Raw genomic sequence first — 129,490 nt, forward strand, 5'->3', positions numbered from 1 at the left:
TAACTCGCCTTTAGGCAAGAAAAAAACACAGAAAAAATTGGAGCCCAACGCCGAGTTTGACGGTTTGTAGCAGACATTTTCGGAGCCCAAGGACTGGATTCCAACGCTAAATTTACCATCTAGTATAATAATACTCCAATCAAAACGTGAATTGGTGGGGAAGAAAGTCAGCTAGATAAGAATAAATAAATATGAAATTGGATAGTTACGAAATATTAAATGAAATTGGTTCCTTAACTTAAGCCTTTTTAAGTTTTTAGTAACTTAAATTTCTAGAGATAATTCGATTATGCCTTCTTTCTAGGAAGAGTATAAAGTTTTTATGAATGAATTGGTTCAGCAGGAAAGATTTGGTATATCACAAAATTTTCATAATAATTACATGTCACTTGTAGAGATATAACCATAGAAGATAATATGGAAAACTATTCTAAAGAAGTTGAAAACTCGTCCCACCGTACACCACCACAAGATAGTATTAAAAAGACAACCATATCACCAATAGATAATTATAATATAAGACACAATTATACCCAATAACGAAATCGCAAGCCCCACCACAAATAGTTCTATAAAAATTGTCAAGTCCGAGGCGTACCAGCCTGGGTTCAGGAGTACATTTTGAACCGTGCGCCAAAAACACTCCTATCTTTAGAATATCAAAGCTAATTATAATTTGTTTTGTCTAGAACCGGTCACCATTTACCCACAGTACGCCTCTGGGTCAAGTACCATAACCACAAGGTAACTGACGGATCTCATAGATGGGTAACATCTTGATTTGATGTAAAGAAACTCGAGGGGTCGGACACTTGCCATTATTTTGTACGGGATTTCGGGATTTCGCAGAGATTTTGGCGCTTTTATCATTACTTTTTGAAGTGATTTTGGGATTTCAATGTTAATTTACCATAGAGAGTTAAAAGATTTTGCGATTTTAGACTAAGTGTACGGGATTTTGGAAAATGTCCGACCCCTCGAAGAAACTGCCCATTAATTTATTTATTAAGATTGAAAAATTAGTCACGAATTAAAGCAGGAATAAATTAATCGATATCACTATCAACTCACCACACAAAAATTGTAGAGCTTCCTCAAATTTTAACAAAATACTAAATAGTTTAATGTGCTACTGCTTTCCAACTTCTGTAGAAATAGAAGGCCGAGCAACATCCACGTTTTCGTCAAGGCCTAGATTTTCATCAAGATCTAAGTCCGGCAAACCGTACCTGTTACCACTTACATGTAATATTTTCTCGTGTTCGCTCTTTTTTTCTTAAATTCAGTAATATAATCACTTTTTTTCATTTAAATTTAATTCCTAAATTTGTTATAACACTTTCAACGTTTTATTATAAGTTTCACTAAACATTCGTTATCCATGGTTAACATACGGAGAGATGGCGTCGTTTGCTTCTAAGAAACATTGGGCCGTAAGCGCATGCGCGTAATTAAAACCAAAAAGGTGTTTTGGCCGACTCCTCATTTGACCGACTTTTCATTTGGCCGACTGCTCATATGTCCGAATGCCCATTTGGTCGACTTTTCGGTCGGTCAAATGAGCAGACCATATGGCCGACTACTCTTTTAGCCGAAATTCTGGTCGGCCAAATGAGCAACCCATTTGTCCGACTACTCATTTGACCGATTGCTCATTTGACCGACTGCTCGTTTGGCCGACTGCTCGTTTGGCTGACTGCGCGTTTGGCCGACTGCGCGTTTGGCCGACTGCTCATTAGAACGACTGCTCATTTCACCGACTCTTATACTATAGCCTGTCCTTCTCTATGTCTTTAGTGTAAGGTTGACTTGTAGAACGGGCAATGTATTTTAAGTATTGGCGCCTGACGGCGCCGCGCACTCACTTCGCTCGAGCGCTGGGGGGCCGGACCGGCGCCCCCCCAGCCCCGTTCTTTATAACCAAGCTGGGCCTTCTAAAACGCGACCTAGAGGACAGTACCTAGCCAAACGCACCTAGTATCGTCCAAATACCAAATGAGCAGTCGGCGGAATGAGTAGTCGGCCATACGAGCAGTCGGCCAAATGAGCAGTCGGTCAAATGCACAGTTCATTTGTCCGACTGCCCATTTGGCCGACCTCTCAGTCGGACAAATGTGCAGTCGGCCAAATGGACAGTCGGCGTAACGTGTATTTTGTGGTCGGCCAAATGAAACTCTCCCCCTTGCTCAAAGATATTAATTAACTAAGGCGGGGAAAGATGGTGACACAATGCGAGTCGTGGCCTTTCGTAGCGTGAATTAAATCCGAGAGAGGGGGTTACATACAGGGGAAAATAAAAATAAAAAAGGGTGGAGATTCGAATTCAGAATGGAAACCCTTTGTCTTTAATCAATCACAAAATCTTTATTTAACACTTATTTATAAAACACTAGATACAAAATAAACAAAATGATAGGGAACTGAGGGAATAATTCTATTTTCCTCTAGTGATGGTTAGGTCATCTCAACTATGGTTATTTTAGCTTTTCAAAAATAAAAGGGGGAATTTCAACATAAAATATACACTCTTTGACCTTAAATTTGGTAATGAAATTATCTCTTACAACCTCCATGGGATCAGTTCCGGTGATTTTAAAATCGGGCATTCTAGCTCGAAAGATAGCGGTGCAAAAACAAATATACACTTAGCACTACAATTAAAGGTTCTACAAAAATGACAAAGGCGAGGGTAAAGCACAAACGAAAAAGGTAATCCTAACTGTATAAATACACGAAACGGAGTGAGCTCTCAACTCGAGTGGACCTGTCTTTATCCTTTCTCCGAACAATAGCGAGGGTTTATCCCTTCTTTCTAAGAACGATTCTCTACGTTTTCCCCGGCTATTTCATATTTAGACCCTGGGTATTCTACAAAGGGGGGGGGGGGAGAATTGACATAAATTTCTTCTTACCACTTGATTATCTTCGTGGCTGCTCTTCGATTTACGGGATTCCGGATTACGGGGTTCCGAATTACGAAAGACACACGCACACGCGTTTTCTTTGGAGGGGCTCGCCGGGGACTTCTTGTTTCGCGGTGACAGTTCCAAACTGTCAACTCATCTCGTTTACAGCACGGATGCCCGGATTACGGTAACTAACGAGCCGGATTACGGTACGGATGTGCAGATGACGACGACGAACTTCTTACAAGCGGGCGTAGGTACTTCGGGTATCGGTTTGAAACGTCTGGTTAGGCGAGAAAATCGGCTCGGTCATCTGGGTTTCTTCTCTCGGTACGGCTAGATATTGGGTGATCAATAGGTGAATTGAGGGCATTAGGATTAGGCTCTTCCGGTCGGAATGCCCTGGATGTAGTTCATCTAGGTAGTCAGTGTTGGTTGTTTCGATCATGAGAGTTGCATCTAAGCGCAACTTCATCGCACATTATTTTCTATTTATTTCGACATGGTCTTTTTCTTGCCCTAGAATCAGAGTTCTGTACCCCGCTAGCAAAAGCAGAGTTCTGTCGCACTCCAACTCTTAAGAAATCCGAATTATCTCCTGGTTTTGTTCTGGGGAATGTGGGGTGGAGTTGAAACCAAAAGCAATTGGTGACCTCCCATTTTACGTGGGTCATTGGTGCACCTAAGACTCGTGTTCTGTGATAGTACGGATGACGTCGCCTGACCTAGGAAAGTTCGCTCGGGGTTGAGGGGGGGGGGATGCTAGGGAGTCTCGAGGTTACCTTCATTTTGTCTCCAAGCGGAAACGTCCGGGCGCCATTTAGACCCTGTGGCGACGGACTTGGAAAAAGCGCGCCTTTGTTGGGATCTTGTTACCTGGTTCTGGGCATGAGGCCTGCGAACATGATAATTATTCCATGGAATCGCGGTGAGCTGAGGGGATATTACTGGTCTAGTTCGGAATGTTTTGGGAAAAACCCGAGGGGCAGATCACTAGCATGATTAATAGGTCACCCTCAAATCATTAAATCGAATTTAATCACGATTGAAATGATTAAATTGGATTAAACCATGATTGAAAGGATTAAATCTCGATTAAAATGGTTAGTCATTAAATCTCGATTAAAATGGTTAGAGTGATTAAATCTCGATTAAAATGATTAGAATGATTAGTGATTAAATCTCGATTAAAATGATTAGAATGATTAGTGATTAAATCTCGATTAAAATGATTAGAATGATTAGTGATTAAATCTCGATTAAAATGATTAGAATGATTAGTGATTAAATCTCGATTAAAATGATTAGAATGATTAGTGATTAAATCTCGATTAAAATTATTAGAATGATTAGTGATTAAATCTCGATTAAAATGATTAGAATGATTAAATCTAGATTAAAATGATTAGAATGATTAGTGATTAAATCTCGATTAAAATGATTAGAATGATTAGTGATTAAATCTCGATTAAAATGATTAGAATGATTAAATCTCGATTAAAATGATTAGAATGATTAAATCTCGATTAAAATGATTAGAATGATTAAATCTCTATTAAAATGATTAAATCCCTATTAAAATGATTAAAGCTATTAAAATGATTATAATGATTATAATGTTTAAATCTCTATTAAAATGATTAAAGTGATTAAATCGTGATTAATATGATTAAATCATGATAAAAATGATTAAATAGTGATTAAAATGATTGTATATTTACTCAATATAGTATTTTACGAGGTATTTTATTAAGTTCATTATTATTATTTTTTCGGTACAAAATTTTTAATAAAATTGTATATTTACTCGATATTTACCTGAATAATTATAATTAAACCCTTAGAAAAACACTTCTTGTCTTAGTATTTTACGCGGTATCTTATTAAATTCATTGATATTAAAAATTAGACTACTCATTAATTAAAATATGAAATCGAGATTGAAAAGATTAAATCGTGATTATATTGATTAAACCGTTATTATATTGATTCAATCTTGATGAGATTAAATCGTGATTGAAATGATTAAATTGTGATTAAAATGATTTAATCATGATTATTAGGACACTCTAAAGCTTAGTGATCTGCCCCTCGGAAAAACCTGGGACGGTACGACTGGGAATGTATTGCATCATGGTCTTGTAACCGAGAGAAAAAACACTTTCATTAGCGAGGGATTTAATTTTAGCCTTGCTGAAGGCAGGGATTTAATTTATAATTTCTATTAAGTACACTTTAATTAATAATCTTAATTTTATAATTTATAGCGGGGATTGATCGAGTTCTATCAGATGTATAAACTATATTTAAGTTATTCAAGTTTTTAGTTAACGTTAATTTTAATAAACACGTGGGATTGAATTTTATTAATTAGATCTTTGAATTCTAAGACATTTGATATATGGGGCGTTACGGATCCTTAATATTAACTGTCAATAAAAATGGTCAAGAGTGCGGGGGAAATTGAGCTCAATGCTCTCTCGTTACTGTGGGTCGATTCTCGGGCTATGCTCGAGCCCCCTGGTTTGTCACGAGACGATGGCAAACGAATGTTTGTTGATGCCATGGTCTGTTGGAAAGTCCCTGGTTTGGAATTTCACTCGCGCCTTCGTATTTGGTTTCTTCCTTTTCAGCTCCTCTCTGGGCCGACATTCCGTTAGCCTCTCACTCACACGAGCGGTCGCAGACTCCATTAAGCCACTGGTGAGCCGCGTTCGGTTGAAATTTTACTTCAGAGAATCGCGATAGAAAATCAGCGTGCCAATGCAGCTACCGTGTTATACACTTGAAATCAATTTGTATTTGCTGGTCTAATTCGATTTTTTTTTCATATTGTTTTGTATGCAGGGTGTTTCAAAATTGGTGCCTGGATCGAAAGTCTACAGGTTCTGAAAAATTTAATTTTATTGAAGCGTGCTTAATAACGCGGGTATTTTTTAAACGGTTTAGCAATCGCATCTTACTCCACCAATGAGTACACTTCGTTCGTTAATTTATTCCAAAATAGGCGCCACCCAGACTATCCGAGAAATTTCTAGAGTTCAGGCCAGCTTATGGGACACTGGAAATGTCATAGCAAAAGTAGAGGAACAAATTTTTAACATGGTGGCTTGTGATTCCACTCACAGCATACGACGTGTTAGTAGATTGTTGAACGTTCATCACATGGGCGTTTGGCATTTTCATCAACCATTCTACTACCCAAGAATTCCGAAATAGCGCCCCCAGGGACTTTCTTCTTTTGTCAGTGGCTTTAAGAGCCACACGAGGCGGACGCATTCTTTGGTGGGATAAGATTCATTTTACTGGGAAGGGAGTCCTCAACTTACTTAACATGCACCATTGGACTCACTAAAACCCGCACTTTATTCCAAAAACAACTTTAAAAAGAATGAAGAATAAATGTTTGGGCTGGCATGTTAGGCAACAGTTCTTGTACCTTACGTTCTTCCTCTAGCTCGTTGAAGTCTGAGCATTACTTGAACCTTTTGAGCCACGTAGTCCAAGATCTGTTGGTCGACTTTCTACTGTACGATCGAATGCGGCTCTGGTTTCAGCACGATGGTGCGCCGCCCCGCTTTTTTTCAAGTGCAGCCATAATTATCTAGACGAGACCTTTGGAGAGAGATGGATTGGTCGAGCGGGACAGACACCATGGCCAGCCAGATCCCCTGACCTTACACCACTTGACTATTTCCATTAAAGATTTAGTGGCGAATTCTATATAATCTGAATATTATTTAATTGTGGTACGGCGTTAGAATCATGGATTAGGTCTGTTTTATTTCTATAAGTAGGTCCGAGTCGGACCCTTTTAATTTTATTTAAAAAAGTAGTTAATTAAATATTGTTAATAAATTAAGTTTTCATATATAATTAAAATTTAACAGTTCTAATCATAGAAATATCATAGGTATCTATGAGATTTTTCTGGTTCTAATAGAACAACTCTCAATTTTTTAATTACTTTCTGGCCGAGATATTTCTTAAAAGGGGGCAGTTTTGAAGTGTAACGTACTTAGGTTGAAGAGTATTTAATAAATAAAATATCTTCAAGGAAAGAGCCGGGATCTGCAAGTTACTGTTTATATAGTGCTTGTTGAAATATTTGAAACTTTCACCTGCACGGTATGCAACAAGCGTTTCCTTTTAACCACAGGTAGCCTTTTTTTACATATAAAGGATAAGCAAAAACACGACGTTTTGTTCACAGGTGAAAAGTTTCCGTTATTTCAACGAGTACCATTATACACAGTAACTTGCCCTCGGAAATATTACTTCTCGGCGATTTACTTGAAGATGTTTTATTTAAGCGACTATTCACCCTAACTAGTTAATACAGCGGACCTGTGGGAGTTCTTACCCCATCTAGTAGCAAGCGCCAATACTAAACATTTTTATGGTTTCAGCTAAAAGCCAAAAACAATGCATATGATCATATCTAATGTTTTTCGCTGTACGAGAAGTGTCAATCAGTTTATACAGGGTGTTCACTAAAAAATGAACCAGGGGGAATATCTCAAAAGCTGTTTTAGGTACGATTTGGAAATTTTCAAGTCATATACAAGATGTAGGGGGAAACCTACTGCGAAAATGTCGATGACCTTGAACCATGTCTTCAAGGTCATCCAAAAACTAACTCGAGAACCGTAAGTGTTAGAAAGTTGGTTTCAATTAGAAACGTGTTTCACGTGACTTTTTAAGTACAAATAGCTTTGAACTGATCGGATTTGACCAATAGGAAGCCGAGAAATGCAAGATGAAAAACAAGAAGGATAACGTGTTGAAAGCGAGGTTCGGGAGCTGATAACTCTAAAGATACTCGTGTTAGAGTACTGAAATTTGCTATACATTATCATTCAGTTTCAAGTTATTTATCACGGTCATTTTTGAATGTCTTTGAAGACATGGTTCAAAACTACTTTGACGAGAAAGTGGTGATTAGCAAATTTTCTATTGAAACCTAGTTTCTAAACCCAATGGATCGCGATTCGCGAGATAATGTTTTCACACCTTAAACCACGTCTTCAAGGTCATACAATTTTACAAACTTGAAAAACTCCCACAATAACGAGTTTGTCTAGCAAATTTCGATGTAACACGATTTGGTTTCGAGTTATGTGCATTTCCTTTCAATTTTCATTTTAACGACCTTTGTGATTTTGAAAAACAGTTCCTCGACTTCCTATGGGTCAAATGCGATCGAATCAAAGCTAATTAGACCTACAATGTCACGTGGAACACCTTTCTAACACTTACGGTTCTCGAGTCACTTTTTGTATGACCTTGAAGACATGGTTCAAGGTTATTGAAATTTTTAAATTTAAGACCCTCAATCCTGGTGATGATGTGTAGCAAATTTTAGTACTCTAACACGAGTATCTTTAGAGTTATCAGCTCCCGAACCTCGCTTTCGACACGTTATCAACTTAACGACCTTCTTGTTTTTCATCTTACATTTCTCGGCTTCCTATTGGTCAAATCCGATCCGGTCAAAGTTAAATGTACTTAAAAAGTAACGTGGAACACGTTTCTAATTGGAACCAACTTTCTAACACTTACGGTTCTCGAGTTAGTTTTTGGATGACCTTGAAGACATGGTTCAAGGTCATCGACATTTTCGCAGTAGGTTTCCCCCTACATGTATACGACTTGAAAATTTCAAAATCGTACCTAAGACAGATTTTGAGATATTCGCCCTGGTTCATTTTTAGTGGACACCCTGTATATGTTAAAATGTTAATATAAAAGCATTTAACTCTAAAATAGTTCAAATTATCTCCAAAACATTAATTTCTGTTTCAAAGTCATCACTCACAACAGGGGGAGGCATAGGGGTAACATAAAATACAGACTTGCAGTGTGCTTCATAACTGGTTTTTTTACTCCTATGCCTTCCCCTGTTGTGAGTGAGGGATCCCTTCAAGTGAAATAATCCATCGCGCTTGCTTGACGGAGCGCGCCGGAGGCGGTGTGGGCAACGTAACCTCGCCCGCGCGTCTCGTCACAGCCTACTTCACTGTCGCTTCTCTGACGCGTAGTCTGACGTGATTTGCGATTTGTTTTGAGTAATGTTTTACCATGTCCCGTTTTGAGTGAAAATAAAAATGGTCACGTTTGTTAAGCAACATTTAGACCCAAAAGGTGGGTACTTATAGGTACCCCTCGCGTTGATTGAATCGTTTGAAAATTGGTCAATAACTTAAATTACAGTAATTTTAAACAATATTTTTTACATTGGATACATAGTTTAAGTTAAAGTCCACTAAATAGAGTATAAGAGGTCTAAATATAATACTCAACAATGGTTCTCTGACCACGTTATCATTTCGCTTTTTGAATTTCATCTTCCTTTGCCATTAATAAATGGCACCACGCTCTCCAGTAAAGTCGCTTGTTTTCAAAGAATCAGATAGATTCATGGCCATTTCTAATAATAACTGGGGCCTTTTCATAATACAGGTGGCAATGATAAAGCTGACAGTTACTTTAAGGATAATGACTATTGTTTAGAAGGCAGGGGCATGGAAATCGTCACATTAGAAGGCCTCAGTTTTAGGAAACCAATAAGATACCGCGGAAGAAGTTTACTGTTGCAGCAGGGCTGTAGAAGACATCATCTCAACATCTCCCTACCTATAAATTAATACACTCTTGCTAATACTGATGCACACTGCTGGCATGAGTCACCATAATTCAAAGAATGCTATTTTATGTCACAGTTTCAAAAGGGGGCATTGCTGTTACCCGGAGGTGAAGAAAGACCAACTTAAAAATGCACAAGGTTTGGCTCTAAAATTTAAGTTACTATCGTCAATATGCTCTGGTCATAGGTTGGCACTTCCCTATTAACAACAATAAAAAAAGACAACAAACTACCAATTCATTTTTTGTTATAGCTTTATATTTACACTAAATAGGTGCTTTAAGCTTTCCCTCTTTTTCTTTTCCCCATATTTCTCTTCGCAGCTTTACTATTTTTCCCAGCTGGATTAAATTTCCTTTTGCCACCTTTTCCTTTTTCACTTCCTTTTTTCCCACGTGTTTTTTGGCTACCTTTACCCTTCCTGCCTTCCGCGCTCTGATTTGCTTGTGCTTGTCTGTAATAGAAAAGTCATCATTTAAAATACTCAGGAAAAAAGTAAATAATAAATGCTATGGTTTGAATTATAGAGGAAAGACCAAGTCTTCCCAAATATCAGCTTATTTGCGTTGTAATTAATATAAAAACTTATATTTAACAACCCAATAAAAAGGTGAAAGACACTACTTGAAATTAATAACTATTTGAATTACGAAGTGTAATTCAAGTTTGTTGTTTTGTCAAAGTTTCAGAAAACAAGGCGAATAAAACATTAGAAAACAACAACTTAATATTTTTCAAGCAATTTTAATCAAAATTAAGTTTTTAAATAACTCATGCCTCTCTGGTTATGGCTTGACCCTTCCCCTTTGATTAGGTTGTGATAATGATAAATGGATCTTCTATTATAATATAATGAATTCTTACGTTTTTTCTTCTTGATGAGTTAACTGATTAACAGCCTGAAATTAATATTTGTTTAATTAGGAAAATTAGAAAACACCCATACGTATTATACAACCAAACGCCTACCGCTTTAACATCTAATTTGGGTTGCTTGTTATGAAGGTTTTCTAAAATTTTCAATGATTTAGCTTTTTCCTTAGAAATGTCTCCAAGATTGGACTCAAACTAGAGAAAAGTTTTTAGAAAATACGCTGGGAGAAAAAATTAATACAGATTAACTTACTTTTCTTTTTTTCCCTACATTTTTTGCAACCTTCTCTTCGGGTAGTTTGTCTGTAAACTTCCCAATGGAAGCGGTTGATGTTTTTGCTATTGTAATGGCTTTGTTAACCTTGAGAAAAAATGTATATGAAACTATTAAATGATATCATGTCCAATAATACAGTAGATAATAAACTTACGTGATCTTTAGATGGAGCCGCAAGTGGAACTAAACCTTGGTTCGGCACTTCAATAAATAAAGGAACATTAAATAATTTCATTAAGTCACACAAAGAATCCATACCTCTTGGAATGCTTATCTATGTCTAACAAGGGGTCAAATACCGGTCATCCTTATGATCTATTTCATTGGTTCTAAACTCTCCAATATTTAATAAGCATATTTCACACTATAATTCTGCGCAATTAACTGAATAGGAAATCCTCTCTGGTGAAGTTGAACTATTCCATAGGGAATTGCATTTGTATCAGCCATTCTTAGATGTGAATCATCATAAATACGCGTTGCTATAACTACGCACATTCTTCCTCAGAAAATAAAAACATGCATTGTCAAGACAACCATTATTATTATTTTATTATAATAAAATTCATTAAGTTTTGCTGATATGTCACCCATGCAGAAAGAAGGCCTTACACTTAATTCCATTGTAAGTATAGTGTGAAATAAGCTTATTACATTGTAACAGACTAAAACCATTATGGCCAAAATTATATGCAACCCAGGGTTAAAAATGTAGTTAGTTGTTTTATTAAAGATGCTAAGTTTAATTTTGAATAAGTCTGCTTCATTTCCACACGCTACTTTACTGGCCCTGCACCAGAGAACTCATTCGCTACAACATAACAAATTTTCATATATCGCGCTATCGTTTGCTTACCAGAAATATCACGCATTCACTTGCTCACAACTATTTAATTACTTTACACAAAACATCAACATTATCTTTGCCTGAGCCTCAAACATTATCCTTCCATTAATTAGAAGAAGAAATGCATCATGCACCATTAATTCTATGACCTTATGACGCTAATATTTTGGGTGAACCAAGAAATTATCTCAAAACGATAATTTCACTTTTGCTCTTGTTTCACTTAAGCAAAATCAGTATTCCGATTAGCAAAATGGAACTAGATTTGGTTTCTGAGTCTGATCACGTGTCGAACAAGCATAGGCACGATATAATTTATTCTTTTTTTTTGTCATTTTGGAATGGTTTTTCTATTTCCAGCTTTGCTCACGCCCAAATGGTGCTAGAGCATGAATTTTCCCTGACAATTTTTTTCGGGAAGGTATTCTTTCCAAAAAGCCCACAGTCGGTTCTCTACATAGAATAGAAACAAAATGGCTGTCCAGAGAAAATGGCCAGAAACGTTTGATGGGGAATGTACCTCGTTCAATGCTCAAACTAGTATCGCACCGCGAATGGGGTAGGCACCGCGGATAGGGCGTAAAGTAGTTTCTCAGATTACATGTTTGGCAAAAATCACCCAGCAAGGAGCGTCACGCGAATTTTTCAAAAATTATCGCCACCGTTAATTCTTTTGGCGGTAGCGTGAAGGGGTAAAAACTTCTCCCCCTTTTGAAAATGTGGAGAAAAAAAAACACAAAATGTTTTTGAAAGGAAAAATGGGTGAAGTGAACTACAGCGGCCTCATTGAATTTTATATTAATTTTGGTTGCGCCTGATAGACCTTGTCACGTAGATGCCGAGGGTATTTTTTATTTTGGCCGCAAATGATTATTTAATTTTATAATTTAATTTTTTTAATTTTAAAAATTTCTCATTTTCATTGAATTTTATATTAATTTTGGTTGCGCCTGATAGACCTTGCCATGTAGATGCCGATGGTATTTTTTATTTTTGGTCGCAATTGATTATTCAATTTTTTATGTAATTTTAAAAATTTCACATTTTTGGGCATTTTCACGTGTTTCGTTGTACTTTTTACCGTCGTGTGTTCGCCAACATCACAGTTTCGGTGTCCTAATAAGTTCCACGTGATATTCCGGTAGTTTATAAAATGAATTGAAGTTTTTGTTCATTTTTTAGGTGTTAGTATTTTTGGGCCACAAACGCTTATTTCAGGTTTTATTTTAATTGAAAAAGCTTGCACTTTTTTGACCCTTTTCACGTTTTTGATCATTTAAAATTAAATACTTGATGCGTAAGGCTTGGTACTGTCCTCTAGGTCACGTTATAGATGGCCCATCGCTTTTTTTAGTATGGGGTTGGGGAGCGAAGTGAGTGCGCGGCGCCAATACGGGGGAATCTCAAAGTGCGTCAGGCGCCAATACGGGGAGTTACTATTTAAGTTGATACGATTTCACTAATTACGATGCCACTAGGTACGATTACAGAAGGCCCACCGTCAATGCTCGGAATGGGGCTGGGGCGCGTCAGAAAAGTTGTGTCGACTGATACACGACGGAACTATTTTTTAGAAAAACGTTACTAATCCCCTAAAATGACTACTTTTTTAAAATTAAGTTAACTAAAAAAATAATCATTTGCGGCCCGAAAAAACAACTTCGTAATCTACGCGTCAAGCGCTACATTCTCCGCAAAAAAACGGTAATCCCTTAAAATTACTACTTTTTTAAAATTAAGTTAATTAAAAAAATAATCATTTGGGGGCCAAAAAAATAGTTTCGTAATCAACGCGTCAAGTGCTACATTCTCCACCAAAAAAATACAAAAAACGGTAATTCCCTAAAAATTACTACTTTTTAAAATTAAGTTAATTAAAAAAATTATCATTTGCAGCCAAAAAAAATAGTTTCGTAATCTACGCGTCACGTGCTACATTCTCCGCCAAAAAAAAGCAAAATTACATGAGGCCGCTGTAGTTCAATTTTGCCGGAAAAATAAAAAGTAGAAACATTCCAAATTTATGGTGGCAAGATCAAAATTCATCAGTAAATGAAAATATCTTCAACAGCTGCGCTATTCTCTATTTAAATGGCCCTGGTACCGATTCAAATAAAGGCTCATTCACACTATCCAACTTTAGTCAGCCCGACTAGTCCGGTCAGCTTTCGCGTTCATACTATCCAACTCGTCAGCTTGGTGTTGGACGCGTTTTGTCGGGAAGTTTAGTTCGAACGTTAGACGCGTGAGGTCGTTTATATATCATCAACCAATCAGATAAAGAAAATTTAGGTAGAAGCTGTCTGCTTGTTTTTCTGATTTGGGAATGTTGGCTTTGGCTCAATATTGTGGCTGGTTAAATTTATTGTTTTGAGTGAGAGTAAATATTGAGTCTGATGAATAAAATTAGGTATTGTTTTGATCGTAAATAAACAAAGGGTGAAAAAAGAACGAACAATTAGACTAATTCTGTTATAATTAAAAAGGGAAAGAAATAGTTATAAAACTTACGGTTTCTTTTACTATAAAAAAAAACCTAAATTTAACGTCGTCCTCTCACTGCGATTTCACAAGTGATCGCATTGAAAACTCTTTTTCTCGGTTTCCATTGGCTGCTGCCACCTGACTAGCTAGTCTGGCTGATTTTAATCGCCTCTCTTCCCGATTCAAAGTCGGAAGCTTCCCCGACAAAAATCTTATCAGGTGAAGCATTCACATTACCGAACTTGTCAGTCAGACAAAAATCGTGCAGCTTGTCAGCTGACTAAAGTTGGATAGTGTGAATGAGCCTTTAGACTTTCTGCTAAGGACTATTTAGTTTTGGTAATAGCATACCCTACTAATCAAAACTTTAAATTTTTCTTGAGACCAGCCCAGGAAACTGTTAAATTTTTAAGGACACTCGCACCAAGGCACGCTGAAAACGTGTCCAAAACAGGTTATTTACAGGTGTAAATGACCTAGAGCTTTTATGGTGGAATGGCAAAAGAATATATCTACAGGATTTTACATGGCAGGAGAAGCATTTCAAGTTGAAAGTATGAATTCATGGTCACAGATATACTATTAACAATATTTACCTTTCAAATTTTTGTTTTTAGACAGATTACGTAGCCTTTGAAATTCATTTTTTGCAATTCGTTCAGTCTTTTTCTCTTTCTTCTTAGCAAACATATCGGTATTCGGATCTAGAGGAATAGAAGTTACTTTAAATTTGACATTGGAACTTTAATAAGAAACACAGGTACGCGGAGATCAATTTTTTAACTTTGTTCTAGCCAGAAAGACATAAGTAATATCAGCAGATTAAAATAAAATCGTAGCTCATGTAACATCCTTTTTACGGTAATGACTAAAGAGTCCACTTCCTGAGAATGGACTGACCATTCATTACCTGCATTCTGCGGCACTTCCAAAACCCAGTCGTCTTTTTCATTTTTGACTCTCTTATATCCATAGCGAGGCCTCCAGTCCTGGAAGGGGCAAAAAATATAATAAATAAGTTGTTTTCGATATTGAAAGAAATTGTTTAAGCATACTTTTTGTGCCTCATCCCAGACAAGTTTATCTTTTTTCCTCTTTTGGATTCCTTTTTCTTTTGCATATTGTTCCCATTTTGTAGGTGGTTTTGCTTTAGGTGGCTACAATAAAAGATCAGATTAAAATACTTATTAATTAATAAAAAAATCAAACACTTACCGGTTTTTCTCTTGGTAACAATGTGGTTCCTGCTGGTAGCTATTGAAATAATTTGAAAATTTAGCACAAAAAGCGATAGAATTTGTTCCACATAAATGACAAGTGACTTGCCTAAAATTTTGTGCAAAACAATAAGTACCCCTAGTGTGCCAACTTTAATTTTTAAAGTAATCAGTAATCTCCTACATGTAAAAGCAATAACACACCTTTTGGTTTTATAACCTGATACAGTTTTCAGACAAAAACTGATAACTACTTCACATTGAAGGATCTGATGACACTTTGATGTAAATTGTAACGTGGAAAACGTACATGAAAAAAGCCTAAACAATAACGTTTTTCTCCCAATACTCAGTGATTTAAGTTGCTGAATGTAAGTCTTAGGTAAATTTCTTTTCAATAATTTAAAAAGTATACAATTAAATTAAACAAAATTACACAATTATCATCAAATTAATGACTAACAAGCTTTAAGATTTAATATTAATTATGGCATAAAATTATTGATACATATGATTATATTTAAATTTTTGAGAATACGAAAATTTGTGACTCAGTTTAGATTATAGGTAGCACTGCACTAGCAGTTTTCATAAATTTGTTGACACATAAAATAATGCAAAAAATTAAGAGTACACACCTTTACGACAACAACATCTTCAACTCTATTTGTTGGTAACTGAAAAGAAAAAATTGCTATGAGCTAGTGTAGTCTGATATTGTATTTAACCAATACTGTTTTTGAGAATTTACTGATACCCATATTTTCCAATAAATTAGCAAAGCCAAAGGTCAAGGTTAGAGGCGCCATCTGAGAATATTGGTTTAAAAATATCGGTATTGGGTAAAATCAGTAATTTGGAACCGAATCAATAAATATTTAGCTAAAATTACAATATCGGTTACGGCCCATCACTACTTTGGACCATTAATATTTCAATAGTAAAATAAATAAATACTTGTATCTATTGAAGATCCCTAACCACTTCTTTGTTTGTTTCCCACATTGTATTTATTTAAATTAAATTAAATTGCTTTTATTGTTTGAATGAATAAACTTAACCTTAATAAATAAAACACAAATTTACAATACTCTGTATTTATATAAGAGCAGCCCCCAAAAATAACCTTTAGTTACTCTTGACAATGAAACAACAGTCGTTTTGAGAATAGTTGTGCATTGTAAATTTAATTGGTTTTATTTGCTAAAGTTTAAGTTCATTCAAGCAAACAATGAGCGTTTTTATTTAATTTTTATTTGTTGCATATGCAATTTCACTACCAGACAATATGCATTGTATTTGTTAAATTCTTGATTATTTTTTATTTTTTTTTGGTTTGTGTAGTTTTACTGCTTGCCCATAAATTTTATCCTCGGCATTATAGGTAATAATGATTTAAATAAATAAAGCAACAATTTACGTTAATCTATTGTATGATGTGATGGGCAAAATTATATACGTAAACACTGGAAGGTCAAAGGGTGACTGTGATTCCCATAGAAATGGCCAGATGATACTACCCAAAATTTTTGTTCACACAGTGAATTCAACATTAAGGAACTAGAAGAATTGTTTCTTTTTCAATTTGTTCTTGCTGAGAGTCATACCCAGCGTGGCCAGATTTTTCTGACCAAATTATTGTACAAAGGATAAAAAAACTATAGTACAACAATGGAAATTATGGTACCAATATGAAATAGTATTAATTAGTTTTAATTTGAAGCGTTTGTTGCAAAACATGCGGGTAACTGTTCTCGTTGTTCGTTTCTTTGTGGGGAGTGGATGTAGTCAGCTCGACCATAGAAATCGGAATAACTAAATAGAACGATTTTTGAAATTTTGCCGCGCGCAACGATTAGAAAATCCGATTTCTATGGTATTGACTATCAAGTGATCTGGCAACACTTGAACGCGGGCTTAATATTTCGTCGCCTGAAAGAAAAAATTAAATAACTTTAACTATACCAAGTTTGGTTTTTGTTTTCAGGCGACGACTTAATGTATATAGTTATTAGTTAATAAGAAATTCTTATTATTTTAGTAGTATAAATAATGTAAATATAAAAATAGTACCATTATAGTACAAAAGGTTGGAAATATGGTACATTTTGGTACTATATTGTACGCTCTCAATATAATAGTACCATTTATAATATGATGCAAAATTATGGTATTTGTACCATAATTATAGTACATATGGCAACGCTGATACCTTACATGAAATCAATAGCTTCTTAAGTACTTCGGTTATATTTCCTATCAATTCATGGTTCATTGATATACTTTGCCCAAACGGTTTCAGAGAAATCAAACTGGGCATTTGATTTCTCTGAAACCGTTTGGGCAAAATATATAAATGAACCATGAATTGATAGGAAATATAACCGAAGTACTTAGGTAAACCTAAATTGGTTTATTGGGCAACCATAAAAATTAGTTAAGTCAAAAACTGTAAATGATATACGACTCAAAAGAAAATTTGAGCCCTAACGATCTCAGTTTCCTTATGTTGCTGACTTGACAGGGAAACCAGTGGTTATAGATATAAATCGTTAAGTGCATGTAAAGTGAGAGGGTTTGGAAACAGTGTTTCTTTCAGGCATCACCCCCCGGAAAAAGTCTATCGCCCCTGGAGCTTCACCTTTTTCCGACGCCACTGCCAGGCGTGGATGGAGTGCTATGCTCGCCACTGGATACCGGCACTCCCTGATGTCTGGGAAACCCCCCGAAGAAAATTTTCTGAAAGAAACACTGCTTGGAAATGATAATATTATTATGGCCTGTGCCATCTTGTACTTACTGTGAATTATAATTCTATTCCCCTTCCTGTTTCTCTGGGTGCAAAACGGCTTTAGAAATTAAGTGTATATGTATAAAATTTCCAGGCAAAATACATGATGACTAGTACAAGTGAGCCAAGCACTAAATATAGTGTAACCAAAAGTGACATTGGAAATTTGCATTTTTTTTTAAATTACTTTTAATGAAATATTCTTGACAATATCAGCTTTGATGTTGTGAAAGGAAATTGTCAGCCTTTCAAATAAAAAAATTAAAATAGTTGTCATGTTGTTTATAAACTTCTCATTCATAATAACCTTGTGCGAATCACGACGGTACCACTGTTAATGAAACTACCACAACAAAACCTGATTTCAAAAACCTATTAATTTTCCACATGGCTAAAGCATGAAACAATTAACTCGCGGGAAAGCTTCTCTGATGCTCAGATAGCACAAAAATGTTATGGCAATGTTTGTTCTACCCCATCCCACATTTCCCCTGTCTCATGATTAAATTCTGCCATCTAACATTAACCTTATGCGCTAGTGGGGTGGAGAAGTGGTTAGCACTTTTGCCTCGCAGCAAGAGGTGCATGGTTTGATCTCATCTTAAGGCATTGGGTGAAAACTCAGAAGAGCTTCTGAGTTGAGTTGGTTAGTTTTTTCAACTCTGGTTTAAGCACTCCCCCACGGCATATTTCATTTCCTCTTTCCATAAACAGTTGATGAGATTAACAGTAATGAGCTTAATTATGTAAACTGTAAGGAGACGCTAAACCCCTAAGGTGGGGTGACATTTGAGTCGGGGTCGGAGAGAAAAAACCCCGAAAAACCAGATAGGTCGGGTCGGGGTTTTTTTGGAATTTTTATTATTAAGTCGGGTCAGGGTTGAAAACCCGGGATCCCGATTTACCAGGTTGGGGTCCCCGTACAATCACTACCCAGAGGTTAATCTTCCACTCATTATTTCCAATTTGAATACCTTTTTAGTTCTCCTATTTATTAACCGTATGAGCTGAGAAGCATCCCTAGGAGTTATAGAGTCCATGGCCATAATGATAATTGAAAAACCAGAAGCGTAATTACTTACACCTGGCACAAGAGCTCATGACTTTATTTAAAAATTTTACAAACAAAATATTACCTGCCAGATCTTGTTAATTAGCAGCTGTGTGTCATCTCTAGCCAATTCTTTTAAATATGACTCCTTATTTGATCTATAAACACAGAATTTAAATCAATTATAATGTAAAAGATGTCAATTCACTTTTTCTTTTTAATAGAGGCTACTGGGCAAAAGCGTATTTAGTGGCTAATTTAGTCATTATGCTTTTTTTCTTTGAAAAATATTAATAGTAACATTGTTCAGGGTACCTTAAATAATATTAAAAAAATTATTAAGAACTTAAATATAATCAGTTCTTTTTAATTCAATTTTATCTTATTAGTCACTTTTTCCATATTTCCCATTTTTAACCACAGCTCTGGACTACTCTACAAAAGAGTCGCTTTTTATAACACTGGGAGGTATCTAAACATAACCTTATCGACCATTTCTATTAGAGGGTTCCAGTAAACTTGCATTGTATATCCTGTGGGTATATAGATATTCAACACCAAATTTTTGGTAGTGTAAAACACTCTTAAAAGTTTCAACCGGATTCAACTAAACGAGTTAAACTCCATTGGCAGCCCGTTCAAGAGTCAATTATTCTGTGCAAATTGGAGTATATGAACATGTTCCCCTGAGTATTACACGACTTTGAACTTTAAGAATTGCTACTAAAATTACGTCCTATTTCATACACAATAGGCGAAAACTATTCTCTGGTTTTGGAGTAATTTTTAGGAAATAGCGAGCAACTTCAAAATACAGTTTGGCTGTTATTGTATGGAAGAATGATATAATTACCGAATAAGTAGATTAGTCCATTATGAAATGGGATAATAAAGCTAAACCCTAAACAAATTTGAAGAAATTTAAAAACTTACTAATAGCTCATACTGATAGGTCTTTGAGCAAACAAAAAGACGCGAAACTCTGACCAAATAGATCTTAAGAGTGAAAAACTAAATTAAATTAAATAAAATAGCCAGGTTTTGTCCTATTTGGGACTCGTCAGTATCGTGCGGAAAATCTGGCTTGCAACTATAACACCAAAAATAGAAACTAAGCCTAAACATTAAAAATTTAAAAACGAGTTGCATAGCAACTGAAAGCCGAATAGGGGGAGAGTGGTGGAGATTAATATATATGCAATGTTAAGTTAAAAGGAACCACCTATGGACTGCATTGTAAAGGATGATCCTTTACAATGCACTCCATAGGTGGTTCCTTTTAAAGGGATCCCTCACTCACCACAGGGGAAGGCATAGGGGTCACAAAAAAGTGGTTTTCAAGCACACTGCAAGTCTGGATTTTAAGTTACCCCTATGCCTCCCCCTGTTGTGAGTGATGGATCCCTTTAACTTAACATTGTATGGAAGAATTTGGTAGTTTGGGGTAAAAGGTGTATTCTTTTCGTCGCAAAGCAAGCGAATAGTTTTCGCCTATTGTGTATGAAATAGGACGTAACTGATAATTTTAGTAGCAATTCTTCAGTAGAAAATGCTATTAGATTCGTGACTAAAGGGAATTGCATGATCACGTGGGGTGAAATAACTTAAGCCTTAGTCGAATGAAACCAAAACTCACTTTAATTTGTTACTATCCAAAATATTGGAATCACACGATGTCAGATTTCCAATATCATATTCCAGATCTAACGGTTTCTCTACTTCCGTCGACTTAAAATTATCTGGAGTGGCATTTTGCAATAAACTTTCGACAAATCCTAAACTTTTATTTGAATCTTCCATGTTGCGAATTTGGGACGGAAATCAATGGTTTTGCAAAGACTATCTTATCTATTAGTGTAGGGATTCGCCATGGAGGAACGTAGCAGTGCAGTGCTGCCATTTTGGGGTGTAAATTTTTCAAAAATTTGTCTGGAATGGCATTTTTAAATATACTTTCGACAAAATCCTAAACTTTTATTTCAATTTTCCTTTTTGAGATGATTTTACAAAGATTGTCTATGATCAGCATAGTTATTAATTCCCATATCTCCGGATTCTCATATTTCCGATTTCCCATTTCTACGAATTCCCTACTCTCGGACTAAATAAGACCAGTAGGTGGCGATACGTCTAACCAAAATTCTCATTAAGCCTATGGATCACGGGATATTTTTTTTACTTTACAACAAGTTTAAAGCAAATTAAAAAACTTAAAGAGATAGTAACAACTCAGCCAGGAGTAGTAGCTCGCTCCTGTAATCCCAGTCGTCCGGGAGCCAGAGTTTGTGGATGGCCGTGTGAGGACGACAACCAATCCCCCAACGGATGGTCGGAATACTTCCGCCACGGGTGTCCCCACCCCTGTCCCCACGTATCCCCCCGTTGGCGTGGGCGTCAAACATATCTCGCCCTGATTAATGAGATGGTGTATTCGCCGGGCTCGCGGTCTTCTCAGACTCAAATCAGCCCTTCTTCTTTGAATAAAAAAAAAACAGTGCCAACTCAGATTAATTTAAAATTTTGTTCTTTGGCTTACACGTTATGATAGATTTTTAAGTCCTGAATCCGAATATATATACATATTAGCACTTTCAATTAGTATTTAGTTTTATATTTTAATGAAAAATAATGGTATTTCAATAGCCGTGCAAAACTTTACAGATTGTTGACGTCATGAGTTTGGTCGATTTCGGCGCCCTCGAGCGGCGGGGAATTTCCAGTAGTCTTTTTCTACTATCGCGTAGAGAGGATTTGTAAGCGCGTTGTATGACTTTATTCTCGCGGACCCATAGAAATCTCATAGGTAACTAGAATTCTGCCGCCTACGGCCGAGCTTGACGCCAGTTCGCCTTGAACCTTCAGCCAATGAGAGGCCGTAGAGTGGTTCCGCCAAGGAGGATAATAATCCTCCTTGGTTCCGCTACTTTAGCGGGAGATAGGTGACGTCATCCTCTCCGGTAACATTAAATTCTTGGCAGAACCGCTCTTTGAGCTCTGATTGTCTGAGATCTGGCTTCGTCTGCCACGGCGTTTGGGCCATTTGCCAGTTACACGGCAGCATTCTAGTTACCTATGAGATTTCTATGCGCGGACCACGTGGTTCGAGATTCTCGAATCACGACTTCACGAGCCGGCTACGTGTAAAAATATTATTTTCAAAGTAGAAATTGAAGAAAAAAATCGAAAACAAGGTATTGTTTATAAGTTATGTCATTATTTCATATACGAAGTTATTATAACAATATTTATATTCTACGGAAAGATGCCACCGAAAGCACCGAAGACCGTGGGCGCCACAGTTTAATGCGCAGCTCCTTCCTACAGTAAATAATAACAACAAAAGTGGCTTATCTTTCCATTACTTTCCATCGAATGAGGGTCTTAAAGCGTGCGAAAGCGGGAAACTCGGATCAAAAGAAAGCGATGGGAGTAAAATTTCCTCCTGTAATCCCCTAAAAATTATATTTCCAGCTCGCTCTAGTAGCAACCAATAAACATCAACCTATCTATAACGTAGACAGTATGTGATAAAAAAAGTTACGCTATATTTCTATTTTAAAATTTAAAATTAATCGGGAATATTTATATTTATACCAAATGTTTTATAGCTATATTTTTCTTTATTATATTTTTAAATAATTGATGAAAAAACTTCATATACGTAGAAAATTCTGACACTATCTCTTTAAATGAATTTACCACTATGGTGCCCGCTTTGTAATGAAAACCTCAAAATATCACTGATCTAATGATGCACTTCAAACATTACACTGGCTATCTTTACAAAAATTGTATTTATTGTGATTATTCGGGTGTTATAATAATTAATATAATTACGAGTTTGTAGTAAATTATAGCACGTTTATTCAGACCTTGTTATCGTGGTTCTTCTACAGAGATTCTGGGGTGTGGGGGTAGTTCCCCTGTAAAGGGGGGGGGGGCGCCATTAGCTAATATTATAAAGTAGGGCCATCTAGTGAGGAGCAACGTCTGGGGTAAATTAAAATGATACACTTTCATATTTGTAAGTAAGTTTTTATATTGTAATATTATAACAACCTTTTTCTTTTTTTTTCTTTTTTTAAATAAGTAATGAAGTCATGAAAGTGTCTATGTAGTGATTAAGATTGTCCATAGCGAATCGGTGGTTTCACGGTGCGGCCTCTAGTTGAGCGGATGACAGGGAGGGATGGTGGCAATTGAGGGGAGAACGGTGGGCAGCGTGCTGGAAATGGAGAGGGTGGAACATGATTTCCAGTGATAGATGACGGACGATGTGAATTACCAGGAACCACGGGATCCGGGCGCAGGTGCCTCTGGAGGCGTTGAGGGTAAGGAGAGTTACCCATGCCTGGAGGAATGTAGTGGTGTGGCGTACACAGCGGTGGAATGGGATAGGCTGGAGAGCAGACAGGATGTGAAGGTGCCGGTGGTCCTGTGGGAGCAGTTTGGTACGGTGTCGTCGGGAGAGGGATAGCGTACTGAATGCTCATGTGGCGAGATGCAGGTGTTACATAAGGTTGATGCGGTGTGATAGGCTGGAGCAATGGTTCTTGAAGTGGAGAGGAGGACACGGGAATTCGTGGAGGGGATCGCTGTAAACGGAGATGGCATCTCGTCCTCCGTAGAATTTTTCCACAATGGGTTCGGATGATGTAAGAGTGCGGCTCTGGAGCCAGTGCGATAACTCGGCCCGGAACCCAAGTTCGTGGTGCTGCAAGGTGTAAGACCTCATCTGCAATGTTCAAGACCTCTGGTGTGAGATGCCGTTGAGTCTTGTCGTGGAGTAACATAGCCTCTTGACGAGCGATGAGAGTGTCTTGAATGTGTTGGGTGGGGTAGTGTGGTTTTAGGTTGTTGGCAGTGGTGGTTAAAGGGGTGCGAAGCCGACGTCCCATCAACATTTCTGCTGGTGATGGTAGGTTGCCTATTGGCGTTGACCTATACTCCATCAATAGATACTGGAGGTCTTGGCCTTCTTGGCCAGCCTTGAGGAGCATGTTTTTGATGGTTTGTATCGTACGCTCCGTCATGCCATAAGATTGCGGATAGTTTGGGCTGGAAGTAATGTGGTGTACGCCCCATTTTTCAAGGAAATGGCGAAAAGCGTGCGAAGTAAACGGGGGACCATTGTCGGAAACCAGTTTCTGCGGTGCGCCATGTCGGGCAAAGTGGGGATTCAAGAAGCGAATGACAGATTCAGCATACGTTGTTCGCAGTTCAGCAGCTTCAACAAATTTCGAATAATAGTCCACCAGCACGATTAGGTTCTTTGAATGAGCGTGGAATAGGTCAGTGCCCACGGTCTCCCAAGGTAGCGTGGGGATGGGGTGTGGTTGGATCGGAAGTGGTAAGTTCGCTGGGTCTCTAGCACGGCAAACAGAACAGGTACGAACGTATTCGGTGATATCCGCCGTCATCGAAGGCCAATAGAGATGAAGTTTGGCCCTGGCGATGCAAGCAGAGACACCTTGGTGAGCCGAGTGAGCCTGAGAAAGGATGTCGGCACGTAGAGGCTGTGGGACGAAAAGGCGGTCACCACGATACAGAAAACCGTCTGATTCGTGGAGTTCTTCTTTATGGACCCAAAACGGTCGCAGAAGGGCGGGAAGTTTGTCAAAGAAAATGGGCCATCCTTGACGAAGGTAGCGAGTGATGGATTGGCACGACGGATCCTCGATCGTAGCACGGCGGAAAGCGTCCTGTTTTGAGTCTGAGAGGATGGTCGTGGAATGTACAGCCGCACAGGGTCCTTCCAAGTCTGGAGTATTAATGTCCATTTGAAGGCGAGGGGCCCGGGACAAAGTGTCAGCCACAGGTAGATGTGTGCCAAGGACGTATACAATATGGAGGTTGAAACGCATCAACCGAAGGACTAGGCGCTGAAGCCGTGGTGACAAGAGTTGGAGAGGCTTATTGATAATGGATGTCAAAGGCTTGTGATCCGTCTGAACAGTAAAGGCAGTGCCAGCAACATAATTACTGAACCGTTCACACGCGTAAACAATACCCAACAACTCCTTCTCAATTTGGGCATAGTTTTGCTGAGTTGTGTTGAAGGAAGTCGAGGCAAATTCGACTGGTCGTTGGTTTTGGAGAAGAACGGAACTGACGCCGATTGGACTAGCATCGACGAGATGGTTATCGGAACCATAGAAATCCCATAGGTAACTAGAATGCTGCCGCCTACGGCCGAGCTTGACGCAAGTTCGCCTTGAACCTTCAGCCAATGAGAGGCCGTAGAGTGGTTCCGCCAAGGAGGATAATAATCCTCCTTGGATCCGCTACTATAGCGGGAGATAGGTGACGTCATTCTCTCTGGTGACATTAAATTCTTGGCAGAACCACTCTTTGAGCTCTGATTGGCTGAGATCTGGCTATCGTTTGCCACGGCGTTTGGACCATTTGCCAGTTACACGGCAGCATTCTAGTTACCTATGAGATTTCTATGATCGGAACCTTCGGATCAAAGAGAGTAAGCACAGGTGCCGTAATCAGCAGCTTCTTCAATCGTCGGAAAACAAGCTCGGAATTGGCATCCCAATGGAAGGCGATGTCCTTCCTGAGGAGGGAGCGCGAGGGAGCAGTTTCTTGGGAGTGGGAAGGCAGGAACTTCGCAAGAAAATTGACCATGCCAAGAAAGCGTTGTAGAGCCGTACGGTCGGCTGGCGAGGGTAAGTCCTCGATTGCCTTAGTCTTGTTGGGGTTGGCGGGTAGGCCGGTAGGAGAAATGATATGGCCGAGATAGCGTATGGTAGACACGGCCATTTGAACCTTCGACGTGCTAAATTTCAAGCCGTGATTACGGGCAACGTCGAGCACCTGGCGCAGCAGGGGATTGTGATCGGAAGGGTGGCATGCGATCAGCAAAAAATCATCAGTTGAGATCTTGACAGTGGGAAAATCAGCAGGCGGATAGATAGTATGCATGGCACGCTGGAAAATGTCGGACGCTGTGCAGATGCCATACGGTAGACGTAAGAAGCGGTAGCGTCCAAATGGAGTACTAAACGTGCATAAAAATGAACTGGCCTCGTCGAGTTCAATTTGCCAAAACGCGCTCTTGGCATCAAGGATGGTATACAGGGCAGAGCCGTGCAGGGTGGAGAAGATTTCTTGGGCTGTAGGAGTATGGTGGGGTTTGGGCTTCATCCATTTGTTCAACTCTCTGGGGTCCAAACATATGCGAAGGGAACCATCCGGTTTGACCACGACCACCATACCATTAACCCAGTCGGTGGGAGTTTGCCAACGGCGTCGAAACAGTCGGAGTACTCGCGAAGGATCTCGTTGGCCGATTGGACGACGGCGGAGGTATCCTGACACAGGTCGGTGGAATGCACGACAGGTGGCACGGAAGTAGGTTGTACACGGACTATGAAACCCAACTCCACAGTGGAACGAGCACCCAAGATCGGAGTGGTGGGGTTCGGGGTGACGAAGAAACGGTAGGAGGCGGATGTCACATGAGTTGCACAGTGGAGATGGATGACCCCCAAGATAGGGACAGAGTGGCCAGAGTACGAAGAAATTGTGCACCGTGTTGGGCGTAGCGGAGGTTTAACAGTCAGAGTCTCGTATACGCTCTGCGGAATGATGTTTACCTGGGACCCGGTATCCAGTTTAAAAACGACTGGTATGTTCGTGAGGTACACCGTGTCATACCATTCGTCAGGGACATCGGTAGTCGAGTTGGCAGTAGCGCACAGAAAGGTGGCGGTGATGGAATGGAGGTAAAGACCATCGAGGTTGAGATCCGGTGAGGGAACGTAGTCCGCGGAAAAAGAGTCAGAGTAGTGGTCGAGATGTGAAGAAGCACCCGGATAGTAAGACGAATCAGCGCACACCCAGGAATAGGGATCATAAATGGAGGCTACTTGAGCGTGATCCGCATCACGAGTGAAGTAGTAAGGCGGCGGAGTAGATGCGGCAGTAAGTTCGTGTGCAGAACGACGTGCGGAGCGGCAGAAACTAGCCCAATGACCCCTTCGTTGACAGTTATAGCAGATCGCCTGAGCAGCGGGGCATTGGAGAACGGAGTGATGAAAAGTACCACAGTTGCCACAAGTAGGTTGGAGAGGAGGGCGAGTGAGCCGAGGATGAGGAACCGGCTGACGAGGAGCCGCATGGGGCGGAGGACGGTGAAACCGGTGGCCGCCAAAACGAGGATAACCCGCAGCGGCAGAACGAGGGCCGAAAGGAGTAGCCGGAGGACCCCCAGTACGGCCCTGAAAAGGGGAACCACCAGCGGGATGTGGTGGAGGCCGTGAATAGGCGGAGTTGTGGATGGCATCGAGGGAGACACCAGCCCCGGGAAGACCAGCCGGAGCAGGAGCGGGCGGCGCCGGAGCAATCGTGGAAGCGTGACGAGTGGAGGCCTCCTCGGCTTGGCACATAGAAACGACCGGGTCAAGGGTGACCGAACGTTTACCGAGAATGCGTTTACGCAAGTCATCATTAGGCACACCCATGGCGATGAGAGTACACAACAAGGAGGGGGCGCTGGCGCCCAACACACAGTGGCGGGATTTAGTTTTGATGAGGGTGAGAAAGTCGGCGAAGGATTGGTGAGGTTGTTGCTTAGTGGTCAGCAAGTCATACTGCGCAGCAATGATATTCTTGTAAGGGGCGTAGTAGTCATCAAAGGCTTGGAAAATGAGATCCAAAGTCAGTTCTTGCCCGTCAGGCACGGGAATATCCAAAGTTTCATAGAGGCCAACAAAATACAAGAAATTTGCAACCTGAACAGCATGAGACGTGGCAGCATCAGAAAGCTTGGTGGCGGTGGCATAAATCTTAAAGCGAGATTTGTAGTCGGCCCAGGAGGCGGTAGGGTGAAAGAGGTAGCGGCGGCCATGTGGGCACGGAAAGGCGTAGCGGCGGCAGACAAAAAAAACTGAATTAAAAGGGGAAAAGCTAGTTAAAAAAACGAAGGAAGGGGAGAAGTATTCAGATCCCACTTCTGACACCATATTGTGATTATTCGGGTGTTATAATAATTAATATAATTACGAGTTTGTAGTAAATTATAGCACGTTTATTCAGACCTTGTTATCGTGGTTCTTCTATAGAGATTCTGGGGTGTGGGGGTAGTTCCCCTGTAAAGGGGGGGCGCCATTAGCTAATATTATAAAGTAGGGCCATCTAGTGAGGAGCAACATCTGGGGTAAATTCAAATGATACACTTTCATATTTGTAAGTAAGTTTTCATATTGTAATATTATAACAGTATTCATTAGTTCTATTACAATTTATGTATAAAGTTCATAATAACAATCAACCCGAAAGTGTTCTAAGCCACTTTCAAAAAGGGAACCTAGTGCATAATTATAACACACGTGGTAGTGATTTTAACTTTTTTAGAAAATGTAATAAGAGCATAAAAGACATGTTGGCAAGCCAAAATATACCTCTCCTCGGAAGAGTTTTTAATTTTCAGTGAAGCGTAACTGTATCCGTGGTTCGGCGGTAGAACGCTCACCTGTCGTGCAATAGGGCTCGGATTCGAATCCCGGCCGAAGAGGGCGCTTTTGGAAAAACCTTTTCCCTGATTCTAAGAAACTGGGTAAGCAGTGATTACCCTTTGCCCCGAAAATGCGAACGCGTTCGCAGGCCTGACAGACAGACAGACAGACAGACAGACACGGTGGTTATATAAACCCTCCTACGGTACAAAGTCCCCTCGGAGAGGTAAAAATGGTATAAAACCATGGCATACCTTACCTGATAAAATCAAAAATAGTCCATACCTATAGGTATTTTTAGTAAAACTTTTATTATTATTATTAACAGGTTTCGAGCTTAGGAAACCTAGCTATAATGTCAACCCGCAAAGTTCCCATAGGAAAAGTATCGCAGGACCGTCATTTATCAGCTAGGCTAATACCCACTAGCACCTTATAATGCCTTATAAACAGGTGGCCGGGTTACAATGCGTAGGAAGGTCGTGGCAAGCCTTTCAAGGCTTCATGCCACGCGACCCAACAGCTCCCTACACTAACTTGCAAACTCTACGCAGAAGGAGTGGTTCCGAATTTTCAGCCAGTGCCACAAGTTGGAATTGAACCAGGCTCTTCTTGCTGCTAGGCGAACGTGCTAACCACTCCGCCACCCCACAGTCAAATAAACAAGTCATAATAACTGGTTTTTTTTTAAATAAACTTAAAATATATTAGCAAATGATGTAAAAACTATATTAAAATGCAAGTACCATTATTTATTAAGTCCAATTTACCAATAACAAAAAGTGAAATAATTACCAAAAGTGTGCAAGTTCCTACACTTTCCAATGCAAAGATTTACAGAATGCTGCTATCGAGATAGAACACAAAGAAGGCTAGGCTAGGTTGGACGACCTACTTTTTTTCAGGTTTGTTTTTTCATGTTTTGTTTTTAAACGTAGATAGATGGCGGTAGCGTTTCCGTCGAGTGGAAATATGAAGTCAGCTAGCCTTTTCCAGTGCTTCCTTAGTTCTCGAAGCTCTCATACTGTTCCTACTTTTGAACTTCATTCCCTCCCTCCTCCCCTCGCAACATTTACTTTAATTGCGTGTAGCATTCATTTCGAAAACGATTATATTGACACACTTTTGGTAATTATGTCACTTTTGCAATAACGTTTGCTTTAGCCGTTACCATAAGTCTATAATATTGTTCTAAAAGTTTGTCATTTGGGGAATATAGGCTAGTAACGGAGTGACGTCATCACAAGAAGAAAATCTCCCCTAGCGAGGCGCTGTCAAAGGCTACGTGTGACGCGTTAGCAAGCGGACGCAAAACGGCGACGAAGCCCGTAATGCAGTCTGTCTTGTCTATAGCTCTCAGTAAAACTTTCATGAGAAGAATAGGAAGTGTAACTCCTATATAATAATATTATACGCTTAAGTCGCTACCTATCTAGGCGAAGTGATAGTTTTCGGTCGCGAATACCCATGAGCGTAAAATTAAAGTTTCACGAGAGCTGTGTCGAACTTTTGAAATAATGATATATGAGCTAGGTACATCGACAAAAAATAGAGCTTGTTCAAAGTCTTTAAAATTATTTTTTAGTCGGACTCGGAACGATGGCGAAAAAAATTATAATACAAATAGCATATGTAACATAATTTTTGTTACGTTTGCTAAAAATTAAATCAATATAAAAAAACGATATAAGTAGAAAATAGTTAAAAATAAAATTTTTTAAATTATATATTTTTTAAAAATTGTATATAAACGCAATGACATAGATGAATGTAAACACTACCGTGATTAACTCGTATCTAACTCGACGTCAAACGAATTGTTCGCCATGAAACTGTGTGCAACGGTCTTTATTGTTTTAATGGTTAGTGTAATAATGTTAGAAACAGTAGCGTTCGCGAAAGAAAAGAACATTCATGTAAACAACTTCGACGGAAAAGGTAAGCATCAAACCTAGAAATAGAAGTAATGTTATATGGGTCTACTTTTAACTTAACCGAATTACAGCAGGTCAACAGAAGCGCCAGCTTACTATATCCTCTATAGCCGCTATTGTTCAGACTTTCCTGACTCAAATACCGATCGCAACAATCGTATGGACAAAAGGTTTGGCCTTGGTGACAGCTTACCTTAAAAACGTCAAACCTGTTGCTCTCTTCTTTGGAACATTGTACATTGGCGCATTCGTATTGGGGTTCATATTCCCAACTTTACAACACTACTTCGAGACTCCTACCACCACGTTCCGTTCAATCGGCAACTACGTAAACAACTTGGGTTCTCTCTTCCGGTTTGAAGGAGTTAACACTGTTCTGCGAAACTTCGATTACACCGACGCGTCCTTCGATTACATCGGAGTGCGAGAACCAGAGTGTCGTGGAAAAGCAGCTTGCGAACTTGGACAGTACATGGCTAAACAATACCCTTCGACTACGGGACTCGTATCGTATCTCGGTTTTGAGTAAGACTAAACTGTTTGTCATATTTTTATTCCAATTCTAAACTATAACTATTCTTACAGTGACGCGGCCACGTCTAAATACGGACCAGCCTTCATGAAAGGTGCTAAATTACTTGACTGCGACGAAATCTTCAACAGTTGTACATATTCTCCGACGGAAAGATATTTTAAATGATACGTGAAAGCAGTTTATTTATTTAACGTCCTTAAAATTTTTACATGGGTTAAGACATCATTTATTTATATTGAAGAAATAAAGATTTTTATTCTAAAATTCGTTATTCTCTGCTTAAGACTAGCGTTTCGAAATTCCCGCCATACTAGTAACACTCGTTTTTACACACCATCCTTAGGATTTGTGCGAGGGGCTAACCACTCCCCGTAATCGGTGTACAAGCCTGTACCTTTGACTGCACTAAAATGATTACATAAATGAGTACAGATTTAGCACTACCAAAGGCTGTACTCATTGGTAATCGGTGTACAGATTTTCAGATAGTTGTTAGCCCCTCGGATTTGTGTGTATTAGTCTCACGTACAGTGTAGCCGTTGCCGCCGATGCCGATGGCGCCGTGTCGCGCATACCTCTTCAACGGTTATAATTAGAAGAGTCAATGATATCTCGATGTACATACATTGCCATTGATAGCCTTTCATAAAGTTTTCAAATCGGAACCCAAGAAGTTGGGCATTTGCCCAGTTTACTATTTTCGGTGATTTCGCTTTGTGTGGTAGATATTTTCTTTAAAATTAAGTCCGATAACGTTAAAAAAATTATTGGATAGGTTAGGAGTCTTCGGACCTACGACTTCGGTTATATCAGTAAACCTTAAATTTAAGTATAGTTTTCAGGGTAATTTACGGGACCCCAATTTTCGTGGTTTTATATTTCCGCCTAAAAATCTACATACAGTTCCTTAATTTAAGTCCGATTTTCATTAAAGTTATATTTTCGAATAGCTGTGGCTGCATATAACCTAGAATTGCAAAAACGTTCCTTAAATTTAATTCTAAGTAAGGTTTTTTGGGCAGCGTATACGAATCCCCCGCAATTTCCAACATTGTAAATCCGCGTGTTTATAGAGGCTTAAGCGCCCGTTTCCCTCTGGCGTTTTTCAAGGCCGTTCAGAGTGGGCCGCGCTTTCAACGTATGAGCAGAAGTAACAATTAAGTATGACACTGATCGGCCTAGTCTTCGGCGTATGACCAGAAGTAACAAATAAGTGTGATCAGAAGTAACTAATAAGATACTGGAAGAAATAAGTGTGACACTCAACGGCTGACTAGTAGTAACAAATAAGTGTGATCAGAAGTAAAAAATAAAAGTGACACTTATCGAAGAAATTTTAGATGCTTTCAAAGTATGACTAGAAGTAACAAATAAGTGTAAATATGTTTATATGTGTGACCGTGTATATATTTTGGTTGCGATACCGGCGTTGCAGGTTGCTGTGAATAGCTCAAACAAACTTAACACATTAGAAGGATTGTGTGTATTCCGACTGTCGTACGTCTTGTTATAATATATTGTATGTTTGACGTTTCCGACGAGCTATATATGCCGAATAGCTATCAAGAATCGCGGACACGGATTCTGGCGTTGAAGTTAACAAGATGCACTGGCCATAATAGCAGCCTCACCCCTGCTCTTCATTATCGTAATTGTGGCCTGCGTGGTCGCTGAGAAATCAAGGGCCCAAAGTTACGGGCCCTGAGGGCCCAAACGGGTATCACGTGTGAAAACGTTTTTGATACCCCATTCATGGACGTATTGAAACCCGGCCACCTGTTTAAGGCGTTATAAGTCGCTAGATGACTTGGGCCTAAGGTGGTGCCAAGGGTATTAGCCTAGCTGATTATTATTATTATTATTATTGTGTGTATTCTGACCGTCGTACGTCTTGTTTCATCACCCTCTCCGTAGACTGTAAGGTAATCGCGGTTGATTGGGGAGGCGCGTTTAAGAGTATTTCTTGCCTTGATTCCCTTGCCGCCAACCTTTATGGAACTTAGGCCGGCGTCTTTATCGGTAACGTAATAGACGGTAAAACAGAAAATTAAATATAAATAAGCACTATGAATTATAAAGAACGCTTAAAAATAAGCTCAATCGTTTGACTCAAACTAATTACGTATGAAAAACGGGAACGTACTCGAAATGCATAAGCAGGGCTAAAATTGATTTGTACACGGACTGCAATAAATTACCGTCCGTGATTTATATTTTCAAAATACCCATTTCAGGCTCTCAGCATATGAATTAACTACCAATTCAACTGTACCTGGTTTGGTAGTACAAAATAACCAGGCGCAGTTGAATGCGTGACTGAAAAGTCAATGGCTATTGTCAAATTTGAGGATAATTCTAAATTTATCGGTGTTACCCAATTAAGGTTTGTAAATTATGCACTGGTTATCTGTTATCCCTTCTATTTCATCCATCATAACCCGCTTATACCCGTAATTGAGTAGGATTAAAAAGGCTTTAGGCTTCTGGCTGTCAGTATTTGCTAATGTCGAGACCTCAACATATGTGAAAGAGAATAAACTAATTTAATACAAAAGAATGTTTAATAGCGTGACTTCACCAAACAGATTGAGCGAACACTCTCTTCAACAAACTAAAACAAACAAAACGCGTGTACAGGTAAATTTGGTTATGTCAGTGTCCGCTAGATGTCATAAGTGTCTCTATATTTAATTAGAATTCAAATCTACCACTGACACTAGCTGCCAAACGGTAATAGCGATACTGTCTACAAATACGCTACCTATTTAGTTTTAGACAGCAACCAAAATAGCGAGTAAGAGTAAAGTTTTAATAACATATTTCAAGAAAAAACGAATGGTGAGGGGTTCTTAAATACATTTCACGGTGAGCTGTTTATTATTATTAACACATTAAATTCTGCAAGAAATTACCTTTTGGAAATATATGGTAACTATTCGCGACCGAAAACTATCGCTACGCCCCATTGAAACCTAGAAAGGTAGCGGTTAAAGCAGACGCTATACGTATTTCCTCATCGTTATTCGTAAATTGAAACTTTTTAAATAATGATACTTGCATTTTAATATAATTTTTGCATTTTTATTGAAGAAGAAACGTTTTGATGACTTTTTAATTTGTCTGTAGCAGACGCTAGATCATAGGAGCTACCTCAGATAAGCTAGCGCCGTTACGCCACCTAATAATAATTTCAAACTTGGCGCGCTGAAATCTATATTTTTTTTTAACCACACTAGCTTGGGCGCCATCTCTTGGTTAACAGAGGAAGCTTTGAAGGGGCATTCCTAGCGAAATGGCGGACGGTTAGCGAATTGGGTGCCGTTCAATACTGTTCAAATCATGGTGGATTTGCTTGAATTAGATTATTTTAATGATTCCTCATTAATTATAATAAAAATCAATTCAGTAAGTGCAGTTTAAACTTTATGGCTTAGAAACAAAATCGAAAACGCGCTAATTGTTTATAATGTTTCAATTAGCTACAACTTCTGTGAAACCTGTGACGGACATGTGAAACAAATTGATCAATCATAAATATGGAAGTTCACACTCCCTGTACTGTAGAATGGTATTAATAAAGAGGTGTCATTATGGGGACTGCAAAAGTGATAGTAGATATTCTTCGAAAGCAATTTTGTTTTATCGCTTTCCAAACCCAAAGAAACAATTGCGAAAATGTCAACAATGGATACAGGCATCAGGATTTGATCCATCATTAACTGAAAATTTTGAGTATTCTCGAACACCCAAATTTGTTTGTGCAAAACATTTTATTGGTGAAAACGGTCCTAGTGACATAGCACCTAATCCTGTTGAACTGAAAGGAAAGGTATTTATTTAGAATTCAATGCTTTTTGAAGAGGTTTTACAAAAGGTTATTAATTTTAGGTTATTTACCAAAGGGGTCGACGGAAAGTTATAAGCTCAACAGGTAGCAATATAAATGTCTCAAGTTGTAGTTTGTTAGTATTACCAGCGCCAAATGACAACACCGTTCCACAACTGGAAACAAAAACTGGGTAATTCCATCAGAGATTGCCATGCTTGGTACACGCTACCACTGTGGATTTTGATCACATTTTGTTTTTAGAGTTTTTACAACTGTAGAAACTGAAGATCAGTTTTCAGAAAGATCCATAGAACCCTTTTCGACAAACAATATAGGTGATTTTGCCAAATTTGCCATTGACCCCTACTTTTATCCCCAGAGTAACGCTTGATGGAACCGATGTATAGACATGGAATTTACATCATGTAGATGAAAAGGAGGATAATCTGAAATTTAGCTGATCTATCTTCCTCAATAATTTTTGATTGAACTATGATCCCCAAAATACCTAAACTTAAAAATATTTCTTTCGTATCTTGGTTTGAATTCTCCACCCATAGTTTACTACAGCAAATTAAACCTTATTTGGGGAGTGAAATTCAAAAAGTTTTAATTTTTTTTTTAATTTGCCAGAATGGGCCTTAAAATTACATTCTCAATTAGCTAGAAAAGCAATGTATTTTAGAAATTGCGGATTTTTAGCACCGTTTTACAATTTATCTTCTAGTTGAGGAAATGAAGAAATGTGTTGTTTGTGGTAACACGGATGACAAATGCGAAGTTAGTATTCATCTCTTTCCCAGTGACGAAGCCAAGAAAAAGGCCTGGCTTTCAGCCATTGGCAAATCGGAAAATCAACAAATTGCTGGTTCAGAAGGAATCTGTGGTAAACATTTCAGTAGACATTGCTACGCAAGGAAACACTCCAATGTGGGTATTACAAAACCAAAGCAAAGACACAGACTTAAAAATGATGCTATACCTTCTTTGGAACAATTCGACCTAGTGGAGTTAGAGCTACCATCATTTATTGATGTATGCCTTGAATTTCTCATACACTGAGTATCTTTCAATAAAGTTTTTACTAATATTTCTAGACATCATTAGGCATGTTAAATTCTGAAGATTCTGATTTGCAAGTATTATCAGAAGTAAACCAACCAAAGTTATCGGATATATTAAAATTTTTAAGAGGCTTTTCCCTAACGCGCGGGGGTTCTCGGTTGCAGAGCGAAGCCGTTGTCATCCCCCACTCTTTCTAGTGCCAGGTGGTTCCTGTCTCGACGGGGAAGGCATCAAGGTAGCCGCAGCCGTTGTCTTCCCCCATTTCACTGGTGCCTAGATATTTTTTTCTTTAAGCTAGAGGGGGTGAAAATCAAGAAAAGGGGAGGGGACGGTTAGGGAAAATGCCTCTTATATTATTGCTATTGCTATCCAATATCTTTCGTTCATTAACTTTTGGTACTATGCTTATCGATGTATACTAAGTTAATTTGGGTTTTTATCGTTTCTAAATTCAATTTTTTTCAGCTACCATCAACTATGAGTTTTCAGCCAGTTGGATTTCATCGATATGCTAAACAACAACTTGTAATTCAACTGTTTAATGATTTACATAAAATAATTAAATCTCAATTTATATTTAAATTTTTTTGATATGTAGGAGGAATTGGATATAATTGAGTCAAAAACTGCGAATAAATACACTTACGTGGTCCCAAAACTTGTTGGTGGAAATCGTAGCATTGGAACTCAAGCAAATATGAGAAAAGGTGTGAAACATTTCTTAGGCATATCTTAAAAAAGTTAATGGGCCATTCACAAATTAAGTAAGCTCCGTCTTTTGTAACAATTACTTCCAACCCCATTAACCCTGAATATAGTTAAATTAAGCCTAATTAATCATTTTTATCTGCTAGAAAGCTTAATTGTTATTAAATTGTAATGTTTTACAAACCAAATGTAAAAGACACACGTAAATTGTGGATTCTCAATGCTGTAGCTATAAGCTGTAACCCCCAGACACAAATTTTTTACCTAATTAATTAAATAATTTTAAAAATAAGTCAAAATTAGGGTGCAAATATGTTAGTAGTTACAGCCTTCAAAGTTACAAAACCCAGATCACTAAAATATTTTGCTACTTTTGATTCGCAGTTTACAAACGTTATGTGGATAGCTCTGTTCAATGTGATCTTTGGTCATCCCATTTGTGACAATACTCATATAGCGATTGCAATAACCCATGGTTTTACACTGTTATTTCTTAAGTAATGTAAAGAGTCAAAAATGAAACCAGATTTATGTTAAAATGTTTAAATAAAACAATTGATACATTTACATTACAAATATATTTTAGAATAAAATGTTTTTTTTATATATGAAAGAAAAGATACCGGTTGTATTAAAAAAATGGAAATACCAGGCTTAAAATAAAAGTAACAGAATACTGTTTTACTCTTGAAATTCCGTTAGGTCCACAGTTACCACTCGACTAATTGTAACTTCTCCAGGCTGAAAGAGAAAAATAGAATGTTTGTTTCATATTTACTTCGACTAAAAATGCTTAAATATTGAACTACCCACGGATTAAATAAGTAGCTTCTATCCATAGATAATAATTGATTTAAAAGATTAAAAAAACTTTATTGTGCTACAGAAAGTCCAAGTATGCCTTTTTAAACTGGATTTTCCCACAATTTTCTAGGTTAACCAGTTGAGAAAATTACAGAAATACCTTTAATTCTACAAAATCAGTGTCTTCACATTAATCGAAGTGTGAAATAAGGATTAATATGTAAATCATAATTTAAATATTTCGGGCTATGCCTTGGTTATAGAACAAAATGGTAGAAATTAACATTTATAATAGAACTAAAATACAACTGCCTTATAAATACTAGACCTGGAAATGCAGACCATGGGTTTTTTAAATCACATTGAATCTTCACCTATTGTCTTTTAAGTGTCTCTCTCTAATGGAGTTTTTTTTGGCAATAATGTGGTTAAAATCGTATAGTGCAGTCTCGGGGTTACTTCCTATTAGCTCTTTCTATAATATAATATAGTAAAACCTGTATAAAAGTGGTATTTTTGTTGCAATGCACTGTTAAATTCTTTAATGTAAATCAACTATCGTATTTTTGCACGCAGCCTCTAAAATTGAAAAATATCTAAGTACTTGTATCAGCGGGATTACCATAGAGATAGAAAAGAAATAGAGGGAGGATTACCGCGTTAAGACACCCCTGTTTTTGACCAGGAAAATTCATCCCCCCCACGCATGTATAAAAGCTTAGATGGGCAGAATTTGCAACGCCATCTATCCTTCCTTTGTTTACATCAAATGACAGTTGATTTTCAAAAAAGCATAATGTATTTCCTACATTGGCGAAAAGGGGGTCGGCACTTGCGGTCAACTTCACCAGATACAATAGTGCCTCTATTTCTTTTCTATCTCTATGGGGATTACACATTATTAGCAATACACCGAAGTTTTCTTAAGAATCATAGTCTGGACAATTTTTTTAATTAAGCCTTGGCAATAGATGATATAGATCTAATTCTATTGTGCTGTACGCTACCATATCCCTTTATTCAGAATTTTGAAATTCCTGCGTTTGTTTGCCGCAGGAGAGCAACATCTAGGTAATTTTTGGAAATTATGTTTCAAACCCCTTTATTTTTGTTCTCCAGGTCTAGTATTGAGAACTATGAATAACGTGATACAATAATAAAAATTTACCAAAATAAAAACAAATATGTGGCAAAGGGGTAGAATTTGGAATTGGTAAGATCATGTTTAATTTTATACATGATAAAATTATGTTAGGATTCATATTTTAATCCTAATATTGCCAAAGTATTGCAATTTTAGTTCTATTAACAATACGGTCATAGAAACAGAAGTTGACCAATAGTAGCTGTATGCCCAACAATTTCTGGAAGTTTTCTATCATTACCACAAAAAATGTTAGGTCTATACACTCTTTTAAGAAACGTTTACTGGGCGTTGCCATTATCGTAGAGGCAACCGACAAGCAAGCGCTCTACAGCAGAAATTTCATTTCCCCCAAAACCGATTTTTTTTCATCATACCTACAAAACCTTAGCAAGGTAATAAGTAAGAAAAATAATTTGGTAAATTTACGATCTACTACTTACATCTGGAAAAATTCCCACTAAAGCATCAGCTTGTCCATAGAATTCCTCTTTCAAAGATATCACGATACATTGGAAGAATGACTCCGTTCTAGTTCTGATGAATTTAGCAACCTTTCCAATGTTGGTGTTGTCTAAAGCAGCGTCAATTTCATCCAACACAAAAAATGGGGCAGTTTGATAACTGTGAATGGCAAAGAGAAGGGCCAAGGCAGCTACTGTTTTTTCACCACCAGAAAGATTGCTCATGGGCTGAAAGCGCTTCCCAGGAGCCACGCAATTGTAGTTAATGCCCTCCAAAAATGGTTCTTCTGGATTTTCTGGCCCCAAAAATGCTTGAGCACTTTGATTATTAGTTAGAGCCTATTATCAAGTATAAGTATTTTTAATATTTGTTCCATTTAAGTAGAAGACAAGTTTTCAGGCACAGGGTGCAGTGAAATGCTGTTAATGGAAGAAATTTCTGGGACGGAGTGGTTTTCAAAAGTGTCACCCTTTTTTTATGGGGCAAGGGTTCAATATCATAAAGTGGAAGTATTAATTTTAGAGCCAGTTATTGATAACGTGTTACTATCTATTTGTTGGAGGTGGAAGAAACTGGAATTTGAGCAAATTGGAAATGAATAGACTGAACAATAATTTTTTCATCTCACATTTATCTAACATCCTGTGCCCAATTACCTGTATCGCCTTTCAAGAGCTGAAACAAAATAATTATTTACTTTATATATATCATCAATTTTGTTGGATACATGGTCGAAACACTTCATAAATTTATCATAGCGTTCTCTTTTAACTTTCTCAAAGACCTGTTTAGATTTCTTTGCCCTCTTACGAGCATTTTCAAACTCCGTATCAGTTTCTTTCAACCTTTCTTTAACTCCATCTAACCTATAATTAACGAAAATCAGCATGTTATTTCATATATATATATATATTTTTAAAAGAGTGCAAGGGACATTCACACTATAGTTAACAAACATAAGATTAACCAAAATATTTAGAAAGAACAGCAAAAGCTGGCACACTTTGTAGCTGTATTGGGTCTATTCGCAACCCAAGCTTCAGAAAGGTTGTGCCTATGATCTAGCGTCTGCTACACATAAATTAAAAAATCATGGTAGGAGGTACAGGTGAAATTCAGAGAACTTGTATATGACTCCAGACAAGAGTTAGAAGGCGTGGTCCAAGGACATTGTTAAATTTTTAAGTCATATTTGCCTGGACTAGACTAAAAGGCTAAAAGACTTGATATTTGTTCTAACCTATTATTTGTTATGGTGTTATTCTTTATTAGGTTTGGTAGATCATTCCGTAGCTGTATCATAAGTCTGGCTACCATGGATGAAGGGTATGCAATAACCTTTTGGGGACCACCCCAGAAAATGTATGAATCATGTTTGTGCTCAAAAAATAAATAAAGTTAAAACCTTACTTCTCCATTGCTTTCATATTTGGAGCTTGAATTCTATGAAGATGACTCTCCATATCTGTGATTTCTTTTAGCAGACGATCACCTTCCTTTTTCACTTCATTTTTGGTATCCAAATCCTTCAAGTCTTCATCTAATTTATCATAATCAATCTCAATACGAAACTCTCTATGGTGAGATCTTTGTGAACTGTTTATGCTTGTGTCCATGGATTCATCCCCTTGAGCAGGGCCCGGTGTTTCATGTTCTATATCATCCATTGTACCTCTTATCATTGGAATAACGATATCAGCGACTTTACAAGCTTGAAGCAATTCATGACGGTCAGAACGTTTCTGTTCCAGCCTTGATTCCAAGTTTGTGACAACTTTTTGAGCAGCTGCAATTTCTTTTTGAATGGAAACAAGCTTCTTGCGAACTTCCCCCACATCTTCCTCCATTTTATCCACGTCTATTTTCTTTGATCTTTTCTGAGCTTTAAGTTCATCTAAATGATCAACTTCTGCTTCAATTAACTAATAATTGACAAAAGAATAATTAAAATTTTAAAATAAAATAAAATAAAAACAGAAATACATGAACCGAAATTATCAGCGAACAAATTTTTCTCGGGCGGCAATTTCCCCGTGTGACAGGGGAGGGTTAAATAGGGAGGCCTTGTTAATTTTCCGCCTCCCGCGACTACAGAGAAAATTTCGAATGCACCACGGGTAACTAGACCGCCATCTAGTGAGGCTAAGAGAAATTATTTCATCGAAGAAAATCGTGAGCAACGTGGTCTGCAAACCTAGGCTTAGCCGTGTTTTGTTTTTGATAGAGGTCAGTGGAACTGTGGAACGCGGTAGCTGCAGCTAAAAGTAAATAAATTTAAACCTTTTTAACTATTCTTACCAGACCATTTATGTATGAAAGAACAGAGAAATACTTAAGTTTTATTAGAATTAGAAAATATACAAATTACTTAATGGAGCTACTTAAGATATATTAAACCCAGATAAAAATATTTAGGCCTGCAGTAGTAAAGAATATGGGAAGACCAAAGAAACAGAAGGCTACTGAAGAAGAAGAAGAAACTGAAATAAACCACGAGAAAAGAGCTAGTAGAAATATGAAATAAAAATGATGATTTCATTTACGAGTAAGGCTACATTTACGTTGCTATTCAGTTTTATATTTCAAATAAAACAAGGACAATTATTTTAACAAAATAATACAAATATTTATTGTTTATAATTCTTAACGTAGTCAAGTTAGTCTAGTTTTATTAGTCGTTAACTGGGCTTCATTAATTAATAACAACTGATTACGATGATATATGTTTGAGCTATTCTTTCCTTGGACGTTGCTTCTAATGGTGACAGCCTTTCTTCCTCTGACACATGACGCACTTGTCATTTTTCCCCAGCAGCATATTTCATTTATTTGTTTTTCGAGAAAGTTTCGCTCGGCCGTCGCCAGGTAGCGTATTCGAACCTTCGCCGCGGACGTGGGGAGGTTCTATTTTCGAGGAGGGGAAGGTGGCACGCGGCCACTAAGGTGGGGGAAAACGGGGAACTTGCCTCCCGTGTTAGAGGAATAGGACGCTGATAATTTCGGTTCATGTATTTCTGATAAAAACTTAAGATTTTCATATGTAATACCTCTTTCTGAGTTCTTTCTGCATTCCTAAGCTCGTCAAGCTGTGTTTCATCTTCCTGAACCGTTTTAGTCCACTTATCGACATTTTCTATTTCAAAACAAATTTAATTTAAATGTTCAAAATTAAAAATTCAAGTTAAAGCAAGTGTCGGCTCCATCAGGCCCTAATTAGTCACTACCTTTTCATTTTGTTTATAAGGGGAAATATAAGTCCAGTTAAAGTGGTTAGTACAGTGAAGTTTATCTTATTATAAACTAAAAGTTCTGTTGCCTTTATTATTTTGTATATTCTGAATTTTAGATGGCAGACTAGATCCAGACAAGTTGCTTTTTCGATCTATTAAAACTTTATAGATAGAGCCGTGACTGGCTTTGAATTAAAATAAGTACCTTTGGTATTCTTCATTCGTTCAAATTCCAATCTGGTAACAATTGAATTAACTTGATTTTCAAATTCGGACCTTTTACGCTTCTGTTCCTGGGTAGCACGAAGCTCCCGGTCCTCATAATGTCTGCAAGCAATGTGTAAATACAAAGACATCACTATACTTATTAAAAAAAATCACCTCACCTTATATTCTCAACTCCAATCACTTTACAGAACTTTGCAAAAACTCGGTCCTCTACAGTATTCAATTGCTCTTTAAGATTGTGAATTTCAAATTCACGGTTTTTGATTCGTTCATCAAGTCTACGAATTTCAGGCTAAAAAAAACATTTACTTTGAAATTAGCATCCCAAACTTTAATGCAAAATCTCATTATATACTTCAAATTTTTCTAAATCATTTTCTAAATCTGCAATCTCTTTCTGAAATTTTGTAATCAACTTTTTCTCAGTATTCTCTCGGTCATTAATAGAATACTTCAGGCGTGTTTTAAGGCCCATAATCTGTGATTGAATTGTGGTTAAGTCTGACTCTTTACGTGTCTTTTTCATTGCTTCTTTTAATTCTTCAGTTAGTTTTTCCTTTTTGTATTTTAACTGATGCATTGCCTTTTCATCCCAACGTCTGGCTCTTTTGGCTAGATCCCTGCATTTAATCATAACATTAGTAAATTTAAAAAGACAGTTAAACAATGACAATTTCTTTTCTAGACAAAATCTGGTATGTTAATGAAAAGAAACGTTTTTTTAGTTTTAGTCGCACTTAATTAAAGGAATCTTCTTTTAAAAACTAATTAGCCAGGTTTAGAAACATCACAAATATTTTCTAATGGGATTTAAGGTTCAATAATACAGGCAAATTTTTCCACATAATTAAAATGTGGTTCCCCCAAGATTTCTTCACCCCAGTAACGAAAAATTGAAACAAAAATGTTTTTTCTTGATATCACAAAAATGCTTTGATTATAAGTCCGAGCTTAGCATATTATTGGTAAGGTCAATTTAAATTCAAAGTTATGATTAGTGACAAAGACAAACAAACAAAACATACTTTGATATTTACTGAAAAATATAGGTCTATTTAAAAAAAAGCTTGTACTAAACAAATGACTGATTGCGCCCAACTTGTAATATTGTCAGAACATTAACTACATTTAAGCGTTTTATAATCATGAAAACAGTCTCTGTAAAATTAACTAAACTTACGTGCTTCCTCCAGATATGAATCCACATTTTTGATAATACGTTCCATCCAGTGACACAGCCTATTAGAAAACCATTTATTTTAAAATTAATTTATAAAATTAAAAATTAATTTTTTAGTAAAATTACATCATAACGTTTTCCATCTCCCAATTCATAAGCAACTTTGCACGCATCTTCAGAAGTATCGCAAACCAAAGCATTGTTTGTAGCATATAATACTGCTCTTTTGATTGCATTTGGTTCATATTGCAAGACATCGAATAACAATTTAACGTTTTTGGGTTGAGATATATTTCTCAACCTCTCTTTTAAAGGTTTCGCATCAATATAGTCTAGAGGAAGAAACGTTTCGGCTTCAAGCATTTGTTCTTTTAAGTATTGGATGCAAGATCTAGCAGTTCTTTCAGTGTCAACAACAATAGCTTCCATATTTTTGCCCAAAACTTTGGTAATAGACACATTGTATTTCTTATGAGTAGGCTGGCACATGTTTACCAGACGGTCATACTAAAAATATTAAAGAAATGTGTCTACATTTTGTTCCCCCATATTTTTTAAAGCCTAATCACTCGAGCCAACAGTTTTAAATTAAGAGTTTAAATAGAATTTGCATTCGCATGATCCATAAAAATTACACTGAATTACAAAAATACTACTATTATTACAAAATATATAAATTTACATTAATAGGTTTCTAATTTTAGTTGAGTTTATTAAATCGAAGTAAATTGATTTAAATATTTATCTCTAAGCCTTGTTTATTAAAATGATGTTCAAAAGTTGGCAAGCAAATGACTTGGATATACCCAACTAGTTTATCATTAATTTGGTTTTTCCACTCTATGTTAGCTAAGGGTTTGGAAAAATGTTGGTTCATCAGAATAGGCCTTTAGTGAAATACTTACAACTCCTGGATAGAGTTTTTTAAAATGGTCGACAATTTCAGATTTCTTTCGTCGACGTGAATCTTCATGCTTGTCTACTTTGGCATCTCCTAATTCTGCCATGATGCTTTCAAGTTCCGATTGAATCTGATGAACCGAAGTTTTTGAATCAGACACTTCATCTCCTATTTCTCGCTCCTGTGCTTGAAGTTTTTTTAAACCTGATTCACTTGTGCTATAAAGGGAAAAAAATATTGAATATTTTACAGAAAGTACAATGAAAATGTTATACAAGTAATATAATAAATAAGCTATTTTATAACCTCCATTACAATAATTCTGTTCCCCATTTCACATAAATACAGGGGAAATTTATGGTTAGCCTCCCTAAACTAATGCTTTTAAACCTAAGCAAATTTTTATGGAAAGGGTAAACCAAGTACTTCGAATAAAATCCTTTAAAAGTGGTTTCCTGACTTTCACCTAGCTGGGATCGAAGTAAAATCTATCACTTTGTCTAGAGGTCAACAGATACTAAGGCATAATGACCTACCTAATATACTCATTCAATTTTTCCAGTCGACGAGTATTTTCTTCAAGTTCCGAAGTCTTCTGTTTAATTTTTGCTTCAATCTCTGTTTTCTTCCTTACTTCATTATCATACTGATCTTGATCAGATTTTTGTTCTCGTTTGATAGAATCAAGGCTTTGGAGAATCTGAGAAGACTGTTTTCCTACTTCCTCTTTAAGTCGATTGTATTCGTTCACTGTTATAATAAGAATTGAAATTTTAAATGAGCAGTAATTTCAGATTATAAACGTTGAAGTTTGTTCAAATAATTTGTGATTGAACGTAAGGATTGTAGTATTTATTGACGGGATGGGGGCACAAAAATTATGAAACATAATTTAAATATAATTTTGAACTAAAGATAAAAGAACTGAAAATCTCTTTTTAACTAAACCAAGCTTTAATTTATTAAATTTAAATAAATACTGTTTAAGATAATGCAATTTATCTTTCTTTAATTTATGAAATATATTTTCTTAATTCTCCGCTATTATGTATATTTTAAAGATAAGTTGTACTTTAGTACGCTTATAGATATTGAATATTACCGGCGGTCTTTTGTCCATTCTCTAATTAGCTCTTCTCTCGTTATATTTGTAATCAGTTATGTTTTAATGTTGTAGAATTAAATATCAGTTTTTGTTGTTACTATTACTCTATCATTTCTTATACACTTGCTGGGGTAGTTTAAACTTCAGCAAATACCACAAATCTTATCGCTGATTTAGAGGATCCCAAAATATCAACCTTGAGACTCTTCCAAAACCAAATCTCTTCCCTGCGATTCAGATTCCTCTTTCAATTGCTCTTCATACTCTGCTTGTTGCTTTTCAACTTCTTCTTTCTCTTCTTCCAGTTCTCTAATCACATTGCTTTGACTTTCGTGAACTTTTGTAGCTGCTTTCAGTGATTTCCTATTTTTACAACAACAAAACCAAAATTTAATGGTAAAACTTAATTTACCACATTTCATTGGAGGGTTGGAAATGGACGTTCTATGCCACAAAAACCTCTTCACTATAGTAACAAAATGACCTACTGACATCGTAACTAGCTCATAGATGTGGACTCATACAACCGTAATACCCATTGTGACGAAACTTATTTTGTAGTGTACTATTATATTTTAAAGTTAAAAGTTGGAAAGTTCAATTGTATTTTATGTCTTACAACAGTAAATGCTATTCCTCAATTTGCCATACTTTCTCCAGTATTGAAAGACATTTACATTTACTAGCACTAGTCACAATCAATAAAATTAGGGTTATTTGATTATATTTAAAAAGCTTTTCATTTGATCTATGAAAAAACATTTAAGATTTAAAAATTTTGTGAAAGGTTAAACTGTGACTCAGGACGGTTTCAACCCCTTAAGAGGTTAATGAAAAACTAAATTAACCAACTTTCAATTGATTTGTATGCCAAGAAGTAAAATAATGAAGTTCATAATTTTTAAACGAATTAACTAAAATTTAAAGTGAATCTAAAACATTGTTCAATAGTAGGTTACACCGATTGTGGAATGATAAATTTCAAGATATTAGTGATTAGCAACCAATTTGTGGTAAGAATCACCCAGCCATGGTTTTTATACCATAACATTTGGAAATAAGGTTTCAGGATAGTACCTAGCTCCGAAATGAACTAATTTTACCATAAAAAACCTGCTACTACTAATTGCCAAAAACACTATGAAAACAATGACTAGGTGGAAGGTGGTTGTGATACTCCTTGATCTCTTGGTAATCACTCTAGTTTTACGAATGGTCATGTCTACGAGAGTGAGGGAGTGTATTAATTCTAACATTGGGAACATTTTTGTATTTGATGGAAAGTAGGTTATTTTAGTTTTTCATTCCTTTAAGTAACATTATTTCAAGAACATACCTGGCTGTTTCAAGTTTCTTTTGCATGTGAGTTGTTTTCTCTTTAGCATTAATATAAGCAGGTCTTTTTTTATTTAATTCAACTTCCTAAAAACAATATTAAGGGAATGTTATTAGAGCGGAGCTTGATGTCACCAATGGCACGCTAATAAGCGAGCAAGAAACTCAAGCTGGTGTCAAAAATTATTTAAGTTAGGGTTGGCTTTTCTGTGCGGCAAGTTGGTTTGATAACCGCACTAGTGTTTTTCTATCATCAGTGGTGCAAATAGTCCAAATAGTGCAACAGGGGAATGACTGTGACAAGCAGCCTATAACTGAATTCATTTTTCACACCACCCCGCGCCTGGCCACTTGCATCGCTGTTTAAGCTTCTGAGGATTTTTCATTCTCACTTATAAACATGTTATAAATCAATTGTAAGAGACCAATTTCAAAAGATATTGACTTCTCTTTAAAAGAGTAACTACGAAAGATGAACCCATGGTGAATGAACATATAGATAACATTTTTTAAACCATTTGCAAAAAATAAAAGGATATCTCCATGAAGTACTTTCAATTTTCTTTGTCATGTTATATCAACTATTACTCGATTATTTCAGAAATACAGCGATTATCATCTCGCACTAATAGGTCTTTCCATAAAATTTTTCTCCGTTCGTCTACTGTTTTTTCTACGTCACGCAACGCCAACTTCACCAATAAAAATTGGCGGTTCTTTTTCAATTTCTCCTGGCAGTCACATCTTTCGAATAGCAAACTTTCCGAGCTGTAGTTAAGCCTTGTTCCTATTGAGTACTTAATTACTTAATAATTATTACTTAAACAGCTTTTTGTGATATATTTTATTTTGAAAAGGACGTATTTTAAACTTTTCTAAAGCTTTTCATGAAAACTCTAAGGTAAATATTTATTTTTGTTTGTTTCTAAGCCTGTTCAAAAAGTAATCTTACCTAATACGTAACATTGATGTTTAGTATAGACTTATCAGGCTTACTTTATGTGTAATATGAATAAATGTAAAACACAAAAATGTGACTGACCAATTCATAAGGGAACCAAAAGAGGCAATGTCAAGAAAGACTGGCGGACGTAGGTGTTGTGTTCCGGGGTGTAAATCCTCTACCTACAGAAACAGGACTGTTTCATTCAGTCCATTTCCCCAAGATAAAACATTACGTGATGAATGGGTTAAAATCATAAACGCTAATACCAAGGAAGATGATCAGTGTAGAAAACCTTGGAACACACCATTACGCAAAGTTATGGGGTCGAAACACAAATCAGTTTGCGGCTACCACTTTAACATAACCGGACGTAAATCTAAACAAGACAAAGTGCCTCAGTTTTTTGGCTCAGTGTTTAATGAAAGCTTTTGTGATGTTGCAAGCAATATTGTGATTCAAGAAGTAGTTTCCCAAAATCAAGTTGATTTGGCCACTTCACAATCTGTTAGCAGTCATAAGTCCACAACGAGTGAATTTGAAGATAATCAAATTGGTAAGAAATGTTTTTGTTGCAGGTTGTGTTTTGTTTTAATTGCAATTTCAATCCTAATTAGATCACTGCTATAGTTTGGATCAAAACTATCAACATTTGTCCAGTAAAATAACATCACAACAAAAAACTATTCATGTCCTAATGTGTATGGTGGAGAGTTTAACAACCTTAACACTAGAGAATGAAAAATTAAAATTAAAGAATGTGGCCTTAGAAAGTGAAGTTCGGGATTTGAAAGAAAAATATGAAGATATGACAGTAATTAAGAAAGATAATTTAACTTTAAAGAAAAGAACTGATTTCCTTGAAAATAAAAATGATTCCTTAAATAAACAGATTACATCATTGGAAAAACAATTGAAAGATTACAGATTTACCGTAAGTGATATTTCTACTGATGAAATGCTACAGTTTTATACGGGTTTTCAAAACAATTGAAGAATTTAACATTCTTTACGAGTATCTCGAACCGGATTTCAAAGATCTCGTATATTACAACAGCGCCAAAGGTTATGAGAGAAAAAACAGCCGATCAAACACTGCGAGCAAGGGTAGACCTATGGCTTTAATTTTAAAGATCAGCTATTTTTAGTACTGTGCAGACTGAAAGTAGGGTTATTGGAAGAAGACCTCGCCTACCGCTTTAAGGTATCTGTGTCAACAGTGTCGGGTCTTTGCATTACGTGGTTTGACTTTATGGAGAAAAGACTTACACAGTTACCAATCTGGCCATCAAGAGCTCTTGTGGATGAAACTATGCCTGAAATTTTTAAGCGAATGTACCCTTCCACTCGGTGCGTGATTGATTGCACAGAATTTTTCATACAAAATCCAAACGCTTACAAAACGCAGAGTGATACATGGTCGTCCTATAAAAATCATAATACCGCAAAAGGGTTGATTGGTATTACCCCAAATGGTTTTGTGAGCTTTGTGTCGGACCTTTTCCCAGGGAGGATATCTGATAAAGAGATTACCGAACGAAGTGGAATAGTGGAATTACTCGAACCATCAGATACTGTAATGGCAGACAGGGGTTTTTTGATTGAACAGTTGTTAGCGGATAAACATGTTGGTCTAAACATTCCACCATTTTTAGAAAAGAGACCGCAGCTTTCTTTGGCAGATGAAAAAAAGACCAGAGACATTGCAAGCGTGCGTATGCACGTTGAACGTGTTATAAGGAGTGTTAAAAAATATCACCTTTTAAACTCTGTTTTCGCTAACAACATGAGTTCGCAACTCGAGAAAGTATGGAAAAATATCAGCTTATTTGCATAACTTTTGTAATGAGCCTCTTCTAGATACATAAATACTATAAATATAATTTTTTTAACGCGTTTATTTTAAAGTGTAGTTTAAATGACTTCTCTTTAGAGCCAAGTATTAATCATTTGTTCTTTAGGAAGTTTTATTTTTAACCTAAATCTAGAATTACAATTAAAATTTGTATTATTTTGGATTTAATTCCAAAAGCAGGTGTTACCCTGACCTTAGGTCTCGAGTAGCGATTTGTAGAAAGCCTTCCAAATAAAACTTTTCTTTACACATTTAAAGTTTATTTTTATCACATTATAACCACCACCTTTAACAAATCTCCCTATTTCAGGTACTTTTCGTAAGCGAACCTCCGAAATTAATTTTTAAAATCTTATATTTTTTGAAAAATTTTAATGGAAATTACTTTTATAAAAAATATTTGCCTCCACCTTTAAAATAGGAACGATTCTCCTTAAATTCAGGTACTTTTTATAAGAGAACGTCTGAAATTCACTTTTAAAAATTTTATATTTACACTGAGTTAGTTATTTTATCACAAATTATCACCTCCACCTTTAAAATAGGAACATTTCTCGTTAAATACAGGTACTTTTTTAAAGCAAACCTTCGAAATTCATTTTTAAAAATTTTACATTTACATTTTTTTAAAAACATTTTAAATGGCAATTATTTTTTATCACAAATTATCACCACCTTAAAAATAGGAACAAATACATTAGGAAAGGCATTATTATTATTTTCTTAAAAAAGGAACCATTTTATCACTAAAAAGATTTAATACCTTTGGTAAAATACTGTTTTTGAAGAAGTCATCGTCAAACTTGACTCGTTGTATAAAAAGTTCCTCATCCCCGCAATCTACAATGAAATCACACCACTGCAGTCCTGTAATTCCTAATTGACCAATGATTTGATAATAGTGGTTGTGTTTCTTGTCTAGAAAAATCTCACCATTTTCATTTAGTTTCAAATATTTAGCTGATGGTACTTTTTTTTCTATGGCTTCTTTGATGCTAATTGTAAATTCTTTACACTTGGCCAGAGTTTTTATTTCAGCTAATCCATATTGCTCAATGGTCTGGTCAAAAACCAATCTATCTGGTGAGGCACCCAACATCGGAAATGCCGGATTTATGCATAGTCCACATTTGAAGGTTTTCACATCTCCTTTAATATCTTCATACTTTCTTACAGCTGTATCTTCATTTGCCAATCCTTCAATGCAATATTTATTTTTAGATAGGTCTGGACTCTGAATCAGCCTTTTCAAAAAAATCTCATTGACCTCTTTATTCCTCTTGCAAATATTTCCAAACATGGATGCTGTGAATCGACCTTTACGTTCATTTTTCCACAACTCGCAGTTGGATTGGGCTTTGGTTTCCAACTCCAAAGTTTGAGCTACGTCTAACATAATTTTTAGATGTGGAGGGCTTACCGACATGGCTTTTTCAATTATTTCTACCACAGTTGAACTACATTGTAGTGTTTCAACAATTGAAATTGGCAAAGAGATCCTATTTTCTTCCTGCGCTGGTTCTAAAGTTGCATCGTCAAGTAGTTTCCAGGTTTCGGAAACAAAATTCCTTTCAAGGAGAATTTTTGAAAATATTTGCCGTTTAGAAATAGCTTTATACCGGTTATGAAGTTTTTCAAGCCTATTTTTCATACCGTCAATATCATCTTGTGAACCAAGATTCTTTATAGCAGCATATTTTTTCACTTTGTCTGCCTTTTGCATTAGGGCTTCACTTGACTTTGATGGCTTATGTTTGATGAAATAGAGTTGGGAAAATTTATGGGTTGAAATATTTCTCTTGGTTTTCGGTATACCCCAGCCTCTACTCTTTGAGGTCACAGCTGTGTCTTCAGGCATGAACTTCTTACCTTCTCGAACGCAATCCAAGATATACCGTAATAGTGCAGCCACATGGATACACACACCGCCCTTTCCTGCTTTGCACTCACACATTCCAGATAATATTTCTCCGGATGTTTTGTACATTTTTGCTGAGGTCAGATACATCCGAGCCAAAGTAAAAGAAGCTTAATTGCACTTTGCTTTTTAAATAGATGAAGTCAGCTGTATCTTCATTTTCAACACTAAGTAAAACGTTGTAAACCTTTCCAGACTTAAACATTTTATATCCATTTTGAAAATGTTTTGTTGCCCTATCTTTTATAAAATACTCTTTTATGTGATTTTCATTGAAATCCTTAGAAACATCCTTAAGTTTCTTGGTCCAGTTTCCAACTGGTAATGTAAAGTTAACTGATTCGACTCTGTAAAAATACAATTAAAAATCAGATATGTCAATGATATTTTTATAGAATAAACATTAATTACCTACCTAATTGATGCATTAGTTATCATTTTAAAAATAAGGCTTAGGGTACTCCAACATATTTAACCCTTGACTTAAAAGCAGACGAAACACGAAGAGCTAGAGTAAAATCCAAGGAGAATAATCACCAAGAAGAATGTAAATCGTCCTTGCAAAAAAGTTTTCTTTCCCCCCCATCCGGACCGAAACATTTTATGGAAAGACCTATTTTAATGATGAAAACCACTTTACAATGTAAAATGATGTCGATAACCAGGTTTTGGTTAAATGTTCGCATATTTTTGTGGTGTTACAATTATATTACATACAATAAAATCTTTGAACATAGAAAGGAAAGTAATATAACAGCTTATTATATGCTTTTAAAAACATACCGCCAGGCGAATATCTTGTTCCATCTTTGCAAGCTCTCTTTGTAGTTTACCATGTTCCTTTTTCTTCTCTTTCAGTTCCTCATCAACTGCTTCTCGTTTGCGTGAAACCCTTTCCAAATCCTTATTTTTATCTTCAAGGTCTTCGTTGAGATCTTTTAAATCTTTTTCGCTGTGATACAGCTTAAATAAGTGATAAACCACTTGCTTCTGAGCCTATTTCATTCAAATACAGAATTTAGATTAACCTTAAACGTGTACTTGACGTACTACAAACTTTATTACATTCGCACATATTTAAAACTAACTACAATATTTTGGTCACTGAAGATGGTCAAAGCTATATAGACTTAAAATGTGATGGGGAACACTTTTCAAATTGAAATCAACTTCGTATCATTAATGGTTCTCAAGATAAATTTTTAACGACCTTGAAGACATGGTTCGAGGTCATGAAAATTTGTTGTCAAGTTACCCCTGCACGTTCTATATGTCCTGAAAATTCCAAATTCGTGGTTAAAACACCTTTTGAGTTATTAGCACTGGATCTTTTTTGTGTACACCCTGTATAGGAAAATGTCTGAGAATTATTTTCAACAAGCAACCATCTTTATTAAATTGTAGGTGTTATCCAGAGAGGTGTTATAAATCTGAACCTCCTGTTTGCTTCTTCCTCAACAATGAATTTATCACAACATATACACTCTTAAACGCGCCTCCCCAATCGACCACCATGAAAGTGATGAAAAAGCCCGGGTTTTGGCGATAAAATTTCTGCGGTAGAGCACTTGCTCGTCAGTTGCCTGTACAATAATGGCAGCGCCCAGTTAACGTTTCTAAAAAGAGTGTACATCACGCAAGTAAAATAATTGTTCACAAGGCATGCGTTTTAAAACTTCCAAAGTACGATAAAAACTAACTTATTCCTGTATCAAACTTCCAATATGTTGTCTAAAAAATGATCAGAAAATCTCTTCCTCTGGATTGTTAAAATTTTAGTCAAAGGCTAACAGGAGGATGAAAACTCTTTCAAAAGTAGAATAACGCTTACTTTGGTAAGATGGTGATAAATTATTAAATATTATAAACACTTATTGCTTTAAATTTGCACAATTTCTTGTCACTGACCTAAGCTGATAGTATATCAGGAACCTAAAAAGACAATTTTCAAACAAAGATTGCGCTACTGTCTTATTGTGATCCAATTTATTTATTCTTGCATAGACAATGTTGTCTACACAGGGCCTTATGATATGCTTATGTTTAAAGCTTTAAGTACCCACAAATGTAACAATTTTTTTTCTTAATCGAGAAAGTAATTGATAATTGACGATCTTACTAAATCATCCATTAATCTTTGATATTTATCAGCTTCCTCCTTTTCTATTCGAGCTTCTTTCTTTTCAGCTGCGATACCCTTCTTTTTCTGGTAAGTGAATTGTGTATCTTCTTCAGCCTTCATCATTTCGGTTTTCAACCTATCGTATTGCTCTTTGTGCTCGTTCGAACTTTAGTTTTTAAAATAAATTTTTCACTGCTTCAAAAGTCAGAACTAATGGAAAATTTCCAAAAAAGACATACTGAGAAATTTCCTCAAAAAGAGCCGTTCTTTCTTTAGGATTTTTCATGGCAATAGATTCAACGGCTCCTTGGAACACCAAGAAATTCTTAGCCTTGACATTGATTCCCAGGCCTTCAAGTTTCGAAGCATATTCTTGTTGAGAAACTATCTATACACAAGATACAAATTGGCAGTTAATATAAAACCAAATTCAAAAATTATCATACAGCATTATTAGCTTATAACGGAACTTTCCCACTACTTGGAAATTGTCTAAGGTCCAGCACCCCACCTGTCTTAGAGTAACCTGATAAATATTAAGAAACTTACAAGCTTTGACATATTCAAGTCTAACAACTATCACGACCCGAACACTTTTTCCCGCCTAAATTCCATTTTTTCCCCATGCCCGAGAAAAATAATGCAAACTGTCTAAACGAAAAAAAAAAGTACTATATCAGAACACTAGCGCCATCTACAGAATATCGCAGTTGATCCCGTCCCACCTCCCCCTTCAATTGATTTTTTCGACAAGAGTAGCTTCTATGTACATAATCCTTTTTTAAGTAAATCTTGTCCTATATAAAGCCAAGTCAGGCGCATGTAGAGATTATTCATTCAGTGTTTTTGAGTTGTGTTAATTATTATTTTTCTGTGGCCGGGGTCCGGCATGATTTTGCGTGTAGTGAACTTTTTATTGTGTGTTTGTGTAATGGACTGTTCACAGTCGTGTTAAGGAGGAAAGATCACGAGGATCGAGAAGTGAAACCAAATTGTACTTATTTTTTTCAAGTGTATTTTTTTATATAAGACAGGAACTCTTATATTCAACAGTGTTGTTTAGTTGTTAATTGTAATTAAGGTATAAGGCTGAAACCCTTATATCCTGACCTGTTTAAAAAATATAATTTAGCCCTTTCAACCCTCTTTACTCTGGTAAACTTAAATGTATCGTTATAAACCATAATTGCAAAAGTTGTGGCATCCATACCCATCAATACCACCAAAGACGCGACAACCAAATCCGTCTCTTTCCCAGAAGTTAAACTCGGACAACCAGATCCAGACTAATTTCATTGTAATTTAGGCAATTAAGGTGAATCTGTTAGCATGTAAGATTATTTATTTTGATATATTGATTATTGATAATACCAAAGCCCTATTAAATATTGCTATTAAAATAAAAGTCGACTCTAATATCCCGAACAAATAAATTCGATACCTACGACACAGGGAATAAAGTTAAGATCTTTCCCTCGAATTTAATGCGTGGGCCCTTTAACGATAACCTCGGCTATTCTTTTTTCGACGGCTACGAACCCCCCTGAATATGTTAGTGTCATAATACAACGAGGAACCTATCTCAAATTACGACTACATAAGTTTTAGAAACAGCTAATGGAATTTAAACAAAAACAACACCAAACATTGCAATGACTGCGTGGTTGATCTATAGAAATCTCATTTATGATACTTTTATTAAACAATTTGTTCCATGGTGTACTTCATTTACGCACGGGCACTAAAATCTAATCAGATATAATTGTTATACATTTACCCAAGTCAACAAATTTTGAGTCACTCTGATTGATGGTTACTTCAAACATTGGTTAGGGGATTTTGAAACAGAGTGTGATTTTAGAAATCCGAAAAAATTCTACAATTTTGAACCATACTTTTAACCCACCAATTTCTTAATAAAATAGCATTTAAAGGTTTTAGTCAATACCTTTCCATTTATTTTGAAATTTAATTTTCTGTGACATTTCTAGGGCTGTCACATAACTATTCAAAAATATTTAAACATTCTTATGTTTCTACTGTAATTAATAACCTACTTCAAACATTTCCAAATGAAAATATTAAGAAGGTCTCAGGTCTTTCGTATTATGTTTGGTAATGTGATTGGTGGCGAATATTTGGAAAACTCCACCTACTTTTTGTACATGTCTGCCAGGTAAAACATTTTTAGCATAAAATTGTAAATATTTGATTTTTTTAAATAAAATGGACATTGGTGTTGGTCCCACCTGTGTTAAAGTAAATTTTATGGTAAATTGAAAGTTATCAAGAAAAGGTTCCCAAGATATGGATTGAAAAGCAGATTCTTAGAAACTAGCTCGCAATGGTATTGCTCCTTTTCAAAGCAAATATCACTCAAGTACATAATCCATAAACAGATACCGAAAATAGAGAAGAATAATAAGAATTATAATTCAAATCTTTGCTATTTTAGCCTAATCCGAAATTGTGAATTTTTATGGCATAAATTAGCGGCTATAAAACTTCTCAAAAATAAAATGCCTACATTAGAAGTCATTTGTTGGGCTTTATTATATGTCGCTCACACAATAGAGGTTTCATACAGGACCTTAAGCATCCTACACTGGAGGCCATTTTCAAAGATATATCATCGGAATAAACTCCAATACCAGACTCTAATTGTGTCAGGGAAACCTACTTTCAACAACACTTTTGCAACACCACAAACTTCGTACTGATTGTATAAAAGACATTTTTTAAGCAAAACCCCTTGACTGCCTCTTAATTCAAGATTTGTGTAGGTGCAGTGACTAATGACGTTTCTTATTTTTCCTGTTTCTACAAAAACTTAATATCTGCTTTTAAAAAATTGCCATTGATGTCACTTCAATCAGTTCTGAAGTGGTGTATTGGGAATGAAACTTTAGCGCCAATTAGAGTTAGTTCACAAAAATTCCATATTTTATTATTTATTTGGCCCTGCTAGCACATGGTTTCCTAAAAAAAATTAAAAGATGAGAGATAATTACTCTGTTATTTAGTCGATATTCAGATGATGAGCCTATAACCAGGCGAGAAAATTCAATTAATTCATCATCATTTTCAAACTTCGCAGTTACAGTTGCGCGATTAGAAATTGGTTTGCCAATTGGAGCACCATGAATAAGATCCTGAAAACATTCAAGGAGGATTAACAAATTAGCCACCAAAATTCATATATTCTACTAACTGGAGAATGACATTTAAAATTTTAAAGGCAATATAAAGTTTTTTGAAATTAGAGGCAGAAATAAAATTTCAATTTCCTATTTCGCAGTAAGCCAAATCTACGATAAGAGCTTTCGGCAAGTTAATGCAATGAGTTCTCTTTGAACAAAACAATCTTACACTAAGTTAAGAGAAATGAATTAGGAATACGAGTACATGTCAAAATTTTTACTTATAGGCACACACTGTCCATCACCACGAACTATCATCGGCACTCCTAGTAGAAAAACATGAATTTCTTTGATCCACAGTCAACAGTTCTACTTTATACTATAGTTATATACCATAGCTAAAAAATATTTTACTATCGAAAAAAAAACCAAATACCATGTCCGTTCAACATCTACGGGCCTCCTGCTGCAATTGAAAATGTAATTTCCATTGCGGGGTAAACAAATGGTTTTCTCGACTACAAAATCAAGATTAAAGGGAATATAACCTGCAAAGCCATCTTTATGGAAGACCCCTTCAATATTTCAAATTTCCCTGCACAGTGGCGCCAAACATTTCTAATGCCAAAGGCAAGAGCGGCCAAAGCTGCAAGCGTTGGTGTTCCACACCAAATACCTGAGGTTATATTCCCTTTAAACCAAAATTGTAATGGCTCTACAAACTCGTATCTGACGCCTCTGAATAAAGAGTGGAGAATGAACTGAGAAAAGTTCAATTCATGTTTTAACTTTATACTGCCTTTAAGACATGTTAAATAAATACATCACGAAACTTACACTGAGTTTTTTGACACGTAAACTTGTGGTTTTCTCGCCCAATACAAAACTAATAGCATCCATAAAATTAGATTTTCCTAAATGAAAACAATACATAATTAAAATTACAGATTAATAGTTAACACATACAAATGATCCAATAGATAGATTAAACACATACCAGATCCATTAGGTCCAATGATGGCAGTAAAAGGCTTAAGAGGTCCAATTATCTGTTTTCCTTTGTAAGATTTGAAATTTTCCACTTCAATGTACTTTAAAAAGCCCATTTTTAATTAGAAAACAATAAAATTATGTTCCTAAAATTCACGCATTACTGACAAACCACAATATAAATAAAATTTTACTAAGTCTTAATATAAACATATTACATAGGCGTCTGCTTGGATATAACAGAAAACACTAAAATATTTGGCGGGAACAGCATTGCCAGCAACATAATTAAAATTTCCATAAGATTTTCAAAATATTAAAGGGCCAAAGAATTATTTGAAACATTAGGTCCGAATTTGAGCTAGCAGCTGCAGAGCTTCCATTCCGTACGGCGTGGGGAAAGCAGATACGATCAATAAAAATTTGGCACTTCAGCCCCAATTCCCGAAATTCAAACTAATGTGTGGCCATTTACTAAAGATTAATATATATTTTTAATTTCAAACAGATTGTATAAATTAATCTGCTAATAACAGAGACAGAGGGGGGGGGGAGGACAAGTAAGGCACTTGCCTCCCCTCGAAACGTTCGTGGGGTTTTCGGCTCATTTTTAGTTTCACATCGAATATATATTCGAAGTGACACTATTGCTATGGACGGAATGTCGTTAGGTGTTGTTTGTTTGTCGTCGTCGGAGTCGTGGAAAGCGACGACACGGTAGATGGAGCTACACATCGAGCAGTTAGTTTGGCGGAAAGTTTGAATTATTGTAGTTAGTTTGAATTAAACAATGTCGTCGGCGTTGTCGTTAAGTGTTGTATGTTTGTTTGTCGTCGTGTCGCGAAGTTTGAATTAGACAACATTGAGCAGTTAGTTTGGCGGGAAGTTTGAATTAGACAACATTGAGCAGTTAGTTTAGCGGGAAGTTTGAATTAGACAACATTGAGCAGTTAGTTTGGCGGGAAGTTTGAATTAGACAACATTGAGCAGTTAGTTTGGCGGGAAATTTGAATTAAACAATGTCGTCGGCGCTGTGGAAAGCGACGACATGGTAGATAGAGCTACACATCGAGCAGTTAGTTCAGTGTCGGGAAGTTTGCAAGTTTGAATTAGACAATTTCTTTCGATTTGTTATAATAGGAATATTTCTTGACGTTGTAAATTAATTATAATTACTTATTTTCTAAGCTATATCACTGCCGTGCAAAGCACAAAGCATTAACGACCAAATTTTCGATTTACAGATTTTGGATTTATTTCTCCTTATTTTGTACGTTAAATTAAATTTTGAACTAATTTTCGAATTTAAAATTTTTGTTCTTAGAGAAATGACTTGTTGCAAAACGCATTATTTTAGGTTTTTGCATTATTTTCAAACCAAAAACGCATTAATGGGTTTATTTTCTTTAAAAGTCAAATCAAAACGCATTTTTTTAGCGTTTTAAGACATGGTTTTAATGATATTTCTGAAATATCGTTTGGCCTGTAAATTGTTTAGTACCAGAATATAATTTGAGTTGAAAAATCCAAGTCTACTATATAAACTTGAAAAAAGTAAGTTGGGGTATCTTAAGGCTTTTGTGCTTTGCACGGCAGATCAATAATCAAAAGAAAAATAATTAAAAATGTAATAGGATTAAATTGGCGGGAAGTTTGAATTAGACAATTTCTTTCGATATTAATTATAATTACTTATTTTCTAGGCTATATCAATAATTAAAAGTAAAAGAATTAAAAATGTAATAGGATTAGTTTGACGGGAAGTTTGAATTAGAATAGGATATTATAATAGGAATATTTCTCAACGTTGTAAATTAATTATAATTATTTATTTTCTAAGCTTTTTCAATAATTAAAATAACAATAATTAAAAATGTAATAGGATTAGTTTGGCGGAAAGTTTGAATTAGACAATTTCTTTCGATATGCTAGAATAGGATTATATAATAGAATAGAATTTATTGAACTAGAATATATACAAGCAAGCGTCGGCCAGCATCAGCGACAAAGAAATACATATAAAGCAATGGTTACAACGAGGTACAATGAAAGAAGTACACCGTTTAAGTTCAAACCCAACCCGAGGATAGCCAGAGTTCCTACACTACTGATGAGCCACAAATGGGCGAAACCGGTCTACTGTTATTGGAATCTCTGGCCTAAATTTTGACTTTTGATATACCATACCCATATGTTTGTCTAATTGGTTTTTGAAAGCACCGACGGAGGAACGCGTTTTAACCAAAGTAGGGAGGGAGTTCCAGTGGTTAACTATCCGCTGAGTGAAGAAATTTCACCGAATTGTGGAAGCACATCCAGTCTTGAAAATTTTCGGAGCATTTCGGCCACTCCAAATTATACGAAAAAAAGGTCCGGGTTGATAGAGTAAAGTCCATGTACAAGTTTGAATGTCTCCACTAGATCCGCCCGTAGACAGCGCGATTGCAGTTACTGCATGCCTATAGGCGCTTCAAGTGGTCTTCATATGAAAACCCGCGAAGACGTGAAACCATTTTTGTGGCTTTCCGTTGAACTCGTTCTATAGTATCAGTCTTTTATTGAGGTAGGATTCCAAATACTTGAACAATATTCGAGGTGCGGTCTGACGTAAGTCTTGAAGAGTATTTTAACCGATTTTTCGTCCAGGCGAGAGAAAGAGCGTCGAAGCAAAAATAGTACACGCGTTGTACTGGCGACCGCAGCTCGTACGTGGACGGTTGGACCTAAGAGACGTGATACTTTTATCCCCAAATCTCGAACTTGAGCACTGGAGCTTAAAGGTTGCCCCATTGAGAAATAGACGAACTGTGGGTTCGTTTTGCCGAGGTGCAAGATAGTGGATTTGCCTGCGTTAAAACTCATGCAGTTTTCCTTGGCCCAGGCTTCCACACCGCAGAGATCGTTTTGCAGATCCTGACAGTCGGCCAGAGAACGGATACGATTACCAAGTTTGCTATCGTCTGCAAAAAGTTGTATTAGCGAGTTCTTCACAGTAAGAGGTAGATCGTTGATGAAGATCAGAAATAGCACCGGACCCAAGACGGATCCCTGAGGAACCCCGCTCGAGACCCGCTGCCAGGGTGACCTTGAACCTCGGTAGCAGACACGCTGAGAACAGTCGGATAAAACTGGTACTTCCAAGGCACGCAGTTTAGACATCAGTAGAGTGGGAAACCGTGTCGAACGCTTTCTGAAGATCCAAAAAGATGAGGTCGTAATCGTGACCGTCATTTAGTGCGCTGTACAACGCATCAAAGGTTACCAGGAGGTTGGTAAAGCAGGATGTCTTAAGTAGAAAACCGTGCTGTACATCTGAGAAGAAGCCGCGAGCATCGAGGTGAGAGCATCCCGCACTGGAACTTCCAAGTTTTTGCACGGAAAACAGGTCAAGCCATAAGCCTATAACCTCCAAGTTTGAAACGCGCATAGCACCCTTTGTACCACCACTGGACGGGCGAAAAAGAAGAAATCAGGCGATAGTATCGGCACCTAGTAGAGATAAATTGAAGCTTCTTCCTTCCCCCTTTCTCTCTCTACGCACCTCTCTGTTATCAAAGCAGCTGGCATCATGCATTGCGGGACGTGTTAGGTTTTTCTTTTCCGCCAACGGGTGGATTTACCGCTGTACCTTCTCGCCAGTCGTTTGCTTGAACCAACACTGCCTTTCGATTCAAACTTAGGGTTGATAGGCTTATGGTCAAGCTGATCGGCCGGAATTCTTCCACTCGTGTTGTCGTCTGATACGATTTGGAAACCCTGCGACGTCACCATTGTAATTTGCCTATTGATAAAAACGGTAACTGTCATGGCGGCCACTATTAACACTACAGCTGTGACGTTACAAGTTTTCAAAATCGTATCAGACGATAACACTCTATTTGGCTTTTTCTTTAGGGGAATGACATCGGCTTGTTTCCAGATGGAAGGCAAGACACCCGTGGATAGCGACTGTTCATTATTACAGAGTAGTGGACCGGCCAATATAGAAGCACCCACCTTTAAAAGGCGAGGATGAATGTCATCCGGCCCGGGGGACTTGTCAACCTTGATGCGTGATAGGGCTCGTTTGACTACTCCATAAGTCAAGAGCAGTAGGCTGGCATCCGTGGAATCGTTAGCAAAGCCCGCAAAACCCCCCAAGAAAGCAGCCTCTGGATGGGCCTCCCGTTGGAAAACCGATTGGAAAAAATCGCTCATAGCACCGCTGATAATATCCGGGTCAGCACTAACTTGACCATAAGAAAGTTCTAGAACTGCAGGAGGTGCTCGAAGTTTGGTACTGCGCCCAACATAGGAGAAAAGTGCCATTGGGTTTGAACCAACTTGGTCAACCAAAAGAGATTCATAGCGAAATATTGCTCGACGAATATGAGAGACTAAAGCGTTGCGATGAACAGAGTACAGGTGCCGTGTGTATGATGTACGGTGGGAGATATATCTATGAAAAGCTCGACGTTTAGCCAAAATAAGACCTTGGGTTTTGCTAGACTACCATGGCTCGCAGCGAAGTTTATCCTGCTGGTTGGGCGCAGAGATAGTGGTGGGTATGGATTCGGCTCGTGCGGTGTGGATGAAATGGGTAAAGAGCATATAGTTTACTTCAATGGAGGTTTGAGCTTGTAGAGCCGCACGATAGAGCTCAAAATCCCCATGCCCATAGATGTATCGAATTGAGGGCTGAGACAAGTCAATCCTTTTTCCAAGTCGAAAGGTGCTCAAATTCAAATTGCAGTGGGGCTCCAATATTTAGAGAAGTTAGCATATCCCAGTCGAAGGTGAATACCAAGTCCAGGACGTTGGCATTGTCGGATCCTCTATATCGAGTAGGTTGGGTTACATGCTGCTGCAGAAGAGATACCTGACATGTTCGTAACAGTTTGCTGTTGAAATAGCGTTTACCTCTAGGAGTGGTACACGCCGTCCAGTCAATTGAGGGTGCATTGAAATAACCAAGAATCAGTACTCGGTTGCATAAACGGCAGACACGATTAAGAGTGTCCAGCAGCGTTTTGTCAAATTCCGCAGAAGCCGATAGAGAACAGTAACAGCAAATCAAAAAGATGATAACAATTTGTTGAGATTTCCGCCTAAGCAGGCTCTGACGTAGATAACACATCCCCCTTTTCGAGTGGAGGCATCACTTCTATAGGAGTCATAGCCAGAGAGAGTGTAGGCTTCTTCGGTGATACCCTCATGCAACCATGACTCGGTTACAGCAATTACATACGATTGGTTTCAGTTCCTGTAATTTGCTTAATATTGATTCAGCGTTGGTATAGATACATTTCAATGTTCAAGCGAGGGAGCCCTTAAACCAGTGGGGAGAGAACTTGCAAACTCCATGCCGAAGGAGTTGTTTTGAGTTTTTGATTGAACCCGGCTCCTCTTGCTGCGAGGCGAAAGTGCTAACAACTTACTTTAAAGTAAATTAAGTCTACTATTTTATGGTTTTTGAGAAGTTGGAGGGGTGGCTATTCCTGAAATTTAACCCAATTTTTTTTATGATTATCTTATACTTTAATATGATGCATAACCAAAGATTGCTGAGGATTGACTGATAATTAAGGGTGTAATAGTCTTGGTTAAGTGGGGTGGCGGAGTGGTTAGCACTTTCGCCTCGCAGCAAGAGGAGCCGGGTTTGATCCCAGCTTGTGGCACTCGGAACTACTCCTTCTGCGTTGAGTTTGCAAGTTCTCTCCCCACTGGTTTAAGGGGTTTTCCCCCGAGATCTTCGGTTTCCCCTTCCATAAAAACTTGTTGAGGTTAACGGTAATAGTTAAGTGTAGGGAGCTGTTGGCTCGAACGCGTGGCATGCAGGGCTTTCCACCACCCTCCTACGCATTGTAACCCGGCCACCTGAATTAATGGCTTCAAAAGTTGCTCGACGACTTAGGCCTAAGGTGGTGCCTTGGGTATTAGCCTAGCTGATTATTATGATTTTATTTATGGTCTTGAAAACATGGACCATTATGTTATCTGTAATATTTTTCAAATTCGTGATTTTACCATTTAATTTTCTGATATATCTTATTTTAAAGCGCGCAGGCTAAGTCGATGCCCAATCGTGAGCGGTCATGAAAATAATGTTAGAAGGTAATTGTGACGATTGGTACTGCCCCTAAAAAGATACTTATTGTAAATGGCGAAATAAATTGTGACAAACTTCTTATAAATTCCAATTCATTTTATTACTAAACATTTTGGTTTTAAATTAAAATTGAATTTGAAACATTTAAAATTTGGTTGTTTTTTAGTATTTCAAAAAGACGAAAGAATGGACGATATAATTTTAATGTTACTATATCCCCGATTAAAATCAGTTTAGTTTTGGCCCTTGTTAATGCCACATTTAGTCTCTTGAAATCTTGAAGTATTTCTCCAGGCTAAAAGAATGAAAAGTTTATTACTACTATATTAAAACTATATAATTTCTATTCACCTTAATATCGCCCCTGCATTTGCTTCTTACACATGAAAATATAATAACGGATTTGTCACGTCCTTGATATTGATCAACAGTATTAATTTCAACTTTATTTGCAAAGAGATTCAATTTGTTCGAAATTAGTCTTATTTGGTCTCTGTATGGACTAATAACACCCAAATCTGCTTCATCAATTTTACCAATCTATGAATATAAATCGAAAACAGTGGTATAATAATCATAGGTGCTCATCCCTAGTCACTAAAGACCTATTAACACGTGCAAGATTTTAAAAGTTATCCGACAAAGAAAATTACTTGTAACGACCAGTAAGTTCCTTTCAAAATTAACTTATTCAGTTATATTTGTACTGATTGTTGTTTAATATTTTTTAAAGGTGTTGTACCATTAATAGGTTAACTTATAAAAATTACTCAATTTTAATAATAGGGAAAGTATTGGTCATAAAACCAGCTTTTTTAATAAGTTGAACAAAAAATAAGAACCACGATAAATTGTTGAAATTTTCCCTTCACTAACATGGAACAACACTGTTGTGTAAATTTTCTCAGAGGGAGTAATATTTACATGATTAAATTTGTTGTGAAAAATTTCAGAAATCTGATAAACTAGAACTATGATGGTATATCATGCAATCATGTAGGAATAGTATGGTAATAATAATAATCAGCTAAGCTAATACCAAAGGAACCGAATTAGGCCTGTCATTTATCGACTTTCAATGCCATTAATTCAGCTGGCCGGGTAATTTTTATTAAGTCTCAAATGCCTATGAACCAGCGGGCCGCTAAAATAACGGGAGACCTAGTGGTCGACTTTTAACATGATATTGAAAACCGAACTTGAAGCTATTTAACGAATGCTGATGGAGAAAACAGAGCCCAGCCTTAGGCATTTCAAATAAAATTTTTGTGTTTTGTAAATACGCTTAAGAACGAGTTTGAAATATTCAAACTTTCCATGTTTTTATCCTTATAAATAGACAAAGCGATCTACCGATCCAATGTAAAAGTCTACCTCAAGCATCCCCTTTCTAAAATTGATCCCCTCCAGCGAGCAGCACATTGTCAACAGGGTGTTGGATTAAACACCACCTTGTCTATACTATTCCTTCAGGAGGCCGCTTATGGCCATATGGCAAATAGCTACTGAAATTATAGTGGGGTGGCGGAGTGGTTAGCACTTTCGCCTCGCAGCAAGAGGAGCCGGGTTCGATCCCAGCTTGTGGCACCGGGTGGAAACTCGGAACTTCTCTTGCGTTGAGTTTGCAAGTTCTCTCCCCACTGGTTTAAGGGGTTTTCCCCAGAGTTCTTCGGTTTCCCCTTCCATAAAAACTTGTGGAGGTTAACAGTAATAGTTAGTGTAGGGAGCTGTTGGAGTGAAGGGCGTGCCACCACCCTCCTACACATTGTAACCTGGCCACCTGAATTAATGGCTTTAAAAGTCGCTTGATGACTTAGGCCTAAGGTGGTGCCTTGGGTATTAGCCTAGCTGATTATTATATTAAACCGTTATTATTGGTAGATGGTACCACCCAAGACAACTAATTAGTGTGAAAATGAAACTAAAGTAACTTTACCTTAATTAGTTTCTCCACAATTTTAGAGGCAATCTCAGCTTCTACTTCGTTACTTATTTGGCCTTGATCATTGTTTGTTTCTTCAGCAGGCAACTCATGGGTATTGATAAATAAAACTGCATCATCAATATTTGTAGAAAAGATTTTAGCCCATTCGTTAAATATCTGCTCTTTAACAATGTTCGAGATAGGCATCGTGGCATTTGCCACTTCGTCATTTCCCACTTCTAATTTTCCATTGTATGTAAATTCATTAGCAATACGCATAATTTCTCTATTCATTCGATATTGGGTATTTAATTCAACAATACTTTCGGGTGACTCTAAACATTCGAACAAACTTTGACAAATTCCTTTTGTCCTGAAATAAATAAGTTAACCATTACATTCAGAAACAGGATAAAACTTAAAGCGGTTTTGGGGATCAAAATTATCCCTTATTGTATTAAGTGTTGATCAAGCATTTTTAAATAATTGGATAGTATTTTACTATGGGTTTGCTACACTTGAAAAATTTAAAGAGCGCTAATGTATGACATCTCCAGCACAATACTTGATACTTACTTAGCCATATCACTTTGAGCCAAAGGGGGAAGTTGTTTAGAATCACCCACCAACACAAATGTTTTGGCAAGAAAAAGTGGACCTAAGCAAACAGTCTGTAGAACTTGAGACGCTTCATCAACGATACAAATATCAAAAGTTCTCCTTTGAAATATTGGTTCATTTACGCTCAAACACGTGGTCGCAACTACAGGCTATGAAAAAAACGCATGGTAACATTAAAAAATATAAAAATGCTTCAAAATGACACATAAATTGTATATGTATAGACAAGCAACATGCAAAAATTCTGCCAAGTCATTTATGAATAGCTCAAAATAAATTTAATTTTAAGAAATGTCATGATACTAATTTGTATATTGGTAGCACCACGTCTTTGCTCATGTTGTCATGTTTCTTATTTGTAAATCTTGGTAGCAAGTTCTTGATAATATTTTGTAAAATACTTAGTAGATGGACACCTGCTAGGTTCAGAATTTGAAAGCAATGCAGCTAGGAGCTCGGATTTGTATTAAATCTAATTATTTAATATAACGCAATTGGTATTGTTATTTGCATAGTAATAGAAAGCCAATCCAGGATGGATGAAAAGTAAAGCTAGATATTATAGCAATAGATTAAGATGAAAAGTGAAATAGTAGCTAGAAAAGGCTTAAGATTAACCAGTTGTTCATTTACCTGCATAGTAATAGAAAGCAAAAGTAGTGTGGAAGAACAGAAAAGAGAAATGGTATCCGGAGCAGGCTTAAGATCAAAAAGTTGTTCACTGTTGTTTCGTGCCATCTCGCGTTCTAATTTGGAAAGTATATACCGTTCTTATATCATACCTTCAAAATAAGTGGTTAACTTACAACAGATTTGAATAAAGCTGCTAATTCATCTACTGATTTCAATTCCTTCGTTTGGAAATCGGATGAGAAGTGGACCAGTTCAGGATGTACCTTAGACCCTTTACCCATCCTCAAAAAACCAAAATTGCAATTCTTTGCTTTTAGTTTTAGCAATATATTGTCTACTGCTGAATGAGTGTAGCTCGTTAATAATACTGATTTCCCTAAAAACACTAGAGCTTCAACCATTGTCACAATTGTTGTGGTTTTTCCTATAAAAGAATGAAAAAACCTATGCAGGTAAATTATGTACAGTCTTTTATTTAAAATCAAGAACTTAATTGGGTTACTGAGAAAAAAGAAAACCACCTTCCATGGCAGTTAGAATGATCTATAACCTAAGCTACTACTTCAAACGAAAATGATCCATCTTCCCAATTGTATTGTACCATCTTTATGAGATAACAAGATGAGGTTGCTGTACGCTACTTCACCCAAATCCATTTTCTTTTCCTTAATTTTCTTTCCATGATACGGTTTCTTAGTGATGGTGGTGAGACAATGAATTTGAAAACACATGTTACGTACATCTAACATTACATTTAATTTAAATGGTGTCAATGTATACTTTGACATTCTATTATACATATATAATTTAATGGGAATACTTCTGGTTTTCTGTAAACAGGTTACCTTGTACTTTCTCAGTAACCTAAATGAGTTTTCGTTAGAATATAATTGATTCATCTAACCAGTCCCAGGCATCCCCTGAATTAATACGTAATCCTCAGCTGTTAAAACTTTCATGACAGCTCGTTGCTGTACTCCGTTCAAATTTTTTAACTGAGTTTTTAGTGAATTTAAAACACACTTTTCTAAGCGGTCTTTAAATTTGGGTTGGCATTTATCAATGACTATATCTCTAAGTTTATTTATCATAGCATTGTTTGTCATTAACTTCACCAAATTACAGTAATTAGCAGATATTACTATAGTAGAGTTGTAAACGTCAACTGAAAATGTTTCGCTGGTCCAATTGGGTCGTTTAGAAAGATTTCTAGAAACAAAAATTTTGTTAAATTAAACAGCTATATTAAGAGCTTTGAGAGATCTTGGACAAATGTAACAGCATCAACAAGAATTAACAAAACCAAGCACAACTGAGAGAAAAGAATTCATACATTTCCTTGGTGTACTCGTTTTAATTTTGTTAATTTCAGAGATGTGATAGTGGATCACTAATACTATATTTAAAATCAATAAAATAGTATTTCAATAATATTGAATTTATTTAAATAACACCATTTTCTTAATTTATTTCATTTTGCTTTATAACTAATATCATATGTAACATAATTACTCATAAGTGTGCCTCTGTTTAACATCTCTGTATTAAAAATTTAAATCAGACCTTGTTTCATAGCCACCAAAGAAAATACGGACTAACATCGCATAAAACTGGTTTTAACTTCCTTCCCTCCCTGCCAGAACTAGTTTTGATGACGATAAAACTGTTATCGACTGGAAAGTGACGTCAATTACGTCATATCCTTGCAACAAGGTCTCATTTGAAAAAGTTCTTTCTGACACACTTATGAGTAATTATGTTACATATGCTAATATGTAAATATAATTTTTTTTAATTTTTACTACCTGCAAATTGACAATCAGTTAAAAAAATACCCTGCATAGTAGAAAATGCCACTAGAGCCCACAGCTATGTTTGTTTGTTCTCATTTGCCACAATCTGAACTAGACAAATTCTATAATTAAATCAGTGCCCCAAAGAATATATTTATTTATATGCCTACTTGGGGATGTCTACCAGCATGCACCAACCCTTAAATAAAATTGGTCAGGCTCCCTAAATCATGCGTAGGAGAAATTGAAATAAGTCTTCATCCAATTTCCTTATTCAAACCATAAGTCTATTATAGTATCCCATAATTATAAAGGTTTTACTGAGTGCTATTCATGGAATGACATTATTCCAGGACAAACATTGTCCTCCAGCCAGAGTTGTCATACATTTTTCTCAAGGTGGGGGGGGGGGCTGTCACAAACTTTGAATTACTTAATAATCACAGCTACAAACAACACAGGAAGATACATATGGAAAAATATTATAGAATTATGTTCAAACTAATCATTAAAAAATTATGAAAGTCCATTACTTGTCAAGTAACAAATGAATTTTCTCAGCTGTAATTTCTTTGATACTTCCAATTGCTATTGCTAATTCTGGAGTAGCTTTTTCACAGCTCACTACTACTGTATCATTTACTTTTAGCGCTGTAGACTTAAGTTTGATACTATTGAATGTCTCAACCTTTGCCAGCACATGATGGAACGGTCCATTTGCACTATCAACTGCAACTACGTTAATAACTTTCATTTGACAAAGACTTGTTCCTCTCATTTCCCTGTTATAAAACAAGATTTATATGTACATTTTAATTTATAGCTGGAATTTAATTAATTAATCAGAAATGTATTAGTTATCTTTCACAAGAGAAGAATATATCTACACAGAAAGTCCTCGAGTAATTTAATTAACTATTGTTTCCAATATCTTGGCAAAACTAGCTAGATTAAAAGAGGCTAAAACGTTCAAAAATAATATTTAAGAGCAGTATTAAGTACAGTACTGCTTAGAACAAAGTTCGCTAAGCGAGCGCTCGCTTAAAACGGCGCTAATGGGGGAGACACGTGAGCTAGGGCTACTGCTAGGGCTGCTGCGACACCCCCGCTTTGCTTTAAGCGAGCACTCGTTTAGTGAACTTTGTTCTAAGCAGTACTGTAGGATGTTTGATGGTGGATCATTGAAATTCATTGAGTGCTATCATCTTACGCAAAACTCAGATGTGAGCTGGCATTCCTTTTAGCTAAGTGGAATATGCTTTGTTGAAGATTCTGCTTAACAACTCAATACAAAAAGTAGGGAAAGATCCCATCATAACAGACCTCGGTATCACAACCTTTTTTCGCAGACATTCCTCCATAAGGTAATCAATCAAATAGAAGATTCTGCTAAACTCTTATTATACTGTATCAGGTGCATATTTGGGATTTCAATTTAAATTACGGCTCTGACTACCCCACCAAATCAATAAAACACATTGATAACACACTTAAATAATGGATGTGTGCTTGTAACAGATAAGGGCCTTTAGTGGGCCATTATGAAAAACCCAACTATTTAAACGTTTTTTACAGAATTGAATCTGACTCTGAATCATGAACTATACTGGTACTAAGAAAATAATTAACTCACCTTTTCTTTGGTTCATCATTCCAAAATGACTTATTAACGTTTCGTTTCATATTGGCTACCGCTTCCATTTGAATTAAACCAAACCAGTGAATAAAATAATTTAAGTGGGCATCACTCAAATGAATAGTGGTAGCTGAAACTAAATCGTTACGTTCCTTTGGCACTGCGTCAGTAGCTGTTTCTATTGTCCTAAAAAAACACAATAAAGGTTACTAAGCTAATATTTGTAGAAGTTTATGATAAACCCTTCAGGGGAAGTATCTAACTCCCTATTCCTGTGTAACACTGACTAAAGTATGAAGTTACCACTATGTCATCTGAATTTGGGATTTTTCTATATTACTTGAATTGTTACTCATGCACATGCAGAAACATCGGAATGTCACAGACGATCAAAATGACATTACAAAGAAAACGTCCAGGTAAACACTTCACAATCAAGGAGTTTCTTCACAAAATTTTAATAATAATACATTTTGGCATAAAAGAACTGATACCTTTCAGTGATTGCGCAGGGTAGCAACAAAGGGCACTTTTCGCAGTTCTTGTACCTGGCAATGGGAGTGGGCAACACACAATTTGCAGTATTTATTGTAGATAAATATTTTGCCAAATCATTTCTCATTTGTAAAAGCCCATTTTGCTTGTTTGACTGGGCTTCAACATATTTCATTGCTGGTGATCCTTGTAGGTAAAGTAACAATCCACCTTGAGGATCTAGGTATCGTTCATTCATCATCATAGAATAAAGGATTATTTGGCCTTGATGTTCGACAGAAAAACTTGGTTTTCCAGTTTTCAACTCTATAGGAAAATACTAATAAGAGAAGAAAAAGTGTAAATATCTGTAATCCCTCAATAATTCTTTATAATAATAGTACTTTAACAACTCTTGAATTCCCTTTGTGTAGAGTAACTTTGGCAGTAATATCTACTTTTCCTTTGAGGCCTAATTTGGGTGACCAAAAATTTTCTTCAATATCGGTTACTTCTATCAACTGAGCCTTTTCAGAAGTGTCCGATAATAAATTTTCCTTTTTGATCAAAAACCTTTCTATCCACGTTTTAATTGGGTTTAGGTACTCAGTCACACCATTTTCCACTTCTTTGAAACTAATATTTTGGGCGTATCTATTTTATTGAAACATATTTTAGCTAAAAAAATATAATTACCAGTTTTTTTAATTTGAAATAAGTAAAATCCACTTTGGTACAATAAATTTATACTTTAAACATCATTTTCATGTTGGTTATGCTGTCAAATTTATAGTAGTCAAAAAGAAGTAAATTTCAAATGAAAGGCAAGATACTTCATAGCTAAAATCGTTTATTTACATAATAAAAATGGCTAGTATCTTGTCTTTCAATTGAAATTTCTATTTATTAAATTCCATGGCCTATTACAATTTTAAAACATATGATTATACTAGTCATTTTAATGTACTTCTAATTTTACAAATAGTACAAGAGTGTACTATGGGGCGCCAAACCGGAAAAAACTAAATAACATTTCTAGAAATATTTTAACATTGATATGATGGCACTGGTACCGTTGCTGATATGATGGCACTGGTACCGTTGCTGATATGATGGCACTTGTACCATCATCAACGGTACAAGTGCCATCATCAACGGTACAAGTGTCATCAGAGTTCGCCATTACAGTGTTCACACTCAACTCTACGACGCGTTCAATTGGAAACTACGAGAGCTGCTTTCTCTCTAATATTCCTAGAAACGTTAAATTATTTCTAGAAATGTAAAAATATTTCTAGAAATGTAAAAATATTTCTAGAAATGTAAAAATATTTCTAGAAATGTTATTTAGTTTTTTTCCGGTTTGGCGCCCCATACAGTGTTTTTCATTCCAGGGAGTATGATAAGAAATTAAGGGCTGAATTATTTCATAACAATGAGAAATTTGGGATCATAGAGAAAAAAGGAGAAGATCCTAGACTTCCATGAATATATAATATAAAGCAAATCATACATATCTAGGAGAACCTTTGGGCTTCTTAGATGGCTATTCATTATCTTCGTAAGACTCTCCAAAGAACAAATAGATTTCTCCATAGCCTGTGTAATAGAAACAATTACACATTAAAAACAATTATTTTATTGAATTAAACTTAATGCGGACATGAGCTTTCAACTTTTATAGGTACATATCTAAGACGCACATGCCATATGAATAAAACAAACACAATGGAAACCACGATTTGTTTTACACCAAAAATATTGTTAAATTAAAAATGCTTTTTTACAAAATTTATATGGTTAAAAGAGAAAAATGAAGTACACCATTGATTTGAGCCAAGACTAAAAACTATCGTTCTAAATTTAAAATCCAACTCAAAAGTAAACTTGGACATATAAGATAGGCCCATTAAGTTTTGCAATGATGAATTGAACGTGTAAGTATTATGGGTTAATGCTCTAATATGTTACTTCATACATGGATTAATTAACTAAGGGATGTTCCACCCCCGTAGAACTCTCTCGACTGTTCCAAAATCATTTCAGCAGCGCATACGCAAATCACCTTTTTACCGATACAACCGGATACAAGTTTTGATTTTTTTCCCGCGTGTAATATATTAATAAAACCCACTGCAACTGCCTGTCCACGTTTGTTTGTATAGATAAAAATTAAATTTCCACTATTGGCGCTTTTCGCTGATAGGTGGCATTCGGAACAGGCAACTTCGATATTTTTGAACCCATGGAACATCCCATAGTTAATTAATCCATGCTTCATATAACCCCAGGCTGTAATAAGAAATTCATTAACCGAAGCAGTGATCACTTATGAGATTCATTTTTACTTTGCCATTTACAGCGACCAGCTGAAAGGAAAACGTTCTAGTACGCTATGGTAATACTATTTTAACATCTAGCAAGGGGAGTGGATGTTAAAATTTCACAGCATTTTCAAAAACCATTTTGCTAAATAGTATATCTCTAAATCAAATAGGTAATGATACATACAGTTTGGAAAATTTGATGAACTACAGATCCAACAAGCATGGCGCGATTACCACATTCCCATCTTTTGAAAATTTCTCCAAGAACAACCTTTCTTTTACAAAATAAAGTGGATGAAATCGCGGTGCTCGATATGAGGACATCTGGGTTGACAACCACCAATCCTTTATTTGCAGTTATCATGAAGTTATTGCCTTCACACTCAACACCCAAAATATGAATGACATCATCGTTTTTAACATCAGTATGAACCCAAAAATCTTGCAAGGAACAAGACACCCTCAAAGCTGTATCCATGTTTTCAATACAAGGCTTTAATGTCAATACTTTTTCTCTGCATGATACATCATAGACTGATTTAACAATGAATCGAACTTGACCATTTGGCATATTTTCCCTTAAAAAAAATACTAATAGTTACGATACATTTTGTGAGTACATCAAACACACCTAAACTCACTTTTCATCAAAATCCTTGAATGGTGACATATCGTCAAATGCTTCACTAAGGTCAGAACTTTCATAAGAATGAGGTAGATTTTGGGATTTGATATTAAAAACCTCCTTTAAAGGCTGCATGTTCAGAGCAAATTCTGATTTTAACAAGGTCATCTTGGAACTACAAGGACCTTCTTCAATTATATTCAAGCATTCAATATTTTTATTAAAACAGTCTGGGCTCTGGTCAGAATTGGTTGAATTATATACTAAAGATGTGGAATGTTTCATACTATGGTGATTCGATGTAAATAAATTCTTCTTAGCAGGAGAGTTCATAGTACGGAACCTTTTAACTATTTGTTTTGAATTAGGAGATACATTAGTAATTTCACTTGCTCTTTTGTTTACAAATACATTCTGATTAATTGATATGGTTTTGACTTTTAACCGACTTGTTGGCCTGCTGGATGGAGGAGTTGGTGAAATTAAAGTAAGATCATTGAACGAATCCTGTTTTTTAGAACATGTAGCTGCAACACTATTAAATTTGCTGAATGACATCGTATAACTCTTGAAATCACTATCAGGTGTTGGTGGAATTGTATCTTCATCACTCCATATGGGCGATTTGGTTTCCATTATAAAAATGTCATGTGACAATAGTTTGTGGTTTTGTGGTGTTTTCTTTGTAATTGGTGTTGGCGGTAAAAACTCACAATCATCACTAATAGTATTAGGATCCATAGCTTCTGATGGAATTTTGCTATCACAACTGGAAGGTTTTATTGTCGTAAATAGTGATTTCTTTGTCTGAAAAAAATACGCACACAATTACTCTATAACAATAATTAAAAGAATGGATCTTTTCAGTTAGAGTTATTTATAAATATCCAAACTATAAGAACTAGTCCCAGTTCTCTAATTTTAAAGGACCACACATTCGTTTAATATTATTAGCTTAGGTAATATGAAAGATGAAATTCAGGAATATGATTGTTCAGATCTGCTATCAAGCTGTTTGGAAGAAGATAGGTTTTCATCCACTTTTTCAAATGGAAATGTGGCCCTTTAAACTGCCGAACGGGTAATTCCACAACAATTGGTCAAAGGTTCTCAACCCTACCCCCAGGGTTGGCTGATTTAAATCAATTTGACTTCAATGGAAGAATAAAAAAAAAGGCAAAAAATAGGTTATTAAAAAATTGAAATACACAGAAAATCTGAACAAACTAAAATATTAAATAATAATTAAATTTTATTAAGATTTAATTTAATTCAAGATTAGCTAACTGATAAAATTAAAATATCCATTAATTATACAGGAAAAGTGCCATTAATTGTATAAAAATACATTTATTCAATAAAATCAAAAAAATCAATTGATCTGATTTTTATTAAATCAAAAAAGTGCCAACCCTGCTACCCCACAGATTTCTTTTAAAATAAGTTTTTGGGGTCCTTTTACATTTCTCGAGAACTAAAAATATTAGTCATTTACTGGGATTTTAGCATTTTATAATTCGAAATAAATAATTAAAATAATAGTTAAGGTTAAGAGCAAAGGTAAAAGATTTTAACCTACATGAAAGAGGTCAAGGGTCAAATGTACGAAGTTTCTAAAATTATTTATGAAATTTGCAGGATAATGTCTTTCAATCAATGTTTGTTTCATTAAAATCGGATAATTTTTCATTAAGATATTTACTTGCCTATTTCAGGGGTCAATACCATTTTTGCCATTATTTATTGCAAAAAATAACCCCAAGAACGAATTTTAAAAGAAATCTGAGGGGGTAGAGTTGACAACCTGTGACCATTTGTCGTGGACCTGACAGTGGCGTAGCTAGGGGGGGCACAGGGGGCACCTGCCCCCCCGAAACGTATGGTCGTACATACAAATATTTTTATTTTTTTACTTTTTTTTCAATGGTGTGCCCCCCCCCCCTGAAACAAAATCCTGGCTACGCTACTGGGACCTGAACTGTTTTTCATTTTTTTTTGGTACATAATATATCTCTTACGACAATTTTATTCTGACAAGTTCAACACAAATTCCAACGGGTTACCTTAAATGTGGAAGTATCCATCGATTCACATCTAAAAGTTACTGCATTTCACAATGTAAAAATTAATTTAAATCATATTTTTCCTATGTAATTTTTTTATAAAGTCACAAAAATGTTTAAAAATAGCATGAGCCTGGGAAGGTACATATGGCAATTAGCTAATATTATTATTAAGGGTGACATGGGAAAGTGAAATTAACTGAGCACTCCCAACCGAGGTGCATTTTGCCGCCATTGTTTTTAAGTCAGGATTCTTACTAGTACCAATCAGATGAAAATGCATATTCAGTTGAAAATGCTCTAAAAGTAGGCCAGTTACCAATATATAGATACCCAGTATAAATTCTACAGTGGTGTAGAGGTAGAAACGTAAGTGCTGTCTCGCAATGTGTACATGAGCTCCACTCAGTGTTAAATAAAGGTATTTACATGGTACTTAAAGCTGGGAGAAACAGGTATTGATTAAATGTGCTATCTATAAAATACCACAGGTTTAGCACAATTACTATTATATACCCAATAAAGTTGTACTTATGACTGCGAATTACACATGTTCTTCTGCTAGAACACATGTATTAACTATTCAGTATCTCATGTTACTTACTCCAGAAGAATAAAATAGAAAAATGGCAGTAATCAGAAATTTATAAACCCAAATTATCAGTGATTGTTTGTTGGATGCATTTTCACTTTGCCATAAATGGACATGTAAAATGATTAATTCAAATATTAAAATATTTACCAGAAAAGATGTAATGCTGGGTTGCCCTGAAGGTTTTTCATTTATGGTTTTTCTTATTAAACTCTGCAAGAAATGAGAGTTATAGTTTAAAATGTATGGACCAAGTACAGAAGAGCACCAATGTTTATTTTAAATTATATTTTAATTCTTAAAATATAAATTTACTCACAGAAGTAGATAGCTTTGATTTCTTCATGGTGTTATCAAATTTAGGGCAAGACCTTAACGGGAAAACGTACTTAGATTTAGGGCTAAACTAAAAACCTTGTATTCATTCTGCAGCAAAGTTTAAAAATACAACTGATAACATATGAACATACCGCCAAAATTTAATTCGGAAAAACTTAGCGGCCAACTTAATACAGGAAATTTGATAGTAATTATCTTTAGTAAATTGGCTGTACCAAATCTAAAAAACAATTTACCATTTTGGAGAAATAAAATTGAATAACCGGCAACGTCGTTATCTTTCGTCTGCTAAGTATCTGGCTAATATAAACAAAAACTCGTTCGAAGGTATTTTTTAATTAATTTCAAAGTGGTAAGTTTGCTTTATTTTTATAATATATGTTATAAATTATAAAAGTTTTTTATATAAACGTATTTACTTGTGTTGTAAGTAACAAAACTCATTTTTGTTAGGCCTTGGTTAACACTTTTCTTGGTCTACTCAGTCATATCCCATGATTCCACTGACCCTTTTACCATTTTGGTCACGGTGTTTGGTTCTAAAATGTGTCGGTTTAGGGACTAGGGTTAGGCATGCTACAAGCATTGATAATTTAAAACAAGTTAAGTGGTTTAGAGAAAGGAGAAACAGCGTAGTTTTCAATTTGACGAATTATGTCAGATAATGGAAAATATATAGCCGGGATACAAATGGGCGTGAAAATATCCTATAAAAGATAAAAAGAATAATTTAAAAATTTGTTTATGTGTGTAAGTACCAATACATTTTAGATTATAAGATACAGGAAAATCAGTCTGTTAATACAATGGTAGTGTCAAGTTATGAGAAATAGCTGTAACAATTAACAGCACTCTCTCTGAGCGCAATTTAGGCATTATTGTGGATCCTTCTCTAAAATTCTCAGTTCACCCTAACAAAATTTCTAAGAAAAATCGCTCTATTACTGGTGTTGTCCGTCGCAATATTTTCTTCCGCTCTCCTAGGCTAATTCGTACCCTATATAATTCCCTTATTCTCCCCCACTTGGATATCTGTTCCCCAATCTGGCACCCTCTTCTCCAATCAGATATCCTTGCTCTCCAAAAAGCTCAAAATACCTTTGCTTAGCTTCCTCACAAAATTTCGTCTCTCCCTGCCCCCTCTCACTTGCAGTACCTTCGCATCGATCCTGTACATCTTCGACACCGTGTTTATGATCTCCGTTTGCTTCATGATTTTTCTATAATAACTTAACTCTAAATTTTGACGATTTCTTCTCTTTTAGTTCCTCCCAAACTCGGGGCCATTCACTCAAACTCTACAAGCCCCAAGTTCGTTTCGCTCAGTGTCTATATCATTTTTCCTGTAGTGTTATTAATGACTGGAATTCCCTTCCAAAGAGATTGTTTCTATCCCCAATCGCCACACGTTACGCCGCCATGTCTCTGCCTTTTTTCATTTTAAAGATCCCTCTCGCGTTACTTGATTTTCAACTTCTATTTCCAAATTTACTCATTTATTATAGTCGTTTGTTTCGTCTTTTTTTTTGCGTCTTTCTGTAGCGATGCTCAAACAAAAGCCCACCTAAGGCTTATTGAGCAATTCTTTTTGTCATAAACAAATAAATCACCAAATACTGCCTCATAGTTAGCTGACAATGACAAGACTTTTATTTCAAAACTTTTTTTCTACTTTGGAATTATAAACATAAATAAAAAGCAAGTGAATGTGCACATTTTTCACGAAAGTTTAGACCCTTTGAAAAGCATTAAGAAATCGCTTATAATTGGTAGAGTTCAGTTGAATTTTCTCTTCTTCTTCGTATAGGCACCAAAGCTGCCACTGGCTGCTTAAAGGTGCGTAGTGGTATTCCATAGTTTGTGCAGGAAAATTGGAGTAGATTTGACAAAGATAAGATCTTGGGGGAGAGATCCAGTGAGGGATGGCATGGTTGGCGAAGTAATGTTTACGGAAGGTGGTCAACCAATCCCAATTTAATTTAAAACTCTTAAACAAAGAGGCCTAATGAAGTGATACCGTGACCTAGATTTAAGCCATATTATTTAATAAGAAATAAAAATGTCCAAAGTAATTAAGTTATTTCATAACAATTACCAATACTTGTTTTAAATGGGTTTAAGCTAAGACCATTTACACCTGGACTGGAGTCAAGATAGCATAACGACGCTTCCGTTTTCGTGGCCGAAACTGGGTACAATTACGAACGAGGGGGCTTTAAGTTTAAGGCTTTAATAGAGGATCCCACGCCAATAAATGCGAAGAGAGTTTTTAGGCTTTCTTTGGCGTCGTGTACATCACATTTATTTGAGGTTCGGATTGCCCGAGTTGCCGTTGGGGTACCAAGTGTAAATGGATAGAGAAAATACAACCAATGCAATGACAATGGAGTTTTATTATAACTCAAAGTTCAAATTAACCTAATACAATACACTTATCAAACAATTAAAATACAAAATTTAACAAGGCTGCCATATGTTAAGCATAATCGTTTTCCCATAAACCACATAGTCCCCCTGCTTCACATAGTCAGTCAGTCACATAATCACTCAACACTTGTAACCTTTCTTTCGGTAAGGCTTTGGTGAATATATCTGCCAGGTTCGCTTTTGATACATACGACTTTCTGTCCAGTCTGTCGTTCCATTCTGGTGATATATTGGCGGACCTTGTCAAACACCTCCCATTTGTGTTTCATTACATCCACCTCGGTCCATCGCGTATGGTCATCCGTGAAGGAGATGTAATAAATGTTCCCAGAACCTGATGGATACGCAGATGGACCCCATACATCGGTATGTATCAATTGCATCATTTTTGTTGTTCGTATTATTGGGTTTGGTTTCCGGGTTAACTTGGTCATTTTTGTTTCATTACATATATCACATTGGACATTGTGATACTTCAATTCTGGTAACCCTCAAACAGATTGGTTCCGAGACATTATTACGATGGTATGGTCACTATGGTGACCAAGTCTCTGATGACATAGTTGCAAATCTGAGGCTGACGACTCTGCAGCATTTGCCTCCATGAATGGTAATTGTCCTTGATATGGCTTGCCTTGCAAACAATATAAGCCGCAGTTTCCCTTAAAGGCAAGTATGGTTTCACCTTTGCAATTCTTGACTATGATCTTCATATTACCGCCATCCCAATGATGGCCAGCCTTGTCCGTTTGGAAACCACTTATCAGATTTCGGCGCCCATTTGGGGGCAAATCCAACCTTTCGTAAAACCAGAATTCTTGTCTGTCCTTGTACCTGATGTTCGATTAGGGCTTCTCCCATTCCTGTAACTGTAAAGGAACCTTCATAGGATTTCATCTCAATGGGCGCTATGGGCTTTACATTTCGGAGCCACTTTTTGTCATTGCATAGGTGCATGCCTGCACCGTAGTCCCAAATCCACTCATCTGCTATCTTCTGCTGCCGACACCGTTGCGACATCATAGCACTGTCTTTCATATGTTGCTGTTACTCTTTCTCTGCTCACATCGTCTTGGTTTACGGCAATGTTTCGCTAAATGGCCTGATAATCCGCAATTGTAACAGGTTCTTGTTTCTCTAACCTCCCTTCTTCTCTGGGGCCGGTTTTTCGTTTCAGTATTGTTTCTTTTCTTTTGAGCTTGCGTGGTCATGATATCGGACGTTGGTTCATGACTGAAGTTTTTCAATCGGAGTCGATCCGCTTCCGCGGTTATTGCATTCTTAACCTTCGACACAGTCTCAAAGTCGGTATCGGACCATTGATAAATGTTTAACGCGACTCCGTTATATTCTGATGGAAGATCTTCAATCATTTGATATTGTAATGAACCTTGCTTCATTACTGAATTCGTCTCTGATGATACCAATGTTAGGAGTCCATGATGAGACCAGCGGTTGAATATGGCAGACAGACTTAGAAGTTAACTTAGAATTATTATGAAGACATACTGTTACTAGCTACATTTTATTATAAAACCACAATACTGCCTAGCTCCTATGGAGGCTAGGTGTGGAGTGATGAACATGAGTAAGGGTCTACTATATATACCCATTCTATTATCTGATCTACTAAGGGTGGCGCCATCTAGTGGCTGTAATTTATTAGAAGGAACCCTTGGTCCTTACAATATGATATCTCTCCGTCGGGGACTATAGCTCCCGCTTCCACTAATGCAGCTGCCGCTTCCTCAACTCTGTTCAGGAAGCATTCAATTCTTTCACCTGGTTGAGGAACACAGGTAATGAACGCTTTTCGCAACATCGCACGGCGTGCCCTTGATGACGGTTCATACGTGGTTTTCAAAATCTCCCACGCTATCACTGGATCGGTCGAGGAACTAATCAACCTTCTGATTGGTCGGGATAATGTCAGGTAGAGAAAACCCAAAGTCCTAGTTTTCCTCTCCATGTACTCTTCTAATAGGGCTGGAACTGTTGGTGGAGTTGTCGCCGCATTGATATATTTTTTGAGCCCTTTTGCCGCCAATGCCATTTTCACATCCACCTTCCAATCTGCATAATTGGTGCCATCCAGTTTAGGGAAGCTAAAAAGGTCCTCACTCTTACTCGCCGCCATACCAAAAATCGAAGCCTAAACTAAGCCTAACCGAAGCCTAAACTAACCCTACACTACGCCTATTTGTCAGAGCAGGAGACTCTTAATCTTTGTTATTTATATTAAACTATGCATGCTCACTTTATTTCTGACTATTTATTTTAGTTCTAAGTACATACTGCTATACTAAGTAGGGGATAAACAAGACAACTGATTCCAAGCGTGTGAGAGGTTTATTCAGGCACACAAAAAGAATAATGAAAAACACATAAATAGCAGACGACCCTTTCACTTCAAAGGGCCGAATATAAATCAAATACAAAATTTAACAAAGCTGCCATATGTGAAGCATAATCGTTTTCCCATAAACCACATCTCTCTCCATAAAATTTTCCATTCGCGCATCCCGCTGCCTTCGAACCGGACTACGGAGCACGAAGCGTTCACCGCCTTGGAAAGGGGGATGATAAATAAAGGGCAACTACGAGTTTGTGGCTGAAATTCGCGGATTTTCTCCGCTTGGTGGTGTTTTGGCGTGGACAATTCAGAAAAAGCGGAATGCGTTACCTCTCCAGTCCAGGTGTAAATGGTCTTAGGTTTAAGTTACGAAATTGTTCTACATTTGAGCCCCATTGGGTTTTACACTTTTTGACATATTATATTATTATAAACTTCATCTATAGAGAAATTATCCTTTGCTGCTCTAGTGAAGAAGCTATGGGGAGCGCTTGAGAAGCAGTCTTTCACGTAAATGGGATATATTATTTTTAATTTTTTGTATGAAAACGAACAAATTTTGATTGTAGCTAAAATTAAAAGAGTTGACTTTAGTAATTATTTTAGCCTCCGTTAGAGAGGAGTATTTGTTTTTTCAATAATTTTAGAAACAATAGAAAGTTTTTTGTACTTAATCTAGGTCACTTTTTAAGTTGTTCCTTAAAATATAAGTAAATATTCTAAGAATGGTAGAAAGCATTAAAAATTACTCTTAGAGCGGCAATAGTTAGATGACACTGTAACAACCTATGTAGACAATCTACTTATAGATACTGAAAATTAAAGAGTTCTTTTACTTCTTAAATGCCTTAAGGAATGGGTTATTAAAGCGACGACAGCATTGGTACTTACAAGGAGACGACCCGAGGTGATAATCACCGATTTTGTTCAAACTCTGGTATAATGTACACCTCCATGTACCTTAAAAAACCTGCGAGGGAAAAGTTGCGACGGGCTTTCGTTTTGCCATGGCAACCGAAAACGTTTTTGACAACATGATTTGGAATTATTTCCATTGAAAATAACATGGGAATCTGGTTTCTTCCCTGTGAAACCTTTCAAAAAATGAAAAAAATTTAAAATTTCAAAACCGTTAAAAATACATTTAAATTGATTTTACAAATTAAATTTAATCAAGTTTAAATGCAATTTGGTCAATTTGAGGACCCTTAAAATCCTTCAGATTCCCATGTTATTATCAATGGAAAAATTCCAAATGTTGTCAAAAACGTTTTCGGTTGCCATGGCAAAACGAAAGCCCGTCGCAACTTTTCCTTTGCAGGTTTTTCAAGTTACATGGAGGTGTACATTATACTTGACTTTGAGCAAAATCGGTGATTATCACCTCGGGTCGTCTCCTTGTTAGTTTAAATGATAAACAACTTGAAGGCTCCTATTAAGCCAAAGGTATAATAATCTAAAGGTTTTTAATCTCTTTCATATGAATATGATTTCCAAGAGGTCCAAATTATTAAATTAAAATTACTTAAAAATAATGATAATTTAGCAGAGGGCTCTTATTGGTTAAAGATTACATATATGTAACAATATAATTATATAATCAATTTGGCATAGTCATAATATATTTAATAATCTTTTCTTAGCAGGCTTATATAAATCGCTTTTTTTAGTTCGGTCTTGAACTTGTGCTACAGTTTTATGTTTCGATATTGTCAACATAACAGTTATAGGTGAATCCATCAATTGGTATATTATTTCCCTTACCAAAAAATAAGTTGGTTTTTAGTTGGTATTTAGTTGGTATTCACATTTAAGTTGATATTAAGTTGGTTTTAAGTGGTCAGCATATTTCAGTAAACTAGTTAAGTTGGTGGGAAAATGCCTTTTTCTTTAAGTTGGTTTTTAGTGGTGAGAAAATGACATATTATTTGTAAGTTGGTTTTAAGTAGGTTTTAAGTTGGTATTTAGTTGGTTTTAAGTTGGTATTTGTCTCAAATACCAACTTAAAGTATTTCCTAGACCACTTATTTTTTGGTTAGGGAATTACCTCATTTGGTTTTTTATAGTAGTGAGAGATATTCCTGGCATTCTGTCTGTGACAACGTATACATAAAAATGATGATATTACGCTATAAATTTGTTTGAGTGTTAGTGTTTATTTCTTGCTTCCAAAAGTTTTTTTTATGACAATACCTTTCTATGTAGTTTTTTACTTGGCACTGGGTCAAGATTCCTTGAATGTTATTTTTTTTTGTAATTAAGGATGTTGGATATAATCAAAATATTAAACCAAAAACAATTTTTTCAGATTTTACCGGAAAAAGTCAATGATAATATAAACAGTTAATCAGAATGCCTATTAGTGTTATAAAATCATGGAGAAGTGTGTCGAATTATCGACAACCGTATCGATGTATGGCTCAATGCATTGTGTACGGCTTCGGAATTGGAGTAGCCCTTCTTCTCATTGGCATTCCATTATTAATATTTTTTGGCAGCAATCTGAAAGAGGCTGACACGGTGAAGAAGTATGTGACCATCACAATTAAATTTACTCTTACTGTCACTTTCTAACTCCCTGAATTTAAAGAATTCCAGCCTGGATTGGTCTTATAACAGCCGGTACTGGTTTCATGGCGATAATCATGGGAATAACATTACTGGCACTTTTATGTCGTTTAATTAACCAAAGAGACGCTGCTGCCGGCCAACGCGTAACTGAGAATGGAGGAGTCGCTTTATTGCAACCTGCGATTGGAGGACCAAGCCCTTACCCAGCAGATACAGTATACGCTCCCACAGTGTATAACATTGATACTAGTGGTCCTGTGCCATTGTAAGTTTATAACTGTAAAATTGGTCCATGTTTTGTGTGGCAACTCTGCATTAGGCAACATATCCATTTCCCGAATTTTTATATCCATTAGATCTGGTAGTTTTCGATTTATAAGCCCTTAAATGTTGTGTCTTGATTAGAATACCACACATGACCTTATGGTTTTTGGTCTAACATTTCTCGGCTTCCCATTGGTCAAATTAGATCGGGTCTAAGCTGATTAGACTTAAAATTAAACGTAGAACACATTTTTACTTGGAACTATTCTTCTAATCCTAACGGTTCTTGAGATAAAATTTGAATGACCTTGAAGACCTGGTTCTCGAGGTCATTGAAATTTTCATTGTCATTTGTTCCCCTGCACCCTCGATGCAACCTGCAAATTTCAAATTCTTACATAAAACACATTTTGAGTAATTGGCTCTGTATCGTTTTTTAATCAGCTAGGGTAATACCCAAGGCACCACCCTAGCAGTGGCGTAGCTGAGAACTCAGAGGCCCCCCTTTTTAATTTTTTATGGTTAGCCGGGGCCCCATCTGAAGCTCGAGGCCCCCCCGCACCGCGGACCCTGCGGACCATCAGCTACGCCACTGCACCCTAGGCCTAAGTCATCGAGCGACTTTTAAAGCCTTTAAACAGGTGGCCGGGTTACAATGCGTAGGAGGGTGGTAGCAAGCCACGCGAGCCAACAGCACCCTACATTAACTATTACCGTTAACCTTGACAAGTTAAATATTAAATTAAAACCATATTTCTATAATATTATTCTTCAGTGGCTTTTCATTAAATATTTTACTGAGCGCTAGTCACAGATTGCGAGGTATTCTCAAAGACTATTTGAGGTGCCAACTTACTCAGAAAAAAGTTTGCAAGTCAAAAATATGAAGTGTCACACTTTTGGAAAAATATTATAGGTTTATGATACAATTACAATTATAAATTTAACAAAATATTCTGTTAATTAGGTACAAAACTGATGAAAAATTGGACGAAAAAGACAAGAGAACTGTTATATAGTTATATGGAGGTTGTAGTACTTAAAAAGTGTATTCCTAAAGTTTTGACTAGTGCGTGTATTGATGCAAATCAGTGCCAAAGCATGTTTTTCAAGTTGACGAGGGTGAAATTTAAGCCACCAAAGATTTGTTCATTTTAACAGATTCTGGTAAGAAACTAAGGAATTCTTAATTCAACTCCATCCATATTAAAAAAGGGCCTTAAATTTATAAATTCTTGCCACAAGAGAAAAGTATGTTCCTGAAATGTTATTCAAACTTTTGGTACCTTCACCAGCACATATTTCCTATTTGTTGTGTGTTTTTTAAATCAAATTAACCTGTATAGTGTGATGACTGTTTCATTTGAAAAATATTTATATTACCATTAGTTTAATCACACTATAGTAATCCATATGGGAGTGTAATTGAAACCAAAACTATAATATTCATGACAATTTTCCGACTGTAGTGGAGTACAGATACAAAAAATTATGAAGCTAAACAAGGATTTACAACTTGTTAAATGCAAGATATTTTGTAAAACTCAATAGAAAATTTGTAAATTTTTAGTTTTTTATAACTTAAACTAAAAATGATTCATAAACACTTACACATTATACTCCACTGCATGTGGTGGGAACTAATCACTAATCTCACTTTTTTATTAAGGATTCTATAACTCTTATTCTTATCTTAGTTAAATTTAGTTAGTTATACTTTTTAAAAGCATGTTTTATTGTAATTTAAAGACAACTTATATAAGTTAAAAGAATGTCTATTCACATGAGAAAATATTTTGAGTGTACAAATTAAAACACAATGTATTTTACGAACAGATAAAATTGTGCAAATATGTTGACTCACGAGACTTCACTCATATGAATAAACCTTTAATCTGACAATGTTTCTAGTTGGATATCTCTGATTGTTTCGTAACCAAATCTATGTCAGAAAACCTTTGTGTTATTTTTATCCAGCTACCTTTTTAAAAGAATGTTTTTAGTGTATGGAAAAGCATTCTCTAAAAACATGGTGCAAGAACCTTTTATGTCTATATTCCTCTTCGAATCTCTTCAACCATGTTCTAAAGGTTTTTAGTATTTTGATATATTATTTTAAACACTTTTTATATTGAGTTAATCTGGATGTATGTAATGTTTTGCAGTATTTTTGTTTGAATCTGAAAAGTGGTAGCCAAGATGACTAATTATAATAAAAATTTGTCCAATAACAATTATATTAATGGGACTGGGACCATCATAGAAAGAAATCAAAAATTTCTTTAAAATTAAACTTTTATACTTGAAAAAAAAATAATGATTTCTTATTTAAATCTTATTCACACGAGCCAATGTGTTTGCAGAAGCAGTGCGCACTGAAGAAAATTACTCGTTTGACAAAAAAATTATCTACTACTAATCAAATATAACATGAATAAAACTATTTAGTGAAAAAATATTAAGTTAAGTACAAATAGGGAAAATTAATAGAAATATTTGGAGCTAACTCCTGGTCCTAAAAACGGATTTTATTAAACAATGTTTTGCAAAAATGTTGACTCGCGTGAAGAGGCCTTTTTTCCCCTGATGGTGATTTGTCTTCTACTTTAACCATGGTGACATGAATGTATAAATAAGTAACTAAGCTTACCATTTATTTCTGAGAATAGATCTCACAGATAAAAGCGCTGTATTGTGTAGGATTCTAAACCATTACTTTGATTCAGCCTTAAAAGAATTCTTTTGAGTTCTGTGAGAATTTAACTTAATATTTTAAATGATTATTTATTTTAATGAGTTTAATAACTTTTCTCCTTGTCTGCACTGTAATACTGAAAACTTTGTGTGGCTAGTGATAGATCCCATATAAAACATCAAGTCAGGTGTTTCATTGGCCTATAACTTTTATATAATCCTAATCGGTTAGTGCAAGATTGTATTTATTTATACTTAGACAGAATCAATATGTTGAGACAATCCAGTCTAGGTTCCCCTCATCATGACAGGGGAGATGGGGGATAGGAAAATCCAAGATGGTCTTATTTTACATACCAACCACTGTTGCATGTTGGATCTATTGAGATTTTGCAACTTTTAAGGGCAGGAGCATACTGGCTCTTAATGTCGATTTATGACTTAGGCTTAAGGTGGTGCATTGTTTATTAGCCCAGCTGATTATTATTATAGATCGTGAGGTGGATTTTGCAGAAACTCTCATTTATTGTCCCCAAGTATAAATAGATACAATCTCACTTTTTTGACATCATATTATTGCTCCACACCAAGAATCATGTAGTATTTGATATGTGCTGTTCGATTTTTGAAAAATGTGTTAAAATGACTTTTTTACACAAAAGTGCAATGTTTGCATTGATATATGTTATAAAAATAGTACAATAACAATGCTAATTCCAATGAAAAGTGTTCTTTGGAGTAATTTTATCACGAAATATCTATATATGATACTGACTTAATGAGATTAAGATGAAAGGTGATCGCTACACATCACTGATGGATCCAATCAATCACGAGGTATTGCGTACATGATAGAAAAAGGTGCGCTCTGTATAATGTAGCTTATAAATGCAAAGGCATTTTTAATCCTATATTGTTTTGTAATTAAAACATTTAAAGAATTTCATTAGGCTACAGTTCAAGACATTTTGTAAAAATTTTATTGGGAATATTTTTTCTGAATTTTAACATACCAGCTGAGCTAATAAGCTGATGTTATTTTGTAAGTGTATTTATCTCATTTACTGCAAAATAAAGAAATTTTATCTTAACCAATTTTATAATGCGGCTCCAGAAACTATTCTCAAACTATTGTTTGGAACTAGTTTTCATGATGAGTTTCTCGCCATTTAAAATCAGACCTAAAAAGGGTGACCATTATTAAAAAGTTCAGGCAATTAGATATGGTCATTTATAGCCATAGGCTAATGGGCTTTGTTCTTGAGCCATAAGTTGGTGGGAGATAATTGCTTTGGGACGCGTGGGGTAAGGGAAAGACAAATATATATTGAGTGATCTATCTATTGATGAATCCAGGGAATAATGAGCTAAGCAAAATTTTTTGGCACTCTTAATTTAAAAATAAAACAATATTTTTGGGAAATACTTAAGTTTTTTAAATATTTAGAGCTTTTATTATTTACAACTTTATAGAACTCAATTCCTTATAGATATTTTCATTTCAGCATTTAAAATAAAATTCATTATTTTGTAGACTGAAGAACATAGTTTGTATTCATGCAGCGATACCAAGACATTTTAATAGATAGATAACTAATTTGAATTCTTCGTTAATAGACCATCCAAAACACATGAGTCCAGAGATGTTGGCAGAGTAGCAGGTACCCATTGGAAATATCCACCCCACTCCCCTGAACAAAATCCTCGCATATAATAGACAAATATTTTTTAATTTTATTTGGGACGCAAAGATCCCCTGAAATATCTTCTTTAATATTGTTGATGAAAGTAAGTTTAGATTAAAACTATGATTCTGCCGTGATCCGGTGGACGAATAGTTAAGAAGTCTGACTGAAGTGGATGAGTCCCAGGTTTGATTTCAAAGAACAAAACATAAGTTAAAATATATTGGTTTAAATAAATTATATAATTATTATTAACATTATTCAGTTAATTTCTTTTCAAAATTTCAGATGAATTACAGCAAATTTTATGTTTGTTATGGGATGACCAGCAACTCTATTTACTAGGTTAGGTTTCTCTAGAGGCCACTGCAAACGTAAGCTAGTTCATTTATGGTTTTGATTTTCTTTGGGCAGTTACATTATTTTAGGTTAGGTTTCTCGCACACCCCCAAACTATTTAATTTGAAAATAAAAGGCTTAAAAGTTTAGGTTGTTTCGGGGGTGGATTTCATCATCTACTATGTTGGATTTTTTCCAAAATACTACTTAATGGCAATTATGTCCTAGGTCCCCTTATTACTTAGATATAAAATATGCCTTGCTGAAAATTAATTTTGAAGTCGTTTTAATGTTCTAAAAGCCACATAAATATGAAGAAAATGGGATTAAAATTAATTTTTGAAACCTTGTTTTAATGAAGTTAAGATGTAGAAGCTTTCAAAAGCCTGATAAAGAGGTTAAAACCAATATGAATAGAGGGATATGGTTTTCACAATTTCACGGTAACTAAATTTATAAAAAGGAATAATTGTTTATTTTTCAAGCTAGTTTCATATCTAATTGGAATCTTCAATTGGTCTTATATGAAGTCTACAGGTTTTTGATTGGTGAAAAGTACCTATTCAAATTGAATTGGTCATTTATGGTGTCAACCTGTTTTCTATTGATCACCAATACTCAAATATAAAATTGGCATTGTCTATTGGTTTCCAATAGATTAATAGTTCCAACAATTTGCGAAAACAAAATCAATTGTCTTAATATTCAAAACAATTAGGAATCAAAGTTTTTGTTAAAAATAGGACAACTTTTTCTAAAATATTCAAAATAACCAAGATTGTCAATATAATTATTTTTTATTAAAATAAATCCTACCATACATTTTAGTCGGGATAGTGATAAAGATATTTAATTAAAAAAGTCCAAAACATTTCTGGTTCTACCACTGCAGTGGGTTAACAGTTCCTGACATAAAATATAACATTTCACACGAGACATTGTCCAGTCCAGCTGTCTCAAAGTAGATTTTCTCAACATACCAAAAATCCACCTCATTAAAATAGCTTTCTTTGCATAGATTAAATGCGAAACATTTCAGCTATGGTACAATGTGTATAAAATTTCTTGAATAATTTACAAATGTCAAGGATAAATAAATCTATCTATATGTGCAAAACTAATAACTAGAAATTATACATGTACACACTTGAAACAACTATTAGTGATTATGATTTGCCTCAAATAATGTATGAACTATATTTCTCTTCTATAATCATATAATTGGCTACCTTTAGATAAACTACATTCTTTAGCTTTTTAAAATTTTGATGTTTAAAATTCATAATACCTGTCAACCAGGTTATATTATCAATTAGTTTTAAAAAGGTAATTTAATTCATAAGCCATAACACCAAGTGCAGTGCAAGTAACTTTTATAGAAAGCAGAAGAAAACCTTGTAGCAAAAGTAATAAAGAAAATGGTGTAAAATTGTGGCATAATATACCAACAAATATTGAATACTGTTCAACTTTGAATACCTTTAATAAGAGTGTGCTAGAATTTTAGACTGAATTATTGACAATGTTTTATATTGGTATGTAATTTAAAGGGCAACACAAGTCGCGATGCAGGTATCGTATCTTATAGATAAACATAGTATCTGCGCCTCTGGTGGGGGAACGGAAATGTTAAGGGGGACTGAGAGCAAGAGAACACCTGGATTTGAGGTAGCGGGGAAATTAAATAGGATTGGCGTATGCACAGATACAGTTTTTATCTATAAGATACGATTCCCTCCTGCATCATAAATTGAGTGTAACTTTAATTTTTGTAAATTTATAAATAGATCAATTTGTTTTTCATCGCTTTCATTTCTTAAACAACCATGGTAGGCTAATGAATTTTAATTTAAGTGTTTTATGTATTTAAATCCCTTCTGTTTCTTTAGTTGCATTATCAGCACAGTAGCAATGGAGATATTCAAATTGTATACATATATAATTTCCAGCTAATATATTTTCAAAATTCTCAGCCATCAACAAAGTCTTGAACGAACTCTTTAGGTAAAGCTATATTGTTCTGCAGTGCATGTTGTTTCAAACTTTGAAATTTATCTTCAATCGCAGCAATTTCTTCTTTTATTCGTCGATTATCATCCCTCAGTCTATGTATATCCGTTATAACCAACTGTTTCTCTTGTTCCAAATCATCTTTTTGTTCCAGACGCTTGAATCTGCAACTTGCAGCATACCCACGATTTTTAAGCGTTCTTCTCCTTTGCTTCATTTTGACAATGTCGGAACGTGACAAGCCTGACATCTTCAGATGGCGATTTAAATCCCGCACAGATAAAGAGACAAGCTCATCGTCAGAAAGGATGTTATTTCCAACTAACTTTGGCAGTTCATCACTGTCTGATACATCCTGAATATAATGATAAAATAATTATGGATTATTGAAAACAAAAGACAACAGAAATTAATTTTTAAGGACTATATAACCACTAGATCACCCAAAATCTAAGTACTGTCAGTATTCAATTATTTCCACTAATTACGAATTCCCTGACTTTCATGACCAATTTACCGGTTTACCATAAAACTGGAAATTGTGTATTATAAGGGCTAAAAGTAACACCAAATTAAATGAAATTTAAATACCACCGACAAAATACCAAAAGAAAACTAAATTTGACTTCTTTACTTGTTTCTAAAACTTCCGACTTTTCCAAATATAGATAACCCCAAATTAACCAAATCATTGAAAAATGAAATTATTAAATAACAAGTAATAACCACTATGCTAAAAAATCCCACAACACTATAGTTACCTAAGCCTGGAAAAAAAGGTTTGACATAAGGGAATTTAATATCTGACTGTAGAATTATGAACCTCTTTTTCTCCTGATTACCAATTAATTTTAGTCAAAGTTAAAATCTAGCTAAAATTAATCCGTCCGTATTTAACAAGAACTTCATAGAGCTCTTTTTCTTCCCATCTCTGTAATAGACAGGGAAGTCAGTGTCTTTTTTAGAAGTTAATGTATTTAAACAGAACTGCCTAGGAAAAACAATTTTAAATAACATTCCTAAATTTAAATATTCTTACATCGGCAATCTTTTTCATTCTTTTTCGTTTAGAACTGTCTTGCTTCATATTAATTTTAAGGGCGAATGTGAAAATCAAAAAGGGAAACTACACAAAAATAGGCTAATTCCTATCGTCTGCTGCAGCAGTACATAGGAGTCTGACGTCAGAAGAATCAAGAATTTCCCCACTTTGTTAGTGCTGCAGGCCAAAAAATTTCCTTATGGAAACGATATGAAAAATGTCGGTAATATTTTTTAAGCTACAGGTTTATAATAATCCTGTCACTTACTACGTTAAAAAATCACTCAAAAATAATTAATTTTATAAAATTACCTTGAAATCAATTCCCTAAATTGGTGGATAATACATGCAGGGAAGCACCGCTGATTTCAGGGAAGAAGCGATCGTGTGACTAAACATAGCAGCAGTAATCAAGTTTCATTGGTAAAAAATTTTCTATCAGAGCCTAATTTGTTAACCGAAAGACGTGTCTGTTCATATAGTAACCTAATTTCGGGGTTATAAATTGTTCTGCTAATTTTAACCTAATTTAATCAACATGGAAAACTGGGCCTGTAATTGCAGTAACGTGGAAACTAAATATAGTAGAAAATTCCAGGGATAAATAAATCAATCTGCAATATCTAAATTTTCCTTGGTAAAACCACCGATGTTAAAGGCCGTTTACTTTTAAGCATTGGTAACGACGTCAGGCTGACGTCCAACAGCCATCAAACTAGTGGCGATGACTGGTCAAAATGTAACAGTCGGTCAATACACATTTTTTAGTCGCGATTATTATACCTTTTGATTAAATAATGACTCTTTTTACTATTTACTTTAACCGAAACCAATGGTTAGATGGCGATATGCTCATGGCCCACGATATCTTTAATATTTAAAACAGTAGGCTGATAAATCAAGTAGGAAGTCACAATTTCTAATTAATTCGGAGCAACGTGTCTGCCATACGTTTTCAATACGTTTAAACTTCTATTAAAGGTTTTTGAGGAACGTGAGCCGTTTAGTTTTCAAATTATTATTCCTTTATTAATTAATGGATTATATAATTATACGGAGACATTTGCAGTCAAATCCTAATTATGCCTTATTGAATTTAAGTCTTGTACTTGCCACAATTCTATAATGTGGAAGAAATGCATTTTACGATGACGTAGGCTAGGTGACCGAAGATAATATACAGGGTGTCTCTATTTGATCGGCCCAAGCATTTTTCTCAAAAACTATATCTTCTAGAAATGTGAAATTTTCAGTATGTACTCTCTCGGTGGAGATCCTTGTTATTTGTGAATTTCAGAAAAATCGTGAAATTTTTCACGGTTTTAGAATTTGTAGTTTTTGAACGCTAGGTGGTAGACGAAAAGTCTCAATGAGTAAATTGTAGAGCATACTCGAAAATCTCTAATGCAGTTGGTATGGTCAAAATCGTACATTTTGTCACTGAAATAATAGGTCATGAAAAATAACAAGTTGGTACTACTTAAATGTTTTTACGCCTCATGTTATTGTAATCAAAGTGAAATTTTATAAGGAATTACAGTAGGACCCCACACACGTTTGTTTTCTATAGACAAAACAATTTGTGTTTTTTATTAAATAAGAAAAAGTAGGTAACTCGGTGTTGAGGTATTGCACGACATGTCGTTCCTGGTGAGGAGGTGCACCGTCATGCAAGAACCAAAGGTGTGGCCGGTTGACTAAAGGGACATCTTCCAATGCTTCTGCTACTTCATTTCGTAGAAACGCCAAGTAGCTCACCCCATTAAGCCGATTCGGAAGAAAAAGTGGCCCAATGACGTGATCTCCTAGTAGACCTGCCCAGACAATCAAGTGGAATTGTGCTTGATTGTGATGTGGAAATCCCCAGTGCGGATTTACATCGCTCCACATATGGTTATTCTGGCGGTTAAATGGGCAGTCCCTTCCAAAGGAATACTCGTCGAGCGCCAGGATCAAACGGAGGAAATCTTCGTTGGCATCCGCCATGGTACTGAACCAATTACCGAAATCCAACCTAAGGCGCTGATCACCATCGTGAAGTGCTTGGTGGAGCGTGGCACGAAATGGGTGAAATTAATGGTGGTTAAGGACACACCAGACATTATATTTTGACAAGTCCAAATCGGAGCATGCCATTCTTATACTTGCTCGGGGGTAAGCGACAAAGTAGGCGATGACTGTGTCTTCCATATTAGTGTTATGACGTCCAGGTCCACGGAATCTGGGATTCACATTGCCGTCTCCTTCGAAGGCAGCAACAGCTCGGAGAATAGTGTGGTGATTTGGTCGACTGTCAGGATATAACATTTGAAACAACCGACTTGTTAAACGTGCGTTTCGATGACCATCACCGTAGTATAACCAGAAATACATGAACCGAAATTATCAACGACCTCCTTTTCATTGGGAGGCAATTTCCCCGTGCGATAGGGGAGGGTTAAATAGCGAGGCCTTGTTAATTTTCCGCCTCCCGCGACTACAGGGAAAATTTCGAATGCACCACGGGTAACTAGACCGCCATCTAGTGAGGCTAAGATAAATTATTTCATCGAAGAAAATCGTGAGAAACGTGGTCTGCAAACCTAGGCTTAGCCGTGTTTTGTTTTTGATATAGGTCAGTGGAACTGTGGAAGGCGGTAGCTGGAGCAGATGTCCAAAATGGAAAAAGTAGATGAATTAAAAACCTTTTTAGCTAATCTTACCATATCATTCATGTATGAAAGAACAGAGAAATACTTAGTTTTATTAGAATAAGAAAATATACAAATTACTTAATGGAGCTACTTAAGATATATGAAACCCAGAAAAAAATATTTAGGCTTGCAGTAGCAAACAATGTGGGAAGACCAAAGAAACAGAAGTCTACGGAAGAAGAAGAAACTGAAATAAACTACGAGAAAATAACTAGTAGAAATAAGAAATAAAAATGATGATTTCGTTTACGAGTAAGGCTACCTTTACGTTGCTATTTAGTTTTATATTTCAAATAAAACAAGTACAATTATTTTAACAAAATAATACAAATATTTATTGTGTGTAATTCTTAACGTAGTCAAGTTAGTCTAGTTTTTATAAGTCGTTAACTGGGCTTCATTAATTAATAGAAACTGATCACGATGATATTTGTTTGAGCTATTCTCTCCTTGAACGTTTCTTCTAATAGTCACAGCTTTTCTTTCACTGACACTAATTTTCCCCCAGCATCATATTTTATTTATTTGTTTTTCGAGAAAGTTTCGCTCGGCCGTCGCCAGGTAGCGTATTCAAACCTTCGCCGCGGGAGTGAGGAGGTTCTGTTTTCGAGAAGGGGAAGATGACATCCAGCCACTAAGGTGGGGGAAAACGGGGAACTTGCCTCCCGTGTTAGAGGAATAGGACGCTGATAATTTCGGTTCATGTATTTCTGGTATAACTAAACCACCCAGGACCGCTGTTCGTGAGTATAACGATTCATACTTTTTTACCGGACCACGTAGAGATAATGTTTTCAAACAAAGCGGTGGCACTTTAAATACTAAAACGGATCCACATTTTAAACGAATCAGAAGTCCAAAAAAAAGCTTTCGGAAATTCAGTTGGCATAAATTAGACATTTTGTAGACCCTAAACCCTACTTTTTCTTGTTTAATAAAAAACACCAACTTTTGGTCCATAGAAAACAAACGTCTGCGGGGTCCTACTGTAATTCCTTATAAAATTGCACTTTGATTTGGCTCAAAACATGTTCATTTTTCACAGACAATCATTACAATAACATGAGGCGTAAAAACATTTAAGTAGTACCAACTTGTTATTTTTCATGACCTATTATTTCAACAACAAAATGTACGATTTTGACCATTCCAACTGCATTAGAGGTTTTCGAGTATGCTCTACAACTTACTCATTGACACTTTTCGTCTACCACCTAGCGTTAAAAAACTACAAATTCTAAAACCGTTAAATATTTCACGAAATAACAACGATCTCCACCGGGTGAGTACATACTGAAAATTTCACATTTCTAGAAGGTATAGTTTTTGAGAAAAATGCCTAATCCGATCCAATGAAGACACCCTGTATATTCGAATAATTCGATCGTGGTAATTAATGCGTATATGTTTTGTAAACGTGTAAAGAATATAATTTAAATAATTATAATAATGTGTTTATATGATTTGGTATTTCATTAAAACTAATAAAATTATTTAGTGTAAAATTATATTAAAATTAGTTTGTCATAGAAATCAGAAGGTTACTAGAACTGTACTTTCTGATTGTTGATACGAGGGCTGGTAGCCCTGTTTGAAGAATTTTATGTATATCATTTTTTGGCTAGTAAGCTGTAGACAGTTGTATAGGTTTATAAAACTTGATACGGGGTTGTCTGGTAGCTATCGTTCCGACGTTCCCGTATATTTTAGGCGAATAACATTCCGCGTAAGGTATCTATTTTTTTAATATATCTATGGTAGCGCCATCCGTAGCAAGAAAGTGTTGCCAGCAGCCTCATTCCAAGTTTATTGGTGAGCTTCGGCACCCATTGGAAAAAAAAGCGATCGGCGCCATTGCTCCTAACCATCGATTCGCAAAGTTAATAGCCCCCCCCCCCCCCCCGAAACGAAATCCGCAGGCCATTAAATATGTCTTTCTATAAAGTAACTTGACATTCTTGTTTTAATGTTTCTTTTATGTCACTGTCTCTTACTTACTAGAATTTAGAGACGAGTCGGCGTTTTTATGTCCGACCCGGCCCGAGCCCGCTTCGGGTCGGGTCGGGCAAATTTAATTTTTGAAAATTTCGGGTCGGGCCGGGTTTTTTTCTTTTAAAATTTAATGGACCTGGCGTGTGAAATGTTTCGGGCCTTCGGGTGTTGTACGAAGAGAGATAGAGGAAGAGAGGGTGTTGGTGAGAGATATAGACGTAGTGCCGTAATGAGTACTGCGAGCAGCGTCACTTTGTTCTTACCAAAATTAGTTAACCGATAATTAATTAACGGATTAAGTGGCCGAAGCAGTGCCCGTAGAAGTCTTCTAGGAGAAGTACCAAGGCTGGACCACGACTGAGGCTTCCACCCTGTATAATAAAATAAAAAAAGCTTAATGCTATGGGTTGCGGCGGTTCTTCGGGCCTTTTCGGGTTCCCGGGCTGGGCCGGGCAAAATCGATTTTTTAATTTATCGGGTCGGGAAAAAATCATTTAAATTTTTTACGGGTCGGGTCGGGCTAAATTTAATTTTAAAAATTTCTGGTCGGGTCGGGTCGGGTAAAATATTATTTTAATTATTTCGGGTCGGTCGGATCGGGTAAAATTAATTTTTACGTTTTTCGGGTCGGGTCGGAAAAAAGTGGGCCCGACTCGTCTCTACTAGAATTGCGAGGAATTTCGGATTTTCCCCTGCGTGTAAATAGCGCTTGCTACGATTATACTAAAAAGGCTCTGTCTTGTGAGAAACATTTTATATTTATATTTTTTGTTCAGTTTATTTTAAATAAACACATGACGGCAGATTTTTGTCTCGATGCGGCTGACGGTTATTTTGACGTCACTATGTTAACTTAACAAACAACTACGTGAGAAGAGAGCGCGCGCAGAGGGGTTATGTCTTTCGCAGGCGGGGCCAAAGCTGTCAGTGTGATCTTATAATACGCGATACGGCAGGATAAGCCTTCCAAGTAGAAGTATGGATTCCTATTTCCTGTAAACTAGAGACGAGTCGGGCCCACTTTTTTTCCGGCCCGACCCGAAAAACGTAAAAATAAATTTTGCTCGATCCGACCCGACCCGACCCGAAATTTTTAAAATGAAATTTATCCCGACCCGTAAAAAATTAAAATAATTTTTGCCCGACCCGAACCGACCCGGTAAATTAAAAAATCGATTTTGCCCGGCCCGGCCCTTAAACCCGAAAAGACCCGAAGAACCGCCGCAACCCATAGCATGAAGCTTTTTTTATTTAGATGTAGATATGCATTATAAAATATAACAAGAGGCATCTATTTATTTAAACAATTTTTGCGAAGAACAGTTAGTTGCGAAAGAGTTGAACCTTTTAAATTTGTTCTTCGAGGACCAAGTGTCAGTCCCGATTGTGACGCGGGAATACCTAGAATTCTTTTAGCTATATTTTTTAGTTTAGGCTAATCGGACCTTGAAATGATAGTCAATAGACGCTAGTCGCGCTGCTCGCAGTACTAATTACGTCACTACGTCTATCTCTCACCCACACCCTCTCTCTTCCTCTATCTCTCTTCGTACAACACCCGAAGGCCCGAAACATTTCACACGCAGTACGTAGTCGCTGGTAAGGGTTTGGTCGGGCCTTTATTTAAAAGCCCGGCTCTTTTGAAAATTGGCCCGGCCCAACCCGGTCTATTTAATTTTAAAATAAAAAACCCGGCCCCACCCGGACCCGATTGGAAATTAGCCCGACCCGAAATTTTCAAAAATTAAATATGCCCGACCCGACCCGACCCGTAAAAATTAAAATTTATTTCTGCCCGACCCGAACCGAAGCCCGACTCGTCTCTACTGTAAACATCTATTAGGAACCGTTGCTACGTTCAGTCGGTTCGTCGGGGACTGCCAGAAAACTTTTAAAATAACCGCGTTACTCGTAACAGAACTAGATGGCGATGTTTTTCCAAATACGCCAATTGTTCTGCTGTAGTCGCCATCTTGTTTGAGGGGCTTACTAGACAATGACGAAATGCGACTTTTACAACTAAAATTTAATACTATAACCAAAAATAGAAGTACATAGTACTTACCTAACTGTGCCCATTGTGTTTGAGTAAAATCTTATTATCTGACTTAGTTTCTCTGTGCAAAGGTAAAGTAATGATGGTCTCTGACCTCCAGGCCTTGGGCGATTTATCGGCATAGGGCAATAAGGGCGGGCTGCCTGGCGTCTTCCTAACACTATTTTGGCGGAAAAAGGATCATGTTTTGCCGCGTGAGACCCAGAGCGTTTTACGTCAAGGTGCGTAAAACTAAACTTTCAGCCTTCGGAAATTTATCGTTTGCGTAGAAAGGTGTATGTTTTGTTATTTATAATTTAGAATATTGCATTAGTCACTAATATACCGCTTTATGTTTCTGTATTATAGAGTTAATTGTTATCGTCAACTGTCAAATGGTTTCTTAACACTGCGCTTTAATGTGAGCAAAGGCTTAACTGCTTGAGGTATTTAATTTTTTACAATATTATTATATAGCATAGGCAAACTTCTTTTCAAGGCAGGTTTCAATTACTTAACAAATTTTGAAGCACTAAAAAATGAGGTGTTTAAGTTAAATAGATTTGATAGGTCAAAAACATTAAGGAAAAAGTTTAGTTTATCTCAACATTTAACATATTTTCTATATACTTAATATTTTTTTTTATAGAATGCCATTCAGTGGAGATATTATGATCTAATAGTGGCCATGAAAGAATGGAAAATTACACTTGTGAAGTATGTGCCAAAGTTTTCAATGAGAGGCTTCACTTGAGGAATCATTTCCTAACCCATAGAAATATAACAATGAATAAAGAGAAGACACCAATTGGTGTCTCTCGACAATCAATGCCGACTAGAATTAAGTCAAATAGTAATCATAAAATGAACCTTAATCAGTCAAGAGCTAATACTAGCAACTATATGTACAGTTATAAGAAAACTCTTCAATTAGCTCATAAAATATCAAATGCTGATTTGAAGTCACTTGGAAAGAAAGTTACTTCGTTTAGTAATCAGTCATTACCAAATGCAGTTGCCATTCCATTACACTTTCCTCCTACTAAAATGAAGTACACTATTCCAAAAAAGCGTCCTGTAGAAGAAAAGGAACAAATATCAGCAAATCTGAACACAGATCAGGGTGACTCTACCTCTCATTCAAAGCTAGAAAGCAGTGCTCAGATTGAGACAATTCTATTAAAGCAAAGAAAAATCAAAGATACTACAAGCAGTGAATCATTACCCACCAGTGAAAGAGCCGCTATCAGGTCTAAAAGCAATTGTTCTGTAGTTAAACACACAAAATCTACCAAAAAAAAATATTATGAAAAGTTTGGTCACCTTAAAAATAAAACAAGAACTCATGATATGTTTTCAAAATATCCAAGTAGCGAAGAATGTAATGAATTTTTAAGTGCTCTTGGAAATGAAATTGATGTAAATTTTGTCAAGGAAAAGAAACCTATTCGTCAAGCTAATAATAATTTGAAGAAATACGTTTCAAATGTTAATATTGAAGATAATTTCCAAGAATCGGAAAATAGGCAAAATGTTACTAATGATACAACTTTCGAGAAACAGTTTCTTAATCGAAAACTAGTAATGGTTAAGACAAATATTTTAGAAAACAATGTGTCTACTGATGTTCCAGAAAATCACCAACCAAAAGACCTTTATTGTGACTGGACAAAGGAAATTTCAGTTTCTTCAAATGATATGCTGAAACGAAATTCGCCAAATGAAAGATCAAAACAAGTTACAGTGATTGATAGGTGTAAAGACATTTCAGAAAACGACAAGTCCTCAGAATTTGCGGTGAACAAATCAAGAGCAGTAAACAAGGCTGAAAACATCTCAGAAAATAAGTCAATAGAGGTGTCAGTTAATGAAGAGTTTAATAATTATGTTTCAATAATGGATAAATCAATCAATATTTCACAGAATGCCTCTAAAATTGGTATGGAAATTAGCAATAATAGGTCACAAAGTTACTGTACTCATAACACAGATATTTCAACTACAAAAAGCACTAAACTGCCATCAAGTATTAAACTCCAACAATGTTATTCAAAATCAGTTAGTTATAACGTATCACCTAAAATATTAATTAGTGATAATAAAAACCTTGAAAATACCAACAGGTCAGTAGCCAATTTAGAAAAGGTTTTGGATAAGGTATCCGAAAAATTTTGTAATGAAAAGGTTCTTTCTATAAATATGGATATATCTAATGAAAACAGTGAATCACCTGATGGCATTGAAGCTCTTGTACATGAGATTTGTAAAAAAAGTTTTAAAGATAATTCAGCTTTAAATGACCATAAACGTTTACATCATCACAGCAATCTTACAAGTAGCCATGCCAATGTTACTACACTAGAACCAAGTACAAAAACATTAGCATCAAAAGACAATGATTTAGAAAAACATTCACGAAAAATCAATAACATATCACAAGATAAAATACTACACTTTCAAAGCAAACTTACGAAAATCCTTGAAAATGTAACTGAATTGGAACCAAATCCAAACATATCAATATCCAAAGACGATGGTGTACAGACACCTTTACTTACAAAGGGGAAAATCTCACACAATTCTTTAGTATACAATTATTGGAAAAAGCAAGATGAATCTGCTGAAAAAAGAATAATCCAATTAGAAAGGTCAACAAAAAATGATAATGAACAGTTAACCACCAACACCGCAGCATCATTAGTACAGGTACCAGCTGAAATTGACCCATCTTTAAATTTAAGTCTCATTACGTCAGGAAAATCTACATTACACAATTACTTGCAAACTCCTTTAGAATCTGTTGAAAAGAACCAAACAGAAAGTTCAAACAATGGGCAAACAACCAACAAAACAACCATAATTGAAATGGACAAAATTTTTAATTTAAGTGAAATTTTGGGTGAAGAAAATAGCAAAGATTACAGTAGTTTTAAGTGTTGTTTGTGTTTTAAAACCTTTAAGAGAAAAGGTTATCTAGGAAATCACATGACAATTGTACATAATCCTAATAGCAGACTCACAAAGAAAAAGTTCACCTGTAATATATGCTTCAAACCATTTTCAAGTATTATGTCTCTAAATGATCACCAAAATTTAGTACATGAGAGAGAAAATGAGACTGGAAAATTTAAATGTGCTTTGTGTGCTCGAACTTTCAGTCGGAATTGCAGTCTAGTTTCCCACTTGGGCATGCATGAACTGGTAAATAACAATTGTGGAAAATTGGATAATAAAGAGAGCCAGATTGAAAAGAGCAAATTTGAACAATTTGATTGTAAAGATTGTCAAATGAAATTTGATAGTTCTGCTGAGCTTTCTAAACACAGAAAAATTCACCAATTGAGAAATCCCCAAAGTCCAAAAATAAACATTTTTAAGTGTAGGAGATGTGATAGATATTTTTCGATGAAAGAACAGTACCTGATTCATAAAAAAAATCCATGTCATCTCGAGGGCCCTTCAAATATTACGGATCCAGCGTACCTTGCCAGCGTCCTTTTGAGAAGGCGAAAACTGAAAATGAAAAAAGAAAGGCCTCATAAATGCATCGAGTGTGGGAAAAGGTTTCGAACGCCTGAACAACTTTCAAGACATTTTCGCATGCACACTGGGGAGTTAAACAAATATTATAAATGTCGGCATTGTGGAAAGTTTTTCGATATGCTTTTCAAACTGAAGAAACACAAACAAATTCACAGAAATAGTACTATTTATAATCCAAGGAGCAAAGCAATTTTAAATAACAGATTCAATATTAAACAAGAAGTGCCGTCTAATAGCTTTGAGAGAAGTAATTTTTCTATGGACACAATTGCCAATTATGCGTTTCATAATGAAGACTGTTTTAAGTTGAATTTTAAAAAGGAACAACTACGGGATGATGAAACTGAATATTTATCTTTGTACCCTGACTTCAAAAGTTACAATTCTTATTTAGAATCAGTTATGCCAAAGTTTGACAATTTTAAAACTGAAAATGATGACAGTGACGAGGAAGTTTTCAAGTATTGGATCATACCCTTCACAAACTTTGACTTGATTAAGTTCACGAGGAAAATAAAACCCATAAGCTACTACAGAGGGAAACATCAGCTACCACGCTTAAGTGATGTTTATTTAAATGTCTTAAAAATGAGCTCAAAAAGCAATGGTTCGATTGAATGCAAGGTCCCTGCGTCAACTCTTAAAGACATATTTTCCAAAGATGTTGTTATAAAGGTGGAAGATATAAAATATATCATTTGAGAATACATTTCACTAGTAACTATATCTTATTTGTACAATTACAATCTCTTATTAAGAATTACAATATATTTTATTAAATATGGAACCTTTTCTATTATTTTACATAATCATCTTTTTACTAATTCATTTAAAAAATAACTTTAAAAAATTAATTTAATTGAGTTGTGTAAAATTGGAAAACGTGTAGACTTAATGTATGTATACTGTACATAGAATATCATTAAATATTTCTAGACATTTCCATATTTTAGGAAGATATTTACTTCTGAACTAGACTCAGTTCAGAAAATAATGTATCAAATAGTTTGGCTGAAATTGCTCCCATAAAATAAGGAATAACATATTATGAAGGTATTTTTCTGTGTAGAAAATCTCACTTTGGAGATAAATCAAAATCATCCTAAGATGGCCAAATATCAACACATCAACGCATGTCCATTTTTTTGTTTCATTTTGAATACTTAGACGATACTGAACATTTCTGTGTAAAAATTATTTTGCGGGAATGAAAAGTCGCAGATATTAATTTTGTTAAATTAACGTTTTTTAGCGTTACCTTTCGCCAAATTTCAGCATGCTTCATTGTTGTAAGTGAAGTAGGATACGTGATGCGCTTAAAATAAATTTAAATAAAAGTAGTGTTGTAGGCCTAGTCGGAGGACTTTTTTCCGGAAAATGTTCAGTATTTTTCCGAAAAAAAATGATTCATTCCATATTGTTTGCAAATTTAAATTAGCGGTATTTATGCCTCATTTTTTTCGAATCTGAAAGTAAAACTAAACCTCTAGACTAGTTTAAACTGATTAACAATGTAACACTATTAATGTTTTGTAGTATGTTTACTGATATTAGACATTGTATATCGATAAAGGTAAAAAAATTAAAAAAAACCCTTAAAAAGTAATTTGATTCAATTAAAATTTTCGGAAAATTTTCTGGAAATTTTTCCGCATATTATTTTACAGGAAAATTAACAACACTAAATAAAAGTAAAGCATTGTACATTTTTTATTTGAGGAAATGGTTAAACTTGCGTAAATAAAATGTTAGTAAAACTTTTTACATGGTCAAGGAGCAGGCGAGTGAAAGGTAGCTGCTGCCTTTAAAAATGCCAAAAACCAATTTTCCCCTGACATTTCTCGCAACTGCAGCCAAATATCAAGGGATAAAACGTTTCCTTTGACCGGAAAGGAGGAAGGGCCCTTTTAGCGTGAGCCCAAAAGTCCTATGCGATTCGAGTGAACCCCGGTTTCAGGGAATGGTTCACGAAAAAGTGCCTGAAATCGGAATCGTATTCAAGAGCAGCGTAACTTTTCCAACGGTCAGTGTAAGTTATTAATATAATCATAAACCAAGTGTTGGCACCTGACGGCGCCGCACGAGAGCGCAGCAAACCTCAACCCTGTTCTCGCTAATCACGAAGGGCCGTCTAGCATCCCAACCTTTATTTATCATCACAAGTTGTGCCCCCAAAGCCGTAAAAGGCTTATATGCAGGCTTCCAATCTTTTATAGGTGAAATGGTACAAAACACAATGTAATACAATAAAAAATGGGGCAAGGACAGTAACAATTACAAAATCAGAACAAGACTTAAAATAAGATAAGGGACATAAAGATTAAATATCCGAATTAAAAAAGTTTTCTACTAAAGTCTTAAATTTAGACTATAGGGCATATTACCAAGAAAAAATTGAAAATACTTTGTCCCGGCCCAATATTGCACAAAAAAGGAAATTAATGGAAAAGTAGATATAGAAAACGATAATTTTGGTTAATTTTCAAAAATTAATATCTCAGCGAATTTTCATTTTAGCAAAATAATTTTTACACCGAAATGTTCAGTATCGTCTAAAGTATAAAAAAAAATCGGACATGCGTTGGTGTATTGATATTCACCCGATCTTTCATCTAGAGTATATAAACAGATCTATCTGAATATATACAAGATAATTTATCACCCCACAAAGACCACTTAGCTCTAGCAGTTTTTAGCTTTCTATATTAAGAAGTACCTAAAAAATAAAACAAACAAAACGTCATAAAAGAAGCTAGTGACTGTTTTTTCACTTTTCTGTATCAGAAATTTTGAATTCCATAATTTTTAATTCTAATCATTTGTTCTGGTTCTCATTTATAGAAAATATGAATGCAAGTTTTTGGTTATAGTGAAAATTAGTGGATACTTTATTATTATTAGTCATGGGTTCATTTTTAATTTCATTAATTTGTTCTTGTATAGAAAATATGAATCTGTCAGATATGGTTATAACAAAGATATAAACTTCGTACCCTAGATTCGAAATAACTGCCTCTCGCGTAGTCAATAGTGTTTACCCACTATCTGCGGGAATTATGAAAAAATTAGATCCATTAGATGACACACTGTTCGTGCACCAGCACTTCATCTAAGTTGGCCGTTATAGGACTATGGCAGCGACCGATGGAGGCCGATTTTCCAGAGGTCACGTGCTGGGAGTAGGTAAACGCTTCATTACAAAACCGCCAATCAGAAAGCACTCAGAATTCAAATCTAGGGTACAAATTTCTATATTATCTTTGGTTATAACCTTGGGTATTACCCTAGCTGATTATAATAACCCCTCTTCCACAATTGGTGATCCGGTAGGCTTGATTATGCACTTCAATTAGAAACTATACATGCCAAGATACTCAAACCTTTGAACAATGCAGTAATCATAGATACAAAGAATGCTCAGTAAGACTCAGTAGATAAATATGTCCAAAAAGTAAGGACCAAGAATAAATTCCATGGGCAACCTTTAACCATCAATCTCAAGACCAAGTTTGTATAATGGTGGATGACGCGGTACTTCACTAATAAGCAGCTCATATTTAGGTTATATAAATGAGTTTTGTAATGATTCCATGACAACAAGCAATCTTTTAGTTGAATTTTTATATCACTTAGACGTTTAGTACTAGTATAGATAAGCCGCACAAATATAAATTTAAACATCCAAATTATTTTATTATTGACGTATAAAAATTTGAATATTTTTCAGGGTAAAAAATTATTAGTTTATTTTAAATTTGGTTTTGATATGACATTTCAACCATTGAAGGTATTCTAACTCTCATAGCGCAATTATAAATGAAATATTTTAACTAAACGTTCTATGCTAACCTCTTTAAAATAAAATATACATTTTTTTAAGTTACCATATGGGTAATTTCAGATGTATAAATAATACTGTTGTTTTTACATTACTTACATTAATACATCACAACCTTCCATTCTAGCACTATAGTTCATCATTTTAATATTTATAGTATATAATTTATCATTGTCTAATTTTGCCTGGCATCTCGTTTCCAGACAATAACTAAGCCCTGCGCATCACTGGATGCCAACAGACTTTCGTCGTAATTGAAGCTGACATCCAACACAGGGGCACTGTGTCCTTGAAGTTTGTTAATGGAGCTTTTTTGTTCCCGTTCCAAATTGAAGAAATAAACACACATATCCTCACTTCCTGAAACTTCAAAATATGCAAATATTAGGTTTTCACTTTGGTTATTATTATTAATTACTAACCAACATATGTTCCATGGCGGAATGACATAATTGGACAAAATGAGCTTCTGATTAGAAAATTGTGGGTTCGATGTTTTAACGGAAATCTTCTTCTTAGAACTATTTTTCCGTCATTATCTACGACACTAAAGAAAAACATATAATAAAGTATTAGTAATTATTGTTAATGTTTTGATTCATATTATGTTGATAAATTTGTTTTAAACCAAAAAGTAGACTCGCAGACAAATATCTGATTTCACACATTTAACCCAGCTTTATTTCACAGAACCTTAAGTAGTTTTTGAGATGTAAAGAACCACACTTTACACAACTTTAAGTCCATAGGCAGATATTAGCTATAACTTCTGTTCAATCCTAATATTCTATAACAGTCTGTCAAACACTGTGTTCATCATGTCACACACTATCATGTTGTCCATTAATTTGGTTTGAACCATAAATCGCACAAAATTTGGTCAAGTAGTTTCTGTAGTCCTTCGTAAGACTAGTTTTAGCAGAAGCTTATAAAGTTATAATATTTATCTTACAAGATAATTCGAAACATGTACGCAGGATCACGCTTATTTTACATAACTGGTTTTGGAAGAAAAATTTTAATAGGGTGAAATACATAGTGACTTTCTACAGGAAATATGATTTATAAAGTAAGTAAATATCCCTGCGTTCTATATGGAATTTTATGTTTTACTTCATTAAGTAGAGTACTATTTTTAGCCATGATGCAGTGTACATGTATGCTTCCGCAGTTTGGTAGGATGTTTATTTTTAAAGCCTATGAAGAGCCTTATGTAAGATCTATATCATGTTAGTCATTAACTTACATCAATCAAATGTAAATCTCATATTATAAAAAATATAATTACTTAAAAAGGAGTAACACATTGGCTGAACAATTGACTAAAAGACTTGGTTCTTTTGAATCTATTCCTCCCCAATTTCTCGCTGATATGCAGGTGATGCAGTTATACTCTGATACTAAAATCCTATATGAAAGGAAAAAAAAATAATTTGGATACCATGTGTGTATCTTTCTAACAAAATTTTTAGGTTTTCATCAAACTTTGCACAATGTGTTCCCTAAGAACTTCTAGAGGTTAACGATAATAGTAAAAAAAACCAGCCACCTGAATTGCAGGCAATAAAAGTCGCTAGATGACTTGGTGCCTTGGATATTTAAAAAAAATAAAATTAAAAATAACTCTACACCAAATCTCTTGAAGAATCAATAATTTGTGGTTTCAACTTTTAATGGTTATAATCAGGAAACTATAGAGGTATACACTTGGAATGTCTAAGGTTCCATTGGAACAGTGATACGAAAGCGCGTTGAGAAAAAAGCGTGGCTTAACTACGTCAAGTGTAAGACGTAACACGACATTTCTAATTCATTGGCTCGAGGTTTGACGCGAAAAGAATGCGTAGTCATGGCAACAAATAGGTGATCTTCCTGCGCAAAAAATAGGTTTATAAAACAATGGATTTAAAAACCTCAATTTGTATTCGTACTTAATATTTTAAAGTAATTATAATGTTCTTCGCGAAAGAAGTGTAGTGATACCTAATTTCAGGTATTTGTATGGTTATAAAGAGATAATCAGGTAAGCTAATAACATAATAACCATGACTAGGCTTAATGACGAGTTTTCGTCCAATTAGGGTAGAGAGACGCAAGAGTTTTTCTCGTGAGTTTTCCCGCTTTAAGACACGCCCTTTTCTCAGAGCTTCATCACGGCCATAAAAATCTTCCTTGGACATTCCAAGTGTATACCTATATAGTTTCCTGTCATAAAATATAATGAATTAATTATATAATTAATGATTATTCTCAATAATTCGTCTGCATTATTTCCATATTTGTATGCCAAGTGCGCTGACCTAGACATATGTAGTGACTTGGACACTACAAGATGGCACCCCACTTTTAATTTTAATTCTTTCAACATGTACTGACCTCTAGTAGCACTATTTCCAACTCATGATTATTACTTCTATATTCATTTAATTGGACAATTTAAATACCTTTTTCCCTTTGTCAGTTTTCCACTAGCAAGTTCAAAAATGAATGATGTAATATGTCCCTAAGAGTTAAAGGTTCTGATATAAATGATAAGGTTTCACACAAGTAATTTCAATGATAAATTCAGCTACCTAAGAATATGGGATTTTTATTTCTCTTTTGCACAGACGATCGCTATCGTATGTTTACATTTTATTATTAAAAAGCAGACCAATTTTGGCTAAGGGGAGGACAGTACCAGAGGCGGATTCTATACTCCCATATTTTTAGATACCTGAATGTAATTTGTAAAAAGGTAAATTACCTTATTGTCTCCAGCCCACAAAATTCTTCCCGTTGGATCAAATGTTAGACAGAGAACACTTCCAGTTGCTTTACTGCTACCACCCTATTCATATTGTTCACAAACTTTATTTTCCTAATCGATTAGTATTTCACACTAAAATATTAATAGTATTACCATAAGTAACATAACCACACTATGTATGTCAATTATGAAAAAGCTGATTTTCAGAGCAATTGAGCAATCTAGGTTTAGTTCTCAGCACAAAGCCCCTGGCATCTATATATGCCTAAGAAGAAATATACTACTACCAAAAGCGACATAAGACCCAAAAGTGTGTCAGTACGGTATAATGTTTAATGAGAGCTTGTCGCGAAGTAAAAAGAGGGAGTGGAAGAGGGGTTGAAAATACGTCATCAAAATTTTAAATTTCCTCCACTTCAGCGCCGCCGAGTGAGGCGTTTTAGAACGTATGTCTACGGGAGAATAAATCGAAGAGATGAAATCGCGCCAGACCATAGACTAAATATACCGTTGCTAGTACTATTCCATCTAGTAGGTTATGTAGTCTATTGTGAGACTAGCTCTCAGTAAATATTTTAACGGGCGCAAAGGTAGAGTTGACACACTTTTGGGTCTTATGTCACTTTTGCTACTACTACTACTACTACTACTAATGACGATAACATCCTACTCAATTCGGGTGCAAGTCCAAAATGGAGCTTGGGCAAAACGTTCAGTCCGGAAGTCAGCAATAAAACAATAGGAATTAAGGGTCATACTTATTGTTATTATGTTACTTATGGTATTAGACACTATTTTTTTCCTTCCAAAATTAGTGCGACGATGCAAATTATGTTAGCAGTATAAGGCGGAGTGGTTAGCACTTTCGCCTCACAGCAAGAGGAGCCGGGTTCGATCCCAACTTGTGGCACTGGGTGAAAAACTCGGAACTACTCCTGCGTTGAGTTTGCAAGTTCTCTCCCCACTGGTTAAAGGGGTTTCCCCCCGAGCTCTTCGGTTTCCCCTTCCATAAAAACTTGGTTAACGGTAATAGTTGTAGGGAGCTGTTGGCCACCACCCTCCTACACATTGTAACCCGGCCACCTGAATTAATGGCTTCAAAAGTCGCTTGATGACTTAGGCCTAAGGTGGTGCCTTGGGTGTTAGCCTAGCTGATTATTAAAAAGGCGACGGATACATATCTCTAAGATGTAAATAATTTACTTCTTTTATATGTTAAACCAGGCCTTTGGGAATGGAAGCAATTTTTATTTATTAGAATATCATGTACAAAACATGTTCATTTACTGAAAAGGGGAATGCCCACGTTTAACAGATTTAAATTACTTAAAATGGTTATGTTATAAAATAATGTTAAATCATTATCTTCTAAATTAAACCTATATCCAAAACTTTTTCTTTAAAGAATTTCAAAATATACCTTTAAGTGAATTCCGGTTGATATGTTCAGAACTTGAACGAGTCCTCCTAGATTTCCAGTCTGATTTTTTGGAGTTAAGAAATACTAACAAAAAGCTAAATTGGGTGCTTGGTTATTCCAATAAACTTCAATTCTATGCCATAGCAACAGGTTTTGTCACCTGGGGAGGCAGAACAATACATTCTGTACATTGAAAAAAGTGTACCGCATTAACTTATTGCATGCCATCTATTCACAACAATTGCAAACTATTATGTTAAGGGGGTATTACTTCATCTCTATTTTATTACTCTCTTTTTAAGTTAAATCAATCTAATTCAAAAAGAAAGTTATCAGCCTTTTTTCATTAAAAAAAAGGTGTTCATTAAATGATTAGCCCAATATTTTTCGCATTTAATTTTTCCCAAAAATTAACAACTCTAATTATGATAGAAAAGGATACAACAACCATGTTATTATTCAGAGGTTGAAAAGTGCAACATAGGACTGCCATTTTTGCCACATCTGCTACCGTTCTGAGACAATTGCCACTGGCAGCATCCCAAAGACATACTGTCCCATCCAATGCTGATGAAAGGAGCAAATCATTTGACAAGGACCACTCAAACCCTGTAACACCTTTTCGATGGCCTTTGAGTACATACAGTACAGTGGCTGGAGCTGGTGTCAGTTGGCAAATTGACAATGTTCCATCCATAGAAGAGCAAGCAAGGAGAGATTTGTCATTGTTCGCAAATCGGACCGCTGTCACTAGAAACCAAACAAAATATTATAAACCAACAAAAATTTAAAGCCAAAATCAAGAATTTGTCTAATTGATTCTTAACATTGCAAATTCTTTTAGTGAATAATTACAGCTCTAAAAGTACTAAAAGGAGTTATGTTGCAGTTGAGTGATTTCATTTAGGTAGAATAAAAAATAGATTGCGTCATATCTAACACTTAATTGGAAACGAAATATTAAAAGATCATTTTTCCAAAATTAATTTTCAACATTAATTTTTAGCTAAACTGGCCAAGTAAATAGCATTTAGTGCTACTTCTGTAAGATTCACAACTGGACCTTTTCTTTGGTTTTAAAAATTTGGCTAATTCTGAGAATTCTTCCGTTGTTAGTGAGAATTATCACTTCTAAAAATTTTGACAGGAAGTGACTAGTTCTCTCGAGAAGAGTGAGAATGCTCGGAGGCAATCTCACTTGGTCAAAATGGGGTGGTAATTATAAATAAAAATGGTAGTTAGTTTACATAATGGATAAGAAAATAAACAGTATGATATTTTTGTGGAAAAAAATGAATTTCAGAGAATACAGAATTGAAAGTTAATTTTTGATGAAATCTTCCTTTTAAACTATAAATGAAATGTTTTCTTCCATTGTAAATTGTCGTGAAATTGCGTAAAAATATTTATTGTCAAAGGCTTTGTTTAAAACTTTCGTGGGATTCTCGTAAGCCGCCATCTTTAGAAAAATCTTTTCACATTTGACCCTTTTTAGCAAGTTCTGACGAAGAACTCTTCTCAAGAGAAGAATTCCTTCTTAGAATTTTGATGCATCCATGGGTAATTAAAAAAAAAATTATGTTATATTGGTAATGTAGTCTACATTATTAATATCTGGCCAAACACTTCATACTCAAAAGGTAGTAAGTGCTCGCAACAGAATTTATAGAAGGATCTATTAGAGTTTCAAAAATAATTCAAGGAGTAAATTACAGAAGGGTAATTTCGTGCTATCTTGGAATTTTCTTTTACCTTTATCAGCCAGAAAGTGTTAATCAATGCAAGTCCCATGGGCACTTACCAGCACTTTTATGTTGATCAAAAATGTGATGAACTCCGGAGAAAGCATAATTCTCTGAAGTTGAACCTTGTGTGGTATAAGAATCAGCTACACCAGTCACAGAACCATCATCAGAGCCACCTCTGCTTAGGAATCTAGGCTTCTGTAGTCTGTCAGATCCAAGCAAATACCGTCCATCAAAAGAATCACTGGTCTAACATGATACAATACCATAATATTATATATTAATACTGGCACATAGGTATTATGATGGATTTATAAATTAACCATCAGATGTTTCAATTACAATGTCTTTTTACATCTTTGTGATCTACTTATTCATTTTGTTTATACAAAAGAATTCTACTACTGAAATTGGCTCACCTCTAAAGTTACGCGGCTACCACTTCTTGCTCCTAAGCTACGACTACGGGTGCTCCTATGAAAAGAAAAGAAACTGTAGTACCTAAAAAATTATTCACCTAATGTCCACCACAAAAAAAAAACATATATTATGGATACCAGAACTTTAACTGAGTGGCAATTATTAACAGGAAAATATATATGTGCACTCTTTGATGTTTTACATATTCTTTAATCTTTATCCTTAAAAGCATTTCAATTTTACAATAATGCAACTATTTTTTGCAAATTGTGACTTTTTACCAAATTCAATTTAAAGATAACTCAAAAGTTTGACCATGATGCCCGTGATCATCTCGCATGGTCATTATCCCTATCTACAAATAAATGACATTCTTGAACGTACGTACTATAATAGAAGGAAACCGCCTCTACATTTAGAGAAACAATCACGCTACACAAAGAAAAAGGCAAACTTACAGCTGATCGACAGAAGTTACACCATAACGTTGAGAAAGAAGTTGATTTCTAATTTTAAGATACTGCTTTCTCGCTCCAGCATTGAACTATCAAATGATATAGAAGGGTTAGTAAGACTTGAAAAATTATAACATTTATAACTATATTATAATAATCCATAATGATTATTTCACATAAGAAAACTTTCTTTTCAAAGAATAAAATGCATTCCAAAAAGTAATTGGGTTCAAAATATGATTTGGTTAAATAAAATTTTAATTTTAAAAATTAAATTGTTCTTTGAAAACTAAAATTTCACATTTTCTCAAAATAAAATTAGAGCTAGAGTTAGAGGTACATATTCTTGGCTATGATAACAATTAATTCTATGTCACTTTAAGCATGTATGTAGCTATCGGTAATTATTTCCACTAACTGAACCACTTGAAATATAATTATAAAATTATGGTACTTATAAATACCTCATCTTTTGCTATCTCCCTCAGAAGTTGGCTTCTCCGTCTTATGTACAAAGTTTCTGTGGAAAAAAATTGTTAATTCAAGTAGTGTTAGTAGACTATTAAAAGACAATTCAATGGCTGACTTCCGTTATAATTATATATATATGAAAATGGTATTGTTGTAAAACTTTTAATTGGTACATAACTTAACAATTAACATGACCAAATGTTTAAAATAAAAACCCTTTCGGAAGTATGAACGCGCCTATACCAGCCGTGATAAACATCTGCACCATCCAGCAGTGGCGTAGCTAAGATCCCCTAGCCCCCCGCCGCGAAACTCTTATCAGGGTTTTAGTCAGTATCTAGGATTTTATTAGATAGGAGTTTAGGGGCCCCCTAAAGCTCTCCTGCATTACGGGGTCTGAGGGGGCCTTATTTACACCACTGCCATCCAGCCTGAAGTAGAGCCGCGGCTAGAAAGCTTAGCTAGCTGAAGGTAACTGTTTTTAAAATAAACTGCACTCTTTTAAGCTATGATGTATCTGTCGCATTAATATTTTTGCCATAAACTATAAACTAATACCCAACGCACCACCCTTGGCCCAAGTCATCTAGCGACTTTCATTGACTTTTTATTTGGGTGATCGGGTTTACTTGCGTAGGAGGGTGGTGGCCAACAGCTCCCTACACTTACTATTACCATTAACCTCAACAAATTTTTAGGAAAAGGGGGAAAACCCCTTTGACCAGTGAGGAGAGAATTTGCAAAATCTACACAGAAGTTGTTCCGAAACTGTGAACTACTCAGCCACATACCCCCTAAAAAGTAGCACCTTTATTTCACAGTAGCTATACATCTGCCATTGCGCATTTTAGTTATAGCGTAAGTGTTTGCATAACGTATTGGCAGCCACTGAAGCTCGTGACCAGCAAAGACTAATACATACCACAGTATTTATGCATCACATATTTAATAAAAAAAAGTCCCAGATTATATCTCCAAACTTTTTACAATACCTAATGCTATTCATAAACATAGCAATAGAGGAAGCCTACGCAATTTTAATGTTGAAATATTAGAAACTAATCTTTGAAATATCTCCCTCAGGTCCAGAGGAGTGACTTTTTGGAATAGTCTCTCTTCAGAAATTCAAGTTGGACCATAACACTAGAACTTTTAAACGTTTAATATGTGCTTTTCTTAGTGATTGAACACTTTCTTTAAGCATGTATTTTTAAATGCATTTTAATTTTAATTTATTGTAAATAGTGGTAGGGACCCACTTGGAAATCAGTAATCAAGTAATCCACAATAAATGTGGTAAATTTATGTTGCATAAAAATAGAAGATCATCTGCAACAGAAATGCGTGAGGAACTGGACTGGATGACACTGGAACAGAGATAAATTTTGATGCTTCTAACTTTCATGTTCAGGGTGAATATATCAAAAGTACCAGAATATATTCTGGACTTATTTGAAAAAAATGTACATCATAAGTACAGTACTCGTGAGAAACTGACTAACTTCTCTCTGGCCCCTAAGGTCAATAAATTCAGTAAGCAAAATCTGAGTGTCTCTGGGGTAAAATATTGGAATGAACTGCCCAGAGATTTAAAAAATAGTCAATCATTAGGGAGTTTTCGTCAGAATGCTAATTGGACAATTGTATCATTTTTGGTATATCTCTTAGATTTAATTTAATTTTAATGAAATGGATTCCTCTGTAAAGAAGTTTTTTCAACTTAGTAGGATTTATCCAATAAAAGCAACAAATTGACCATCGCAAATATTATGGGAAAAAAATCAGTACTCATCCACTACAGTTGTAACTCGATTTGACTAAGATTTCATACTTCCCACGGAGGGAAGTTTATTATAGACTATTTACAGTGGAGCTGTCATATAAGCATAAATTTAAAGCAAGTGTCGGCTCGACGTGAAATAGCTCTTTTTTCCACAGGTGTCACTAGCGTCGAGATCAAAACCAGTTAAGATACATTTTGCCCAACTCGTGTTGATTGAGTCGTTTGTAAATTGGTTAATACCATAAATTACAGTAATTTTAAACAATATTTTTATGGGATATATAATTTAGGTTTAAGTCCACTAAATAGAGTATAAGTTGTCTAAATATAATACTCTATAATGGCTCTCTGAAGACGTCATAATTTCGCTATTTTGAATTTTAGCTTCCTTTGCCATTAATGGATGGCACCACGCTCTCCACTAAGGTCGCTTTTTTTCGAAGAATCAGATAGATTCATGGCCATCTCTAATAACAGGGGCCTTTTCATAATACAGGTGGCAATGATAGAGCCGACAGTTGCTTTAAGTATTTATATTAGTTTAAAGTTGCCTTCTCTATAGTAGTTGAATATCAAGACATTATTAACTTTCTATAACATCATTAGCAAACTATTTTGGTATAAAGGCAGTGGTGTAGGCAAAGGGGATTTTGTGTCAACACCCTTTTCTTGGTTCCCAATCTTCTAAGCTTACTAAAAATTCTTTCCAAACAAAATTCTAAACAATAATCTGCTGTTATAGTACATTTTGAACATCAGGTGCCATAATCAGTGTCATTAGGTGTATGGACGTTAAGAAAACTGGTCACTATATGCTGCATAAAGTCCATTCCTTTGCATGTCTTCATAAATATATCTACGTAAATTGTGCAGGCTAGACATGGAGCGCTCCTTGTAGGTTGCATATTATCTTTTTATACATGACCACTTCTTGTAATACCCTTGCAAGTATGCCATCACCTATTTTTCCTGATAAGATATATAGGAATATGTGTTCGAGAATCTGCTTGGGAAATTCAATAGCACCGAAATAACCATGTCATGCTCCTTATTACAAATTAGCCTGAGCACAAGTATGAGTTAGTTTTATGATTGGAAGATGATGAAGACACAATGTTATTTTCTTTTTCCCAGAAGAAAAAATGCCAGAATTATGGTAAGACTATTACAGCTACTGCTGAGTCCCATGATTTGAATAAGACATTGAAATCACGGTTACAAGAAAAATATTTTTTAGCACAGAATGCAAGATTTTAGTTACTGAAAGTGAATTTATGTCTCACACGAGAGCTACCTACAACATTATAATTCTTAAATTAAACTCAATACTTACTAAAGTTAGTATTATTGCTAGCCCTGTAAGTGTTGTATTTAGCATCAAGTGCTAGTACTTGTTGCCAAATGTTGGCCATTATTTTTGCTTCAATTTTTTTTTTTTTGACATCCACACATCGGTGTCGACCCAAGGCCTTAGACACCAGCACACAATAACTGATTAATCAGGGCGAGATATGTGTAACGGCCACGCCAACGGGGGGATACGTGGGGACAGGGGTGGAAACACCCGTGGCGGAAGTATTCCGACCACCCGTTGGGGGATTGGTGGTCGTCCTCACACGGCCATCCACAAACTCTGCCTCCCGGACGCCTGGGATTACAGGAGTGAGCCACTACTCCCGGCATTTTTGCTTCAATAACCCAAATCAATGTTTTTTTTTGTATTCAAGGAAGGAAGATACAAGGGCTTTTTTTTTCTTTTATTGAGATACACAAAAAGCGGTGTCGACCCGAGCACACACACAATAACTGATTAATCAGGGTGAGATATGTGTAACGGCCACGCCAACGGGGGGATACGTGGGGACAGGGGTGGGGACACCCGTGGCGGAAGTATCCCGACCACCCGTTGGGGGATTGGTAGTCGTCCTCACACGGCCTTCCACAAACTCTGCCTCCCGGACGCCTGGGATTACAGGAGTGAGCCACTACTCCCGGCAAGATACAAGGGCTAAGTGGGTCTGAGAAGACCGCGAGCCCAGCGAAGATTTTGAGGCGTGAGTGGGACGGGGGGGACAAATGCGGTCCGCCCGTCCACCGGATTGATCAGGGCGAGATATGTGTAACGGCCACGCCAACGGGGGGATACGTGGGGACAGGGGTGGGGACACCCGTGGCGGAAGTATCCCGACCACCCGTTGGGGGATTGGTAGTCGTCCTCACACGGCCTTCCACAAACTCTGCCTCCCGGACGCCTGGGATTACGGAAGTGAGCCACTACTCCCGGCAAGATACAAGGGCTAAGTGGGTCTGAGAAGACCGCGAGCCCAGCGAAGATTTTGAGGCGTGAGTGGGACGGGGGGGACAAATGCGGTCCGCCCGTCCACCGGATTAATCAGGGCGAGATATGTGTAACGGCCACGCCAACGGGGGGATACGTGGGGACATCAGATTGTTGTATTTATATACCCCGTGCACCGCCAAAGCATTACAGGGGTTACTCATCATCTGTCCCGGCCGAGCCGTCGACCTGTATACAAAGATAGGAAATGCTTCCTAAATCACATACACACAACGGTATACACCCGTATACCTGCATCTCCTACTCACGACTCACTCGTGAGTTCGTCAAAATTCACAACGATATAACGCATTACGCGTTCAAGATCGTTGATCGTTTCGTTATCCAGATTGTGGAGACCATTCTCGCGGATTGGTCTCCTTAACAAATGGTTCGTTCTAGGACAATTACGAACATAATGCTCTGAGTCTGCTTCCAGAGCACCGCATATGCATTTGGGCGATGCAATATGACCCAAGTTGAACAGGTAGAGTGGGAACTTACCATGTCCACTTAGGATTTGCGTCAAATAGTAATTCGTGTTGAAGCTACCATTGACCTTAGGAAAGTACCTCTTAGTTACCTTTCCCTTCTCACTCTCATCCCATGACTCCTGCCACCTTTGAGTCGTCACCTCATTGAGCCACCTTTTAATCACCAACTTAGTTGGCTTCATCTCCTTCTCCTCGGGAAGATCGGTTGCTGATTTTGCAAGAAAGTCAGCCCTTTCATTCCCTACACACCCAGTGTGCGACTTTATCCAAGTAAAGTTGACTTGAGTCTCCATCCGTTTTAACACCTTACGGATATCATGGCATAAACCATGATTGTTTTTATGATTGCTTAATGCGTTAATAGCAAAAAGACAATCTGTAAAAACCGTTGCACCATCACCAGGACGTTGACCATGCGTCCTTAACCAGCAAATACCCTCGTGTATTGCTAACAGCTCAAGAGAAAACGCATCCACCTTACCATTAATGCGAGTGACCTCATTGTACACTTCCACACCATCTCTGTACACAGCAAATGTCACTCCGGCACCCCGACCGGATAACGAACCGTCAGTAAACACCTCTATCCCATTGCCATTGGGTAGTTGCTCTGTGATGTTTATACTGCTACTGACCGCTGGGTGGTCCTCCCATGGGTCGCCTGGGTAGAGGTAGTTACCACCACGTAACTCCACCCCACAATGCTTACTGTCTTCCCTAAAAGAAAAGGACCTGAACACAGCAGCTTCCTGACTCACCACCAGGTCTAACGGTTGAATACCAGCAAGGATCCGCAGCGCATCGCTCGAGACAGTCCGGTAAGCACAAGTAATACGAAGGGCCGCAATTCTCTGAATTGAGCTCAACTTCCTCACCATCACACTATTTTGCGTGCTCTTCCACCAAGCACCGCAAGCGTAAGCCACTACTCTCACAATACACCCATTGTAGATAGTCCTTAACGCTTTATGGTCGAGGCCCCACTCAACCTTTGCAAAACAAGCAATGCTTTGCACCAGCTTCGTCACCCGGACACTTACTTCCTCGAGATGAGGAAGAAAGGAAAGCTTGCTGTCGATGGTGACACCGACAACTTTCAACTTGTCAACATTTGCAATGTTGACGGCTCCCATCTTATAGATTGGGAGCCTTTTCATTATGGATTTTGCGGCGAAGGTGATAGCCGCCGACTTTTTAATGGAAAAACTCAGCTTATAGACTTGGCTCCACTTAGTCAATTTATCCACGATCACCTTACCCGTGGTTTCGAGAGCACGCCTGGACGTGCCCCAAAATAATGACTGCAAGTCATCCGCGAAGGCTTGGATTAGAGAATCCTCTGGATACTCAATCCTCAGTGCGCTATCCATAACCACATTGAATAGCAGAGGTCCACTGCATGAACCCTGAGGGCAGCCGCGGATCAGTACTCTCCGTACACAGGTACTACCTGCCCTCACCACTGCAACTCTATCCTTCAGATAGTTAACATATGTCTCATATATGTTCTTCGGACACTTAAAGTTCCTTAAACCGTGTAGGATTCCTGGAATCCACACATTGTCAAAAGCACCCTCGATATCTAGATACGTGGGGACAGGGGTGGGGACACCCGTGGCGGATGTATTCCGACCACCCGTTGGGGGATTGGTAGTCGTCCTCACACGGCCATCCACAAACTCTGCCTCCCAGACGCTTGGCTCCAAATAAATGTTATCCGAAACTACAAAAGTGATCGGCATTTTTTTAATAATAAACATCAGCAAAGCTTCAATACTTGATAAGAAGATGTCGCTAGCCGCTAGTCCTTGGTCGTCTGCCGTTGCTTTTTGGCCGGTGGCGCTATTTTTAAACAAGGGCTACATTCAGTGAAGCTTAACGGTCTTATACCGTTTTACTTAAATTACGTTTGCGTTGATTCCGTTGTGACTTTTTTAGCTGTCTTGTTGAACGCTTTTTTACGATTGTTGTAATTTTTATAAAATATCGTCTGCTGTGTCGTCCGCAGCTAGCCTTCCCGCGTGCTGTGACGTCACAACCGGCTGGAATAACGTTATTATTATTTAGAAAATCAAATTTTCGCATTACATTTATTAAAGGGAATATAACCTGCAAAGCCATCTTTATGGAAGACCCCTTCAATATTTCAAATTTCCCTGCACAGTGGCGCCAAACATTTCTAATGCCAAAGGCAAGAGCGGTCAAAGCTGCAAGCGTTGGTGTTCCACACCAAATACCTGAGGTTATATTCCTTTTAAAAGGTCGATTTGATTTTTGTTAAAATTATAATGATATATTCCGTTTTTCTTAATTTTTCCGAATGTGACTCATTAAATTACTTAATTCTGAGCTGAAATAAGGGGGGAACCAAGATTTGGGCGGTTTTTGGGCCGAAAAAATAAAATGTTTAAAAAAATTCCGAAAGATAAATTTACTCAAAAATAGTATTTTTACATTATATGACTTATTGTCTACCCATAGTGAAAAGATCAACGTAATTGGCTAGCAACGTTTGGAGTTAAAGCCAGTCAAAGATGGCTGATATTGGGCATTTTGAGATGGTTTTCGTTTCGTATCTTTATTTATATGCGAAACATCCAAAAAATACTACGTGATATTAATTATGAATAGCTTAATCTATCCAATGTAAAAGTCAAAATTGTCCAAAACACAATAGGAAGCTAACTTGGCCGCTAGGGGTCGCATGAAAAATATTTAGATTTAACAAATCCAGGTATTCGGAATAAACGAAATATGTACAAATATTTATTATATATTAAAGGGAATAGAACCTCCAACGCGTTCTTTATGGAAGACCCCATCAATTTCCTTTATTCCCTTCACAATCAGCGATTATCAGCGCCGCCGGTGTGAAAAGCCATGGGAGGCAACGGACGATATTGGAACCCTTGGAGGGCGACAGAAATACCAGAGGTTATATTCCCTTTCAGTTAAAAGGAACCACCTATGGACTGCATTTATAATATGCAGTCTCTCTGGAATTTTGGAACACTGTGCCGTATGATGTCACTAGTTCCGTCAACTTTCACTCTCTTTATGGGATCTGAACCATAGACATAATAAATACGATAGACCCCCGATTTTACGGGGGGCTGGCACGCTAGGCGGAACTAGCAGACGCGGGGGAAAGCGCCTGGAAAACACCACCTACCGGAAACTAGGCATGGTCGAGGATCATATGTTTTTTCATAAAGAGTTTATAACACTAAAATTTTAATTTCAAGTCATGAATAAGTAGATTGATTTAACGGAAACTTATACGAAAGGTATGTAAATGTTTAATTATGTGTATTAATATCTATCAAAGTTAGGCTTAACTAGAACTTCGCGCTTGATATCAATTTCAGTAACCAATAGGTGGCGCACTGCTCCTATGTTAATAATATTTTTTGAGACCAGCAGGTGGCGAATTTTAAGCCGTTTCCCCCGCGTCTGCTTTTTCTTACTGGCGTGTAATAAAGGTTTGCCAACCCAAGCGTCGGGGGTCTATCCTATTTATTATGTCTATGATCTGAACTGAACTAAAGAGCTTTTTCCCCCTAAGAACCTTGAACGGCAGAACAGGTAGGTTGCAAAATTTCGCCAGACTGGCGTTCCATTCCTTAAAGGGGCTCCAAAGTTCGGTGGCAAAAAAAAATAAAATTGAGCATACTTTTTATCCCCCCAATCCCTCACTCAGCCTTGGCAGAGGCGGGCAGAGTCAACCGTAAATTTCACACTTTACTGACTTTACACACATTTTGCCACGGAACTTTGGAGCCCCTTTAATCTTCCTTGATGTATTCCAAGGTTCCTAGAAAAAAGCTACGCATACAATTAGGTTGGCGCATAAAGCCCCTTTTCAAACGAGAAAATATAAAAACTCGCGAAGGAGAGAAAAGGGGAAAGACATCGACTTATTCCCCGAAAGAAACGTCACTGGATGTCAGACAACAAGTCGTCACCGTTCTTTTTTTACAAGAATTTGAATCTTTGACTGCGCACGTGCGAGTCAGCCACACTGAGGCTAAAACCAAGGAGGATAGGAAGGGAGGCGAAGTAGGAGGGATGAACGTGCCAGCATCCTTGTAAGAAGCTTAGCGCGCGCTCGGCGGGAAAATTTCGGAAAAATGGCGGCAACACGTAGCGTAGCGGCCGCAATCTTGCCGCCATTTTTCCGAAATTTTCCCGCCGAGCGCGCGCTAAGCTTCTTACAAGGATGCTGGCACGTTCATCCCTCCTACTTCGCCTCCCTTACTATCCTCCTTGCTAAAACCTGTTGGCAGGCAGAGATGGGCAAAAAAACAATTTTCGGAGCTCACACTAGCTCCTCTCTTTAGAGTCAGATTTTGGAGCTCGCACTCACGCTCTTCTCTTTTTTTCTCAGAAGCTTGAGCTCGCACTCGCGCTCTTCTCTTTTTTCATCCGAGAGTGGCACTCGCGCTCAAAAATAGTTCTCCCACTCTTTTGAGCTGAGAGTGCGCCCATTTCTGCACGTGACCCACACGAATTTAAAATTTTGTAACCAAACCCCCACTTTTATCGTTCTTTGTCAGAGCACGGCCAACTTTGATACTAGTGCAATAGCAGCCAACCCATTCGCCGAAATTCCATGAACAAGGATTTTCCCGTTATAAACTCTCGGCGTTCAGCGCCACGCTCGTTTTTATATTAGCTTCAATGCAAAAGCTATTCTAAAAAGAATTTTCCGCTAGGGGTGCTCGACGCCAAGAGATACTTTTGTTCGTGGGTTAACATAGAAAATTCAACGAATGGGCTGGCCGCTATTGCGCGAGTTGGCCGTGGTTAGAGAAAGAAAAACCGACATCATCTCCGTCGGTTCGATGGTCCGACCTGGCAACCTCTGACTCTGAGGTCAGAGATTGCGGTCTTTTTTTTATCAAAGGCAGGCTGGAGCTCCCCCTCTTTTTTTTAAAGATAATGGAGCTCGTACTCTTCTCTTTTTAATCCGAGAGCGGAACTCGCACTCGCACTCTTTTCTTTTTACACCCGAGAGTTTAGCTCGCGCTCGAGTTCTTCTCTTTTTACATCCCAAAGTGGAGCTCACGCTCACGCTCTTCTCTTTTTATATCCGAAAGTGGAGCTCGCGCTTGCACTCTTCTCTTTTTATATGTGAGAGTGAACTCGCGCTAGCGCTCTTCTCTTTTTTTATCCGAAAGTGGAGCTCGCACTCGCGCTCTTCTCTTTTTTCATCCGAGAGTGACGCTCGCGCTCAAAAATAGCTCTAACACTCTTTTGAGCTGAGAGTGCGCCCATCTCTGTTATCAGCTGGGATTCCTTTACTTGATACTTCTAACACTGGTCACTTGACAGCGGAATTTAAGAAATGTAAAAGTTCTTTGTCACTGATTTCAATAGATATACATCTGCCTATATTGTTAGCCCCAAGAAAGTTTTTCGAAAAAGGAACCGTTTCAGGTCTTCGTTTCTTCTTCCTTCGTATACTTAATAATTAATTTATAAATTTCATAATTATTAGTGTTTTATTTATATATTTAATTATTAATAGTGTTTTATTTTTAAATTTAATAGGCCAAAACTATTCGCTCGCTTTGGGACGAAAAGAGTACACCTTTTACCCCATACTACCAACTTCTTCCATACAATAACAGCCAAACTGTATTTTAAAGTTGCTCGCTATTTCCTAAAAATTATTCCAAAACAAGCCAATAGTTTTCGCCTAATAATTATTAGTGTTTTAATAATTAAAGGGGCTCCAAAGTTCGGTGGCAAAAAAAAAGAAAATTGAGCATGTTTTTCGTTCCCCCCAACCCCTCACTCGGCCTTGGCAGAGGCGGGCAGAGTTAACCGTAAATTTCGCACTTTACTGACTTTACACACATTTTGCCACCGAACTTTAGAGCCCCTTTAATAGTATTTTATTTATATATTTAATAATTAATAGTATTTTATTTATTCTTAATAGTGTTTTATTTTTATATTTAATTCTTAATAGTGTTTTATTTTTATATTTAATTCTTAATAGTGTTTTATTTTTATATTTAATAATTAATATTTTTTTAAAAAATAATTACAATTAATTATGTTTATCAAGTCAATATTACTTAAGAAGTCAAGTTATTTTGAAACTAATAATATAACTATTGCAAGGCGTTGCTAAAACCTGATGCTGATTAGATTTATATATTTTACTTCACTATCGTAGCATTTGTAATGCTCGGTATCAAACGTACACATGGTGTTGGCAACATAAAATGTTTTTATTTTTAATTTAAATGGTCCAAACTAATTAAAATAGGTCTCAGAATTTTTAAGACAAAGCTAAATATTTTATGTATGCTATGTTTAATCTATTCTAATTAAAAATTAAACTAGTCTATGGTCTAATATTTACGACTGCTAAGTGACTACGGAAGTGACAGACAAATACCGGTAAACCGAAAAGGTCCCCCTAAATAGAAAGCGATAGCCAGTGAAGAGAAGGAAGGAAAGAACGAGTGTTTTCACCAGAGAAGCAACTTTTTTTTCGAATGCGCCCCCGTTGGATGAATTCTACATTTGTTTGACTCCAAGAACGCATTTGGGATCTAAGAATAAGCTCTTCTACATTATTATGTAGCAAAAATTAGACTTTCAAATCATTATACATCTCTATATAAAAAGGAAACAAACTTTTTTGGTATCGCTAATGCAATTATCCCATACGCCTCATGAAAGGGGCTCCCAAGTTCGGTGGCAAAAAAAAAGAAAATTGAGCATACTTTTCATCCCCTCCATTCCCTCACTCAGCCCTGGCAGAGGCGGGCAGAGTCAACCGTAAATTTCGCACTTTACTGACTTTACACACATTTTGCCACGGAACTTTGGAGCCCCTTTAAGTTGACTCAAAAACCAACCAATTGTTCAAAAACAGGTTGTATATGTTTAAAAACGAGCAAAGAAACCCACATTTAATCAAAACTAGTTAAAATATGAATTATATTGCCCTCTTTAAACATTACATCAGTAATTAATGAAATGTTTAGATAAATTCATATTTAGAAATATATATTTACTAGCTGGGTACCCTGTCTATAAGTCGAGTAACTGGTTATGTAATGCGACCTAAATTCGTTGAGCTCTGGTCTTAGGGGAAATGGATAATAACGCTTTTCAATAACTATTTGTAAAGGTGCATTCACTAAAGATAAAGAAGGACTGAAAATTTAAGAAAACTTCCAAGATACGACAGAGATGGCGATAGTTTCGTCATCCACCAAACAAAAAGCACGGTCAAACCTACAGCTTCTAATCGGCACGCCCAAAGGTGGGACCTGCAGCAATTTGCGAAAACCTGTCCAACCTGCACCGGCCAAGTTTCTAACCTGTACCACCTGCAACCTGCAATTTTTTCTAAAACTAATGATCTACCCAACCTGCACCTGCAGGCTATTTCACCTGTCCAACCTGCAACCTGCGCAGGTAACCTGCAAATCACCTGCAGAAATACTAATAAAAACATATGTAGGGAAGTATTAATATATATTTTATGGAGGTAAATGCTAAAGAGTAAGCAAGTACCATTACCAGTGAGACATATTAAATATTAACTGGTCTGTTGACGTCTTAACCTACAAAGAAAATAATCATCCAATGTCGCCGGCACCGTAGAAATTTAATTCTTGGTCTCCAAAATAAAACGTGTTTTACAGCTAAGGCCCACGAGTGACGAGACTAGAGTCTAGAGTGTCGAAAACGAAACTAAAACCAAACCGACTTTCAAAAATTGATATTAAGTCGAGGCGCGCCACCGCATGGAGAGAGTTATAGCGATTTCCACTGGGAAGCTCCGAGAGCGCCCCGAAATCGATTTCGACGTAACAGCTCGTGTCGAGATTTCCAAGGATCGCGGTCGAGCGAGTCTCCCAGTGAAATACAATCTCGTTTTAAGAGCAACTCTCGGGGCGAGCATTTTCCAGTGAAATACGCGGAAAGTAATGGCGGACAGTAATATTGTATTCGATAAACTTTATTAATCATCCATGGTTAAGCCTAGGCGTAAAGGAGAACTTACTTCATTTTCGGAGTACGAATAGTCCTCATCCTCTATATATCTTATTATTTTAAGCCTTATACTATTTCCGGCGTTTGCCTTAAAAGAATTGCCTCCATTTCTTCGTCGGAACTATCCGAAGACGATTCTATAAACAAATAAGCAGCCGGAATATTTATTGTCCTATCTAGTTCCGCCATTTTTAAAAATCACGAAAACCGCTCGAAATCTGTCGATCCGTCAAATTTCTCGGATCAAAATTTTCGCTCTCAGAGCGCTCGCGGTGAGAGCGAGATTGCCAGTGGAAGACACGGATCTCGTCACGAGCTGCTCTCGATTTCCCAGTGGAGCGCTCCCGGAGCGCCCGAAATCCCCCAGTGGAAATCGCTATTAGAGGCCAGAGCCTGGAGCTGGCTTGGAGAGAGCAAGGGAAAACATAATCCGAGAAGCTACACATTTCAATTCTCCCCGCGGTTATTTTAGCGAACACAGGCACCAGTTCGTCACAGCATAGTATACATATTACATACTCGTTTTCTTAGTTCTTTTATGTTGCGGTAAAGCGGACCTTTCGTATATATGGCAAGTTGGCAGGTAAACCTGCAAATCGGCGATAATATGATCTACCCAACCTGTATCTGCCACTCTTTTCACCTGTCCAACCTGCAACCTGCAAAAAATATTTTCTATGGTGATCTGATCTGACCTGACCTGCGCAGGTTGCAGTTATTCCCAACAAAATAATTCAACAACCGATATGTCAACTTCAAACAACTTTAAATTATTGGTATGGACAGCGCGACCGGTAATTAAAAATACACCAGCAGCACAGTTGGATGGTAAACAAGGCAACGTTAAAAATAAACTACCTGAAAAAATCTTATTTCAAGGAAAATTGCTTAATATAGAATATTCAGGTCGTGAGAAGCCGCGGAATAGAAAAACCTGCGCAAATGGAAAACAGCCCCATTGGGACACCGCGCAAATGGAAAATCTGCGCAAGTGGAAAACCACGCAAATGACAACCCTGCGCAAATGAAAAACCTGCGCAAATGATAAACCGCGCAAACAGTAGCGGCGCTAAGGGTGGGCTGAAGTGGGCTTTAGCCCCCCTGCATTTCTGAGAGGGGCCACATATTTTTATTAAAAGGGACACATATTTATGATTAAGAGGCCACATATTTCAATTTATGATAGAAGACCATAAACAGATAGAAAAAGGGAGCAGAAATTGAGAGAAAGTTAAATGGACAATGGAAAGAAAAGAAAAGGGCTGAAGGGAATTTAGGGAAATACCCCGGACATTCATGTGTCCCCTCCAGGACGGATACAAGGTCAGTAGGGGGTCCAGTAAACGCGATGAGAGCCGCAACAATAAAACGACCTTGCTCTTCTCGCTTCCTGGAAAAGTTTGGGTCTTTTCGATTTCACCACTTTTGCGAAGTTATATAGTCTTTGGTTCCCGCTAAGCTGCTTATTTTTTTAACAGTTTCCATTTCGTTTTGAGCTCCAGAACGAGGTAGTTTTCTTTTGCAAGTCTTTCTCGAGTTATAAGTTGTTGTTTAGTCTTTTTTGTTATATTATTATAGCAAGGGCGGACTTCTACCTCGAGGTTTAAAGAAGCCTTAATGCGCTTGTTTAATGTATAAACTAGTTAATAATATTTTATTTTTTAAATTATTTCAACAGCCTTTTTCAAGGCTAATTAACTATTAATAGATATACACTATTTCGGGGCGTAGTTTTAGTACACTTAATAGACTCGAATCATTTTAAGAACAACTGTCTGAAAATCGATTAACAAATTTAGCCTTGCTCTCTATAAATAGAGATTTATCTAATAGCATATGTAACATAATTACTCATAAGTATGCCACTAGCTCTATTTCTTCACTAACGGTTTGTTTCACAGATATTGCGTCATCCGTACCCTACGCAATATTTGACGTCATATTTGATGTCATATTTGACGTCATCGAATCTCAAATGCCGATTATGTCGTCGTATAATTAGCTCTACGTCTGACAAACCGACGGCCATTATTTTAGTAAAAAAACCGGTTTGAACAACCAAGGCTTAGGAGCTAAAATGAACTACAATATAGTGTCAAGTTCTATTAATGTAATTAATTTGCAAATTAACTAAGTTCTCGGAGACTCACGTTCTAAAATAAATTTGCATTGTCAAATAAAAGAAGCAGGTTTATTGGAAAAAATAGTTGAAATTCTTTTTGAGCTTTTCTGGCGCATCTATAAGGTTAGAGACTTTGCAGATTCTTTTGATCCTACGCCTAACTCTTCTAGGCGTGATATGGGTTTTAATCGAGGGGTCGGACATTCCCAAAAAAAGCGTACGGGATTTCGAAATGTCTGTGATTTCGCGATTTCGTCAAAGATTTCGCGATTTCGTCAAAGTATTCGTGATTTCGTCAGATTTCGCGATTTCGTCAAAGATTTTTCGCGATTTCGTCAAAGATTTCGCGATTTCGTCGAAGATTTCGCGATTTCGTCGGATATTTCGCGATTTCGTCGAAGATTTCGCGATTTCGTCGGAGATTTCGCGATTTCATCAGATTTCGCGATTTCGTCAAAGATTTCGCGATTTCGTCGAAGATTTCGCGATTTCGTCGGAGATTTCGCGATTTCATCAGATTTCGCGATTTCGTCAAAGATTTCGCGATTTCGTCCAAGATTTCGCGATTTTATTAGGATTTCGCGATTTCGTCAAAGATTTCGCGATTTTATAAGATTTCGCGACTTTGTCAGAGATTTTGCGATTTCGTCAAAGATTTCGCGATTTCGTCTGAGATTTCACGATTTCGTCAAAGATTTCGCGATTTCATCAGAGATTTCGCGATTTCGTCAAAGATTTCGGGATTTCATAAGATTTTGCGATTTCGTCAGAGATTTTGAAATTTGGTCAGAGATTTTGAAATTTGGTCAGAGATTTTGCGATTTCGTCAGGGATTTCGCGATTTCGTCGGAGATTTCTTGCGAAGTGTACGGGATTTTGT

The 129,490-nt window shown here is 36.3% G+C and overlaps 9 protein-coding genes across 17 annotated transcripts; 4 read left to right on the top strand and 5 right to left on the bottom strand.

Moving 5' to 3' along the window:
* Positions 1 to 9,788: 9,788 nt before the first annotated feature.
* LOC149968966 (ribosome biogenesis regulatory protein homolog) lies at positions 9,789 to 20,923 on the bottom strand. The gene is made up of 12 exons (XM_090155039.1): positions 20,729 to 20,923; positions 19,178 to 19,250; positions 15,889 to 15,927; positions 15,249 to 15,287; positions 15,089 to 15,190; positions 14,944 to 15,022; positions 14,630 to 14,737; positions 10,857 to 10,903; positions 10,679 to 10,786; positions 10,522 to 10,620; positions 10,417 to 10,451; positions 9,789 to 10,006 (listed from the first exon to the last, which is right to left on the bottom strand). The coding sequence occupies exons 1-12, from the start codon at positions 20,890 to 20,892 to the stop codon at positions 9,832 to 9,834; spliced, it is 1,068 nt and encodes a 355-aa protein (XP_090011165.1). The 5' UTR covers positions 20,893 to 20,923; the 3' UTR covers positions 9,789 to 9,831.
* Positions 20,924 to 30,321: 9,398 nt separating this feature from the next.
* LOC149968967 (uncharacterized) lies at positions 30,322 to 31,289 on the top strand. Of its 2 annotated transcripts, none has more exons than XM_090174078.1 (3): positions 30,322 to 30,494; positions 30,562 to 31,015; positions 31,076 to 31,289. In XM_090174078.1, exons 1-3 carry the CDS (start codon positions 30,383 to 30,385, stop codon positions 31,188 to 31,190), a joined length of 681 nt encoding a protein of 226 aa, XP_090030204.1. In that variant the 5' UTR covers positions 30,322 to 30,382; the 3' UTR covers positions 31,191 to 31,289. The 2 variants fall into 2 exon arrangements, with proteins under 2 accessions (XP_090030204.1, XP_090030212.1); XM_090174086.1 differs by having other exon boundaries at positions 30,565 to 31,015.
* A 2,986-nt stretch (positions 31,290 to 34,275) lies between these two features.
* On the top strand, positions 34,276 to 40,403 carry LOC149968968 (uncharacterized). Of its 3 annotated transcripts, none has more exons than XM_090155042.1 (9): positions 34,276 to 34,430; positions 34,505 to 34,854; positions 34,914 to 35,044; positions 35,116 to 35,189; positions 35,582 to 35,889; positions 35,952 to 35,993; positions 36,385 to 36,444; positions 36,518 to 36,626; positions 40,313 to 40,403. In XM_090155042.1, the coding sequence occupies exons 2-9, from the start codon at positions 34,591 to 34,593 to the stop codon at positions 40,342 to 40,344; spliced, it is 1,020 nt and encodes a 339-aa protein (XP_090011168.1). In that variant the 5' UTR covers positions 34,276 to 34,430; positions 34,505 to 34,590; the 3' UTR covers positions 40,345 to 40,403. The 3 variants fall into 3 exon arrangements, with proteins under 3 accessions (XP_090011168.1, XP_090011167.1, XP_090011169.1); XM_090155041.1 differs by lacking the exon at positions 40,313 to 40,403 and adding an exon at positions 37,012 to 37,194; XM_090155043.1 differs by lacking the exons at positions 35,952 to 35,993; positions 40,313 to 40,403 and adding an exon at positions 37,012 to 37,194.
* On the bottom strand, positions 37,164 to 58,153 carry SMC1 (structural maintenance of chromosomes 1). The gene is made up of 20 exons (XM_090155040.1): positions 57,995 to 58,153; positions 57,835 to 57,911; positions 56,869 to 57,009; positions 54,097 to 54,245; positions 53,855 to 54,023; positions 52,519 to 52,731; positions 47,021 to 47,106; positions 45,881 to 46,047; positions 45,116 to 45,329; positions 44,584 to 44,797; positions 43,805 to 44,185; positions 43,679 to 43,737; positions 42,854 to 43,118; positions 42,657 to 42,790; positions 42,476 to 42,597; positions 42,088 to 42,173; positions 40,451 to 40,962; positions 39,738 to 39,906; positions 39,019 to 39,378; positions 37,164 to 37,368 (listed from the first exon to the last, which is right to left on the bottom strand). The coding sequence occupies exons 1-20, from the start codon at positions 58,101 to 58,103 to the stop codon at positions 37,309 to 37,311; spliced, it is 3,687 nt and encodes a 1,228-aa protein (XP_090011166.1). The 5' UTR covers positions 58,104 to 58,153; the 3' UTR covers positions 37,164 to 37,308.
* A 6,040-nt stretch (positions 58,154 to 64,193) lies between these two features.
* On the bottom strand, positions 64,194 to 77,191 carry Dna2 (DNA replication helicase/nuclease 2). Its single transcript, XM_090169704.1, has 15 exons — positions 77,083 to 77,191; positions 76,914 to 76,976; positions 74,125 to 74,915; positions 73,668 to 74,061; positions 72,670 to 72,755; positions 71,561 to 71,810; positions 71,177 to 71,496; positions 70,680 to 70,868; positions 69,580 to 69,828; positions 68,158 to 68,462; positions 67,427 to 67,677; positions 66,576 to 66,769; positions 66,012 to 66,372; positions 64,427 to 64,615; positions 64,194 to 64,370 (listed from the first exon to the last, which is right to left on the bottom strand). Exons 1-15 carry the CDS (start codon positions 77,107 to 77,109, stop codon positions 64,194 to 64,196), a joined length of 3,846 nt encoding a protein of 1,281 aa, XP_090025830.1. The 5' UTR covers positions 77,110 to 77,191.
* A 119-nt stretch (positions 77,192 to 77,310) lies between these two features.
* LOC149968971 (uncharacterized) lies at positions 77,311 to 88,502 on the top strand. 2 transcript variants are annotated; one of them, XM_090155044.1, is made up of 4 exons: positions 77,311 to 77,454; positions 84,191 to 84,410; positions 84,473 to 84,718; positions 85,685 to 88,502. In XM_090155044.1, exons 2-4 carry the CDS (start codon positions 84,235 to 84,237, stop codon positions 85,734 to 85,736), a joined length of 474 nt encoding a protein of 157 aa, XP_090011170.1. In that variant the 5' UTR covers positions 77,311 to 77,454; positions 84,191 to 84,234; the 3' UTR covers positions 85,737 to 88,502. The 2 variants fall into 2 exon arrangements, with proteins under 2 accessions (XP_090011170.1, XP_090011171.1); XM_090155045.1 differs by lacking the exon at positions 77,311 to 77,454 and adding an exon at positions 78,807 to 78,938.
* Positions 88,503 to 90,213: 1,711 nt separating this feature from the next.
* maf-S (MAF bZIP transcription factor K) lies at positions 90,214 to 92,591 on the bottom strand. Its single transcript, XM_090174155.1, has 2 exons — positions 92,485 to 92,591; positions 90,214 to 91,800 (listed from the first exon to the last, which is right to left on the bottom strand). The coding sequence occupies exons 1-2, from the start codon at positions 92,530 to 92,532 to the stop codon at positions 91,405 to 91,407; spliced, it is 444 nt and encodes a 147-aa protein (XP_090030281.1). The 5' UTR covers positions 92,533 to 92,591; the 3' UTR covers positions 90,214 to 91,404.
* A 6,472-nt stretch (positions 92,592 to 99,063) lies between these two features.
* LOC149968973 (uncharacterized) lies at positions 99,064 to 103,573 on the top strand. Of its 3 annotated transcripts, none has more exons than XM_090155046.1 (3): positions 99,064 to 99,501; positions 99,577 to 99,653; positions 99,857 to 103,573. In XM_090155046.1, exon 3 carries the CDS (start codon positions 99,904 to 99,906, stop codon positions 103,450 to 103,452), a length of 3,549 nt encoding a protein of 1,182 aa, XP_090011172.1. In that variant the 5' UTR covers positions 99,064 to 99,501; positions 99,577 to 99,653; positions 99,857 to 99,903; the 3' UTR covers positions 103,453 to 103,573. The 3 variants fall into 3 exon arrangements, with proteins under 3 accessions (XP_090011172.1, XP_090011174.1, XP_090011175.1); XM_090155048.1 differs by having other exon boundaries at positions 99,064 to 99,449; XM_090155049.1 differs by lacking the exon at positions 99,577 to 99,653 and having other exon boundaries at positions 99,064 to 99,449.
* Positions 101,862 to 117,076, bottom strand: LOC149968974 (WD repeat-containing protein 13-like). 3 transcript variants are annotated; one of them, XR_016472744.1, is made up of 14 exons: positions 116,965 to 117,076; positions 113,842 to 113,897; positions 113,381 to 113,466; positions 112,922 to 112,976; positions 112,559 to 112,751; positions 111,200 to 111,507; positions 110,758 to 110,817; positions 109,335 to 109,418; positions 109,033 to 109,091; positions 107,877 to 107,996; positions 107,011 to 107,135; positions 106,688 to 106,954; positions 102,628 to 102,720; positions 101,862 to 102,004 (listed from the first exon to the last, which is right to left on the bottom strand). XR_016472744.1 is itself a non-coding variant. In XM_090155050.1 (12 exons), exons 1-12 carry the CDS (start codon positions 117,041 to 117,043, stop codon positions 106,764 to 106,766), a joined length of 1,416 nt encoding a protein of 471 aa, XP_090011176.1. In that variant the 5' UTR covers positions 117,044 to 117,076; the 3' UTR covers positions 106,391 to 106,763. The 3 variants fall into 3 exon arrangements, 2 of the variants coding, with proteins under 2 accessions (XP_090011176.1, XP_090011177.1); XM_090155050.1 differs by lacking the exons at positions 101,862 to 102,004; positions 102,628 to 102,720 and having other exon boundaries at positions 106,391 to 106,954; XM_090155051.1 differs by lacking the exons at positions 101,862 to 102,004; positions 102,628 to 102,720; positions 106,688 to 106,954; positions 107,011 to 107,135 and adding an exon at positions 108,138 to 108,177 and having other exon boundaries at positions 107,922 to 107,996.
* Between the last annotated feature and the right edge of the window lie 12,414 nt (positions 117,077 to 129,490).

This window comes from Leiobunum rupestre, chromosome 1 (assembly GCF_980474605.1).
Source record: "Leiobunum rupestre chromosome 1, qqLeiRupe1.1.hap1, whole genome shotgun sequence".
NCBI classification, from domain to species: Eukaryota; Metazoa; Arthropoda; class Arachnida; order Opiliones; family Sclerosomatidae; genus Leiobunum; species Leiobunum rupestre.

Bases quoted from the DNA above. Each gene is read 5' to 3' on its own strand.
- LOC149968966 (XM_090155039.1), bottom strand. From the start codon at position 20,892: ATGGAAGATTCAAATAAAAGTTTAGGATTTGTCGAAAGTTTATTGCAA. The intron at 10,787-10,856 runs GTAAGTTTATTA...TTTTTTCTCAAG, and splicing joins CGGCTCCATCTAAAGATCAC to GTTAACAAAGCCATTACAAT. The intron at 10,621-10,678 runs GTAAGTTAATCT...ACTTTTCTCTAG, and splicing joins ATGTAGGGAAAAAAAGAAAA to TTTGAGTCCAATCTTGGAGA.
- LOC149968967 (XM_090174078.1), top strand. From the start codon at position 30,383: ATGAAACTGTGTGCAACGGTCTTTATTGTTTTAATGGTTAGTGTAATA. The intron at 30,495-30,561 runs GTAAGCATCAAA...ACCGAATTACAG, and splicing joins AAACAACTTCGACGGAAAAG to CAGGTCAACAGAAGCGCCAG. The intron at 31,016-31,075 runs GTAAGACTAAAC...CTATTCTTACAG, and splicing joins GTATCGTATCTCGGTTTTGA to TGACGCGGCCACGTCTAAAT.
- LOC149968968 (XM_090155041.1), top strand. From the start codon at position 34,591: ATGGTATTAATAAAGAGGTGTCATTATGGGGACTGCAAAAGTGATAGT. The intron at 34,855-34,913 runs GTATTTATTTAG...TATTAATTTTAG, and splicing joins CTGTTGAACTGAAAGGAAAG to GTTATTTACCAAAGGGGTCG. The intron at 35,190-35,581 runs GTGATTTTGCCA...TTTATCTTCTAG, and splicing joins CTTTTCGACAAACAATATAG to TTGAGGAAATGAAGAAATGT.
- SMC1 (XM_090155040.1), bottom strand. From the start codon at position 58,103: ATGGGCTTTTTAAAGTACATTGAAGTGGAAAATTTCAAATCTTACAAA. The intron at 46,048-47,020 runs GTATGTTCTTGA...TTGTAAAAATAG, and splicing joins AAGAAACTTGAAACAGCCAG to GAAATCACTGAAAGCAGCTA. The intron at 42,598-42,656 runs GTGAGGTGATTT...CATTGCTTGCAG, and splicing joins ATTGGAGTTGAGAATATAAG to ACATTATGAGGACCGGGAGC.
- Dna2 (XM_090169704.1), bottom strand. From the start codon at position 77,109: ATGAAGAAATCAAAGCTATCTACTTCT. The intron at 72,756-73,667 runs GTATGTATCATT...TCTATTACACAG, and splicing joins TTCATCAAATTTTCCAAACT to GCTATGGAGAAATCTATTTG. The intron at 67,678-68,157 runs GTTAGATGAATC...ATTCTTTTATAG, and splicing joins TCAGGGGATGCCTGGGACTG to GAAAAACCACAACAATTGTG.
- LOC149968971 (XM_090155044.1), top strand. From the start codon at position 84,235: ATGCCTATTAGTGTTATAAAATCATGGAGAAGTGTGTCGAATTATCGA. The intron at 84,411-84,472 runs GTATGTGACCAT...CTGAATTTAAAG, and splicing joins GAGGCTGACACGGTGAAGAA to AATTCCAGCCTGGATTGGTC. The intron at 84,719-85,684 runs GTAAGTTTATAA...TCTGTTAATTAG, and splicing joins ACTAGTGGTCCTGTGCCATT to GTACAAAACTGATGAAAAAT.
- maf-S (XM_090174155.1), bottom strand. From the start codon at position 92,532: ATGAAGCAAGACAGTTCTAAACGAAAAAGAATGAAAAAGATTGCCGAT. The intron at 91,801-92,484 runs GTAAGAATATTT...CATTATATTCAG, and splicing joins GAATGAAAAAGATTGCCGAT to GATGTATCAGACAGTGATGA.
- LOC149968973 (XM_090155046.1), top strand. From the start codon at position 99,904: ATGGAAAATTACACTTGTGAAGTATGTGCCAAAGTTTTCAATGAGAGG.
- LOC149968974 (XM_090155050.1), bottom strand. From the start codon at position 117,043: ATGGCCAACATTTGGCAACAAGTACTAGCACTTGATGCTAAATACAAC. The intron at 111,508-112,558 runs GTAAGTGCCCAT...TTTGGTTTCTAG, and splicing joins TGATCAACATAAAAGTGCTG to TGACAGCGGTCCGATTTGCG. The intron at 107,136-107,876 runs GTAATTATATTT...GTTTTTCTTTAG, and splicing joins AATGTGTTACTCCTTTTTAA to TGTCGTAGATAATGACGGAA.